Source organism: Trematomus bernacchii, unplaced genomic scaffold (genome assembly GCF_902827165.1).
Source record: "Trematomus bernacchii unplaced genomic scaffold, fTreBer1.1, whole genome shotgun sequence".
NCBI classification, from domain to species: domain Eukaryota; kingdom Metazoa; phylum Chordata; class Actinopteri; order Perciformes; family Nototheniidae; genus Trematomus; species Trematomus bernacchii.
In genome coordinates this window covers 7,702,644-7,846,822 of record NW_022987582.1, presented here as the reverse complement: position 1 = coordinate 7,846,822, position 144,179 = coordinate 7,702,644, and the positions used below count along the sequence as shown (strand labels likewise).

General features: G+C 39.6%; 4 protein-coding genes across 7 annotated transcripts; 3 read left to right on the top strand and 1 right to left on the bottom strand.

The window, feature by feature from the left end:
- The first annotated feature begins 23,944 nt into the window (after positions 1-23,944).
- Positions 23,945-50,018, top strand: LOC117480671 (lysophosphatidylcholine acyltransferase 1). The gene is made up of 14 exons (XM_034128081.1): positions 23,945-24,398; positions 35,990-36,129; positions 37,989-38,203; positions 42,744-42,856; positions 43,037-43,097; positions 43,497-43,555; positions 45,309-45,343; positions 46,363-46,417; positions 46,539-46,621; positions 47,272-47,397; positions 47,963-48,116; positions 48,581-48,679; positions 49,072-49,213; positions 49,702-50,018. The coding sequence occupies exons 1-14, from the start codon at positions 24,276-24,278 to the stop codon at positions 49,932-49,934; spliced, it is 1,638 nt and encodes a 545-aa protein (XP_033983972.1). The 5' UTR covers positions 23,945-24,275; the 3' UTR covers positions 49,935-50,018.
- A 2,135-nt stretch (positions 50,019-52,153) lies between these two features.
- slc6a3 (solute carrier family 6 member 3) lies at positions 52,154-71,750 on the top strand. Of its 2 annotated transcripts, XM_034128080.1 has the most exons (16): positions 52,154-52,297; positions 58,787-58,856; positions 59,216-59,423; positions 60,702-60,833; positions 63,615-63,831; positions 64,782-64,920; positions 65,170-65,304; positions 66,144-66,247; positions 67,055-67,179; positions 67,319-67,431; positions 67,658-67,786; positions 67,980-68,079; positions 69,924-70,024; positions 70,433-70,600; positions 70,741-70,812; positions 71,499-71,750. In XM_034128080.1, exons 1-16 carry the CDS (start codon positions 52,281-52,283, stop codon positions 71,520-71,522), a joined length of 1,854 nt encoding a protein of 617 aa, XP_033983971.1. In that variant the 5' UTR covers positions 52,154-52,280; the 3' UTR covers positions 71,523-71,750. The 2 variants fall into 2 exon arrangements, with proteins under 2 accessions (XP_033983971.1, XP_033983970.1); XM_034128079.1 differs by lacking the exon at positions 71,499-71,750 and having other exon boundaries at positions 70,741-70,872.
- Positions 71,751-78,287: 6,537 nt separating this feature from the next.
- On the top strand, positions 78,288-104,444 carry LOC117480107 (doublecortin domain-containing protein 2-like). Its single transcript, XM_034127291.1, has 10 exons — positions 78,288-78,574; positions 79,510-79,564; positions 83,872-83,948; positions 84,213-84,347; positions 84,768-84,917; positions 85,610-85,664; positions 86,104-86,287; positions 102,181-102,251; positions 102,727-102,951; positions 103,245-104,444. The coding sequence occupies exons 1-10, from the start codon at positions 78,288-78,290 to the stop codon at positions 103,824-103,826; spliced, it is 1,821 nt and encodes a 606-aa protein (XP_033983182.1). The 3' UTR covers positions 103,827-104,444.
- Positions 104,445-106,412: 1,968 nt separating this feature from the next.
- Positions 106,413-114,598, bottom strand: nrsn1 (neurensin 1). 3 transcript variants are annotated; one of them, XM_034127928.1, is made up of 6 exons: positions 114,477-114,598; positions 111,138-111,253; positions 110,884-110,976; positions 110,688-110,806; positions 110,158-110,345; positions 106,413-109,506 (listed from the first exon to the last, which is right to left on the bottom strand). In XM_034127928.1, the coding sequence occupies exons 2-6, from the start codon at positions 111,234-111,236 to the stop codon at positions 109,403-109,405; spliced, it is 603 nt and encodes a 200-aa protein (XP_033983819.1). In that variant the 5' UTR covers positions 111,237-111,253; positions 114,477-114,598; the 3' UTR covers positions 106,413-109,402. The 3 variants fall into 3 exon arrangements, with proteins under 3 accessions (XP_033983819.1, XP_033983820.1, XP_033983821.1); XM_034127929.1 differs by having other exon boundaries at positions 111,138-111,256; positions 114,477-114,557; XM_034127930.1 differs by having other exon boundaries at positions 111,138-111,256; positions 114,487-114,532.
- Between the last annotated feature and the right edge of the window lie 29,581 nt (positions 114,599-144,179).

The window sequence follows — 144,179 nt, the reverse complement described above, 5'->3', positions numbered from 1 at the left end:
TTAATATGAGAAATTAACTTGATTCTAATCTCAATTTTCCTCTAACCCCGAGGTAGAATGAGGATGTGGTAAATGAAAAAAAAGATTCAGAACAGAGGGGGAAAAGTGACAAAAGTAATAAAGTGAGATGAAGGGGTGTTTAGATCAGTAAACAGAAGGGTGTGCAATCTAAAAGATGAAATTGAGCAGCGAGGAAGTGATGGAGAGGGGAAAAAAGAAGACAGTAGGAGTAAAGAGACAGGCTGTCCATCCGGCTCAGAGAAGAACCAGTTCAGATAGCACTGGCAGCCTTTGATTTCCAGATAATCTCCTTATCCTCTCCTTTGTGATAAGTGGACATTGGATCTATCTGGAGTGACTCTCTGCTGCTCTCTGTCTGTCTGCCAGATTGTCTTGTCTGACTCACACACACACACACAAACACACACACACAGCATCCAAGTCTGAACATGCACAAATGCACGTATTCAGACAAATGTTCAGGGTCATTATCGGATCACACAAGTTTTTTTGCATAGACACAGATGTACACTCTCTTTGTGTAAGACACACACCCATTCTGAGGGTCAGCTTCAGCACCCAGGGGATGGATAGCATCACATTTAAACACTTAACAGAGCGACTGGCTGTCTTAATGTATCTCAGACTCTTCCTATCCAGCCTACAGCTGCTGTGAGAGATAGACAGATAGTGCAGATGTTTCTACTAATGAATCAAAAGACAAATGGGCCTTTAAAAGGGAGAGCTAGCCCCACATGGGTGCTGTGTCTTGAAGAGATAATTATATGACTTATTCTTCATCTGGGGATTTTTATCATATGTCATTTTTTATTAGCTCAACAGAAAATGTATTCAGCGACTGCAGCAGTGCAATGTATCACATTGTGTTCTACATGTTTTATGAGTTCCTATGCCTAGTGATTTTGTCATATGTGGCTGTCTAAGGGAACAGCTAAGAAGGATGACTCCAATTCCACATTGTTACAAGTGAATGTTTATTATTTTGACACTAGCAAGAATGGCGTTTCACACTATGGCAGGTTTATGTTTTGCCTTAGATGACCCCTCTTTTACAAAAGGTTACGTGCTTCTTTACTTGTGGTTGAAATTACTCTTTGAAGAGGAATATTAAACTGCCAGTGTTAGTTAGTACAGTAGCTTCACTATGCACACAATTATATGAATAATAATGTTATACTGATATTAAAACCTGTTTTAAAGCTGTTCACTGTCCTGTATTGTGGTGGCATCTTATTCAGAAATACTTTTAAATCCACGTAGATTTACAATTCCCAGAATTATCATTAGAAAATACTGTGTTGTCAGATTTTCACATTGACTTTCAGTTCAGTAAGTTAAGAGTTTTTAATCACATTTTCTTTGGCTTATTGCGGTGAATAGAAAACTCCTCAAATACTTACAACCTAATTGTATGTGCCACGGAAAACACAAAGAAATACATAGGAGTAATACATATTACTAATAATGTAAATACAGTATAACACTTTTTCTTTTGTATCATTATCTTTTGTATTAATACATGTATAGAGATATATATTTTTGAATGAATACACATAACACAGAGAGCGTTAGAGAACATGGCTTTGAGCGTATAATGTTAGAAGTTAACTTTATGCGTGGCTCTACCAAGTAGAATATATACAATTTGACAACAGAAATAAAGGTTGTTTCATTTATTTAGGATTGAGATGAGGAAGAGGGAGAGTGGGGGAGAGAAAGAGAGAGAGACAGAATTAAACCATTAGTCAAATGTTATTAATGACTCGCCCATATGCATGTGCTGGTCAATTAACCATTCACAGGTGAATGTAACCGATAGGCGCTTTGCTTTCTCTGCGACAAATCGAATGAACTTCGATAACATCAATGGCATCCCTCTTTTTTTCCCTGCACTCATTCATTCTGCTCTTTTTTCCCTGCGTTGTCCACAGGATGCTGGTGTCCCTTTGGTTATCAAACTATCGCCAAAATGTGCTCGCCCATCTATCGAAAGCGGAGAGGGAGAAGGAGGGCAGAAGGGAGGAAGAGAGGGGAGAGCCTAATTACTTTAGCCTGTTCCACTGTCAGGTCATTAATAAAACCTAGTTATCTTCCAGTGACGCCCAGCCAGGAGCCTCCCTCGGCCTTATCTACAATAAAATATTTGGGAATTTTTTCTCTGAAAATAATTCAAGATTTTTGTCTGGGTTGGATATTAACAAAGTGAAAAAAACATACTGGGCTATGCCAGAGATATTCATGGCTTAATGGAAAAGTCCCTCGAAGTGTGTGTGCTTGTGTCTGTATGTTTCTATGTGCATTTATACACGCAGGTGTGTGTTCCAGCTGGATAAATGTACTAGAATTACACTGGCCTCGGCTTCATAAACATTGATGGATCTGGGCAACCTGCAAATGCAGATAAGGACTGTGGAAAAATCACTGGGGCAGCTTTTTACTTCTTGGCCAATGTATATTTAAGAAGGAGTATACTATGGCTTACATATGCATTACTTATCCCTTTGCCCACATACATCAATGACAAGCAAGGGAAAATGAATAGTCAATAATAGCTTGGCGGGGTTGTCCCATGGAGGCCAGACGCGCATATTTTACACCCACCTCTATCAAATAGAAATAGTTAGGTGATATTGAATTCATTTCCTGTAGTGTAACCTTTTTGGCCTGTTTGCTCGGGAGTCTGGTAGATAGAAAACAGAGCGCAGAGTTTGTAAATCAGGTTGCAAACATGGGGCAACACTGTTTTTTACCTGCTATCATCTGTCTAGCTACAAGACGGGGACTTAGTTTACATTTTTTATCCCTGGCCAGCGGTATCAAATTGAGGAAACTGCTCACCGGACCTGGGACGGCAGGGTATGGTCGCAGTAGTGAGTGATATTTCAAGGATATTATGTTGAGTTATTTTGGCAAATCTCTTGATGTGTGTTCACAAAGTAAGATCGTACTAGTTCAGCTGTCTGGCTTCAGATTTCAAACCTTCAGGTATCACATTCAAACACAAAACATGTGTGCGCACATTTGTCAAATGTGTATGATCTTCCTAAGCTTTCAGATACAACCCATAATACCCATCCATTATCATCACCCACCCCCCCCCCACCTCTGATGACAGGCCGTTTCCAGCTGCTTTGAAACAGTAGCGCCCTCAGCTGTGTACAGGTCTCTGATCACACAAGGGCAGCATTCAGCAGGAAATTGAGTCACTGGATAACTGGATATGGATTATAAAGGATGCTGCTCACTCCAAATATCCCATCCAAAGCATTCCACTGTAACTGAACTCATCAGAGGGGGAGGAGGAGGGGATAGTTCAAACAAAGTGTGAGGAGGAACAGGAACAGGTGTCTTCTCATGTTCACCTTTTTCTTCTCAGAAGAAGTCATTGCACCGTTTTTAGTATTTACAAATAGCAAAATAGGTTACATGCATCATTCTCAAGAAGGGATGTTTAATTACAGCAACTGATGATATGGTATTTTTGATTAAACTGCACGTGGGCTATTTCTGAAATCAATAATGTAACTATTGTTATGTTTTAAACTACTTTTTTGTACTAAGTATTGAGTTGTTGTAGTGCTCCCTTCTTCATACACTTTACAACTGCCTTGTGTGATTTTCAAGGAACTTAGGTACTGCATTCATATTGGGTGATTTGGAACCTTATCGTTTCAGTGACAAGTTACGTATAAGACTGGGCTCTGTAGCAAAGTACAGTAAGAATTTAAAAGTATGGTAGACAGTTCCTTAGTGTGTCTCCTTCTTCCTTTCTTTTTAACATCAGCAACCGTCTTTCTCTACTCGACTTTATAACCCACAAGTTAGTTCCCACAAACACAATATTATCCTAGCCTAAACCATACCAACATACTAAACAGATATGTTTACAATTGTTTTCATTGAATGCAGTTTTTGAAGTATTGTCCCACATTGGAGTTCTTGTAACGTTAACATTTTAAAATGAATGACTTTGGTTGACTTGAAATGATAAAGCTGCCGTGCAGAACTTGTGTCCGTCCGTCCGTCCCCCCCTCTGGCAGTGAGATTAATGACCATGTGGGAGAGACCCTAGCAGGTGAGAGTATGGTGAAGGCTATTTTATGGGTGGGATCCTCCAGATATAAATGAATACTTAATTCAAGTGAAATAAATTGTACACAAAGACTTGAAGAAAGAGCCATCCTTCAGGCAAACGTGCCGACACCATGACTCTGGTATACTGCAAAATACAGAGATCGTTCCCTGGCAACAATAGGATATCTGATATGTATTTGTAAAAAGGCCTCACTCCAGCATTAATGCTAAAAATAACATAAAAATATTCAAATCATAGTTTCCAAGCCACTGCCATCGCAAACTATCTGAGAATCTGTTCGAATAGAGTTGTTGGTAAAAGGCTAAAACATATTTTTCCACATGTGTTAATTAGCACTAAAGTTGGACATTTCCCTAGAAACCCCGACGGACACAACACACTCCAAACTCCGTCTCCCCTCTCTGTCAAAAACTTGGGAGTGTTTGGGCATGACAAAAAAACATATTTGAGAAATAAAGACTGCATTTGTTCTTTGTTTATCTTTGATGGCCCTGTAGATAATGTCAACACCACAGCTGGCGCTCTGTGTTTAATTCAATCACACAGCTTTCATCCAATACCCCCCCCCCCACACACACACACACACACACACACACACACACACACACACACACACACACACACACACACACACACACACACACACACACACACACACACACACACACACACACACACACACACACACACACACACACACACACACACACACACACACACACACACACATGTAACCCACCCCCTATGATTCAGGGTCAGCCATGCCCATCTCCTCTGCTCTGCATTTAGGACTCATGAATAAGTAATGACATCTCTCATCACCTCAGAGCACTGACAGTCAGGCCAAGAGCTTTCATCTGCTCCAGCCCATGTTCAATGTTAATGTTTTTCTTCCTTCCTGATCATGTGACAGACAAGCAGCTGACCCGAAACCAGCATAAACACTAGCAACCTGTAAGTGCATGACGGTGAGGAAATGGAAATATCCAGCTACTTTATTTGATTTTCATCAAATAGGCAATTACTTAGGCAGAATATACACTTGAGTTTGCAAACTTTTTCAAAGCCCAGTACAAAAGTGTATTCCTGGAAAATGAATCAAATTAGTTGTATTACGTTTTTTTTAAAGTGCAGTCGTTTTTTTGCCTGGAACTCAGTGAAAGAGAGTCAATAAAGTTAAAATTCCCTTAAACCACTGGTTACAAGCACAGATACAGTTAATTCAATAAAAACACAATGGCAACAAGACCTTACAATGTTCATTGACTTTTTTTAGGACAGTCAGACCAGCATGGCAGTCGGTTCTTTTAAGTGTCCTAAAAGATCAATCGCTAATAATCTAATGATCAAAACCACTTGTGTTTCATCACAACATATCAAAACGGGGGCATACAGTATCTGTTTTTGCTTTATTATAAACATGATCAGTAGCAGTTGAAGGTAATGCAGCAAGCTTCTTTTGCAAAGAAAGTGATGCATTTTACAGCTGCATTGGTTTCATTGTAACACTAGTGTAATAAATAAGGTTTACAAATGAAATGGTAGCAGAAGCGTGCATGTCTGAGTCTGATCAGATACAGCAATTATAAAGCTATTTGAGGTGTTGAGAGCTTCTGTCAGTGCAGTGATAACAAAGAAGTAGAGACATTGCTGTTAGATCAAAGGAAAATGTAATGTAACCAAAGCAATAACCATTTACACCATGGCATTGTAGTAAGATGAGCGTCCTGTCGCCCTACTCAGATTGGTGTGTCCCGCCCCGTCGTGTGTTTTCGGCCGTGCCGACACCTTCCGCCGCCAATTCAACATGTTGAATCGGGAGGCTGTTGGTAAAAGGCCGTCGGCAAAATAAATCACTCTGATTGGCTGTTCAGCTTAGCGATCAGTGCATGAGAAGCGAAACGGAAGTGAGGGACCCAAACAAGAAGGCAAATCTGAGATTTCATTTAAAGGGCCCATGCAATGCTTTTCCGGTTATTACCCGTATAGTATAGAGACCCACACTGTAAAATGTTTGGCTGTAAAATTACAGTAAATTACTGGCTACTAGTTGCATGGATTTCACAGTCATTTACTGTAAATATTTCACAGTAATTGACTGTAAATATTTCACAGTAATTTACTGTAGATATTTTACAGTAAATTAGAATAAAAGTTCAACTAAATACTGTGACTTTACAGTTGCCATGCCCATGGAATTACTGTGATGTAGCAATAGAGCTGTGGTATTATGGTACCTTGCTGTACATAAATTACAGTAATTACCTGTATTTTCTAGGGCTGTCAAGTTAACGCGTTAATAACGCATGTGTATTTTTTGTCCTCGGCCGCCGTAGTTTCAGAGCGCATCGAGTGTAAAATACCATCGACAAGCTGATGCTGACAGCCCCGCTCCTGCCACCCGCTTGTGGCAGACCACACTACCACGCTCACTGGCAGGCCCGGACTGGCCATCGGGAGGACCGGGAAGGAGTGTGTATGTGTGGCGCGTCTCGCGCGAGCGAGGCACACCTTACGTGTTGTTGTTGTTAGCATCTGGTGCTAGCTAGCTGCGCTGACGGATATAAGGAGCTGTTTCAATGACATTTCGCCGACAACTGCGCCGAGCACTTGACTTTATGCAGGTAGCCAGACAGTGGGACATTGTACGAAAAGTCAGCACGGATAGTGCGCGCAACATGATTGCAGCGTCCAGGCAGCTCCCATTTGAGCATATATGCCTTGAGCTGCACATAGCTCCATAGATCCATCACAGTGTCTCCACACACACACACACACACACACACACACACACACACACACACACACACACACACACACACACACACAGTATTATTGTATGAGAGAGGTTCCAGGTTGAATTGAAGCGAATATTTGTAATGTTCAGAGGTTGTTGTGTTTAATATTCATGAGAATATTTGTCATTGTTCAAATGATAATAAACAAACACATAAAGCATATTTGTCCACTCATATGTTGATAAGAGTATTAAAAACTTGAAAGATATCCCTCTAAGGCACATTTAGAACAGATAAAAAATGTGCGATTAATTTGCGATTAATCGCGATTAAATATTTTAATCGACTGACAGCCCTAGTATTTTCACACTTTTACTGTAGAAGTAATGCAACACATTAGCCAGTAATTTACTGTAAATATAAAAATGTAAATAATACGATAATATATTGTAAATTTGACTAGTTAACTGGGATTTGACCATAACTACACAATTCAATCAGCTCAATCAACAAAGAAAAACAAAGAAAATGCCCATTTTAACTTTTTATTACTCCATTGAAGTGCAAAGTACATTTCACAGTGTCTTGGACATGTTGTTACGGCCCCAACCTCTACTCCGCGGTAGTGGCTCGTGCTGAGACCCGCAACATGAAAGAATACACGCAATAACCGATACTTGGTAACGAGCATTTATTGATAATCAGCCGTTTGCTCACACAAGCGAAACGGGAAACAAAAAGAGGTCTGGAGGACTGGCCAAAGGGAACAAACAGAAGGAGGGAACCCAGGCCAGCCACACCACGGGCCGTAGGACCCAGAGCTCCCCCCCCCTAACCAGAAATCAAATATAAACCCTATATGGGAAACAAAATAAAGCCGCGAAAACTGGAGTACCAGGTCCTCCAGGCTAAACATAAACACATCTGCAAAAATATGGCCTACAGCTCAAAATGGCAAAGAGGTATTCTAAGGAGAGTGTCTCCCGGCGTTAGGATAGGCGAGACATCCTTCTCCTCCAGCTTCTCTTTATATATACACGGCTGAGTGGAATTTGGAACACCTGGGCAGAGGCGGAGCCAGGGGCAGACCAGGTGCAGCTGGGCAGAGGCGGAGCCAGGGGCAGACCAGGTGCACCTGGGCAGAGGCGGAGCCAGGGGCAGACCAGGTGAAACTGTGCAGCAGGGAGACAGAAAAGAGGAGGGGAGCACGTAACACATGTCTACACAGACATCCACTCAAAGTCAACCATCTTTCTGAAGAATGTGCTGACATGGGGGTTTAAATTGCCATGCCTCTTTATGGCTTTCGAGCCCGTCTCAGGATTAATGCCCAGGAAGCACTGAAAACAATAAGCCAAGACAACCATTTCCATTTTACATAGATTTATATGTTGCATCGTTTATTTTATGGCACATGCAGCGGTGCCCCTTTCAATTTAAGTAAAACCTGCACCAAAGAAAGACATTAGTATTTAAAGCCAAGCACGAGCGATACAAGCAAGAAAATCACTTAATTTGTTGTGTTATCACAGAGGATGGTCTGAATACAGTATTTTACTGTGAAATAATACAGTAACATGTTGTGAAATCCTGGTAATCATTTATCCTGTACATTCACAGTAATTAACTGTGCCTGCATTGATTTCACTGTGAAATTCAGAATTACAGTATTATATTGTGAACATTACAGGTAAAGACTGTAAAGTGGTAAAACAGTAATTTATTGTAAAATATTACAGCTAAATATTGTGAAATCATGGTAATATTTTACAGTGCAAATCAACAACAAATGACCGGATTGGCCCAAATGGACCAATCCGCGGAGCAACTCACACACCAGGATCCCTTGGCTAACTACAGGGAGTCCCCATTGACTTGCATAGATCTCCCTGAATGCTGGTAATAGACGAGTTGGGATCATGGAGAAATGCTCTCCGCAGACCCATTCTCACAGCGTTATAAACCTTTTTCCTACTCAATATCAAGCCACACTTATTATTTTTACTTTGGCTGTGAGTGTTTGTGTGTGCTCAGGATGAGTTTTGCTTGTTCTCGCTGTATCGCCGACCCGGAAACCTGTCCGCTCCTCGCAGCAGCTCGCAGCAGCTCGCAGCAGCAACGAGCCTCGCAACGTCCCGACCAATCAGAGCACACTGGGCTCACAGGGAGGGGGGGGCAGGAGCTCCAACAAGCCGTTTAGGACAGAGTGAATACCTGGTGAATACACATACTATACAGAGATGCTGTATGAGAAACTAATGTGATTTTGGAAAATTGCACAATTTAAATCTATTCTAGTAGACCTCAACAATGGAAATATGATCAGTAGAAATGGCCATGACATGGGACCTTTAACTCCAGCTCTCGACACAGGTTCGAGAAAAGCCCCATGAGCTTCTCGCTGTAGAGTGAAAATGGAACACACACGCTATTTGTTGTTTGTTTATATCACGCAGTCTGTTCTTCTTCTCTCGGTGTATCACACAGTCTGTCTTCCGGTTGTTGCCTCTTTTGAATGACGAATACACACTACCGCCGCCTGCTGGTAAGGAGAGTTATTGCCACTCACGCATGCGCAGTTCGTACGTGCTACTTGGCCGTCGGCTGAAGTCTTTAGGCGCTTTTACACCAAGTACTTTTCCCAGGAATAGTTCCCGGAACTTTTCCCCGGAACTTTTCCCCGGAACTTTTATTTCCCCGGAACTATCTAGTAAATCGCGTTCACACCAGAATAAGTCCCTGAGGGAGGATTACGCAAATGAAGCCGCTGACATCACTTCTTCTTCTTCTGCTTTGGGTTTACTGGCAGGCCGCAAACAACTTCACGGCGTATACTGCCACCCGAAGTCCCGGAGCCCCCCGGAGTCCGGGGCTTCGGGTGGCAGTAAATCGCCACCCGAAGCCCCGGGTAAATCGCCAGAAGCGCCGAAACCATAAATTAGTCTCTCTCCGTTGGTGCGCTGGGCTAATGCTAATGCTAATAATGCTAATGCGAGAAAATAAAATGGCGGCTTCACAAAAACAGAGTTTTACGGTGCGTGGTTTGCAATTCGCCCAGCCAATCAGAAATTGGAACCTTTTTCTCCCCAGGAAAGTCCCTGCTCTCTAGCAGGGACTAAAAAGGGGTGAAAAGGTTCCAGAAAAAAAAGATATTTTTGGTGTGAACGCAACATCCCAGGAACTTTCAGGGAAAAGTACGGGAAAAGCACGGGAAAAGTACTCCGGTGTGAAAGCGCCTATTGCGGTGTGTTCCAGTGCGACTGTTGGCCAAGACGCAGGAGACGTGAGGCGACACAACAGTCGGGTCCGTCGGGACGTGTTCTTTGGTGTCAGATTGGTGTGTCAGGACCTATAAAGCTTTCTTTAAACAAAAACATTCTGTTTGTATTCTGTTTAAGTCGTCAAATATTGTATCCTTTTAGTCAAAACAAGTGACTTTTCTTCTCCTTACAAAGTGACATTTTCTTAAAAGTTTGAAACCTCTGTGTTCACTTACTATAAGTCTTCTTCTTTCCTGCTTTTTGCTGGCATACTGCTGCACGTATAATACCATAACCTGTAGAAGAGTAGAATTAAACCATAATAAAGAATGTGTATCATGTCCACAACTTGAACGACCCTAACCCTAAAAAAACAATGTTTCACAGAGCTAGTCAAAAACAATATTGGGTGAATTAAGTTACAGTAAGGGATTGGGCTTTTTGTTTAGGTTAAACCCTTAAAATGTCAATCCAACCTGTGCTTTGGTCAATACCATTCTTCTACCGATATATCTCCAAGCTGACCTGGAACTGAAGAAGCCCTATAACATACAGTACATGGCATCGTGAGTGTTCCCCCACATGTCTGTAAAATCATCTTAAATGTTATAGAGATGATGCATTTTTTTATCAGTAGATTTATTGATATGCGCAACAATGAATTGTGGTTAAGATTTGGCTCCAGTACATCTTATTTATCATTCTGAAATATGGCACCACACACCAAAACATGGAGTGATGGATTTGCCTTGAAGATGCAAATATGTTTTTTGAAGGTAGTTAACTAATAATATCAAAGCCATCCCCATCCATTATACCACTCTCTCTCTGTCCCTCTCTCTCTCTTCCCTCCATTTATTTGTCCTCCTCTTTTGTTATTGTTGAAGACGCTGGCCGATGCCCTTCCCACTACAACCCCCCACCCCCCTCACTTTTGCATATTCATTTCATGTTAAATTGATGGATTAAGTTATCCCTGGCTCAGAATCAATCGCGGCTTGCTGTTCCTTCTTCCTTTACACTGGACCGCTATCCCAGAGAGAGAGAGGGAAAGAGACTGGTAGAGACACTGGGAGAGAGAGAATGCATTGAGACACATAGATAAGGCTCAGTCCCATTATATGTCATTTTAAACAAAGAAGCAAAGCAGCCTGTGGAGACTCCCTATCAGCTATTAAACAGAGACGTAGCATGCAGCCTGAGATTGATGATTAGCATTTTCTCCTGGTAGAATAAAGATGCGGGCCTGGACCAGCGATAACCGCAGAGAGTAAAAGAAACGCTTACCCTTTTCTCCACTCTTATCCTCCTTTAGTCCATCAATATCCATATCCATAAATAACTATTTCTCTCTCTTTTTACTTACACTCTCTCTTTTTCTCCTTTACTCTCTTCCTTTCTCCCTCTCCTATCACCCTCTCGACTCCCCTCGCTTCTCTCGCCCTCTCTCTTTAGCAAGGCAAATAAATGCACAGGCCGTGTTGCTGTTCTTTTGTCTTTGCGTCCTTGTGTAATCTGTTAGGAGTGGACAACATGGAATCCCTTGTGTCACAGCCGGAGACTTGTAAGTCCTGGCCAGATACAAGGCAGAATGACACAGAATGAAAGCGGGATAAAAGGGGGGATTTAAGTAAGAGTTTGATAGGAGCGTGTAGGGCCATTGTTTTCTTTGCTGCAAGACCAATGTCAACCATTGTGCCGGGACAGTTTTAACACCATGTAAGAGCTGCAAGACAGCTGGGTCTTAGATGTAGAGAAAGGATGTTTCTGCTTGATAATCTGTCTGCTGTTGAATGTCATTGTTTGCAGCCACATTGGGAAATTACATTATCTCTTCAAAAGTACATGAATCCTTGAGACTCGAGACACTTGAGAAGTTTTGTAAGAATATTCATTTTTTCTCATAATTACAAGTTAAGCACGTGCCACCCCCCCAGTCACCAGTGTCAAATGCACACTGACCTTCACGTATTTACTTTCCTCCCCATTATGTCTCTGTTAAACTGCTGTCTGTTTTGAGTTTTGTCTCCTTGATTTATTTATTTTATGATGAACAAATGCAATCATTTTTTTTCTTGTCTATGCAAGGCACACATTATTTAAAATATTATAACAATGCTGCATATATAATTATATAGCACAAGAAGATGGTTAGAAAATCACATATTTTTTAAACGAGGATACCAACATAAATCATGAAGACAGCTTCAAGAAAAATGTGTCAAATGTACGTATGTACGTATGTACGTATGTATGTGTTGAGAGGCCTTAGTTTATAAGTTGTCTCTCTATTGTTACAACATTTGGTTTCTGGTCACTTCTAGGAACCTGATGCTTTTCTGCTTTAAACAAAAATCCAGAATAGCCAAAGTTTACAAATATTTTAACTTTTCAACTTTTTTTCATACCCATTAAATCTGTATTACATTCATAATATTTTCTGACACATCAACTTTTTTTATTTTTTTTAAATGCATATGGTATGCATACTTGATCACATGTTAAGCACTACACATTTCATTATATGATTGTGTTTGTGAACTATATGTTTTTCTTACAATACAGCACCATAATCACACCTGTAAAGTCAAAGTTTAAACTTCAGTTCTAAGAAAATCCATATTTCCCACGGTTCTTTGAAGCCATCACATACTGCTCTGGGCTATGCATGTCCTTTATGCAATCTTTTTTTCCTTTAAATTCAAGAGACATGCTTTTGAAATTGTTAACAAAGTGCATTTGAAATCAATTGCAGCCACACAAAAAAGTTTATCATATGATTCTACAAAACGGACATTACCAACTGAATAACATGTCATATAGTAGATTTACTATGAGTCTATTTACAATATGCATAGACATGTATAAACAAGCATATGAAATAACTGTTGGTCCCCATAAGACCTACAAAAACAAAAGTATGTCCACTAATGTACAGTATTTGTATATTTGTGCACAAAACCATGTCAAATACAGTAAGGGGGCTTACTATAAACACACATTCATGTAGATGTAGATGTTCTCCCACAGACAGACACAATGTTTGTGTTGTGGTCCTCCCAGTGGTCTTCCCAAGCGGTCAAAAGAACATCACTAGAGCTCCTCCACTTGCTCACAGCCAGTACTGCAACAAACACAATCCTCTCTAGGACAAATGCCACTCTGTAGTTGACAATACTTTATTAAGAAACAACTATTTACAAAAATAAAAAAATGTATGTTATAGTAAATTGTTCTAACTGTTCGTTTGTATTAATCACAACTAATAAAAAGGTTAACTGACTCAAAATAGTAGATAAATGTAAAATATAATAAGTAAGATATTAATTTTTACTAACACCTGCACAAATTGAAACTGAAACAAAATCACAATTAGGTTAGCCGCACTTAGATAACATAATTTTTTTTATTATAACCTCTCTCGTACAGATGACTTTCAGCGTTTTACCTTCATTTTTTACAGTGTACGGTAATCTTGTGACACCTATCTAAATAGGTACCATGAATGTATCTGTTGCCTATTTTGTATATGAATTATAGTATGTAGTTTACAATAAGATGATCCTTTGTTACCTATACCTCAAGCATGTATGTAAAAGAAAAGCAACAAATAAATTATATAAAGAGTTCCCCTAACAACATTTTCTTCCAAACTCATCTTTAAATAATGGATTATATCAACCAAATCAACAAAACTCCACATTAAAGACTAGACAATATAAGCAATCATTTAACACTGATTAGCTCCATTGGGTTGATTGATGGTTGTTTGATAGTGGTAAGGGAGAAGGGCTTTTTCTTCTCATTCATTCACATTTTACACTCATATTTTCCCAAGTCTGCGGATTAGAACCAGCTACCCTACAATCATAATCTCTAACCTCTGGGTTGTCACCACCGCCATAGAGATTTGAACTAGATGCCCCAGAGAAGAAGAGGAAATGGCTGAGGGAAGGAGACAGGAAAGTCCAATCGGAAAAGAGAGCGTGAAATGAAAATCCCATTGCTTTGATACCTGTGTCATCACCATAGGTCAATTACACTAAATAGAACATGATGGGACAAGAGAGTCAGAGAGACAGAAAAAAGGACACATTTGTTGCAGTGTCGACAGATGTGGAGACACAGAAGGACATTTCCCCAGAACTAACAGAGAACAATTGGCACAAAACATTTGACATCAGACTTTCACCGATCTGAGTCTGAAGTCATCCTGTCATGTCACCCACACTTCTTACAATCCTGCCTCACTTGTACTTATCAAAGGACAGTCATTTTGCTTTTCACTAAATCATTTTAGAGAGAGAGATTGAATTACATTAGGAGACTTTTGTGGGTGTGTTTGCCTAACATGCAAAATTGCAGTTACATGTTGTCTTATCGTCTTACTCTAGTGACCTTCGCAATTGGCTGTGCAGTGTCTTGCGTGGCAACTCTTCCGCCATTAGGGTATGAGTGTATGTGTTTTGGTTTGTCTAAATCTGCCACCAAAAACCAGTAAAAGATATGCTTCCCATGAAATTTGATTCAGAATCCAGTTTAGTTGTATTGGAACATCACTTGAATGAAAAGGGATGCACATAACAGGGGAAGTGAATCACTGAAGTGATGGGTGTGCCTTTTAGTGAATATCATTTAAGCCAGTCATATACATAATGGATTGCGCCTACTAAATTATGAAACATAACACCTGCCACACTGTGATGTTGGCAGTGTTGTTTTATACTTTAGAAACCAGAGTGATGCTGAAAGAGCTGGTTCTTAACCAGTGTATCATCATGACAGTCATGGGGAAGATAGTGAGCAGTGTGCTTGTCCCAAATATGTTAAGAAAATGAATGAGATAAAAATAAGTAACACGTAATTCTGGCCTGAGTCCTCTCTATTCCCCTCTACAGTGGAGCCTTGATTTTATGTGCGTCTCTTCTACACACAGACAGACACAGGTCACCAATGTCCTTGTGCACCTTATCACTGTTTTAGCACTGAAGCAGATCAGTGGTTTCTGTCAACTAACACTCGACCCTTGATGATAGCACAACAGGGCATGGGTATCTGTATTGTACGTGTGTGTGTGTGTGTGTGTGTGTGTGTGTGTGTGTGTGTGTGTGTGTGTGTGTGTGTGTGTGTGTGTGTGTGTGTTCATGCAAGAGTTTATCTGTTTCCTCTTCCTGCTCTCTATCATCCACCCACATTCCAAAGCCATGACCTCCCCTTTCATTCCCAAACAGGCTTATGTCTGTATTTGTTGTCCCTCCTTTGTTTTATTCAGTGCTTTAGTCTTTCTATGTTTCTTTTTAAAAGTGTATTTCAAGCTTGAGAACAGCACTGAAAGGGAAGCTTACACAGAGCAGATCAAAGCATGTTCAAAATGATCAGTCACTCAGTGCTCACACCAGCTTTCTCTCAAGGTCAAAGGCCATCTCTTGACTATCCCAGCAACATTTTTCACAAGTGTCAAATGTCACATTCACGTGTTCAGTATATCAGTCTCACCTTAGGAAAGGCAGACTCTTTTCCAGATGGGGAGTGATCATTTTTACCATCAAACGTTACCCTTCAGAAGAGGGCACTCAGCACCACTTACTGAATTCTTTACAGAGAAAAAACACACACAAACACACGCCTGTATAATCCTCTCTTTACACGCCTCTCTCCCTGTGTCTCATGTCTTTGTTTTTGCCTGTGTAAAATTATAGTTGTACAGGTGTCCAGCCGGCAAAGCAATGCTGACAGACAGGCATGCAAGAGGACAGCCAAGCACTTGTGTTTGCCACAAAGATCTTTCTTGTCTTACAACTGGCTGTTCTGCCCAGCATGTGGCTTTGGTTTCAAAACCCCCGCTCTTCTAGCAAGAGCCCCCTTCATCTCCCCACAGAACACAGAGGACGATGGAAGGTGCTTTCCAAGATGAGCGGCAAAGTGGCTTCCTCTTTCAAAGGGCCGTGGATGTACATGGCTCATGGATTCCTGTGTTAGCTGTGAGATAGCACGGCACCTGGAGAGGCCAGACAGGAAGAAAGGACAAGAGACCAGAGGAGAGAGATGAGGGAAAGAAAAAACAGAGAGAAGCCGCTTAGATTCGATGCCAGAGCAGGGACTGTCAGCTCTCTCCGATTTCAAATGTCCGTTGTGTGAAATTGTGGTTTCAAACACTAACAATCTGACTGCCTTCCCAACGCTGCACCCCCTCATCCTGCTCTCATCATCAGCATATCATCAGCTTTCACAAAAGCATGCTGTAAAGAGATGCTAAAGAAATCACCTCAATGGAGTAAACCTACAGTTTTATACATTTTGTTTAAGCTGTTCTTGTATCTTTGCGCCAAATGTAAAAAGGGAATATTCGTATGTTTATATCACACACAAAGACAGATGAGACGTCTTTGTTCCTGAAGCCTTGGACAGCGGTAAAAACAAAGGGCCTCTGGTGATTGACACATCCAGAGAGTCAGCTGCCAATCTTGTGCACAATCCATTTCCTCAAGCCAAAGTGTTCTCTTTGTGTGTTGAATATGTTTTGGAACATGACGGCCATTGATTGACATGGGCGCAGGGGCTGGTAAAACATTACTGTGGTGTGAAGCAAACAGCAGTCCGTCTGTCACACTGCCTCAGATGTTTGGCCGGAGGGGGTATAGCGGAACAATACATGTATAAAAATCTGGACGTCCTCTCCTCCCTTTCCCTTTGACACATTCACACTGCACCTCTATTTGCATTTTTGCTCTTAAATAATGGTTCAACTCTCAATCTGTTTTTTTGTCTTGTTTCACACTTGGTCTTCAAATTTCCTTCATTGTCAATTGAGCTTTTGGCAAAGTGAAAGAAGTGGTTTCAGTTTGAGATCCTGGTTTAAAGGAACCATTCAGCCCAAAACCAACAATAAATGTTGTTTTTCGTACCTGTAATGCTATTTTTCAATCCAGATTGTCTTCGAGTGAGTTGCCAAATGTTGGAGATACCAGCAGTAGAAATGTCTGCCTTGTCTTAACAGTTCAAATGCAACTAATCATTACCGAGCATCTAAAAATGATCCACTATATTATGATTTTGCGGTGAATTGTGCCTTTAAAGACACATTGGCAATGATGATAGCAACCAAACATACTAGCCATCATTCACATACCTCTTGAAAAGTGAAAGCACTCCAAATTCTCCCCACTTTCCTAAAGCAGTTCAATTATGGCCCCTTTAATGATAATTACTGCACGTTGACAAAACCAAAGAAATGCATTTGTAATTGTAATTGGGTTTTGCAATACACCGTACATGTGGCTTTTGAGGTAATAGTATGGAAAACAATGATAGTGACATGTTTATACTTGTATAGGATATTGAAACTTCCTTTATTCCCTTTAAACAGTTGGAAGGTGTAGCAGTGACACCCAGCGCGAGTCACCACCTTCACTTGCACCTTTCTCTTTCCAAATGAAAACAATAGAAAGAAATGTTGTATATATAAAATGACCTGATACTTGTGTATTTCCAAAATGTCATATGGATTGATTCAACACTGGCATTACAATTTTAATCAGCGGTGTAGAACCAGGTGTTAAAACGAATGCGGCAGCCCTCGGGGCCATAAGAAATTGGACAAGGCACCAGGAAATTGTGTCTCCTCCAGAAACAAGTGTTTTGTGATTGTTTACCCCATGTCTTTAAATTGCATTTCTTCCTTTTTAATTTAAGCACCTCAGCTATGGGATTGAGGGAGGGAAAGAGAGAGGGGAGGGGTGTAGGACGAATGGGGGAAACCTTTTCCACTATTTATTTTCCCTTTTTCTATCCCTCCATCTTCTCAGTATTAACCCTGTCTGATGTGATTCCTGTCAAATGCAAATGTCACGACCTGATATGGTCAGCCCACAGGGCACTTTGACTACACGTTCCACACCCAAATTAAAATATGAAGTCGAATGGTGGGTGTGTGTTTGTGCCTGCAAGATGTGCATCCAGCATATTTGTGTACGTCCGAGTGCCTGATCTTGACAAACTTGCAATTACAAAAGTCGTAAGCTAAAACATGATTGCTGAGAGGACAAGGAGAAATCAAGTGTGATAAATAAAGTACAGTCTCTCCAACATACAGCGCTATTTTTCTCAACCCCATGCTTGAGTACCTATATGAACATGTAGTCCAATCAATAGGTTTGTGAATGTAGGACTTTAGAAACTGCTGTGCGAGCACAATTCAGTTTATAAGCAGTATAAAGCACTGTGGTAAGGATGTGTGCGGATTTTGTTTTTTCTTTGTCTTGAAAAGTTTTGTATCTGAAATTGTCAGTTTATAATTGTGCCAATAAGAGCCCTACAATACGTTACAAATAGAAAATAGCCAATCAAAATAGGACAGCAGGATTTTTGTCTTCAGTTTAACATTGGTCAGGTGCAGCTTTGCTCGAGAATAAATGAGTTTTATCATATTGCATTGCATTATAACCACATCATGCCTAGACACAGAACATTGTGTTGTGGTATTGTTTTTCATTTAGTGGGAATGCTGATACAGCATTCCAACTAACTGTTATGCTACTCACGAAATTCTTTATTATTCCGCCGGGTTATTTTGCACCTCTTCTTCTCCCACATTCCACATCGCAGAAACTCCGTTCAAACATCAAAACGTTCAGCTCGGTCGGGAATCGATGGCTATTACTTTTCTCATTCATAACTTTCATAATTCCAGAGATACATCCCATAATTCATCACATTTTTAACATGGAAGTCAATGGAGAAACTCTTCAGACTTGAACAATCTTCATGCAACTTCAACTGCTAACTGCTCCTTCATATTTTCACTCAGAAACCTCATTCCAACTTTAAAATGTTACACATCTGTCTGACATTATTCGTGTAACACAACTTTTAAATCTGATTCGTACTTTTAGAGATATTAAACATTGTTCAGACCTTGGTAAAGAGGCCTTCTTCTTTTTAGAGTGCGTGATGTCACAGCTAGAGTGGAGGACAGATTTAATTTTGCCTTCATATTTTCTTTTAAACCTGCCATAATTCCCAAACCCTACATTCCTGAGACATAATTTAGAAACGTAAGAAAACATCTCGTAGCTTGAAAAATTTAATTTAATTAAGCAAACTAATTAAACAAAATGCCTCTTGAGGGCATGAAGTGACAAAAACTTTCAACATGTCTCCATTAAACCCCATTGTAAATTCAGCCTCATCTTTCCCCACCACAGCAGCCGCACACCTTTAGTTAATCTGCCAAAAAGGCCACATTATTAAACCGAAAGTACACAAAAAGTACACTTCAGATGCTCAAGTACCTTGACATGCTTCACGCTTTTAAATTTCAACGATATCTGTTACGGTTCTTCAACAAAACGTTCACATGTAAGAGGTTTATCTCTCATTCAGAACAATGAAAATGCTCTGCTCTCACTGATCACCATGGAAACCTTTGATCTCTGGACAGCTCAAATATAAACACCTGTGTGTGTGTGAACACGATGATGTCATAACTCCAACTGACATGCTCAGAGCAGCAGACTTCAGATAATGGTTAATGGTCCTGCCCTAAACAGCTCTACGTCAATTATGGGGTGTCATCATATGCCGTTTCCATGGAAACGCATCCCTCGCCATAAAACACGATGTCGCTGTAACTCCAATGGACACGGTCCGATCGTCCCCCAAACTTCGCTTGTATATCACCGTTCCATGCCTCAACAGCTTTACGCCAAATCTGACATCTCACCATATGCCGTTTCCATGGAAACGCATCCCTCGCCATAAAACACAATGTTGTCGTCACGCCTATGAAAAGGGTCAAAACAGCACCACACTTCAGATAATGGTTAATGGTCCAGCCCTCAACAGCTCTACGTCAATTATGGGTTTCCATGGAAACGCATCCCTCGCCATAAAAGACGATGTCGCTATAACTCCTATGTTCAAAAAGTGCTCAAACTTCACATGTGTGCTAACAGTCCAGCCGTGGGACAGTTTTGAGATTTCTTCAAATGCCGTTGCCATGGCAACACAATGCTCGCCATGAAACACGGTTTTCTCATAACTTCAGTGAAAATGCTCAAACGGCCCAAAACTTCACAGGTTTGGTAACGATGCAGCCATCAACGCATCTAAGCGTATTATGGGATGTCATCAAATGTCGTTGGCATAGCGACAGATCATTCGCCATCAAGTTAGTTCAAAAGTTTGCAGTTCAAATATTCTGCTGCTTTTCCAAGCCTTATTACTTTCTTTTCTTCTCTCATCACACATTCAAGCCCCCAGTGTTCATGTATCATTTAAATCTAAATTCTTCACTTTCTTCTTACACATTACATTTCAGCATAGCAGTTTACGATACGATACGATACGATATTACTTTATTTGTCAGATCAAGTCTGAAATTTGACTTGCGTCACAGCAGCTCCATGTCCAACATCAACAGACAAATATCCAGACACAAATACATGAAACACAAACAACAAACATTTAACATAACAGCACAATCAGTGAGAGAAAACATGCTCAAAGAGCCTTCAGCGTGCATTTGATCTGGGATTTAGCTCTGTATTTACTGAGAGGATTGACTGATGCACAAAGGAGTGCTTCAGTCTGACCTTATTGAATCGTGGGACCCTGTATCTCCGATTAGATGGTAGCAGTTCATATTCACTGTTCAGAACATGGTTTGGGTCAGAGATGATGTTGTTGGACAGCCTCACTAGGTTGTTATGATAGGCTGAGTCATAGAGTCTCTGACAGGGTTGACCAACAATCTTTGAGCAGATTTTTAACAGGTGGAGCAGTTTTGATTTTAAAGCTGCTGACAAACATTTGTACCAGGTAGTATTGCAGTACTGTAGAATGGACATGATCACAGATGTAAAGAACAACAGAAGAATTTCTCTGCTCGCCCCAAAAGACCTAAGACGGCTGAGAAAATTAATTCTTTGTTTTGTCCTTTTGCACAGATATTCAATGTGATCCTTCCATGACAGCAGATGGTCAATCACGGACGGAGCAACTGAGACGCGGTGCACAGCCGAGCAGCGCACTTCACGCAACCGGATGTGTTTAGCGTCAGCTTTTCAGCATAAAGCATTCCCACTAGCAATTTCTTCAGGAATTGCATTCTCTAGTTTACATTTGTTGTCCTCATACCTTGTTCCAGTAAGACACTAACACTTGTGAAACCTCCTTCACTGTCACAAGTTCAATCACAAGTGAAATGTACATGGTGTAAAAATGAGTCAACAAAACAGGATGTTGTGGTCGAAACTTAGTTTCATTTGAAGAATCACATAGGGGTGACAAAGAGTTCATCACTTTAATCTTTCCACCCGCTCAAAGAAAGGTAAATTGTTGCTGGTACTTGCTTTGAAAACAGTTTTCAATGTCATTTATTGAATTGACCTTATCTATTTTCTGGTGTCTACATTCTCTGTTGGCTCTGCTTGCTAAGTATATCCTGCTTTACTGAACAAAAGGGAATGTTAACATTTGCATGCTACAATTATTGTGAAGTAGAACAAAGTATATTGCTTATTGTATGGTCCACAACAGGTTTGTGGGTTTGTGTGTGTTTGCACCAATGATTGAGTGGGTGTGCTTTTTCTATTTTGCAGTTTTTTCATTTTGAAATATAGAACCTCTGAATGTACTGTGAGGTTTTCACCACCAGAGGGAAGCATATCATCAGTTATAATGAGCTATTCAATTAAAACAATACACAATACAAAGGTGTCACATTCCAAAATATATTACATCAGGGCTCTAGGAGAGAAGAGAAGAGATGATAGCTTATTTCTACTAGGACTATTTCATGTATTTTATTAAAATGGTATGGGTTTTATAGATCTGAAAAATTCTCCCCATTTCAAATACAAATGTTTTGTGATTGTACTGAGACAAAAAATATCTAATGAATATACTTTGGACATACTTTTTGATCATACAATCTTAGGCTTTAAACTTGTACCATCAGTATACAATTTTAAGTTCCCCCACAATTATGCAATTATGACGTATAAACCATATATTAATATACATCATTCATAAATAAAATATGTCATATATATACAGTGCATCCGGAAAGTATTCATACCCTTTAACTTTTTTCACATTTTGTTATGTTACAGCCTTATTTCAAAATGGATTAAATTCATTGTGTTTCTCAATATTCCACACATAATACCCCATAATGACAAAGTGAAAAAAGTTGTCAGGATCAAGGGAAAGATGCAATATACAGAGAGATCCTTGATGAAAACCTGCTCCAGAGCGCTCTGGACCTCAGACTGGGGCGAAGGTTCACCCTTCAACAGGACAATGACCCTAAGCACACAGCCACGATAACAAAGGAGTGGTTTCAGGACAAGTCTGTGAATGTCCTTGAGTGGCCCAGCCAGAGCCCAGGCTTGAACCCGATTGAACATCTCTGGAGAGATCTGAAAATGGCTGTGCACCGACGCTCCCCATCCAACCTGATGGAGCTTGAGATGATCTGCTAAGAAGAATGGGAGAAACTGCCCAATAGGTGTGCCAAGCTTGGAGCATCATACTGAGTAAAGGGTGTGAATAATTATGTTTATGTGATATTTGAGTTTTTTATTTTTAATTCATTTGCAAAAATTATTTTAAAACTTTTTTCACTTTGTCATTATGGGGTATTGTGTCTAGAATGTTGAGAAAACAAATGAATTTATAAATATGGCTGTAACATAACAAAATGTGGAAAAAGTGAAGGGGTATGAATACTTTCCCGATGCACTGTATGGCTGTCGTGAGTCATTTCATGACTGCACTCAGAGCATAACACCCTCACAGTTACAAATGTGTAAGCCATCTGTGTATACATCCACAAGCACACACACTCTAGCTCAAACACCAACACACATACACAAAGGCAAGCATGCACGGCAGAAATAGCTCTTATGGACCACTACTTTACATTTTATGTTAACCAGCCGTCCAATAATACACACCTACTTGTAAAGTCTCCTACTCTTCTTCTGTATGAAGAGCTGGATGCCACTAATAGGTTTAACCTTTCCTTTTGTTCTAAGCAAAGCAGGCGGTACTGCCTCTTCAGCCTAAGCCACCAGAGTGCAAGTAGATAGACCTAATAGACAAGCAGCCACACACTGCCTATTAACTGTTTCCTTTTTATTCATAGATACGGATTGACACACTGGGAGTATATAGCTTTCAGGGGGAGCCAAGGCCAACCAAACAAACCACAATGGCAGCAATAATTAGTTCCTCTTTTACATTTCCTAAAAAGTAATTAGGTGAATGACAGTCTGTCAGTTTGATGTTATATTTCAGAAATAGTTGCAGGGTTGCAGTAAGCAACATGTGATGCATTGCAGCAACATCCAATATATTGTTCCAGTAATCTCCATAACAGAATGCATTGAAATAGAGAACACAATTGATACTTTACCTTTTGAGAGTTGGTGCAAGGCTTGATATGACAGTAACCAGATGAAACACAGGATGCATTTATTTTATTTTTATCTCAGGTTAAAAACCTGTTATGTTTCCTACATCATTTTACTCTTTGTATGTCATTTTACTATTGCTGTCTTTGAGCAGCTGTGACAATCTTATTTGCTGTCTATGACATTACATTTATTTTGCCTACTCCTACAGTATGGCTATTTTATTGACCAATTGTGCATACTTTAATAGTTGATTATATGTTTTCCATTCCCTCTCCAAAAGTAGAAAAGTATTATAAATCGATGCTTCAATATTTAAACTACTTTGGACAGTTGTGAAGGAAGCATCCCAGGCACCGTGATATAGATGCGAAGGATGTGTGGCGCATGCGCCTTGTGAGAAGAGCAGAATCGTGGCTCCGTTAGCATCCAGGACTAGCAGACTGTTTGGGGAACACCGTGTGGAGGAAGGCGTCCTGCGCACTGTAGGCAGAAATATATCAGCGACTTCAAATATCCCCAGCTAATCCTTTAGCTAACCATTATCCCTCCATGCTGTTCGAGAAACGGAGATAACGATAATAACATTGCACTGCCACCTGAATTAGCCACCGTGCAATACTGATAAGGTAAACTGCGTTTTGCGTGAGGGGTCCAACGTTACGTTTTAGGCATAACCCGTTTTATGTTCGGAATGTTAAAAATATAGCTGTAACCCCGACCAACGTGACTTCTTGCAAGAATGAGGTTACCGAGTAAGAGACGATGTGCGATAGAAGAAGATGGAAAGAAGATGGACCAAGCTCCACCGTTCAGAAACCCTTTTGTGCACGTCTTGAAATTCTCCCCTCTGGAAAAGGCAAAGGTAAAATTATGTTTGCACGAAAATGCTTTTCTCTAGTCCTTGTATGTTAACATGTGGCTTTGGTAGTTTGTAGAACACAGTGGAGAGGCTGTCACCATCATTTAACTTGGTTTGTCCTGATTGCATGTACTCAGCTGAGCTCGTATTAGTCAGCTAGCCAGCTAACAGTACTAACAGTAGCCACATACATGTTGCTTTCACTCTCCTGTCTTGTTTGTTTGCTGCTTTGCTTTGATGTTGCCGAAAAGGGATGGGAGTCTTGTTTTTTTCTTTTACGTTTAGCTGCAGCAGCTGCTTGTATTTCACATAAGTATTTATACACCATGAAGATCAACACAGTCTCCATCCAGGAATGTGCTAACAACCCACTGGAATGAAATACAGAATTTGAGTATGGCCGCCTGTGGAGAATGGGCCTAGCTTGTTGCTCTTTAACTGTTATCATGTGCAGCTATACGAACATGCTGTGTTGTAGCTTCAACCTTTTTTTTATGTGCCATTTATTGTAAACACGGGGACCTTGTGTTGTTTCCATTGCATCTTTTCATGTTTTAATGGTTATCACTGTGCGTCCCACTTAACCACCAAAGAACAAGTGTGAATGTTGAGAATGGGATAAAAAAATGACAGTCATTCATGTCCCCCTCATCTATGACTTGTACATTCCCTGGTAAAGGTTCACACGTTTTGTCATTAGTCATATGATCACCATTTTGCAACATAGAGCAGATATTCAGCCCAGTCATCGGTGTTGATAATCAGATTTTAAGCTTTCTGCAAAAGGTGATATGGTGCAGGATACTACAAGCTTCCAGACACTGATTTCAATATTTTTGAGCTCAATTGCTATAAAAGTGTTTAATTGGAATTAGGGCTGCACGATATTGGAAAAAACTGACATTGCGATTTTTTTTCCCCCTGCGATATATATTGCGATATGAAAACAGAGGAATTGAAGAAAAGACAGTTTTTTTTCCCCACAAACCATCCTTTCTTGAACTTTAATGCTGTACAATTGGTATTTTTTTAACTATATTTAACCGGATGAAGGATTTTAGTCACGGACGTCTGGATCTTAAGTTATCGTGTTTGAATGAATTTGCCTACTTAATATCGCAAGTCCTAAAAAGAAAATTACAAAAAAAAATGTAATCGCACGTCCACGCGATGTGAATATCGCGCATGCGCATAACGCGATTATCGCCACGACACGATATATCGTGCAGCCCTAATTGGAATGCAGCCTGTAGAGATATAACAACACAGCGATTAAAATAAAAAGGCTACTTTATCTAATTGAAATTGCCAACTTGAAAGTTACAATTGTCTTTCGTGACCACATTGCAACATTTCCCCTTATGTACAGAATAGATGAAATGTGTGTTTGTGTTGTCTATCCACAAGCCATGGTTTAGCATTGAGTAATATAACCTGGTTCAGTGAGACATAGATTTGTACAGCAATAGAGCTACAGACCATGGCCATATGTTGTTTCCATGGGCTCTGTCCCTGTTAATCAATATATACTAGGCATTCTTCTTATCATGTCAGAGTATGTGGAATACCTCCTTTAGGGAAAAGGAAACCAAAAAGTCAGATGCATTCTTAGATATGACTTAGTGCACTTGTATCACCTATAGATCTTAAATAAATAAACAAAAGTATGAAATCAGATCTCCAAAATCAGATTTCCTTCTCTTTGTAGAGCTTCCAATACAAAACAAATTGAAAGCAGCTTTTCAAATTGGCAGTTGTATTGATGTCCCTCAGTGTGTGTCTTGTATTTGTTGTAAGTACAACAACAGAAAAGCACAGTCATTTATTGTATATCACCAAGCAAAATGCTTATCACATAGATCAGGCAAGTACATGGGGTTTAGTGGGAAGTATTGGAACACATCTGTGAGGTATTTTCAATAGAAAGGTCAAGTCCAATGGGAGAGCTTGAGTTTTATGAATGGCAGCACTGGAATAGAAGTTATAACCGAGAATCGTGTTACGGGTAATAGTCACCTGGGGAGGCTCACACACATTACTTTCCTTCTGGCTGTTTTGACAGAGACTGGAAGGAAAAAGGTAGAATGTCAGGTTGATCAAAAACAAATAAATAAGCAGGCTTTCATCTGTAAGACTTGTATAAGAAAATCAAGGAAGTTATAAACAGAGCAATACAGCAAAAAAGCTTTCCTGCAGTACGTATGTATGTTGCAACTTTACTTCAAAGACTCAAACACTAAGTGCAGAAGCAAAGCAGGTCATGGGTGATAATGAGTATCCTAGTTCTTCTGATGTAAATGAGAACTTATATTTGAACACTTTGCGCTGGTCTTGCTTTCACATCCGCAGCAACATGAGGAAGAAAAAATGTGAACCAAAACACTGAAAACCAGAACAAATAGTGATAGTTCTGTCTCTGGTTGACGAGCCGACTGTATTAACATTCAGGTAAATGTGTTACCAATTTGTGTTTATGATTTGTTGTGCATGGCTGGAAGCCAATAGCGAACCAGGTTAAAGTTCAATGACGGGTATAAATAAAGCCACGCCTCCAATGGGAGTGTTCGTTGAATGAAATGCCACTGTCTCGGATGCTTCGTTATTCCTCCGCTTATTTGGATGCTAAACAGCAATGAACGTAAAGCTTACTCTGTTAACAGGTTATGGGCCCAGAGACACCCAAATAAGTATTTCCGGCGTTTGTCCACCGATGGAAAGTCGCAACGTAACACGTGTAGTGGATTAGCAAGCTAAGCTAACGCCATGAGCAGGTTGGCCGCAGGTTCCAGTAGCCGCTGGTCTCGGCTAGTGTTTGACGGGGATGAAAAGAACTATGAACTGTGGGAGACTAAATTATTGGGCCATCTTCGCTTACAGGGACTGAGGAATACTATTTTAAGGAGGCCTACGGACATAATCGAGGAAGATGAAGAGGTGGACGATGAAGGGAAAAATTAAGAGGCTTATGCAGAGCTTATCCAATTTCTGGATGACAAATGTTTGTCCCTTGTAATGAGGGAGGTGGCGGATAATGGTCGGCAGGCATTGAAGTTTTTAAGAGACTATTATGCTGGCACAGGTAAGCCACGTATTATCAGCCTATACACTGAACTGACTCCTTAAAGAAAGCCTTTGCACTTTTCCAGTCGATGGAGTCCATGATGTTAGAGCGAGACGCTGGAGAAGTGCTCCTGGATACCCATAAAGTAAACGAGCAGTTGTTGAACGGGACGATGAGCGACGAGAAAAAGTTGAACGGGACGATGAGTGACGAGGAAAAGTTGAACGGGACGATGAGCGACGAGGAAAAGTTGAACGGGACGGTGAACGACGAGGAAAAGTTGAACGGGACGATGAGCGACGAGGAAAAGTTGAACGGAACGATGAGCGACGAGGAAAGGTTGAACGGGACGATGAGCGACGAGGAAAAGTTTGGGTCGGTGTGCTATGCCTATAAGCAAGACAAAAAGAAACTGGACTCAAGGTGTGAAAAAGGAATTTTTGTTGGATATGACAAAAATAGTCCAGCATACATGGTCTATTTCCCTCACAGTGGAAAAGTGCAAAAATCTAGACTTGTGAAGTTTGTGACCAAGACCAATGCAGAAAGAGAAACACAAACAAAAACCGTCTCTGATGATGACTTTGAGGTACAGAACAAATCTGGCAAAATCAAGCGCGATACTAACGTTAGTCCAGTATCTATACCTGTGGTAACAGAGACAGAAGACGACAACAGTGAGCTTAGGCGTTATCCTTCAAGAGTGAGGAAGAAGCCAGCTTACTTATGTGACAGTGTATGTGGTAAGGAAAGTGAGGATCAGCTACTGACAAATATTGACTATTGTTATAGATTAATGTGCAATATCCCTTTAACATTTAGGGAAGCTGTAACTTCATCTGAGTCAAAACAATGGGTTATTGCAATGGATGAGGAAATGCAATCACTAAAAGAAAATGACACATTTATCCTGACCAACTTACCTCAAGGTGAGAAAGCAGTGGGGGGTAAATGGGTGTATATCAAAACCAATGTTGATGGGTCCGAAAGATACAAGGCACGATATGTAGCCAAGGGATAGAGTCAGAAGAGGGGTGAAAACTATGATGAGACATTTTCACCTACCGCTAACCTCACCAGTATCAGAGTATTAATGCAAAAAGCAGCACAGGAAAATCTGATTTGACACCAAATGGATGTTAAAACTGCTTACCTACATGCACCAATAGACTGCATTGAATTGAAAGTTGTTAAAAAGATGCTCACAGCTAAATTCAGGATGAAAGACTTGGCATTGATTTTGATCAAACTGATTCATGTGTAAAGATGTCACAGAAGAAATATGTGAACAAAATACTTGAAAGGTTTAACATTCAGGATTGTGTAAACCAAGAGCGACACCTTGTGAGCAAAAACTGAACTACTTAGATGATGCTGTACCGATGAAGGATGTTAGAATGTACAGAGAGGCAGTAGGTAGCCTGATCTACCTGGCTATGTGCACAAGACCTGATTTGAGTTTTGTTGTCAGTAAACTGTCCCAGTATTTTTCTGAGCCGACAGAAGAGCAATGGACTACTGTAAAACATGTACTGAGATATTTGAAAGGTACAATCGACAGGGAACTGTGTTACCGGAAATGTAAGAGTGAAAAACTGGGCTTACAAGTAGGGGTGCAACAACTAATCGACTTAATCGGTTAAAATCGATGACCAAATTAGTTGCCAACTAATTCAGTCGTCGATTCGTTGGTGACGTCATCACGTGTGTTTTACGCGCCGTTAAGCTCCAACGTTATCGGTCTTTTTATCGGTACTGGAGACATTTAAAAAATATATGTCATATGTATTATTGCTACATAAACATTATATCACAGTCTTAGTGTCGCCAACTCGTTTCTAATATGCAAAAAGACAAAGAAATGCGTCAATAGCCGCGTTCACACCAAGTACTTTGCCGTACTCAGTGCCGGCACTCAGTGCCCCGGCACTTATTACCCCAGGGCACTTAGTACCCCAGGGCACTTAGTACAGATCGCGTTCACACCGGAATAAATTCCCTGAGGCAAGATTACGCAAATGAGCCGCTGACGTCACTTCATCTTCTTCTGCTTTGGGTTTAGTGACAGGCCGCAAACAACTTCACGGCGTATACTGCCACCCGGAGTTGGGGACTGGCTTCAGTAGAAGCTGCTGGGACTCCCAGCAGCTTCTACTGAAGCCTTCCGAGTAAATCACCAGAACGCCGACACCTCCTCATCTCCACCGCTCCCATGTTTTATTTTGTGTTGCCATAAGTTAGTCTCTCTGCATTTGTGCGCTGGGCTAATGCTAATAATGCTAATGCGAGGATAATAAAATGGCGGCTCTACAAAACATTTCAGAGTTGTACGGGGCGTGGTTTTGCAATTCGCCCAGCCAATCAGAACTGGGCCACTTTTTTCCCCCAGGAAAGTACCATCTCTCAGCAGGCACTAAAAATGGGGGTAAAAGTTCCCGGGATTAAGTGCTCTTTTTGGTGTGAACGCGACATAAGGGGTACTAACGGAACTAAACGCGAAAAGTATGGTGAAAAGTACTCCGGTGTGAACGCGCCTTATGGTGTATTTTTGATATTTCCAATCGAGACAAGATCTCTCTCTCCCCCGTCTGTGTGCGAGGGGGCGGGGCAGTTTACACACACGCGGCTGCTACATGCATGCAACACACGGCGGGGATGGCGGAGAGAAGCGCTCCAAGGTGTGGTTAAATGTTACCCGTCTTGAGGTGGACAATGCTCGTTGCCAATAGTGCAATAAGAGTTTAGCATGTAAGGGCGGTAACACGAGCAATACTATGGACGTGCTCGTGAACTGTCAACGGGGGGGGGGGGGGGGTACACTGCGGACCTCTGTGTCGCCTGTCAGCTCAACATGATGCCGTTTAAACAATATAATAATAAAGGGCGGTGCCGGCAGTCAGCGAACCGATCCGGCATTTCTGCGCAACTGTCACTCAAATGCGGGACATAGTCTCAATTTGTGTGACGCGTGCTGCCCCTCACACACACACACGCTTCAAATCAAGTTGCATAAATGCTTGAGCTACGTTTTTATTATAATTACTGTGAAATCTGCCTATTATGTTTTTGTCATTATTACAACAAATACACACTTGCAACTGATAACACTGGCAATGATTTTATATTTATTAGACTAAAAAAAAAAAATTATGCTTCAAATAAGTGGGGGTACGGCGTACCCCCGCGTCCAACGCCCACTACACCACTGGCTGGAAGCCAATAGCGAACCAGGTTAAAGTTCAATGACGGGTATAAATAAAGCCATGCCTCCAATGGTTGAATGAAATGCCACTGTCTCGGATGCTTCGTTATTCCTCCGCTTATTTGGATGCTAAACAGCAATGAACGTAAAGCTTACTCTGTTAACAGACAGAACCCTTTTGTTTGAAGAGAAAATAGGGATTGTTTAGTTGAATGAGCCTCTTGTCTATTTCAAAGTTACGGTGCAGACTGTCACCGAATTGCTTGAGGTGACTCAGGATTGTTACAACTAGGCCTGTCACGATAATAAATGTTGTTGGACGATAAGTTTTACCGGAAATTATTGCGATAAACGATAATATTGTCGGCACCGTTGTAAGACCATTTTAGACCACTGACATAATGATAATATATAATAATAATTCAAGTACATTCTTTCAAACAGAACTTTTCTATTGAACTTTCAACATTGCAAATTAAATTTGAAATAATATTCAAATATATAAATTATATATAATAAATAAACAAATAAATTAAATTATAAAAAATTAAATCACACACAACCAAAACAATAATGTGTATATATGTGTGTATATGTACATATATATATATATATATATGTATGTATGTATGTATGTATGTATGTATGTATGTATGTATGTATGTATGTGTGTATGTGTATGTGTGTATGTGTATGTGTATGTGTATGTGTATGTGTATGTGTATGTGTATGTGTATGTGTGTGTGTGTGTGTGTGTGTGTGTGTGTGTGTGTGTGTGTGTGTGTGTGTGTGTGTGGTGTTGTGTGTGTTGTGTGTGTGTGTGTGTGTGTGTGTGTGTGTGGTGTGTGTGTGTGTGTGGTGTGTGTGTGTGTGTGTGTGTGTGTGTGTGTGTGTGTGTGTTGTGTGTGTGTAGCTGTGTGTGTGTGTGTGTGTGTGTGTGTGTGTGTGTGTGTGTGTGTGTGTGTGTGTGTGTGTGTGTGTGTGTGTGTGTGTGTGTGTGTGTGTGTGTGTGTGGTGTGTTGTGTGTGTGTGTGTGTGTGTGTGTGTGTGTGGTGTGTGTGTGTGTGTGTGTGTGTGTATATAGTCTCACAAGCAAAAAAAACCCTCAACAGGCCATATCCAAATCTGTATCAATCAAACAATGAACACCAACATGTTTGCATTGTCGGGCAAATTAATCTTTGATTGTAAACTGTCGGGAAGGTGGGGGCTCTCCATCTCCAGCTGCCTTGCTCCCAGCTGGGAAAACGGAATGAGGTGGTTGTGTTTCAGGTGCAGTTTAAGGTTGATCGTATTGCTAGCTTTTGTTGCTACCTTTTTAAAACAAAGTCACACGTTGTCTCCTGCTTGTCTCTATATTATTCATTTGGCTGCTACACTGCTGCACGCGGACTGTCCTGACCTGGCTGTGTGTGAGCCCTGGCCGGCAGACACAGCACGCCTGGCTAAAATGCTGGTCACTCATCCTTATGTAAACAAACACACATGTAAACGGCAATTTATCGAGTTCAGAAAAGTTATCGAGTTCATTTTTATTTATCGTACGATAAGTCAATTAATTGCTTATCGCAACAGGCCTAGTTACAACGGTGTAAGAATGAATGTAATGAAACCGATGCATTGAAGGTTACTTTTGTGAATGTCGTGAACGGTTGGCCGCAATAATAGCTTTTTTCTACCTTCTTTCTTTTTTTAAACAAAGCAGTTTGGCCAAGTTACTTACACACTATACTTGAATAAAAAACACACTTCCTTGCTAACCTGTTACTTTTAGTTATTTTTGTGATAGTAGCTTGCTCTCCAGTTGACCCAAATCTTGGAGTAACTGTTCAAACGTGTATATTCTCATTAGTAGGCTATACTGTAATTCAGGAGCATGACCTTTCAATCCATATAAAGATGTGCTTGCAGTTTTTCACCTTAATGAGCTAATTAATTGATCTACCGAGTTGATAGGCATAGACATAATGTGAGAACACATTTCTGTGTTTTTGTTATTGTTTTTAGGTGTATCAGCAAACATTAGAGTCCTAATCTAGCCTTGTAGCCTAAACGTTGGTAACGTGTCAGAGGGCAAGATGCTAGTGTTAAAGTTGATTTAATTCCCAGTTTAGGTTAGATGGGCCTAATTGACATTCCTTTTGTGAATGTATTGAAGAATGATCCCATAAAGACCTAAATCTGTTTTGATCCTGCCAATGCAGCACTGAGTCAATAGCTTATTCCCACACTATTTAAAGCAGTACCCAGTTGAATAAAGATTCTTAAGTTATTCTTATAAGGTAAGTTAAGGAAATAAGGAAATTGTAAATTGCAACACACATTCCAAACTTAGCTCTTTACCAAACTGAAACACATTGGTATCAATCATTTTAAAGTTGCCAAAAATGACGGAACACGAAAGAAATATTTTCAATTGTTTAATGGGAATTGATCATTTGTACATTACAAAGGTAGGTTCATATTGTACGGAAATCAAATGTCTAGCAGGCGATAAAAGCGCACAAGTAATGTCAACGACTCCACACACTGTTCTTGAGGTAAACCTAAGCCTCTGTTCAGATGACTTTTTGTACTCTAAAAACATCACCAATGACAGAAGCCAGTGGCATGGAAGGGAAGTGCTGTAGCTACTGTGGGACAGCAGGGAGAGGCAGCTGAGCTGTGTCGAGTGCTCCAAATCCAGTGCCAGTTCGTTGGACAACAAATAAACTGATTGCCAGTTAAATCTATAATCTCACAGCAGCTACTCATCAGTCAGTGTGTCCATCGGGTTGCTCCTGCCCCGAATATTTTTGGAACAACTTTTTTCTCTTCGACTGAGCCATTATACACTTATTTGGGGTTTATAAGTTGTTGATGAAGATTAATTTGCAACACCTAACCAATTTCAAGGAATTACCTAAATAAAAACACATCACAATGAGGAAACCTAAGTATTCAACGAAATACCCTAAGGTCATGACTTGAGGTGAATTTGCGCAAACCTTTTTCTTCTAAGGGAAGTTACTTTTGAAGGGAACTCTTACATTACGAGGTCTTATGCCACCTGCTACAGCATGCCTGTGCATTGTCATTTGTGGCCAACTTACATGTTCCTCATAAGAGTAGTCATACATATTCATCGACATAATTGTAAGGTGCAGTTAGACAAATTGGGGAATGTTTTCTGCATTGTTCTTTCTCAGTGATAGACGTTTTACAAAGTTTCTCACATGTTTATTGTGGTAATATACAACCATGACCACACAGAACAACCCTACCAATGTTTTAAATACTAAAGAAAGTGCTGCAGCTTCTCACTAAACTTAAAAACCCTCCAATGAGGAAATTGTTCAGTCTTGTAAAACTAGAAACTCATTGGCATTTCCTTACTACCAATTAACAGTTACAATTATAGCTTTTTACAACAGCTTCCTACTGTTGATTTAGATAAGAAAAAACAATGAAATCTGATGGAAAGCATGGTTGTTTGTCATTGGAAAAACATTCCCTTTTTAGTTTGATGATGCACTCAGAATAAAGACTACAACACCTATGGATTTGGATGGGGGTGAATACACATATGCTTGCTTTCACAAACACACAGGGTCTACTCTCTTCTGAATAATAATGAATACAAATGCAGATGGGTTTCAACCTTGCAGGGCCTTCTTCATCCGTGCAGAAATAATAACAACAGACTGGTAACATCTGGTTCACTTTTTTTGCATTTGCTGGTTTGTAAGTCATATCTGCTAATGGCTTTTTTGCGTTTTTCCTTTTTTTATACTATTGTATTTTTATACCAAAAAGCCTTAGTTAAATGTGTACATTTAGAATGTGATTTTTTGCAATTAAAATACAATTCCCAAGTTGCATGAGAACAGTTGATTGTTTATTTCCTTTCACAATTGCTTTTAAGATGCTCTTTAGTACAATGCCTGCATTCACTCAAACTCCTAAAAAACCTCTCTGGTTTTATAGCATTGCCTTCATTTTAATTATTTTTGACATTCATGCATTCTCATGCTTTAGGTCTCAATAAATATTTAAACAAATGCATTATACAGTGGCTCTCAAGCATTTAAGGCAAGGCCAATTTTATTATAGGAAAAAAATACTTGTTTGTCAGTTGTGCAAAAGTGTGTAAGGCAAGGCAAGTTTATTTATACAGCACCTTTCAGCACACGGCAACCCAAAGTGCTTTACAAAATGAAATCAAATACATTTAAGAACAAATACAGTGGAAGCACATTATAAAAAGGCATTTAAAAACAGGCATTTAAAAAGCAAAGATAATAACATCAACACAACAGGTATAAAATACATGGATAAAAAGCCATACAGCAGTTTGAGTGCAGTACTTCATTTGTATAAAAAGAGTCATAAGTGTGCTTGACATAATGTATAATGTATCTTAAGAGGATCTTGGAAAAGTAACAGTCTGGAGGACTATGAACAAGTAAACTAAGGTGTTGTGTCACTGTGGGAGGATCAGTGTGTAATGTCAGTAGACAGTATAAGAAAGTAGCTAATACCATCATGATCTATACATGGTTGTTTCCCGTTCCAACAGCGGTGTGTGTTTTTAGGAAAGAATAAATGTGTTAAGATCAACTACTGTCAAAAATGTGTTAATTGCCTATTGTCAGTAGTTCAACAAGCCATATTTAGATTGACTGATTTAGATTGACCATGCTGACAGACAAACACTCTCCCTGGACCAGATAGTGCAGATAGGCCTCATGCCCTTCAGTAGCGCTTTTTATCAAGACAAATATTGACAGAAGATAAGTGCTGCTATCAGGGAGTCATAAAAAGCTGTAAAAACAGTCACCATTCGAACCAAACTGAACAAGCTTTTACGGAGCTTTGAATACATGAAGAGGCTTTCTTCCGAGTAGCATTTATATGATTAGGATTTATAAATAAAAGGTTTATATTGTGAGCTTAGGGCAGACAAACCTAGCTATTTAAATGGTCCAAAACAGGCCATGCTGCCGGCCTGCTGCCGTCTGTACTGCAGAGGACATGCACATACAGGAAAAAGCTGCAGAAGCCAACACCGCCAGAAGTGCTAATACTTTGTTGTGCTTTGCATAAAACAAAGCAATCGTTGTTTTCTGATGAGCTTTTTCAATTTATTCAGAAGATGCAATAAAGTCAGCTGTTCTTGCATTTTCCCTGCGATCAAAAAAGAGTCATGTCAAGTTTTAGGGTACTTTCATAGTCATTTTTGGCTTAATACTGCATAGATTAAATTGATCCGAGATGACATGAAGAAAGATCTACTTTGAGGTGTGTTTTGTTTAACCCTTTCCCTTTTCTCTTTTCTTCAATCTCTCCCAGATTGCATTAATGACAGTCACACTGTTCCCCATCCGTCTACTCATAGCTGCATTCATGATGCTGCTGGCTTGGCCTTTTGCCTTCCTGGCCTCATTAGGGCGCTCGGAGACCACCGTCGAACCCCAGTGCCTCTGGAGGAGGTGGGTGCTTTGTCTTGTATTTGTCTTAAAAACAAGTTGTATAGCAGCAACTGTAGAATGCTATTAGCATTAGGCCACCAGTGATGGTTAAAGTAGGAATAAATGGCTCCAAAATTGTACTTTTTCTGAATCCAAACAGTAAGACTATATCATAGGATTTCCTTTCTTTTGTGAAATGGGCCATCTATTGATACATTTTCAGGAATTCATTCATTCTAACCTGTGTTTATACAAATGCAACTATAAAAAGGAAGCCGAAATGTCTGGCATGTCGCAATTTAGAGTTTTATGTTAAAAAGAAAAAATCTCCAAAACCATGTTACCTTTCAGTTTATTTTAAGTAATTCTTGAGCTTTAATAGTTTAGATCAGCGGTTTTCAAAGTGTGAGGCGCGCCTCCCCTGGGGGGCGCCAGAGAGCTTCAGGGGAGGCGCAGCTTGAGAAAAAGAACAACGAGAAAAAGACGAGTAAAGTGACACTTGCACACTTTTGGCTGTCTGTGGAGACCGAGTTCCCCCACCTCGCCAAAAAGGCTGTAAAAGTGCTCATTCCCTTCACCTCCACCTACCTGTGTGAGTGCGGGTTTTCCACATTGACTTTGATCAAAAGTAAGTGCCGGTCAAGGCTGCAGCCAGAGGATGATCTGCGTTTATTCCTGTGTGCATCAGAGACGCAGACTCATTGTTCCCACTAAAGTAGGGGTGAGTGTAATAAGGAGGCAAAGTTAACGTTCAGTGTGTTGCCGGGAACATATAAGGATTTATCCACGATGTTTTAAATGTAAAAAATGTTTAAAAAATATGTGTTGAGAACACCGTGCGAAAATATACGTCGTGCTGCAGCTAGATTTGCCTGTCCTCTGTAAGAAGGTGTCGGCGACTGACATGCAAGGAAGAACGGCTGTCCACAGGCTGTTCCAACTTTAACAACTTTATTAACTTCCATGGTAGTGAATTGAACATGCTATTGTAATTGGGTGTGTGGTATATTTCCATGCACGCACACGCATGTTCCACAACACACTGAACAACACTCTTGTCCGATCGCTACCAGTGTCCTTGCGATCTTGTTATAAGTTGAGACCATTCGGGCTTATTCTAGAGGGGTGCAAGGAATAGTCCAAGTAGTGGGGGAGTTTTATACAACATGTTTAAAACATAAAGATAAAAATGTTTTAAAAAGTTATTGTTTAATGTTTTAAGGAGGTGACGCTACTCAGCCAATCAAATCGGTGCAGTCAGTGAGTCAGCACGATAGATTCAAACACACACACAGAGACGAGACAAGAGGAGAGAAACAGTCTTCATTTGATCTTACTGGACCTCTTTGAAATGCAATTGAATACCCCTGCATTATAGCAACAACAACAATAATAATAATAATAATAATAGCAATAATAATTGGGAGGGGGGGCGCCGCTGTTCTTATGTTCTCTGAGGGGAGGCTCACCTTCCCACACTTTGAAAACCCCTGGTTTAGATGTTCGACCCTTTGTCTCAGTCTTGTGCTCCATACTGTCACAGCTGATACAGGTCTCCACTTCGTGAAGAAAATAGCACCAGAAAGGTTAATGAATATGCGGTTGAATCATGTCATATAGATGACGCCTGTACTTTTTTGACGCCACATTTTTAGGTTCTCTAAAAGTTCCTCTTGGTGTGTAAACTGTTATTTCTGTATAGATTATCATTCAATTCTGTTGTTTTTACATTCGGTGCTATTCACTGATCCTATTTATTCAACATTTAATTTCTACCAAGCCATATTTTTCTATTTTAAATGTCTTTGGATACCTATCATACGGTCCCGGTCTGCAGTTTAATTGAAAGATGCCTCACACATGCATGATTTTGTTTTCAGAGTGGTGGACATAATTCTGAAGATCATCATGCGGGTCATGTGGTTTGTGGGGGGGTTCCATTGGATGACGGTGAAAGGGCGAAGGGCGTTGCCTGCAGAAGCACCCATCCTCACCCTGGCCCCCCACTCGTCCTACTTTGATGCCATCCCAGTCACCATGACAATGGCCTCCATCGTCATGAAGGCTGAGAGCAAGGACATACCTCTCTGGGGCAGTAAGTACCAAACGCATACCAGGATATATTAGTCTCATAGTTCTATCTGCCCTGTGCCCTGTGTTGTGATGTTCTACTTGGTAAAAGGCAGGTCACAACAGGATTCTGGGATCTTGCTTTAATGAAGAGATTGCCCAATCTACTTTTCCTTCTCTATAAGGGTTGAAGTCAAGAACAGCTTGGTTATATTCAAAGCAGTGGTTGTAAAGGAAATATGTTAACACAAGAATACACATGTCTTGCTGTAGTTTAGAAGCGTGGTTGCCACTGCAATTAAAGGCAGCTTGAGTTACTTTCTGTACACCACTGCTCAAGTATTCTCAAGTAGGCCTTGCTGAGGGACCGCCAGTACACACACTGTTTAGTGTAAGAACAGGTTGTACCTATACGTTCAGTTTCATTTGTAGTTCCAGTTCAGGGGCCTCATTTATAACGCCTTGCGTAGGATTGACGTAGGAAGGTTGCTTACGTAGTACAAAGCACAAAAATAGGTACATAAATTTTCCGCCATTTTCCGATTCACAAAACATTGCGTACCGGCGAGGGAAGTGCGTACGGCACTCCCTACGCCTGTTTCCCTTTATAAATCACAATCGACTCGTAACGCCCATATTTGCCTATACATAGTCAAAGAAACGCCCATTCATTCATTCATTTTGACTGACTGCATGAAGAAGATCGCAGGAAATTACGATAGAACAGCTAAAAAAGACATCTCACACCGTGTCAGATTTAGGTTATTGTGGGGAGGTCGAGATAAATCATATTGTTTGGTGGATGCAGTTTGAACCAGAGTAGCAGCATGGAGGTCGGATCGTCACCAAAATAAATAAATAAGTGGTCCGAAAAAAGTTAATGACAAAAAAAATACACATAACCTTCCTTAGGCAGTGTGTTTGTACCGGGGACAGGAGACCCCCCCTTGATGAGAAACTCTAAGAAATGATCGGGGAATCCCTCCGGAGTGGAGTCATGACGACTGGATCTGAATTATTTTTGTTGTATTTGGTGGTTTGTGTTCCAGCTGTCGATCAGCAACTATATATCCATAATCCACCTGTTAAAGGAAATACAACTAATGGATTGTGTTATATTAGCTGTACAATTTACCACATATGGTGTTCTTAGTTTCCATACCTCCTGTGTTTTACGAGCTACTTATCAAGTCTTGGCAAACGGCATAAAACACGATTAAACGTGATAGTATATAAAACCATGCTCGTATCTACAACCTATAGAAATGCAAAACGGCGTCAGTTTAGACGTAATTCTGTCCTCCTGCTTACCGCATCATTTATGAGAAAACATTTCATAACATTAACACAACATATTCGAGGTGGTTTTAAATAGCATATCCGTATTTATTTATTTCTCCAAGTTATGTTTTTGTGTGCACTGAGGAGTTTCAAACAGGCGTTTGTTTAATCATTTAAAGATTGGCTTTAATCAATGTTTGAAAATGAATTCTTCATATTTGATAAATGAGAGGTAACATTTTATTTATGGTATTATTTCCACATATTTCTCTCCATTCTTCCTTCTGCCAACGGTGTCGCAGTTTCTCGTCTCTCCCGTTTGTGTGCTTAGTGCGTACGCATGGGTTAGAGTTTGCGTGGAGGACAGCACATTTTCCCGTCAAGTTAGTATTTTATAAATCGCAAACATTGCGTAGAAACTGGCGTACGCCATTTTTTGAGCGTATATCCCTTTATAAATGAGGCCCCAGGCCTTTTTATGCCTCTGGCCCCCAGCCAGCAGGACATGCAGTAAAAGTACTAGGTGTGTGTTTTTTAAGCCTTTCTTTCTCCCCCCCTTCTCTGCCCACTAAATCAGTAATTAGCCACTTCCTGCGGAGTGAAGCTTGCCAAACAACTTAAGCCTTACTTGCCCGTATTTCAGGATTGAGAACACATGTTCTCGTAGACAAATTGGCATTACTATCAACTTGATGGATTCGAAGAAACCTTAGTAGCAACAATGGATATGTCTTATATTTTCATTGAACATTGTTTTTGTTTTTGTTTTTATTTTTCGGTAAAAAGGTTATCAACTAATGTGTCCCCTCAAATTAAGTTTGACTAGTCATGCTGGCCTGGCCAAACAAGTGGAGTCCAGAAAAAGCATTAAGACCTGATCAGCCACGGTGACGTGTGCAGAGTGTCTCAGGGTACCAGATAGAGACCTAATCCCTTCCTCTGGGCAGACAGCTCACAGTTGGAATCAAGTTGTTCTTCTAATGGCCTCACTCTTTTCTTTCCTCATCATATGTTGCCCACACATTAGTGTATATTCGGGCATATAGCGTGTTGTTTCTCTCTTAAGGTTGTGTCTCTGTCAGAGCTGTCTTGGGGTTTCTGATAAATGTTGTATTGTGGTGGACCGTGGACTTTAGTGTGATGTTTATTTTAACTATATTTTGTAAATAAGGTTGTTGCAATATTTTTTTTGTTAAATAGTCTGATCTGACTTTATTCAGGCACATACAGTTGCACATGATGAAACTTAAAGGTAGGGTAGGTAAGTTTGAGAAACCGGCTCGAGATACACTTTTTGTTATATTCCATGGAATGCTCTTAACATCCCAATAGCAATGAATATCTTAAGTGCTTTGACAAAAAATCCATAAAAAAATGTCATCTGTGGAAGCCGTAGTACTGTAAAAAGCACGACCAATCATTTTAGCCGGCCCGGCTAAAATAACTGGATGGCCTACCTGCCTGTCAGCCTTCCATCTGTGCACAAACTTATCTCGTGCCCTCATTGGTCATGTGCGCGTTCGTGTGTGTTGGAGGAGGGGCTCTATAAGGAAGTGGCAGATTTTCTCCGGTTGTGTATTTTCAAATTCTAGCGATCTCGAGACGGTTTCTCAAACTTACCTACCCTACCTTTAACTGTAATAAATATCACATTTTTGTAGTACCATAGTATCAATCATGATATTCTCAATGTGTAAAATAACCATCAAAACATTATACATTTTGAATAAGAGGAAGACATATCATCAGTATTCTAGCCAGCAGTTTCTTAAAACCCCATTGACCGCCCCTCAAACCTGATTGGATAAGAACCATTGTAACTTGGACTAGCTTGTTCCTGGCCTATAATCAGAGAGAAAGAGACCGGACATATCTTGCAGTATATTTCCTAATTTATATTTTTTGTTTTATGCTATATTATACATTTTTCATAATGACATTTGGCTTGGTAATACCACATCCAATACCCAGTAAAAAAAAAAAAAAAGTTACTAAACCAGGGAACAAAATTGCCATTATTAAACAGCCAAATGCTGGTAAAATATGCAAGGGGCCAGTAGATTTTCGTCAATCAATCAATCAATCAATCAATCAATCATTTGTCTCAGTGGACTTTTCAGTTTGTACAGAATATCAATATGACACCCTCTGTCCTTGGACCCTCACATCGGACAAGAAAAAACTTCCAAAGAAACCCCACAGAGGAGGGATCCCTCTCCCAGGACGGACAGACGTGCAATAGATGCCGTCTATTCACCCACAATCAGAAAGTGTGCACCCTGATTAAAACTGATAAGTTAACATTTGCTAACTCAATTTATCAGTTTTTACTCGACAGTAGTTTTTTGGTATCTATCCAGATCCCAAGCCTTTTATTCAACAGTGCTTTTCAGTTACAGAAATGTCACAAAAACACAGAGGAATGTTTCAGTACAGCCACATTCTTCATCTCTTCACTGTGCAGCTCTGTTGCTGAGTAATTTGGATTCAAGTGCTTTGTTTAAGGACATCATTAGAGTGGGGGTTGATGTGAAAAGGAGATATGCTCTCTTCCCTTCCTGGCTTTTCTTAGTGAAGTGTTTTTGCTTTTGAAATGATGTATCTGATCGTTCAAAAGTCATGATCATAATGCTAATTACATCATTTTTTACTGTTTAAGGCAATATATTGCTGCAGTAATCAGTCCTTAAGCTGAAAATGTTATCATTTTTCAGTCAATGAGTTTTTTTAATGGCTTTTTAGTTTGATGGCAGACATAAGGTCTGTGATTAAGGCAGTGAGAGATTGTCACTTGTGTTTTACAACAAAAAAGGTCAGCTTATAACCCACTTGTGAATTCTAAAGCTTGTACTTTTCTTACATTTGTTTGCTAACAAGTGGCTAAATTAGACTATAGTCATGTGACCATGGTATAGTTTATTATAAAACATTACCGTCTCACTTCTGGTGATTGCATTTATGCTTCAAAAATCTGAAAAAGGGAAATGGTGAAATACAATTGACTTTTCATTAGAGGATTAAAGGAACCAGGGCAAAGATAACTTCTGGCTTGGCCTACAAAAGTACGTCATCCCTGCGGCACAATATACATACACGGCATGTATTACCTTGTTAACTGGTCTGAGTTCTTGCAAATTGTGCATATTCCTGTTGGATCCAGCTGTCAGAGTTCCCCCCTCTCCTTCTACCTAATGCAGTAGATACCAATAATGCATAGAAACATTAGTTCATGTCAAATTAAATTACTTAATTAGCATCTGTTCTTTCTGCGTTCTTGTTTCCAGCTCTGATTAAGTTCATCAGACCGGTGTTTGTCTCACGGTCGGACCAGGACTCCAGAAAGAAGACTGTGGAGGAGATCAAACGCAGAGCCCACTCAGGGGGGGAATGGCCTCAGGTAAACAGAAATGTGATGCTTATACAGATAACATCACCTGATTTAAACAGGAGTACACTTAATTTGATTAATTTTTTTAGTGCAAGCTAATAAACATCGTTTTGTTTTGTAACATTTTGTTCAGGATGAGACCCCTGTTTTTTTTTTTTTTATTTGTGAACCATTCCTTCCTTCCTACAGATAATGATATTTCCAGAGGGAACATGCACAAATAGATCCTGCCTAATCACCTTCAAGCCAGGTAAAACGCTCCCATCATCATTTTATTAAGCTTTTCTCTTTTGATTATCCTTCAAAATGATGCTGCCATTTTGCTCACATGCAGTGACATTTCACATTTAACCTTGCGTGCAAATGTACTTATTACAATTAAAAAAAAATCTGCTGGAAGAACATCTTTGATAAACAGATAAAGCATAGAGATAAAATAAGGTTGGGCATTTGGCTGGATCGGTGGCTGATTTATTTGGCAGATATTTGAATATGCAAATGAATGCCTTTTTTAATTTCTGCATGGATTCCTTTGGTGTTTTTGATTCGTAAAAATGTCATTGAGTGCACCGACAAAACATGCAAATATTATTCAAATAATTGTGCTATTGTTCTTTAGCCAATTTATTTGTCTTGTTTACTCTTGCAGGGGCCTTCATCCCAGCTGTACCCGTGCAGCCTGTAGTGATTCGTTACCCCAATAAACTGGTAAGATAATTTGAACAAACATTCAATAAGATTTTAGTTTTCTACATAACAATTTAAGTTTCTATTTTGTATTGAAATGTTGTAAAATCAAACCAATAGGGGATCTATCATGAGTGACTCCCCAGCCATCTCCATATTCACAGCGATGTTAGTTGTGAAGGATTTTGCATGCGCCATATTTTGTGTGTGAATGTGTGTGTTTTTATGTGTGTGTATACTATGCCTGGCACCTCACCAGAGTCTCACTCAGTGGGTAGGTAAAGATATTGCCGGTCACCTGGTGGGTAGAAGGATATTGCAGTTATATATAGTATCCATGAAGGAGAAAATGTTCTGAGTAATGCAGAAAGATGTGCAAACTCAGCAGAATCCTATACGGTACTGTGAGATCCTCCACCGGTCAACACTTGTTGTCGTGGTCACATTGTTTGATTTTAAATACAGGGATAACGCTGACACTGTTTTAAAAGGTAAAGAAGAGAACACATACAGTGTCTATTGGTTAATAGGCTGAATCTTACATTTAAAACGAACACAACAAGAAACAAAAATAGTCAATATAAAAAGAAAAAACACAATCAGTGCTTCCATTCCCTGTGCCTACTCAACTGCAAAGCTCCCCAGATATCATGTGTCTGTGAAGGCTTTGTAATCCAGTCGTGTAGTAATTATGTGCATGCTGTGGGCATATGGGACTCATGTTGCCGCAGCAGCATACTTAAGTGAATGCATTATTTTGGTTTATTTATAAAACATTTACAACTGTTTATTTAATTTATGATTCAAATGTAATTCCCATTGTGCTTCCACAGCCTCTGGCAAGTATATTCTATATAGGTGATGATTTTATTGTGAAAGAATGAGTTTACCCCGCTCATGTTCTGGATGCTCAGATCAGACTAACTAAACTCATTTGCGTCTCGTATGAATGATGGACTCTTTCTTCAGGAGAGGCCTACTGGACCGACAAAGAGTCTGATTTAGTTGACGTCGTTTACATCTGGGTTATGAGAAGAACTCAGTGATGCGCACACAGAGTTTCTTCCTGATAGCCTGACTGGGAATCTGGCTAATCATGGTGTGACTCAGAAGGCAAATAAAGGCATATCTCTTGTTATAGGGCTTGTTGTTAGTGAGGCTGTGGTAATGCACGCAGGACATTGTGAGATGGAACTGTTTTAGGCTGTTATAAATGCAGCTAACATGTTCTATTAAGGGTGCTATTGCTATATGGTCTGCAATATCTGAGGTCAGTTGCAGAAATCACAAATGTAGTTGCAACATTTGAGTGGTGCCAGTCCTGACTCTGTGGTTAGGCTTTTGAAATAAATGAGTCACAAGATTGATACATATCTGAAATATGTAACTTATTTTCTTGCTAAGTCAGTGTGTTTGAATGCACCTTAGTAACTACAGTATGCCTGCATTACTGTTAGTAAACCTGTGCACTTAGCAATGACTAACGAGACACACTTGTGCTTAAAAATCATTTCTTTACTCTTAGAAATATGCCAAAACTGGTATATATTTGTATGTAGAAGGGGCAAACTGATCTTATCATGATTTAAGCATGGTGATTTCCTGCCTTAACCTCATTACGCTTAATCTGGTTTTTGGTGGGCAAATGAGCATGAACTGTTTCTTAGCAGGAACAGCTGCAGGAAGAAATAAACAGTTCATAAGAAAAGCATTCTTGAAATATTAAAATGAATATTTACTTCCCACTGATGTTTACACTTCATGTTCTTTCCAGGACTCGATCACATGGACGTGGCAAGGGCCTGGAGCGTAAGTACACAATTTCTTATTTCATATAAAGTGTGCTTCGGTATATTTGCTTGCTGTTAAAATGTACAATGTGCTGTCTTTTTTAACTCTTTTTAAATGAATCATAAATATATAATAAAATAAATGATAATAAGACTGGAGGTTGATGATGATAATTAAGTTGTATAAATCCTCCAACATCTGGGTTAGGGTTACACTGTACAGAAAGATAATTATTCTGACCTAAAAAAAAATACATATTGAATAAAGTAATTTAACAGTGTCTCTGAAAAAGATTAGCGTAATAGTTTTTCTTATGAACATAATTGCAAGGTTCGTCAAGGTTGTCATTCTACAACTCAAGTGCAGGATACTATTTTTGAACTGAACATTGTGGTCTGAACCAGAATCTCCTCACTGAGATCTCAAATAGACTGGAAGCAGATTAGTTCTGGCTGGAGGAGAAACACTGCCCTTGTTATCTGTCCCTGTAGCATCCTCAGAATATATGTCTGTAGAATAATGTGTCTGTATCACGTTTCGGTGTGGGTTCCATCATTATGCTGGCTCTGTGAATGCATCTGGCTGTGTGCCCGGCTCGGAGGAGCACAGCTATACATTATTGGAATAAATCTCTGAAAGACACACACGAACTCTAACATTATGCAGTCAGACTATAAAGTTATATTTCATTTCAATCCTGTCATAGAAGGTTTAAGAGTAATACTACATTTACATATATATATTCATACCAAAGTTGAGCTTGTGTGCATTTCCCTAAGCTTTGACAAGCGTACTTTTAAAAAAAAAACTGTCTGTCCAAACACTGGCTTTTTGGTTTTGAAAAGTAATGATTTAACAATGTGAACAATTTAGAAAAACTGTTGAAGTGAGCAATTTCTGAGAGAAAAAAGTGTTGTCTTTTGAACACACCGTAAAGTCTTTGTCAGACCCTTTTTGCCATGGACATGGACACCAATCACATGTCTTTGTTACTGCATTTGTTTACTGTTTTTGAACGTGTCCTTTTATCTTCACAGGTTTGAAATCTTATGGCTGACACTCTGCCAGTTGCACAACAGGTTTGTGGTCGAGGTAAGCTCCCCATACTGCATGTACATCTTGCCCTATTAAGTCATGATAATCCCTGCACTTGTAGTATTTCAACTTATTCTATGTGAAAGGAAGTTCATTTCTTCTCTCTGTCTCTCTGCAGTTCCTTCCCATTTACACACCATCAGAGGAGGAGAAAAAGAACCCTGCTCTCTATGCTATCAACGTGAGACGTGTCTTGGCAAAGTAAGTTAAATGTATTGTTCATATAATATGTGGCAGACGCTCCTTTTGAATGTACAAAGGGACAAGTTGAGGGGATAGGTGATAACTCTCCACAGTTATTTTTTAAATGTATAAACAACAAATACAATATACCTTTTGTATTGTCTAGAAGGGACAAAGAGCAATGCAACAAACAAGGAAGTGCCTGTGTTTGCTTTTGGGTCAACAACAATATTGTAATTCGACCAAGGAGAAGGATTGGCGAGAGTTTAACACAGGTCAATCGCTTTATGAAAATGTAAAAATAAATTGTTAAATTGAAACCTTCTATTTACATTTTGCATCCCTGATATTCCTGAGTATTGACGCTTTGTCTGCCTTGAATAACTCTCCTGCATTGAGTATAACAACTCCTGCAGTATTGTTTATTTAAACATTTAAACCATCGTATGCAGTGCTCACAGTTTACCTGTGTTATCATTCTCTCCCACACTCTGTGCTTCACTTCTTGAAGCTGGGGATGGGAAACAAAAGTCCTGCAGAAAAACTAAACACATTGTTCCAATCGTCAAAGTTGCCATATCAGTAACTAAGTTATCCTTTATGAGTCTTCACCAGAGTTCGTATTGATTTGTACATACTGATCACTGTCTCCTTGTTGCCTTGCTCAGAGCCCTGGGGGTTCCCATCACAGACTACTCATTTGAAGACTGCCAGCTGGCCATGGCAGAAGGCCAGCTGAGACTGCCAGTGGACACCTGCCTGCTGGAGTTTTCCAAGCTCGCCAGGAGACTGGGGTGAGTCTCTCAACCATTCCAATGTAATCCTCCCATCAAAGAGAACCAAGCCAGGGGCAAAAGGGTGAAACAAGGGCAAAGAACTCACCAAACACTGCAGGGATCCGGATTCAATATCTGGCAGTGGTTTGCTTTCCAGCGAATCAAACTGGCCTTGTGCACAGGTGGTGGAGTATGGGATTGTGTTCTTGTGGCTGTGCTGCTGACTTCCATTGGTTGGTCTTGTGCCTGCACAGTGTGTGATCTGGAGGGGGATAGTGTCCACACATGGCTTGGTTTATTGGTGCAACTCCTCTCTGGGAGGAGAAAGGAGAAACTGGCAGCACTAAGTCTTATGATGGAGTCCAATATTTGGCAGGGACATGGACTACGATTAGTGCAGATAAGAGAAAAAGGATAGAAAATGTTCATTATTTGGCAGAAATACGGCAGAATCTTAATTGAATGCAGTCCAAAAAAGGTAGAAATTGATGTGATACAACTCTATAATATGGTCTCTATGATTGTGTGTTTTCTATGACCCAGTTATTAATGACTGGAAATGTATCCCTCCTTGCTGCCCCAGGCTAAAACCCCGGAACACTGAGAAGGTTCTGCAGGATTATGGGAACAGAGCCAGGAAGCTGGAAGGTCAGAAGCTGGACTTGGACGACTTTGCTCAGTTCCTCGACGTGCCAGTTTCAGAGATGCTCCGAGACATGTTCTCTCTTTTTGATGAGGTAAAGACTGGAACTGTTTCACTCACAACCATGACAGCTCTAAAGGATAACTCATATTACGTAATACTCGCTTTCAATGGATAAAGCACTGCAATATAGCTACACTAAATGACAGGAGTTGTGATACATGTGCAGTAAGCATTTTGTGCTTCAGTTTAGTGCATGAATAAACTCCAAGCAGGCAGTTGACAAAGTGCTTCTATAAAAACACTGTAAAGACTGGAGGCTGCATTGAATACCAGATGCATATTTGAATCTAATCACAGCCCCTTGCTTTTCATTCGGGGATACATTTGCAGTATAGAACCCAAACAAACAATCATGTTTTTTATTGCAGCGATGTGTTCACGACCTAAACAACAATCACCCGCAGCTATTTCTGTGAAATAAATAAATGAGTAGCCTTGCTCACATCCTCTTGTCTTCATCTTTCGTAAAGCGTTGTTTTTCTCTCGTTTTTCCAGCATGAAGATAACTGCATGGATATCAGAGAATATGTGATAGCCTTATCTGTCATATGCAGACCCGCCAAAACTCTGGAAACGATGAAATTGGCCTTCAAGGTATGTTCAGTTTTCAAGCTTTACGCTTATCTAACCACCAGACAGAAAAAGAGTTCCCTGTGCCTGCTTAGGATCTCAATGAGACATGTGCTGTGTTAAAATGACGCTAACTGTTCTAATAAAGCAGTTCTAGCATACTGACACATGTTTAAACATAGTTTTCTCATTGTTCATGCTCAGATGTGTATTTCATTACATCGGATGTAATGTGCATTATCATAACAACCAATCTGTTGATAACCAAACAATTTGAGTAGTATTAAAGATTTATGATTTCTAAAAAGGGAAACCACTTAAAGAACAATTTCTCTGGCTCCTTATCTGACAACCAGTCAGAGTGCTGATAACAAGAGAGATAACACCTGCGTTTCTCCCCATTGTGTGTTGTGCAGATGTTTGAGGCAGAGGAGGACGGTGCCATCACAGAGATGGAGCTGGCAGTTATCCTGAAAACGGCTTTAGGAGTGACGCACCTCAGCGTGTCGCGTCTCTTCACTGCCATCGATCCCGAAGACACAGGGAAGATCACATTTGGTAAAAGATTTGATACAATTAAGTCAATAAGGTCATCTTTATTCATTTAGCTTTTTTTCACCCTCTTATGAGGAGCAGTAGATTCACAACCATGTCAGTCTGTCTCTGGGCATTTCTTAGGCCTTAGTCTCATGCTTTCTTTGCCTCTGGCGCCCTCCTGTGGTCTTTCACAGCGTTCAGTTATTATGCTCCAAATATCTGGAACAAACTACCAGAAACCTGCAGGTCCGCTGCAACTCTGACTACTTTTAAATCCAGGCTGAAGGCTTTTCTTTTTGCCGCTGCTTTTAATTGAACTATTCATATCTTAAACTGCACTGTAACTTTTATTCATGTATTTTTTCTTTTAATGTTTATTTTATTATCTTTGCTTTTTAATGACTGTTTTTAAATGCCATTTTCTTTATGTCTTTCATTTTTGTAAAGCACTTTGAATTGCCTTATGTTGAAAGGTGCTATATAAATAAACTTGCCTTGCCTTTCTACAGATAAGTTCAGATGCTTTGTGGAGCAGCACCCAGACATTTCAGAGGAGTACCTGTACGCAGAGAACGCAGGCCTCAGCAGCGGCTCCTGCCACGTTCACCACACAGAGTCCAGCCTGTCTTCCCGGAAGCTGCGAGGCACTGCCAACAAAAAAACAGCTAACGGTATCTGCCCTGACTTCAGCCCCAAAGACCATGACGGCACAATAGATGGACTTTTCAAGAAACACAACTAAAAGGGTTTAGAAAGTGGGAGAAAAACCAACACCTCTCCTGGTGAGAGGGTGTTGTGTAGTGGGGGGGGCAGAGGGTAGCTATGTACTTGTTGGTTAGTAAAATGTTTGACAAGTATGTGACATCATTTTAGTAACCACAACTCCAAAAATGAAGAAGTTGACCTTACCCTTTTTTTATTAGTATTGTATCCATGATTTTTGTTATCTTCATTCTGGTAATCAGTTTATTTTGTTATAAATTCCTTTTTTTCTTTTTCATAGAAAGGATCGTCAAAATGCCAAACAATGGCTGTCAGAGGCTTGAATACTTGAAGGGCAAGCACTTATAAAAGATTCCTCGGACAAATGTTTTTTCCTCCAACATAGTGCTATCTGTTCATGTGTTCAACATGATGGAAGCGAGAAAAAACACAAGCCCCGGGCAGGGAAGTTAACAAATATTTAGTAAAAATCAGTGTTGGATTCTTTTACCTGTAACTTGTATCTGTTTCCTCTCTTTAATGGTAGCTGCCTTTTTAACTGAAGTGCAGAGTGCATGGGCTCATGTTATTTTGAGCAGTATTGAGGATTATTCAGCTGAAGAAGGGAGTCCTAAGGGTACTGGTGACAATTGTAGCTACAGTAGCCACATTTGAGGTTAACCCGGGTCTCTGTGAGTGGACGGTCATAATTGCTATGAGCCTCTTACATACAGTGATACATTTGATTTAGCTCAGGGTTCAGTGACAAAAATGAAAAATGTAACTTGTATGATGTCATCATTTTTGACGCTCACTGGGTGAAGTGCATGTCTTTATTTTCAGTAATCATCTGTTACTCCTCAGTCACATTATCTTCACACATTTCTTTCAGGTTGGCGAATTGAAGTGTCTTTTTATTTTTTATTGTTGAAATCACACAACGTGGACCAAAAATGCATTGGGTGATTTAATGTCACCCGTCATGTCTGTACTGTCCTTTTCTGTCAGTGGTGTAATGGCTGCAAGGAGGGGAGGGGGCTCACAATGTGTGGCCATTGAAAGCACAGTTAGTTAGGTGGTCATAATACTTCCCTTTCTGTCTTACACTGCTATATTTGTAGTCATTCCTACCATTTTCACAGCATATCCTCAGTATCTCTGAAACGCCTACTTCTCATGTGTTCATGGAATATTCAAACAATGGGCCTTAAGTCGCTTGTTTTTCAAAAGATACCCAAGCACTTTTGCATCTAGCCCCATTCAAGGGACCAGTCGAGAATTGGAAAATATCCACCTTTGGTAATATGTTGGCCTTGTTTTTTGTGTTTTTTTTATCATGGTCTAATTGACACACAATGTGATTTTATGACTTCTTAGTGCACTAACAGCCTGCAGCGTTAATAATCAAAGGCTGGGTTGGCCTATGTTTTATTATGACTATATAGGATTACAAATGTAATCTCAAATCACTCTTCTTTAGTCATTAGTGTTCTTTAACATATTTTAGCACACAGTTTCACTTCAGTATGAAGTATTTTACCCTGGCGTTTTGCAATGTGTCCAGAATTTACCATAAAGTATCTTTGTTTGATTTTTAAATCAAGAATCTAAAATTACAATCAATGTCTGGATGTATTGGCCAGATAGCCACACACAATGATGCTCATTTCGATCATTTGCCAAACATGTAATTGGCTGTTTTTTTTTACCTTATTTATGTGAAACGATATTATACTACAACGTCTTTCAAAATGTACAGTGCTATACATCATGTTATTTTATATAGAATACGTCTCCTGAGCAGATGAATGAAACACAAGAGACTCTGTTTGTAGCCAGTTATACTTTGGATCTGTGCATTCATGGTTTCAGTCCATTCAGTTTGTGTTTATTGATATCACTTCAGAATGAACAACTTTGAATTGTATACGTTTGTGTGGGTGAGCTTCACGTTCCCATCCCATTCATGACCATGCATACTGTACATATACTCTCATTATGGCTTTCGGTGAAGCAATATTTCACATCTCTTAAATCTTATCAAAAGATATGCTTTTAAAGAGTTCTGATATGTATTTAGAATATTCCAAATGCGGGACATTTTGTGAATTTTTGAAATACGTATATGAATGATTTTTATTTCCACTGCCATGACAAAGATCTGTGATCTTCTCTCTTTTGCAGATTGTATTGATGGTGAAAAATGAGCTATATTATCATTTTCCTTTGTATAATACTGCAAATGTTTTGTGTCGTATACCTCCTACACAGTGTAAAGGTTTATTGTTGTTATATTATTACTGCTGATTATTGCTAAGTTGACTGCTTAGAAACAACAATGCAGATTTCTTAATGAAACCGATAGCCTTGAATCTATAGAGTTTTTATGCTAAAAAAGAGAATGTATAGACAATCTTGTCACAATCAGAAGCTACCCAAAGCGCTGATCTCCAGTGGACATATTCCCAAAAAGTCATGGTTTTCAAATTTAAACTTTTTATCCAGTTTGAACCTTCTTTCACCATTGACTTTTTTTAAATGATGTTTAAGGCATGCAGGTTGAAATAGGCATTGTTTAAGTGCGTCGGGCCTCGAGGTGATGTCTGCCACCACATGACGGGCCGCATCGCACAAACACACAGACCGTACGCATATATAAACTAACATGTTAAACAACAATCTTTTACTTCTATCACCTTTTTAAACTTGTACGTATTTGTGCTTGCACTTTAGATTATTTTCTTAATTCTTTTTAGTAAAGCATGTTAAGTTTGTAGGTTACAGTATTGTAGCCCTATTTTGTTAATATAAAACGTTTTTGCATTCAAATATCTGCTGCGATAATGAAAGCGCAGAAGAAATTAGAGATCACACATTACAGAAAGCTGTCCCTCGTCCTACGTAAGACCTTGGTTCGTGTAAACATCTTGACATGTTTGAATTTTGGAATTTGTATAAGCTTGAAACAACTTTGTAAATGCGTAGGACTTGGCAGCAACTTTCTGATTGGAATGACTAAAAACTGCACCGTGGAATGATTAAATATTAAATGTACTCCCAAGTGATGTGATTTTACAGCAGGTGGTTAATTATACAATTCACTATGTATGTATAAGGGAACCCATACTGTTTGTTTACATAGGTGGAGAACAAAGCATTGACCCAGAATGAAATGTACTGAGCCACTGTAACCCAGTTATGTTCGTTAGTTTTTTGTAACACAATGTCAATGTGAAGTTCTAAAGAATCATATATTTTATCAACAAGTCAAATATGTGCATTTATATATATTCAGTACAATTTGGCATCGGGGCTGTACGAATATAGCGGGTCCATTTGTTTTTCACACTTTCCCTTTATGTCAAATACCTCTGTAGAGGTGAGTCTAATTTTTGTACTTGCTATCAATCTGATCAAATGTAAACCTGCGAGAGATAAACTTGTATTTATGCTACTGCTGCCTGCTTCCCACAGTTTGTCCAGCAGAGAGCCTAAGACAAAAGACTTGTGTACTCTTGACAGAGCAATAGTGTTTTTCTGATGGCTTATGTCCGTGGACCAAGAAACTGAACTCTCTGTTTTCTCTGTAGCTTTACTTCCTGTCTTTTTTCTATACTCAACAGGTTTTATTTTATTAATGCATTTTGATGGAGAAGAGTCATTACTGCAAGCTACTTTGAATTTGTCTGTTCAGGACTGCTATGATATAACTTGTTAATGTGACTCTTGGATTGAATTAAAAAATGAAATGTTAACACGTGGTTGTTTCTGTCACGATGGTAATTGATTGTGTGTGTGTGTGTGTGTGTGTGTGTGTGTGTGTGTGTGTGTGTGTGTGTGTGTGTGTGTGTGTGTGTGTGTGTGTGTGTGTGTGTGTGTGTGTGTGTGTGTGTGTGTGTGTGTGTGTGTGTGTGTGTGTGTGTGTGTGTGTGTGTGTGTGTGTGTGTGTGTGTGTGTGTGGTTGCATGAAGGGATTTGAAGTATGATTAATACAGGAAAGTGATTCCATCTTGCATATTGAAGATGTTTCTATATTATGGCCAAATGATGTCAAAGTTGAAATGCAGCTGATTCTTTCTTCTGTTTTCCACACTATCTTGCTTATTGTATAAATGTCTCCCTCTTGAGGTAACATGGTGGCAGTGCGGTGTTGAGTCTGGAGTGCAGTTGCATCAGGTGTGTTAAAGTCTTTCATATAACTCGTGTGAATAACTGTTGCACATAACTCCTATTTCAAGAGATGTAATGCAAGTGGTATTGGCATTTCCCTGGCCCCTTGAATCCATGTCATCAATATTGTTGAACCTGATCGTCAGTACAGCTTTAAATGAATGTCTGATATATATAATGCAGATCTTAATAAGCAAGTTGAGTTTGACATCATCAAAGCCCTTTTTCATTAGATCTGTGTTTGCAGAAATTGATTTACATGATGATGTATCTCCGTGGCAGCAAAGGATGTGCAATGTGTGTCATTGGGTTTTTCTATCACGGTTATCGAAGGATTTAAACTACCAATGAAGCATGTTATAGCTAGATGACATTATTTTCTTTGCTCTCCTGGTTGTCTTGAATTTGTGTTACATCCCTTTCTCTTTTTTACTGCAGTTTTGACTGATTGAATGCCTCGCTATTTTTGAACTTTCTAGTAGTACTTGTAGAGGCCTGGTTTGTCTGGCTGTTGGTCGGTCCACTACTCCAACTACTGAAAGGATTTCCATGACAGGTTGTGTAGACATTCATGGTCTCTAGAGACTGCCCTGAGTTTTTCTGTAGTATACCTAGCATGTCAAATGTTGATTGATCATCACCTCGATTGCCACCTGACATTTCCTTAAGCGCTGAGCAATTACTTACTTTTTTCATATTTGTCGTTTTCAGTTAAATATCTTGACGATTCTATTGGACATGTTGTTGTATATGTTAGTACATAGCCTACAGCCAAGTATGCCCCTATCAGGATTTATTGGAAACACTTTTATAATCCTATAAATTGTTACCAGAAACTAAGTATCGCTTACATTGCTTTGTATGTAACAGGGGCTTGGCTGCTCTAACATGTCACTTTAAAGTGATTGTGGTGTTTTTCTTATTAACTACTGACATGTTTTTTTCTTTATCAACTACTTCCTCTTTTGCAGCTCTTGTTATGCATCATTCAAGGCTGCTGGTCCACTGCTTTGCTCAGCAGGTAACATTTGTCGCCTTTTTCTTTTTGGGGCCGGGGGGGTAACATCTTGGACTCTAATTGTCCAAAATCAGCCATCACACAATAGACAAAGAATTTGCCCTCATTCCTCGTTTTGTCTTTTTGTATTCCTGTAGAAAGTCCCTGCAGGAAGCAGACAATGCTCAGATAAACTATAAAGACGCGTGAAAGATGTTGGTTCTACATGCTTTGCAAAGTATTCCCTGCCTAAGATCCAGATATGACATTTAGCCACCTGCAGTCAACATGTTGATGTGTCCTTGCTCCCGATGGCCCATAGTGTGTGAATGTTTGTAAATGTTAGATTCCTTGACCAAAAGTAGGACATGCTCTGTATGAATGGGGTGTAAATGGGTGAATGATGACTTGAATGTAAAGCTCTTTGAGCGGTCGTAAAGACTGGATAAAGCGCTATATAAATGCTGTCCATTTACCAATGAACTTGTTAGAATGGAACAGAGATTTCAAAGGCAATGTGGACTACTGTTGCAGGCAATTAGGCCGCTAATTGCTTTTTTCTGAAGAAAGGTGTTTCTGAAAGGCCCAGGATGTGCACAATTCAAAATGCACTTTCATTTTTACCACCACCCTCTTCCATCTCCTCTGCCTCACCTCCTGCACCCCCTCTACTCTCCCCCACCCTCTCTGGGTCTCAGCTGTTGCCTTTATGAAAACAAGACACTCGATTATGTTCACCTCATCGTTTGTCCGAGCTCCATCGGAAACCTCATACATCGAGCGCGGCCTACATCGACCCAACAATCTCTGATATGAGGCCCAAGGCTTGATGGATGATTGCACTTTAAGGGTGTGTTGCTGCGACTGTGGTGTTGGTGTTGGGGATTAGTGGCCGATTGATCACTGCAAGTGGCTTGCAAACAACAAGCTGTCATTGTGGACACACGGCCATAAATCTGACCGTGGGGAGCGGGCTGATTGGGTTATTTAAAACGCTGTCCCTGTTTTGGTTGGGTTTGAAATGGGAGAGGTCTGAGTGTCAGAGATAATTATGTTTAGACCTGTCGGACATTACAGGTAATGAGATTTTCTGCCTATTGACAAGGCGGTAGGGTGGGTCAATGGGGTCTATCGACGGATGCTAAAAGTGGGCAACTGGTTTCATCTAGTGGTACGGAGGGACTTTAATGTTTTACACAGTGGATTTAACGCAGGAATCAAAAGCCCTGGAGATTTATTTTCTTAATATTATGTCTGTGCTCTGCTTAAAGGTTTGATGTGGGCGGGGCTAAGTATTACAAAGTTGTTGTCACTTAATTCCAAGAACCAATCAGGATTTAGCAGTAAATGAATCAGAAACTGAAAACACTTGTTGGGCTGTGTTGCCAGGACACTCCCAACCAAATCTACTGTAAGCAATTATTTACAATTTTTAAAAAAATCAACTTTGCTTTGGAAGCTGCTGAGATCTGGCTTAAAAACGGTTTTACATATTTGCTCGCAATATTTACGGATGAAATCCTCACCATCACAAAGAACACCCTAGGATAATTGAGGAATTGATGCAGAATTAAGATCTCCATTTGAATCAATAAAATAATTAAAGATTATAATCAATATTTTTTGTACATTTGAATCCCATTCATTCACATGTCATTTTCGGACGTGTAATTAGCTAAAGCTTTGTTGTTTATTGTTTATTGATATCAGACAATGATACTGCAGATTATTCAATTATTATTTAAATGTTTCGTTTTGTTATTGCATTCATTTGTATAGTACTGTATCATGTCTGTATCACCTTTTGTTTCATTTGTATTTTCTTTGGTTTTACACGCTCGAAAAAAATAAATAAACTAAACTAATTGTCGACTCTAGGACCTGGTGCTGATTTTTCATAAAATGTAGTTTTTGCGTTAGGGATACCATTTTTATTTATGATGATGATAGACAATGTGTATACTGTACACATACACACACATAGAAATGCTCGTTATAATTATTTCAACCTTAATTAAAGCATTTTATTTACAGGTTTATTTATATACAAAAAAACATCTGGTAAATGTTTGAATTATATCATGCTGTGAACATGTTTTTGTTATTATGAATCCACAATGAAGAAAAGATAACAACTTGCAACCTAACTTTAAGCTTCTTTCACAGTAGTGAAATCCTCTGACTAAGAAAGATCCATGATGTGATAACATTAACCTCAATTTACCCTAATAGCATCTCGGTCTGTTTCGACAGTAGTGAAAGATAGACAGAACATTACAAAAATATCACACATCCAAAGAATGTCTTTATCTTGTGAAATAATGTATTTTAATTCTTGTTTTTATTTTCCCCTCTATAGATTCACACAAAGAAAAGTAATCCAGCAAAATACCTAAATCAGGTAAAAAGAAATGCCATGATTGGAGAGAGAGGAGGAGGAACAGACGAAGGAGGGAGGGAGGGAGGAGAGTGACGGTCATGGGGGGGGGCGGGGGGGGGTGTTTGATTGATTCTCATACAAGAGTGGTATCGCAGACAGATCTCCATACCAGACCACAGGGTACTCTGGATTCTGTGTGTCTGTCACTGGATCCACAGAGGGTGGGAGGGCTTTATCCTCATCTCTTGTCTTACTGTGACTCTCTTACTCTCTTTATTTCTTCAAAACATTTTTGCCTTAATCTTGGTCCAAGTCTAACTCATCAAGGGCGGTCCACTTAAATGTGGTCAGCATCAGTTTGCAGCACACAGAGGAACATCAGCACGTCTGGAATTAAACGGACCAAACTGACGTACGGAGGAGTGTTTACCTGTCAAATTTCAAAGGTAGGTGTTTTTTTGCATCCTTGAAAATCGTTTTTTTGAAGCATAATATTATTGTTATCTTTACAAATCTTATATTTTTCTACAACTTTTTATTTTATTTATTTATTCATTTATTTAACAGGGACAGTGCACATTAATGAACATTTCTGTAAATGTGCCAGAGTTAGCCAAGAGGCTATTTTTCATCTGTAGTCCCTGGCCAGATGTTATCTGTTATCAGTTTTCAGAGTCTGCTGTTTTTCTGTGAAAAAAATGTAGACAATTAATTATTTAATTGACCACATTTTGAGCACAAGTATACTTTTTTTTTCAAATGAAAAAGCAAAAAAAGGCACTTTTTATATTGTAGACATTTTAAGTATTTTTTTCTAATCACTTTCTAATATTTAAAATATAAACAGGGCCTTCAACTGGTCCTTTTTCTCCTAAAGATCCTATTAGTGAAAAGTACTGAAAGGAAATCTGGACAGGATCTGGTGGACAGCATGTCGTGGTTTGATGGGGTTAGTGGACACTGGGCCAATTGTGCGAAACTGTGATCAAAATGGCGATCAACAAGTGTGAAATAAAATGAGCCTGCTGTAATGGCCTGCTGGAGACGCTCCCCTTCCCCTCCTGCTCCCCTTAGGGGGATTCCACTCTCTGTGCTTTCTCCACTCTCCTCTTGATCTTTCTGTATTTTATGTAATGACTTGAAATCATAAAAATGAATGACTATTTAACATTTTTACATTTTGGAAGAACAATCACATTTTTACATTTTTTGTATGCTGAATGTCTCACTTATTGTTATCTTGATATACACTATGATATATTCATTTATATAGGGAATATTAAAGTTCCACCTTTTTCTGTTTCTTCAGTCACAGCTACCTTCCTTCCTCCTCAGTGACCACCAGCTCTGTCGGCCTGATGTCTTCGGTTGTGGCCCCAGAAAAGCCCGCCTCAAACACCATGGGCCCCAAAGAGGTTTGTACGGACCTCACGCATATATTAGTGGATTAATGGCATGCATTTCAGTCTGATTAAGAAAACCTAATTGAAACACAGTATGGGGCAAGCTTCTTAATGAAGTGCATTCCTCTCTTATTTAGTCTGTCTGACTGCAGTCCTAAAAACAGTGTTGGGATAAAAACTCATAACGTAAGGAGATACATTTTCTTGAGCCAAAATGGAATTAATGAACTGTTGAGAAGAATTGACGATGTGAAAGTGATTACTGTCTGTCATGTGGGCGAAGTGAGAGAATAATAAAGTGAGGGTGAGACTTAAGTGACATTAAATGAGTATGTCTTCATCTGATGATTATTAACTCCATGGCTCTTCAGGTGGAGCTGATTCTGGTGAAGGAGCAAAATGGGGTTCAGTTCACCTCTTCCACCTTAGTGGCTCCGACTCATCCTCAGACCAACCCCAGTGGGGAGGAGAGGGAGACCTGGGGGAAGAAAATCGACTTCCTCCTGTCTGTGATCGGATTTGCCGTGGACCTCGCCAACGTCTGGAGATTCCCCTACCTCTGCTATAAGAATGGAGGAGGTGAGATGGAGGAAAAGGCTGGGGGGGGTAGTGAAGGAGGAAATTGAAGCGTTGATGGTGTTTGTGTTATTAGAAAAGACAGGGAGTACAGAAAAAAGAATAGAAGAAGGTGAAATGAAGGTGGAATTTAATCACGCATGCTGTATATTTGATCCTACTTGCAAATCCATGTGCAAGCAAAGATTATGTGCTTGTGTGTTCTGTTTGAGATCTGTTTTTCCACCCTTTTTCAGAGATCAAAATAGGGGGAAAACCACCACAGCTGCTCAGAATAGATTAGCTCTAACAATCACTAGCACTAATTATAGCTGTTTAACATAGAGCTCTAATTATGAGCTTGAAATGATGCTGTGGCCATAGGCAAGGCTCACCATATGTCCCTCAAATCCAGCATGTTGTCATATCTGTAATCTGGCAACATTTAACAGTTTAATCTGAGGAAATTAACCATTTTTTATTATCATTTGGAGCTGTTTATGTTTATTGAAATCTGACGATAAGAAGATTGTAGGGGGAATGACAAAGCATCCCGGTTAGAATCAAACCAGGGACATTCTGGCGTTATAACTCCATTACCAAGGTGCGCCAAACTTTATATATGTTTTAATATAGTTGATAATCACCATAATCCCTACTCTGTGACAGTAACGGTATTATGTAATCCAGTGCTTCTAAAACTTTTTTTCAGTAATGTACCCCCTTTGAAACATTTTCTCAGCCAAGTACCCCCTGACCGACCCCGAACATCTTTGATAGAAAAAGCCTATATAAATAATTACAATATAGTGATGTTCCATCAGTGTGTGATTTATTAACTCCTTCGTGCATGAATTACAACAAACTAAGGATATTTTCATCTTTATGCATGAAAAAAAAAAAAAAAAACGACATTTTTTTTAAACAAATTTTTCCAAGGAGTTTTTCAATTGAAGTAATCTATGTTTAACAAACCAGTGAACAAAATGATATATTATGAAAAACTATAAAATACAATACACAAATTTGACATGTTTATATGAGGACCCCCTTAGTGGTTCTAGGAATATTTTCCTCGAACCATTTGGTTTTGTTTATCTCACGTACCCCCTGCAGTACCCCAACGTACCCCTAGGGGTCCGCGTACCCCCATTTGAGAATCACTGATGTAATCTAATCATTGTTGGTATTTTATATATATCAACGATAGTTCTATCAAATTACAAAGGTTTAACATGAAACTTGGAAATTGTTTATTTTATATGTAGACATTACGTTGTTGACCTGTCTCTGTGTGTGCAGGTGCGTTCCTGGTGCCATACATGTTCTTCATGTTGATAGCTGGCATGCCTCTCTTCTACATGGAGCTGGCTCTGGGACAGTATAACAGAGAGGGGGCAGCAGGCGTCTGGAAGATCTGTCCCATATTTAAAGGTAAGAATGACACGTACTCAGATGATGCACATGATGTCCCAGGAATGCTTTCACGTGTATTTTGAATCCGCCTGTCGTGGTTTGCGCATGCCTGTCTGTTTGATAATAGACCTTTAAGATCTACATGTGTTTTCTGTCTGCTTGTCTGCCCACATGCCTGTCCGTCCACATGCCAGTCTCTTTTGTCTGCTTGTCTCTCCTTGAGTGGGGCGACAGGCATTGTTTATCCTCCCCAGAACATCAGGTTGTGCTGGCACTCAGATGGAAAGCAAATGAAAAGTGGGCTCTTACCCTGATTGTCCAAATCCTTCTGTCAAATAAGACTCTCAGGAGTACTTTTTTAACACATCAATAAGCAAAAGAGCCGTTCAGGAGCAATGCCATCCAAACAAGCACTAATGGAGAAGAAATGTCACGTTTCTAAGCAAAGTCATTGGTAAAAAGAAAATACTTTCTTGGTTCAACTTTATATTCCCTCTCTCTGTACTGTTTGCAGAGTTTGACCTTAATCAACATTTTACACCTTACAATCACCCCAAAGATGCAACAGCATTACGACGTCAAATACCATTAAAACCAGCTGACCATCTGTTGCTGCACAGGACGATGCTGTCAAACAGTGTCTACTGTGATGGGATGTCTTTTCTGGAGCATTGACTGGAAGACAAGGAAGCTGGAGAGCGATCTGATGTCTGACAAACTGAAGCTTTATTCAAAGTATTCAGCTGCAGAAATGACATTGCGAATAGTACACAGAGAAGTGTACACGCTGTATACCAACAACAGTTCTGCCAAAACTCCACCTGCATCTGCATATTAACTGGATTCTTGAGCTTTTCAAAAACACATGTGCCTGTAGTAAGAAAATCTTCACTAAACAGAAGTGCCACCTGAAGATAAAGGGGCGCCACAGCTGTTACTATGTGTCTGGTGTGACCTAGCAGTGACCAAAGACCTACTGTACTTAAATGATTCCTAACTTGAGAGAAAAGGAAATAATTTTATATTAAAATATATACAAAGTCTACCGTTTTTAAATATATATATATAGGAATTAGCTAAAAAAGTACTTAACATGTACTGTGTGTGCCCCACTGTAGAGTGTTTCTGAGCATGTGAGCATGTGCCTTCTGCCGCAGACCACACTGTGTAGGTTGACGTTCTAATCACACGCTTCACTCTTTCACTGTCTCTCAGCAGGGGATAACAGTAATTATAAAGATACACGCACACATACACACACACACACGCATGCCCATATTGAAAGTCATTACTCTGATCAACAAGCTGGTTTCCTCTCAGGATCAATGCATTTGAAGAAAATGAGCATGAAAGGCAGACGGAGAGATGGCACGGCCGCATGTGGCGCTAATAAGAGGCATCGCTGCCTTGACAAATATCACATCCACATTACAAAAGGAATCAATAAGGCACACTTGTGGTCATGGCTGTTAGCAAAGGTTAACAATTAAATCCTTCTTTAGAAGAGTGGACATTCTTTCAGATGTATTGAAGGGTAGATGTGTTGATAATGGCTTGAAGAGGAAACCTTTAGTTGAGGGTCTTTCTTCACGACCGCAGGCATGTTTTGTTGGCTCATACTGAACGTGACATTGTGCTTTCTGGTATGCAATTCAGTGCTGAAATCTTTCTCGCATAAAGTCACGGTTCAGGACAGCAATGCCTGAAATTATGCTTAAAGGTCACCCATTATGCTAAATCCACTTTTTCATGTATTTTATAAATAAAAATGTTGCCCCAGTGTGTGAATAGATTCTGAAAGTTTCAGGAATGGAGTTGTCAGAAAATGAGCTGATCAGATTTGGCCACATTGTGAAGTCACAACTGTCTTTTGGGTTGGACAACCATTAGCCACTAACCAACCAAGGTTACGCCCGCCCACCTTATCACCTGAATCTCCTCCTAGAGCACCATTGTGTTTTTTTTTTAACCAAACACTTCCATAGGGGGCGTGGCCAGCAGCAGCTCATGTGTGTTTAAATCTACAGATACAGAATCAGCACTTTTGGAACAGGGCTCCTTCAGCAAGACAAACTCCAGCAAGCATTCCCTAGAAAACAATTCAACAACCATCAGTACTGCAATTCCTAAACGAATCCAATGCATCAGAAGAATAACCCCTATCTACCAATTTATGTCAACCACAAAGGGTCTCAAGTACCCCTTTCCCATCAAACCGGTTCCGGGGCCAGTTCGGACATAGTGCCCGATTGCGAAAAGGTTCCGCAGCAGGGCCGGCTCTCAGACCCTAAAACCGGTTTGCATCTGGCACCAAAAAACTGCTGGTCAAGAACCAAGAAGCCAATACGTCAGGCTTACATTGGAGGCTGGGGCGAGATTCATCTGAGCAATAATAGTTGATGGCGAGTGCGGCGAAGAGAATACAGTTGTAACAAGCAGTAGCGCTCAGAATGCAAAGTGACTAGAATGCCACCACACACATACATTTATATAAAGTTAGACAACAATAACCAGGCATACGTGTAATACTGTTAAAATCAGCTGGAGAGAAATGCAGAGTGACATGCTACTGGATCACTGGTCGGAAGTAAACTGGCGGTTGCTTTTTTTGTGAGGGGTTATAAGCCAAAAACCACTCTTTAAGGACTGACGCAGTGATGTGCATGTGGGATGTAAGAGATTACAGTGAGGTGCCCCTTTTAAAATCTCATGTTCTTATGTGGGCAGTTAGCATAACAAATCCTCACCTATTTGTAGCTCTTTTTAATACATATGCCTTTTAATTTCTTTCTCCAACAGGTGTAGGCTTCACGGTGATCCTCATTTCCCTGTACGTTGGTTTCTACTATAATGTCATCATCTCCTGGGCGCTCTTCTATCTCTTCTCCTCGTTCACCAGCGAGCTGCCGTGGGTCCACTGCAACAACAGTTGGAACAGTCCAAACTGCTCTGACTGGGCTGACAACAGCTCAGTCAGCGACATTTACAAGTCCACCCCTGCTCAGGAATACTTTGAGTAAGTTGGATTTACTTAATGTTTGTTTCCTATAGTAGGTTATAATTTAAGGAAATTAAATAACATGGGTATTAATAATTGCTTTAATAGTTGTTGGCAAATCTTCTTATAAGTACTTCAAGAAAAACATCATTTTCTATGGGTATGATTTCCTGAAAACGGATGCAGAGTTTGGCTGCATTTAGCTTACAGTATGCAGCCTCCCACACTGTGAAGCTGACCAGGTGTCTCCTTTTCCAAAGAGTTGGGGGTTGTTCTGTTGTGACAGTTGAGATATTTGATCCATGCTAGTTGAAATTGCTGTGCGCTATATACATAGAACCACCTGCAGACAATTTGACCACATTGGTCGAGCATCGGCTGATCTTTTTCGTTCTTTGTCTGTAAGACAGTCTCTGAAATGATTTGAATCAAAGATGTTTCGTCCTTCAGGTGACTCGTGTAATCCAACTTTACAGAATGCAGTTTGAAAGTATACTTTGACATATGTTAGCTTTAAATGCAGGTGGAGTTTTCTTGCCTTGGCAGGCTATTATGATCATAACTTAATGAAAATGACAAATTTAGTAGCAACAGATGTGCGAACACCTGGCATCTTTCTGCTTTAGGCTGTAGATCTCTCTTTCAACAATGCCAGGCATTGATTGTTGAGCCAATTAAATGCAGAATATCAGATTTACCAGATTCACATCCAAATGTATAGCTCAATTCATGTTGTGAATAATAATGCTCAACAGAGCCATACCAGCTCAAATCTATCCTGCTGATAACGACCGCTAAAGGCCATTTATCCTCCTGGCAAGGGCTTCTACCAGCGCAGTAGGTCTTAGAACAAGAATTGGTTAAAGGTTGTGAATTGAAATTATAAAATATTTCAATGATTTATTAAACAAAAGCCGGCAGAGTTTTGACTGGAGAGTGGTTCTTACCAACATATTCTCTTTCCTCAGACGAGGGGTGCTCCACATCCAGGACAGTAATGGTATTGATAATCTGGGCCGTCCACGCTGGCAGTTGACTTCCTGTCTAGGTGTAGTGATTGTTCTGCTCTACTTCAGTCTCTGGAAGGGCGTCAAAACTTCTGGAAAGGTGGGTAATGAAACACTTTCCAATTTTCTTTTATGTGAAAAACACAAAACTACGCTGATTCCTCTCAGTGACTCACTTTACGCTAGAAACAATTAGAAAATATTTTTAAAAAAGGCTTATTTTCCATATTGAATGCATGCACATGTTTGAATCTGACTATGTGTTTGTGTGTCCTTATATCTCTGTGCAAATCTGCTGTTCAAATGTGTGTGTATCTGTGTGTGTGTGTACCTTGTACGACCCTTTCAGGTTGTGTGGATCACAGCCACGATGCCCTATGTGGTCTTGACTGTGCTGCTGATCCGCGGAGTCACTCTGCCTGGAGCCATCGATGGCATTAAGGCCTACCTCTCCGTGGACTTCTTGAAACTGTGTGATGCCCAGGTGAGTTTCAACAGGAAGGGGGTAGAGCAAGATTTTATTTATTACTTCAATATTTCACTGAAATGTGTTAGGACTGCAAACTATATTTATTGTATGAAGATAACAATCCATGTCAAGGGCTTTGCAACAAACTGTTACTGCTAAGGAGTGTTGAAGGCAATATTGATGTTATTTCCAATGTTGATTGTGCTGTGTTTCACTTGTACATGCTCTAAAGAAAATATCTTATATAAGGCAAACTGCAACAGTTCACACAGAACAAAACAAATTAAGATAGGAGCAGAGAAATGTGGAGAAGATATTTAATCATTCATTTTGATCAACGTGCTTCAATGAAAAATGCCTGAGTAGGGAACTATTCCTGCAAACGGAATTTCCAACTGTTGAGTTAAAACATAAAATCTGAGAAATAACAAATCAAAGGTTAGTTTGCAGGGATAAGTGGGCTACCAAAAGAGAGGCTTTTCCTTTTAGGCTTAAAAAAAAAGTGAGAACACTATTTGTGTAAACTGTTTCTCATATGTTCCTTATCTGTGAAAGCCGTTATCACAGCACTAAAGAGCTCAACAAGTAAGCATGCAGGACTGAAGGACTCGGTTATGGAGAATGAGAGAGAAAGCAAGAAAGGAGACAGAGAGATGCATGGCAGCAATTGGAGAATTAGATTAGATAGATTCATGGAGCAGTAATTTGCAAAATTACCCCCTGTATTCACTAGCGTCTTTCATCTACGGCCGTTGAATGAGTTTCCTGCAATTATCCCTAATAATGGCTTTTTTCCTCTCCTGTGCCTTTTGTTCGCCGCTTCACACAAGTGTGCTTGTTCTGTCGCTCCCCAGGTCTGGATCGACGCAGCGACACAGATCTGTTTTTCTCTGGGAGTGGGGTTTGGTGTGCTAATTGCCTTTTCCAGCTACAACAAATTCAGCAACAACTGTTACAGGTAAAAAGACACACAAGGCGAGGAAAGAGGGGATTCAGAGAAACAGAGAGAGGACAGGGAATTACACACAAACACACACGCAACATAAGCAGGTGAATTACAATAACCTTTGAAGCTCCTTGAAACCCGCGATGTCTTTGACACCATGCTGTGCAACAGGCAGCCGTAACACCAATCAAAACTGTCGCACTCTTTGAAAATCATCAGCATCCCACAGGAGGCTTTTATCTTTTGTGTTGTGTTTATTTGTTTTGCCTTCTTTATGTTTCTGATAACTGACATATGACACTATCCACCTTCAGGATTCCACCATGAACATAACTCCAAATCACTGAAAGGAAATGAAGACAAAATGCCAAATATGTCTCATTCTGAAAATAAATGAGAATTAGCTTTTTTTCTTTAAGACTAGGTTACTGCACGTGTGTACACTTTGTCTCCTTATTTAACTTTCACACACCAAGTCCTTACAAATAACTAATGTATAATGTGCATTTTTGCAAATTGACGGAAGTGTAACTCCTAGAAAAGGGTAGGTAGGCAACTTGCCAATCTGTCTCATGCAGTAATAGGCAACTATTGACTACCTGACCAATCCATTAAATCAATACAGCAAGCTTGAATTTTCTTTTTTTTATCCAAAGAAAGCTGGCCTTAGCACACTCCTGACTAGATAATTGACTGACTGGTGACTTGTGTTCATTTTCATTGCATACTGAATGATGACTGATTGATATATGGTTCATTTTTCTATATTCTTATTATGGACTGTTGGCCATGACTGTCTTTTAATTACATTTTTTACAGAGACGCCATCATCACCAGTTCCATCAACTCTCTAACTAGTTTCTTCTCCGGATTTGTGGTCTTCTCCTTCCTTGGGTACCTGTCCCAAAAGCACAATGTAGCCCTGGACAAAGTTGCCAGAGACGGTATGGTATTATTTGGCTGTGTTCGTTTTGAAGTGAAGTGTATTCAATAATATCGTGTGGAGGCAGTACATTTTTTCTTTTGTCTGCGTGTGTTTTGTACTGTTTGCTACTTTTCTTGCTTGAATGTGTCGTTTCCCAGGTGCTGGTTTGGTTTTTGTAATTTACCCAGAAGCCATTGCAACACTACCTGGATCATCAGTGTGGGCGGTCATCTTCTTCATCATGCTGTTATCCCTGGGCATCGACAGTGCAGTGAGTACACACACACACACACACACACACACACACACACACACCCCAACACTTGGTAATTCAGCTAGGTGGCAAGTGCATTTTCCCTATTTGTGCTTCTGTACATAAAGTGTGTCTGACAGTGTGGGATGATGATAGTGAGTGAAATCCCAGCACACTTTCCAGACATTAGCAGCTCAATTTAGCTGATTTTGTTTTGTTCTAACTTGTGTGTCTTCTGTTGTAGATGGGTGGTATGGAGTCGGTGATCACGGGGCTGATGGATGAGTTTAAATGCCTCCACAAGCACAGAGAGCTGTTCACCCTCTTCATTGTTGTTTCCACATTCCTCATATCCCTCTTCTGTGTTACAAATGTAAGCATTTTACCGGGCAGTCATACGAGTTAATACATAGATTTTATGATTTAAAAAATCGGCGTTTACTAATCAAAATATCATACAATTAATTAAAGTGAATTTTCTGAATTGAGTTTTATTTCCTGTTTGTTCTTACTTTAACAATATGATCAAGCTTGTATCATTTAATTATTTGTTCCTTTCTCTCCAGGGTGGGATGTATGTGTTCACCCTGCTGGACCACTTTGCAGCAGGAACATCGATTCTCTTTGGAGTGCTTATTGAAGCCATTGGCATCGCATGGTTTTACGGTGAGATAGATGGACAGGAGAAAAGGAGAAGGACCCATTGATTCATTATTTTCATGGCCAGCAAAGCTGATGCTATATTAAAGGTTTGATGAGAGGTCTCTTGGTGTACGTGTGCTGTGCCACAATGCAATATAGTTCTATTAGACATACGGACACTGCAGCCAGAAAGTCTGTTCCTATTAATGGTTTTGGCCTCTTCAATCTTAGAGCATGTGTCAAAGTACACTGATATACTGTTATTTTTGCAATCGTAAGAGCTCAGAGAGGTTGCATGGCCTGCGTTTTGAACACTGCCAGTGTTACCTCCATGTTCACTGAGCAGAAGTGAGCCTTCACATAAAGAACATTGCAGCTGCGGAACAGGCAATTCCCATTTGTCATGGACAGGAATCAGCTGTCTAATTACTAGGTTGTAGATTGTTGTGGTAGCAAGTGGGGGTGACCTCAAAGTCAATTTCTCTCCAGATGTCTACATTCTATTGACACTTGCTTTTATACACATTTGCCATCACCTCAACAATTTATTTTCAAATGTGTCATTCTAAAACACACACAATCTATCTATCTACATATATAAATCACTGTTTATCTCTTCTTGTGATAAGAGATTTTTCTGGAGTTCATGACATGTCTCCAGTGTGATTATTCACATACCTTTCAAGCACTTGTGCCTCATGAGCACAACATGGAAGAAATCTTGTAGTTCTGAGTAAACCTCTGTATACTACATCTTAGGGCTTCAGAATTCTACCCACTTGTGTGCTGATTAGTGACATTTTCTGATTTAACCGTTAACCGTTTGGGTTGTTCTGCTTACTTAGGCACTTTGCTCTTCCGTGTTTTATGTTCAAATTGTAAGGACACTCATAGAACACAGACTTTTGCCATGGCCAAATGCCTTATCCCAACAACAAAAAACAAGTGAAAAGTGAAACTACTGTATTGTGTGTAGCTTGCCTGATTGGATCTGCTCTGAAATCAAGTGCATGAAAACCGCACTAGTAGTAATCCTGGTGAAAGAAAAACAAACCAAAAACATAACCTCCTTGGTGGAGGTAATTGATAGGTAAAGACCAACTGCTTCATCAGTAGTTAGGTTTGCATATATTTTTACCTACAACAACATCTGAAAACAAGAAAACCCTTTCATAGTGTGGAAACTAACTCACATTTTGAAACTCCAAAACAAAACATAGAAGAAAACGAAAGGCTAGGGGACAAATTAACCTGAACTTCCCATTAGAGTTTCTTATCCCATGTCTACAGAGCCTAGAGTAGAAGGATCCATAAAGGTCTAAATATTAACCAGGCCCCAGGCGGTGGCGTCAGCATATTGCCCTCCTCTGGTGGGTCCCGACCTTGGCATACCAGATAAATCAAGCCTAAGGCTTCAGTGGGCCTTTCCCCCCATCCTTTTAACTTTTGACAGCAACCCTTGACCCGTTGCCACTGTGGTCTTTCAGTTTGCTTTCCACTACATGCGTACATTTAACTTTGCTCAATACCTGCTCGTCAGTCTGGATATAATCCCCCGCAGTAAGACAATAAGATAAATATACAGTCAGGTTTAAGAGAGGCAAAAAGTGGTGCATTAGCTTTTCACAACTGACTCTGGAGGATGAATTTAGACACGGCAAATGCTTAAATTGTGAATTATATGTTTTTATCCTATGGTGTCATTAATCTTGTCTTGATGGTCTTGATTAAAAAATGCATAGGGAACATACAGTATACAAAAGCACTTACTACCATGATTATATTATTAATATCCATTATTCAGTTTTATCCAAGGCTGCAATCAACCATGTCTTGGAAGTAATATCCATCATTTGTATGTGTTTCAGGAGTGGACAGATTCAGTGATGACATTGAGGAGATGATTGGCCATCGACCAGGCCTGTACTGGAGACTGTGCTGGAAGTTTGTCAGCCCCTGCTTCCTCCTGGTAAGTCTGTGCACATACTAGTTTTATAAGGAAATAATTGATTAAGAATGAACTTAGAACAATATAAATGTAAGTTCACTTGTTGCGATTTTCGCCAAACTAGAAGACAAGTTGAAAAGAGATAGGATGAAAATATTGGGACCGTGAATTATTACCTGACCAATATATGTATCAGTCAGGTCCATATGTTTCAGGTTATGCTAGTATTCTTGCAATGTATTTCAATGTTTTCACAAAGTGATTCACAGTTAAAACAAAACTATACTACCCATTCCTTGTAACAGAAACCTCTCTTTTATATCGGACCACTTGAATTGGTTGTTTTTGAGAAGACTTGAAATGAACAGTGAATCTTTTTGAGCTAATGGTTCCTCGGGTCTTCTGTGTTAAAATGATTTTCTTCCTTAGTTTATGGTGGTGATTAGCTTTGCCACATTCAACCCTCCAAGTTACGGTACCTACACATTTCCTCCATGGGCGAACATGGTGGGGTGGTGTCTTGCCATTTCCTCAATGTCCATGGTGCCTCTCTACGCCATCTACAAACTCTGCATAGTGCCTGGAAAGTTCTGCAATGTAAGTCTAAGCTTTTGGGTCATAACTAGAGGAAATGCGCTATTCTAATAGTAGTATTGTTATTCTTTCATTAAAAAGTATTCCCTTTAAAATATTTTATTTTAGTATTTTTTGTAATAATCCTTTTTCTCCTGAAACAGAGACTGGCTTATGCCATCACCCCAGAGACAGAGCATCACTTGGTAGACAACGGGGAAGTTCGGCAGTTCACAGTAAGTGCTGAATTAATTTCTTTTTTTAATTTTTTATCTTAAAAATGGTTTATTATTATTGCTGAGTGGATCCTCACATGTCTGCAGGATATATATTCATATTTGCCTATTTCGAGGTCTGTATTTTTCATACAAATGTTTGAAAAGAAAGTTGAAAAAGCGTTATGCACAGAAGAATTGCTTGGTGACTCTAATGTGTTTCATTAAAAAGAAAGATTAAAAAGTATTCCCCGATGTTGTCAGACGGAGGAAAACGAATGTTTTTCTGCTGACTGAAGCTGCACTTAAGCCCTTGATCAGAGCATCCTCATTACTAATAGTCTGTTATCCTTAGCAGCGGTCTGCTAGCGAAAAAGAGCAGTCCTACAATGTTCGAAATGAACCAATATGTATCGATTATTCAACTAAGCCATGTAATAAGTGGGTGTAATGAACGACTTTGGGAAGAGGCTAACATTTAGTTGCCTACCGTTGTCTAAACCTTTGCACACATTTATTAGTTGTGCGTTCTTTACATGCCATTCGAAACTGATCTCTGTAAAGGCTTTTCATGGTAAAGGCTTTCATGGATTTGCAAAGTAAAACATATTCCGAAAAGTTTAATACCTGACAACTTTTTCTCAGGCATATAACCATTTCCGAAATGATACTGTTTATTTCATGGGCCTATTCAATTTTTCCCACAGCTGAAACACTGGTTGGTGGTCTGAAAAGTAGAGGAGGAGAGAAAAGGAGAGAAAGATGAAGAGAGTGAAAGAATGAGAGAGTAGACATTGGGTAGATGGATGCGAGCACAGCAACGGTCTGAAGAACTGAGAAGAATAAAGAAATTGCCATTGAAATTGATCACAATGGTGGGGGTGGGAGCAGTTTAAAAGTGCCGACAGAAAACCCATACACTTTGTAGTGTGCTTTAATTTAAACATTGGATATGTGAAGCTGTGCATTAAACCTCACCACCATTCTTGGTGAATGGGATTCAGTCAAACAGGTAATGCAGTGTTCAGATTGCTTCCTCCATAAATACAAAACTCTTCCTGAATGGATTTTGAATTGTATTTGTCTGAGGCAAGATGAACATTAAAAATATTAAAAAATGCCATTCATGGTATTAGAATGAAAATGTTGAGTTACGCACATTTGAAATAGTTTGTTACGGTTATTTTCACATTTTTTATTTATTCTTCAATTTGTTTAATGTTGATTCATTGATTCAGAATCTGACCAATACGCAAATTATACGTATTTCTTTTAGATCAGACATGTTATACCTTCCTCTGTTTTCACTTAATCCCAGTCCATGTCAATGTATTGTTTATTATCTTTATTTATGTACTTGCTCTTATTGAAGACTGTTATAATACATGTGATTCCTGTAGACTCTGAAAAAAGACACCTACATTTGTTTACATCAAAAATAATGTACGTGAAGGAAAAGTTGCTACAGCAAATGCTATTAATAACAAATGAATAAACTAAAACTATGTCTGATAAAACAATACCTGAGCCTTCTCACTGAAGACTCATCATTTAAAAACCAATAGCATTGATTTTTTGGGGAAAAGGTCACCTCCTCTTACAGTATTCATTCTTTAGATGGACCAACACAATTCTACCAATAGAGGAATTGGTTTTGTCAAGTGTTGGTTTGTTGTAGCATATCATTAAATCTCTAGGTGAATAAATAAATAAACAACTTTAAACAGCTTAAAAAATGTATCAGCCACATTGCTAATTTAATCAACCAAAGACTGAAATAATTTATTTTATTTTAATCAGTTGACCGCTTGATTGTTACTTTTATCACAACAGTTCAATCTATTTTCCCAATTATACATAATTAGTGTCAAAGCAGATTTAATTTTAATTTATTTGAAATATGTTGTGTGATTTTATCCCCCAAAAGTTCCAGGTGGTGATTTAAAGCTATAACCATCACATTTTCAGAAAGCATAAAGCTTTAATTGTATGGTTTACAGAATCGTATTAAGTGTTTCAAGACTGTTTTGACAAGCTTCTTTTTATTGAACTGCAGATAAATAGTGTGTAATGTAATGTATGAAGTAATAAAGTTATATATCTATGTGAGTAAATGTAATGTAGAGGGGCTTGTATCGTATTGTACTGTATGATATTGAATAACAAGACCAATAAGATTATATATATGGATTAATAATATGTGAATGTGGAGTTAGACATTTTAACCTTAAGGATTTTGATGATTACTTGAAAAATCAATACGAACTTTATTTTTCATACCTTTCTTTTCTGTTCAATCATTTAAAGTCCAACTCGTCATAAACTACTTGTCACCGTGTAGTACATCATGTAACACACTGAAGGGTTAATTATGTCCCAAATGGTATGCTTGTGCGGCTGTACTGTGCCTTGTGTTGTTTCTGACTGTATGACTTTGTTTTGTACTGTCAAATAAAGTATAAAGAATGAAGTTGTTATATTATTATTAAATGTCACTCTCTCTTTTACCTTTATATTATTTTGTGTTAAATCACATTTTGTGTATCCTAATCCATCTCACACTGCAATGGTGGACAGAAGGTTTGACAGAAGCTCAACCACACATTTAAAACTGCATTCTTGTAATTGTGAGGCTAATACGGCAACATGACCTGTCATTTTTGCATTTCATAACCATACTATCATGTTGGCTAATATGGTAAGCTTGATTCTCAAATAGAATCAAATCGGAAATGTTAGTAGAATGTTTTTAATTTTCCTTAATGTTTTCCTTTTTCTTTTTAAAGTGGTATAACCGAATAACTTTTCCAACACTTTTAGCCAAATTACTGTGATACTGAATTACATAGTACTTATTCTATTGTACTTAAACAATCATTAGATTTGTAGAATACATGCAGCGACACAATCTGTTCAGTATACGTTTTCTTAAGAAGCTGAAAAAATACTCAACAACTTATTTAACACTTTTCACCACGATCTTTATCAAGGGGTCAATCAAGATGTTGTGTTCAATATTCTAAAATGAAATCTATAACAATGTATTCCATGCAAGCAAATTGAGCGCAAACAGCCCTAATGTAGTGAAGAATACCTATAATTGTTTTGAGCTTTAAGATTAGTCAGCATGACCCTGAATCAACAGTGTTCATTACAGTAACCAGTGATTCAAAGCTCACTGTCTCTGGGCCATTCTGGACAGACAGAGAAAGAAACCAATATCCACAGCAGACGGCATTTGGGGATGATTACTGTCTTAAAAGATGGATTTATTGACATATTCTTAACAGCGTGTAGCCTGAATGTCATTCTTGAGTTAGGTATTTTTGTAAGGTTTATACACTGTTGTCTCTTTGCAAAAACAGTCGTGGAGGACCTCTTGTTGTCCTGTAGGTGCAATATTCTACAATTATGTGCTTAGTAGTTACTTATTTTTATATTTTTTAATGCATCATATTAGTCATTTCTCCCTATTTCATCCCTTACCATGGTCAAAATCAACCTGCACCATTGCCCTGCGTAACTGAGTGTGCTTGATTTGCTTAGAGCATCACACTGCAGCTGGGAAAGGGGAATCATTACTGCAACAAATACATACATTTGTACTTTTGTTTGAATTATGTCCCTCTTAATGAGAGTTTTTCTTTTTATTTAAATATTCCCTTTGTAATTCCTCTCTGTCATTCACGATAATTACCCACTCAGAACGTCTGTAATGTTGGCACACTACGGCTTTCATGGGAGAGATCAGACGAACTGAAAATGGGTGCATTAGCATTAAGATACATTTATAGAAAACGAATATTGTTGTAACAGAAGAGACCAGATACAATTATATTCTGTACATTCTACTTTAATTCAATTGACAATGTATAAAAGACAGTGAGTCTTTCCACCATCTGTTGACACTATCAAAGGGCTCCGGCAGATCTTTGCTTTGTGTTTTTCCAAATGTTGTCAATGTAGGACAATTGTAGAGCCGTGCACGGTTTGGGTTTAAAAGGTGCCATCATCACGTCCAATAATCAACAGCAATTATGTATAATTTCATGTCCTGCCACAGACGTTGAAACTGAAAGGATATACACAAGGAAAGGTGGAAGAAAATGGGATTATTTTAAGGTGCACTGCACTGTTAATATTGACTTTGTCTTGACATTAACCAGGGTTCCATCCAAATGTGGTGCAATAAGAAGAGATTATTCAATTATAGAGCATCTGCCAAAACCAAAATGGTGGGGGAACCTTTTAGAAAACAAGATGTAAATTGGCCTTTATCTTTGTTTGTTATGTGTTTTATCCACTTGTTAAACCCCGCTTTAATGAACTTTAAGATTTCTGTTTGAATACAGTTATTTAGTTTAATCACCAGTTACTTTGAGTTTAGATGACCATGTCATTTAGAAAAAGAGATAGGACAGTGTACACCATAATGTCATTTCCATTTTTGTGTATTTGTACTTTCAATTCAAATGACTATTTGGGGGGTTTAAACTTGCTTTTAAGGTTCATAACAAAACGTATGTTATGTTAAAAGAAAGGTTGCAGGCCGGGGCCAGGCATTTCGTTGTAAAGGTTAGGGCAAGGGGCTAGGAAGGCCTGATTTCAACTGGGGTCCCCAGTATAGCAGTACAAGGTTGTGTGTGTTGAACAACATGCAAGGCTTTTTTGGTTTTACACTGCCCTCTACTGACAATACACCCTTACGACACATCACTTTATATACAAATTAATACTTGTGCAGTCATCATCACATATCACAACAGTCAAAAGTTCATACAACACCCAAGATGCCTTAGTCAAATTAAAAACACCTCTTTGGTTTATCTTTGCCAAAGAAACAAGAGAATGTTTGTCAAGTTATTGGGTATTTATCGTAGTTCAACTAATGCATAAACTGTAAATTCATCTTATTTATTTTCTCTTCAACTGTGGGATGTTGATAGCCCAAATACAAATGAGAAATTATTACACTTTAAAACTAAATCAAAATAGTTCAAGTAAAATATAAGCTTCAATATTTTCTGTACCACCTGTGTACAAGATACAGTAGTTAGTTAGTCATTGCTAAACATCCATGAGTTTCAGGGGCATGACACAACCAATGCCTCTCCATTTTGTCTAACACTATACAAAAATACTAAACTCCATAAAAATATTAAATAGACCCATAGCTTAATCTGCAGCATCTTATGCTTTAAATCAAACAATACAGTTCAGGTAGAGCATCAATCTATTAACTGCTTTAAGATGAGTAACTCTTTCTAAAAGCACGACTGCTCTTAAGGATAATATTGTAATGCCAATTTGCTGTTTTACATTTTGTAATATGTGAGTATTTAATTAACAGTTCAATATGTTCTTCAAACATATTATCTGTAGATACTTACCTGCTAAATTGTTTTTCTTGTTCTCGCACTTTAAATAAAATGGCACCATCTTGTGGGCTCATGAAAAAATCACATATAGTGCAGGTTGGTCCACTGGTGCCGGTGTTGTGTCAAATGATGCACCCCCATCATGAAATGCCCCCCTTGTCACGGGAACGCGCATTTCTAAATGACACGTTTACACCTTAAAACGATGTTTAAAACGAAAAGTAAACGTTCAGGGTTTTTATTAATGGTAATTTTCAGACTGTGAGTTGTTTAGTGGTAGCTCATATAGTCTTGATTCTTGTGGTTAAACTTTTCGCTCCGTATTTGATGGTAGTGGTGTCGAAATTCATTCGTCACTTCCTTTTCAGTTTTTGTTTTTTTTAATCTTTTTTTTTTTCTTATTATTGTTACGTCCTGTCACACGTGCTTTAAAATGTATTGTTTAATTTGACATATTTGTCATATAATAATCAAAATATATGTTTACAAATGTTACATAGTCTTTGTCAGCATATTTTTGCCACGTTATGCACCCCTTGCTATCTTACATAATAAAAGTGTCACATTCATGAAACTTGCTCCATTCATTGGTACTAGTCCGACAACTATACCCTAAAAAATGCTTGAGGGTGGGATTAATAGAAACATATTTTTGGGTGGGGTGCATTTTATGACAGGCCTGGTTATCACAATATGCCCCCCCCCTTGCTATCTTACAAAATAAAAGTGTCACATTCATGAAACTTGCTCCATTCACTGGTAGGCCTACTAGTCATACAACTATACCCTGAAAAATACCATCAAATACGGAGCGAAAAGTTTAACCACAAGAATCAAGACTATGAGCTACCACTAAACTCACAGTCTGAAAATGACCATTAATAAAAACCCTGAACGTTTACTTTTCGTTTTAAACATCGTTTTAAGGTGTAAACGTGTCATTTAGAAATGCGCGTTCCCGTGACAAGGGGGGCATTTCATGATGGGGGTGCATCATTTGACACAACACCGGCAACTATATTATAGAAGCCTGCAAAAACGTAACAATTACACAGACAACAAACTGTAGCCTGTAATAGATGTGCCACCACTTTTATATGGGAGCCTTTGGCATAAATTATATAATTTATAATATTTTACGAGGGAAATATTAAGGACACTGGAATATACACAAAAGTTTAACATTAAGGACACTGCATAAAAAACTAAAACAATAGCAACAACTAATGAATCCATAAATGTATATTATAAATACACGTCTTATTTTGCTGGAAAAGAAAACGTGCCACTAATAGTAATAAATAAAAAGGAAATTAAATTCAGATCACATTTTTCCTGTTGTCACGCAACACAATTAAAGTACACACAACAAACATGTTTTTTGTCCCACTTTTGGGATGTCACCTCGGGGTTTCCAATTGGTCTCTTGATGCCCAATTAACTTGCTCACACGGCTGTTGCAGTTTCACACAGCCTAGCCTTACACGCGTTTATTTCGTCTGTGCACATAGCTCTTCGTGCATCTTTGATAATGTTTGCTCCACACCGACAGTATGCAACGTTATGAAATATGTACATAAATGTTTACCTCATTAGTTAATGATTGACTACCTGTTAATAACGGATGCATGAGGTCCCTGGTAATCGTTGAGAGAGATAACAGCGGCGTGTTCCCATAGATACGTCCCAACAGATGAACTCCCATGATGCCCAGCCTACATAGACCTGTGTGACTTTTTAACTCCACCTGCTGCGCAGAGGTGCACGGGAAGCGAATAACTCGGCACCCAATTCCCTCAGTAGCCGAAGGAGATGCTGCAGACATATGGATAGTTCACATTTATAACACAGGCACATCAACTGCTGCATGCATGTGCTCATATTTTATTAATTCAGTAAGATCCTCCTTTGAACGCCTCCGTGTCCAAACTGCTGCCCTCCTCGTGGATCTGACATCGCGTGCAGTCCCACTCAACCCTAGACATTTGGCCGGGATGGAGCACCTCTAATGTTATTATAATGGCCTGTAAGCGTTTGACTCGCAAGGGGGATCAACCTGTTGTCAGTTTATCATAACAAAGATTATCTCCGTCACGTTCTCTGCTTTTACACACAACGATGGGCTCGGAAAAGCCAAACTTTCTGTCCCAGCCCGTGGTGAAGAACATTTTCATGTACCGGAACGGCGACCCTTACTACGATGCTCGCCGGATAGTGATCAACCATAAGAGGGTGTCCAACTTTGAAACTTTGCTGAGAGAGGTGACCGGCGGGATACAAGCCCCGTTTGGAGCGGTGAGAAACATCTACACACCGAGAGGAGGGCACAAGGTGGACAGCTTGGAGAGCCTGCAGAGCGGGGAGCAGTACGTCGCTGCTGGGAGGGAGAGATTCCGAAGACTTGAGTAAGACTTGACTTGCGTTTGGCTTAATAAGTACAGTCAAATATATTTCTCAAATTAGTCTTTACATAGGCATATATTCTGAAATGTTTAATACAATTATTGGTGACCAGGTTCAACCCATTTACAGAAATAATCCAATGCACACACTCAATCAGCTATGTCTAAATACACACTTTGTAGTCACTCGGCATCAGACGTGTAGTCAGACATGGTCTTGGAAGTTTTTGTGACACAACAGTTTTGTCCCACGCCGACTCACAGCATGGTGTAGATGGGATCAGCACTTCAGAGCAGGGTACTCTGCTCTAACCTAAAAATAAGTGGACTTATACTGCAGATAATTAGATTTGTGCAGCGAGTTATTCATGGTGTGCGGTGGTGAATCAGATCAGTTGCAAGGTATTAAGGGGACATGACGTTTGTGTATTCTCACCATGCTCTTTGCCATGTGTAGATATTAAAATGACCAGGAACAGACATGGCTATCTTATCTGCTGCTGAGCTGATAGGATATGCACTCAATATTAATCATGCTGTTGCTTTAATACCCAGATAAATTGGGTTCTAAAAGTATTTACTAAATAACAATTAACTTACAGTTAACAGCACTTTGTATTCACAATAAGCAGCTTCCAACTACAACTTTGAAATATGTGTAATTAAATGTTCTGCTCCTTTATATTTTTACTCCACCACAATTCTGAGGAATGTATGGATGTAGTTTCAGATTACTTTAAAGATAAAGGAAAAAACACATGCTAATCCTACAAGCATTAACATATTCTAGTCCAATACATATTTGAGGAAAATTCCTAATTCCTAATTCCATATTGTAATATTTCTTAGTTTGTGAGTTACAGAGTACAGAGTTAGGAAATCAGTGAGCTGTGCATGATTCATTGAGGCTAACTTGAGTTTATGTTTTTTTTCTGTAGTTACCTACAGATTGGCTCAAGAAGGAAGAGGATGATGCAGACTCTTCCAATACAGGTAAGGCAAACCTTTTATAGTAAGCACATTTTTGTGTGTTTAGTCAAAAAGTATTTCATTTGTTAAAACAGTCAAGAAAGGTAAGGCCCTATTAAAGGAATGTAGTAACTGAAGCTACTGTACCAGCAGTGTGATCACATGTTGCTTTAAGATTTGAATCATAACGATACAATCCCCCAGATCAAACTTGAATGCCAGATTTCAAATGTTTTGTTTTGATTACATATTCAAGTATATTAAGAGAGAAATGTTGTTAGAGAAAAGCAAAGCCTTTTTGTTAACGCCTGGCATTTCCAATCTGCAAAATTGTTGGCATCATATTATAAACACAATCTGCAGAGATGGAACCTGTTTACATAATTTACATCGTCCTGCCAATCACCTACAGTGTTGGGGTGTGGTGCATTACCACATGCCCTTGCCAGAGAAGGTCCTCAGGTTCCACTTCACCTCCTGGTCCTTTACTTTTAGCAGTGAGAAGCACTAGTGGCCTGACTTGACCGCGTCTGTCAGTCCCTTGCTAATTACCTTGTACACAGTGGACTGGACAACATCTTACCATTGAGCCAGCCTGTGCCTGACAGAAATCCAGTACAAAGTCTTTGTTGGACACATCAGCATTGATCACTCTGAACATGTTTGAGACGCGTTTCTTTATTCCCAGTTTAAGGCTTTGTGAACTCAGTTAAGGTTAAGTAGTCCCATACAAATAAATAACTATAGCGTAGACACATTTTTTGAATGGCATTATTTTATTTGCGTTATTGTAGATATAGTTTTTCTCTTATTTGTTATCAGAGATTGATGAAATCCTTCACCAGCTAGTGTTTCAGTTGCTCTTTACTCAATCCAACTTTTTAACATTTGAAACTGCCACTAAATACAAGATTCATGAGGATTCACCCTTGTCTGCCCCCTCCCACTGTGTAAAGGTTTAAGAAAGATAATTTAAGCAAGGTGTTATGTTAAGCATCTCTTTCACTTTGTCTGCTGCAAATAATCACTTTGTTGCTGTCTCAATGGCCATGCATTATTGATTTATGGATCATAATCATCCCTTCTTTCAATGCATCTTTCATCACCAGCTATGAAGTCAGAGCCAAAAAACGAGCAACTTAAAACCCAGTTTTAGGTTGCATTGTTTCTGTTTTTAAAGGTGATTTAAAGTCATAATGAAATGTCTTCTAAGGAAGGCATTACCAACCTATATTTCCTCCATTCATATTAGAGTGTGGCTTTAGTGAGAGAAAACAATGGACCCTTATAACGTTTTCTTTGTCAGGTCTTTCTCTGCAGCCCATGATTTTCTATGACTTTGTCCTTTGCCTCTAGCCACAAACAGCACTGTAACATGTTAATCATACAAAGTGAATCAGGAAATGCTCTCTATGCTCTTGATTTCGTCTTATCACCCAGTGTAAGCTCACTCATCAAAGATAACCTCAAGGGCTTGTTGTTGCTGCTGTGGTTACGTGGCGAGCATAAAAAGAGCCAATTTATTTGACAAGGACCCTGCTTCCCCCTCACTACCCCACTTACAGTAACCTGCCTGATTGTGTCTATTAATGATGAGAACTCTCAGCCGGCTGGATGGTTGGTAAGCCGGTTTCTTGTCCTTATTGATTTTGGAGCATTATAGGAAGGACTAATTATAGGAAGGTTACTGCCTCAGATGAACCCATTATGTACGTGGCTTTTTATTAATGGTTGACCGACATGGCTTAACAATGGCCAATGTCAATATTTAGAGAGCAGGGCGGCCGATAAGCGATACATGTTGCCGATGTATTGTTGTTTTTTAAATTTTTTAATCTGATAACATTACAATAATTCGATTTTAAAACTGCGACAAATATTTGCTGAATGTAAATGAACATTTTATTAACACTGTTACTGACTGCACTGTCTGTTTGCTAAAGTACATCTGAACTTTGTCAACCCTCCTGTTATCCTCAGATTTACTTTACACCCTTTATCCTCTGGGGTCAATTTGACCCCAGTAGTTTAAAACTCAAGACAATGATCATATTCCAAATGTTAACCAACATGTATGTCTCTGGTGCTTTAGGTATCTTAGTTGACTAAATAACCATTTAAATAAAACATTACCCCAACCTTCCCCCCCACAGACCCCTTTAAACATCCAGAATTCCTATTATGTGACTTTCGAAAAATATATAAATCACCATAAAATCTCACTGACTGAAATAAAATGTTAAAGTAAGATCTTTTTGATGTTGTTAAAGGACCAATAACTAAAGCAGAGGGTAGTTCTTTTTTACAATGATACATTTGCATGTAATAGTCACCTCAATATCATCCTACACAATCAACACAAATATGTGTAAAATATTGAAATTTGTATATGTTTTATACTACTAAAACAGCCTGGGGTCAAATCGACCCCAAGGAACACCGATGCGTACAAAGTGCGTACAGGACATTTAAAACTGATCTTCATGTTCATTTTATGTTTATCCATTAGTCCTCACTAAATTACGAAAAGTCATGAAATACTAAGCAAAACAAATAATGTGAACCATTTTTTTCAAATTGACCCCAAGGATAACAGAAGGGTTAAGAAAGATCCATAAGTAATACAAAATAAAAACTTTGTACACGAAACATTTTCTTTGAATGAACATGAGTCTTAGTGAACTGGAAGACAACGGTTTATAAAATGAGCTGAGGGGGACCTTTCCAGCTGTAAAAATCAAAGATCATATGCTTACAAAATACAATGTACTTTTCCAGTTCTTTTAATGGCTCTCTAGAGAGTAAGCCACATCTAGCTGTGCTTGTTTTCTGTTTGGTCCTTGCTTCGATTGGTAACTAGCTATGCGGCTTATTCTAGTCTCTGTGGTTTGTAGTACACCTGTGTGTGTGTGTGTGTGTGTGTGTGTGTGTGTGTGTGTGTGTGTGTGTGTGTGTGTGTGTGTGTGTGTGTGTGTGTGTGTGTGTGTGTGTGTGTGTGTGTGTGTGTGTGTGTGTGTGTGTGTGTGTGTGTGTGTGTGTGTGTGTGTGTGTGTGTGTGTGTGTGTGTGTGTGTGTGTGTGTGTGTGTGTGTGTGTGTGTGTGTGTGTGTGTGTGTGTGTGTGTGTGTGTGTGTGTGTGTGTCTCATTTTGTATTAACTTGCCCACCCTCTGACCAATCGACTTCATGCTTGTCGTATGTCACCCGAGGAAGTGCAGTGGCACATATCAAGTTATTTTTATTAGCGATTGTGTAGAAAACTGCATAGAAATATGATCTGCCAGGTCAGAATTTGTTTAGTGCTTGCGCTTAGCCTTAAAAAAAGTGATCCAATGTGCATCAAAATCCTTTTAACAACACGTCCACTAACAGAAGGACATCCTGACCTTGCAACTTGTTACTCCTATATTACTGAAACTATATATAACACCTTGTTATTCTGAAGTACGATTTTCAATTCCACTTCTTCTACTTGCCTTTACATCTCTGTTGCCAGGGTGCACTCCCAGGCCCCCGGTAATATACCTCCATCCTTATCTCTTTCTCTGTCAGAGGATCCACAGTTTAGTCTCAGAGTCACAGTAGGTTACCGGCGTTATGGGACAGGACCTGCAGTGCTCACTCTATGCAACCTCCCAACCTCAAAGGATTAAAGAGGCCTCATTCTTTTGCTGTGACAGTGATGGGAGATAGAATATTTCAGTGTCTACAAAAGCTTTGTTTCTTTGCCGTCGGGGGTTTAAGCTTTTGATTTCACACAATCTTGTTTTTTAGACTGTGTATCTCTCAAAGCAAAAGGAAAGAAAACAATATATATGTATATATAGTTTTAATAGTATATCCTTTTTTTTAAATAAATATACATATTATTGTCTACAATTAACACATTGTGCTCCTTGAAGCTGCTACCACTGCAGGAGGCATTGATTCTCGAGCAGAATTAGCCTTGGCGACTGTCCTGGCATGAACAGCTATATTTAGGAGCTGCAATGCTGTCCTTACCAACAAGAATATCAATATTGACCTCTGAGTTAGCGCTGGTCCCAAAAGCAAGAGTCCCTAAAGTTCGCTCTGTATGTTTTTCTTGATCTCTGCTGGGAAACAAGTGGTGTCCTTAAATCCCAACTGGACACAGAGCTGCAAACAAGCTTTTGAAGCATGTTGTACTCCTAGTTATCAGAAATATATACAGTATATTATGGATATTTCCTTTTACCTTTAGCCCTTTGCCCATACCAGATGTATACTGTATGTGTGCTACATCATCTGTATTGATCTATGAGCAGCTGTAGGTTTGACATATTTTACTCTTCATTTTATCACTCATTTGTAGGCCAAACCAACTCCACCGAATCGTATCGTTGTGTCAGCTCGATTCCTGAAACCCATCAAGGAGCCATGTACAATATTGTAAGTTACATTTTTCCCCTTCATTTGAACTATGTTTTCATTGTGCTTTATTACAATACCATATAAAGCCTAAAATGTACAGAACATCAGAAAATGTTTACACTGTAACCCAAGTGGTCGGTAATGTCATGGACTGCTTAGTCCTAATCTCATAGGATGCATTTTAACTTTAAGTGATACCATTGACTTCACTAAGGGGTATACTTAACAAGGGAAACCATTCTGTATCAATGTTTTATTTAAATGTTTTTGTTCTCTACTTAGTGTAGTAGCAAATGGCGATGTCTTGAACCCCGCCATGAGGCTGTTGATCCACCAGAGGATACTCGGCCAGTTTGAAAGAGTTCTCGAGGTGATCACAGAGAAGATGGGCATGAGAGTCCTGGGGGGTATCCGGAGGTACAGCTACAAATATAATCACACTTTACATATGGATTGTATTGGTTCCCCTGATATAATGTTTCTCTTTACCTGTAAGCAAAAGCTCCAGGACAATCAAAGGTTTCCAAACTCACACTGCATGTTTATTATCATAGCAGATCTTATTAGATTGTGCTGCACAAATTGATATGTAACTGAAAAAAGGGACTTTTGTTAAAGCTGCCTTAGGTTACTAATGTTACCATATAGGTTTTTGAATGTAATGTGTTACACAAAAACAGTGTGTTGATACAGGAACAGTATTTCCTTGTTAATATTTGACCATCTTAATTATTCAAATCTGTCCAAATGAGGATTATCGGAGCTTCTCGTTTTGAAAAACTGTTACAAACATTTAATGGAAACTTTGGGGCTTTTGGCTTTGTGTCTTTATTCCAGTCTCTACACCTATGAAGGCCAGCAGGTGACTGATGGGAACCAGCTGGAGTGTGGTCAGCTGTATGTGGCTGTGGGAAGAGAGAGATTTAAGAAGCTGCCTTACAGTGATCTTCTCTTGACCAAACCCAGGGGGACAAGGAGGGTCAATGGGTAAGCACTGCACTTTAGAAATTACCCTTAAATAATATGTTTTCTAAATCTGCACCCTTGTATACTGTTATCAACCTTCTCAAACAATCAAATATAAACATTCACTACATCTTTACATCTCCTAAAACAACTGTATACAGAGCCTAGTATTGACCAATGATACACAAGATGAAGTATTGAGATTCCACTGTCCTCTTTGGAAAGTTATGGCAATTTAAAAGTGTAACTCTTTGGCCACCTGGGATGCCTCTTGGAGACCACGCAGTTTGTGTTTGTCAGTGTTACAGTGTGGCAACTAATGACTCCTCCAGGGCTAATATCTGCTTTCTACTGAAACATACAACCCTCAGCTCCAAATAGCATTTGACTTGATTTGTACACTGTAGAAATTAACAAGTTCACAAGGGAACTGTAAAATAGTTACCTGTTCACATGCACATACACGACGCTCTTTAACAGGCTTTGTTCGCATTATTGGAAGTAATTATACGTTTTGTACATCTCTTTATTATCAGATAACTCACAGTGCAAGGTTTTAAACCTCCAACTTTTTATTTTCAGACAAACTTGAGTTATATTGTGGTTACAAAAAGAGCATAGCTAGTTTGAACTGCCTTTCTTTATAAATCCGAGCTGTAAGGCAGACACTCAGTATCCTGTATTCATTATAGTGAAACCATCTTTGTTTGCAGAACAAAAGCTTACTCTCTACCACCGATCTACAGGTTGTCCAAGCAAAATGGAAATGTAAGCATTGCATGTCCATTGCATTGATCTGACTATTTAGTTGTGTTTCTAATTGAAATGAACAAATCAAATGTTTTCATAGCTGCACCTTTCATAGCTTTGATAACCAAACTGACATATACATATTTATCACAGCATTCTTAAACATTCACAGAAGAGAGGAAAGTATTAGATTTGCTGTATGATTTAGTTTTCCTTCAAATGTTCAAACTCAGCCTACTTGTAGTTCAAGGATGTGTATTTTCCGGCCTTGTTGTTTGAATGCTTACTGAAGACATTTATTATGTATCCATCCTTTAATATTTCTTATACAATTAACTTTAAAGGTTAAACTGAGCATTCATGCCAGGCAATTGATGAGACAGGAGCAGATAACGCTTGAACAACGTATTCGGTACATTTCTAGTCCAGTGCTGTATGTACTTGTTTTTTTCTCCAGAGTAAGACTGTGGTGCGATGCAGTAATAGTGGAGGTGAAGTGTCCAAGATTTCTCTTCCGGGCCTCAACGGCAGCAGGAAGGATCATCTGTCCTCCATCGTGAGAGAGATTTCCCAGGCCAGACTCATGTCCCTCAGGAAGAGGAGGAGTGAACAGAGCGAGACCCTCGGCATCGCTGACAATGGTAATGCGGAAACAAACGGAACAGTAGCAATTCAATAGTATCATATACCTGCTGATTCAGATAAGCTCATCTTTGTTAAGATTTGTTGAATCATGCAGTGAACAGAAATAAACCACCACCAGTATTGCAATTCAATGTAACCCTAAGAGTTTTAGAATAGTTTACAGAAAAGCTTATAAGAGAAAATATACTCATCAAATTCCTTAGTTTCCTTAGTTTCTCAATGTTTGGTGGAAATAGCTATTTTGCCTATTTCACTATAATGTAATTGATTTAGAATCTGTTCATATAAGTACATGTTCAAATATATTTGTTATATATGAATTAAACAGCTATTTGCACTCACCCTAGATACTGCAATAGTATGTCACATTTTTACCAAACTTCCCTAAAGGGGTCACCAAAATCTGTCACATGTTGTATTCTCCTAATCATTCATCATTTTGTTATGTATCTACATGTGCTATATAGAGTGGGATAGAGTATGCGTGTCATCTGATTGTAAGACCAAGAACATGCTTGGCTAAAGGACACTTTTGACACAGTGTGAGAACCTAACCTTTTTAATATCTGTATTTTCGGTATTATTTTAAGACCACACGTTATGTTTGGGCAGTACAAGCTTATAACAAAGCAGCAGTAAACAACCAGAATAGATCACTAGCAGTAAATAAGTCCTATAAAGAGAGGCAGAACATTACTCAAAAACACCTACTGTATTGTCTCTTGCTTTTTTACAGATGGGGTCATACGAGACTCAGATATATGATGTAATGCATGTCCTTTCAAATCTTATGTAACCTGCTTTGTTCTTAAATGCCCACACAGTGGCACTGTTGCTCTGCAAGAAATACAGCCGATATATAGAAAGTAGGTCTAGCATGATGACATGAACTACTATTCCAAGAAACACATTACGTCATCTTCTGGTTTTATGATCAGTATATTATAATGTCCTGCAGAAACTCCAATCTTTACTTTTTCTTCACTCATTGGCAGCTGGCAGATTTGTTTAACATTGGGATGTGTTTTGCTCTGGGACTCTAACAGATGTTTAGCAAAGATAGTATATACCACATTGTAAATAAAACTCTGAGAGGGAATTACACATTTTTGATTTCCTTATTAAAAAAACAGATTGACTTTTACAGTAAAAGGGATTTGGATTTTCTGCAGACTGCTGCTGACCTTATTATAACTCCTACTGCGGTATGAAGCACCATTACGTCATCTGGTGGCTCATGATAGATGTTGCCTGTTTGCTCTTATGGCAGGAGAGTTGACAGCAGAAGCCCAGAGGAGCGTGGAGAATTGTGTCTGTGGTTCAGGGGAGCTGGCATTTTGCATCAAAAGAGAGGGATGAGGAATGTGTGTGCGCGTGACTCTTTTATCCGTGTGTATTTGTAACCTGTAATGTCACCCTCAAAAATCCGCCGCGGATCAGATTGTGTGGCATGTCGTATTACAGGCAGAGCGAAAACATGTTGCATTATTGGTCCCCTTGGGTGACATTGACCATAGATTAAATTAACAGACAGACAACTCGGAAAACAAGATCAGGCATTAGTAGAAGATCGTTTGAATGGCTTGGAGAGCATATGACGTTCTCATGCACCCTTCACTGTTTGACCTTTGAAGTCCTTTTGTCTCCAAATGCTGTCATGTTAGGAAAAAACAGTTATATACTTGTCTTGCGTGGTAGCTACAGTATGTGTAGTGTGTGTTTTGTAATCTGGGCATGGCAGTGTGTCTCTGTCCATGGTGCTGATCACACTAAGATACAGTATAATGAGGATTCCCAAACATATCCTCTCTCTTTGTTTAGCCCAAGGCAAACAGATGCTAGAATGCTATTTCGCTTCTCAAAAGCAAGTAAGAGCCGACGATTACTTCAGTAACCATTAGCTGTTATGGTTGTGGTCATGTTTGTGCAGTTTAGCTTAGGGACACAGTATTCATACCACCTTTGTTTAGTGATTCACCGCAGCACAGAGGTGTGTTTGGTGTCATCATCCCTTTGGGGGAATCCTGGCCTGGCTGGCTTTGAGGTAAACACTTCTAAATCTGGAGCCAAAAAGGAAAGCAGCCAAAAAGTTGTCTGACTGGCAGAGGCTGTGGAAAGAACACAGCGTGAAACCCACACTTCAGATCTCTGAGGTTGTGTGCTGGAACAAAGGAATGAAAACAAAACAATTATTATAAAGGTGTCATGTCATTACCGATGTATTTGGGAGGGGAGATGTACAGACTGAAAGCCTTTGAAATGTGCAAATGATGTAGAGAGAGAAGAAAAGAGACAAATGAAACAGAGTGACCCCGTAACTGGAGATTCTCCCTCTGTTCTCTGCGGACTCTGTGACACCGAGGCTAGTGTGTGTGTGTGTGTGTGTGTGTGTGTGTGTGTGTGTGTGTGTGTGTGTGTGTGTGTGTGTGTGTGTGTGTGTGTGTGTGTGTGTGTGTGTGTGTGTGTGTGTGTGTGTGTGTGTGTGTGTGTGTGTGTGTGTGTGTGTGTGTGTGTGTGTGTGTGTGTGTGTGTGTGTGTGTGTGTGTGTGTGTGTGTGTGTGTGTGTGTGTGTGTGTGTGTGTGTGTGTGCTGGTACGCCAGTCCCCATTATTCACTGTCTATCAGCTGCTGGAAGCCAGACTGAGGACAACTCCAGCAGTTTGTGTCTGCTGTATTGTAAAGCTTCTGACTTTTCTGCTTCATTAGAGTGAACACAGTGGTGAGTGACAGCAGAGACAGTGGGGGGGCAGTGTGACAACTCATGCAGCAAAGGTCACGGAATGAATTTGAACTTACTATAACAAAGACATTTGGCTTAAAAGACTTAACCAACAAGATGCATTGCATGTCGTACGCTTCACCCAACACTGGTATATACTTTACGCAAGCCTTTTTTCAATTCAGTAAATAGTCAGCCGGATTTATCCAGTGATCAAAACCACATTCATGTTCATGTTACCAATCAGCAGTTGTTGCTAACCTCAAAATAGAAATAGGATGTTTATCAGTGTTCTATTGCTTAAAGGGCCTTTGTGACCAGTTCAGATAATTGCTCCCTTTCGGAAAAGGGAGAGAAAAGGAAAAAGTAAAAAGAGAAAGCAGGAATGGAAAATGGATAAAAGATAAAAGAAAGAGGAAAAGAAAGAAAGAGGAACATATTTTTTTGGGCAGGTGAGGGGATATAGGAGGGAGAAGAAGGGTTAAGGAAGAGGGAATAAAAGGTTGAGATGATGAAGGGGGGAGGACATTAAAAGGAAGGAGAAGAGTACAGGTGGAATCAAATGGTAAGTATGATGAATAGCCTGAGATGGTGGAGCGTGAGCATTGAGTGGAGAGAAAAAGCCACAGAGATATTGAAGGGTAGAGGGATGGGTGGGGTTTGGATAATTGCCTTTCATTTGGATAATCTGTCCATTTAGAGTCATCAAAGCAGAATTGTACTTGCCTCTGCCCCTTGCTGGGGCCAAATTGCTGCTTTGAAAATCAACAAAAGAGCCTTGCACTTCAAGAAGGACGGACAGACAGAAAAGTATGGACTAGAGGAGAGAGAGGAAAGGCAGAGAGAGAAAAACAGCACAATGAGAAGAGAAGGAGGTCTTCTGAGTACGTGGACTCTTACATCCATTGTATATGCCTCTGTGCATTCATTAGGAAGGAGTTGCAAAATATGCAACATTTAGTGTATGTCCTTCTCATTCTGCACCTGATTGGCATCTGCGAAAATAATCATCTTTCTTTCTTTTTCACTGCTTTCCCCTATTTTAAAGATTCTAAATGGGCCCATCATTAATAGAATAGACAACATGCTGTATTGAAGAAAACTCTAAACTAGCGATTGAGACCAAAAACCTGTCAGGAAATTGATAACTGTGGAAATACATCAAGTGTGAAGTAGTGTGATTTTCTCGTTGACTTCTATACAATCAGACTTATTTTTGTTACCAGTGGAGTCGCCCCCTGCTGGCGAATAGAAAAAAATGCAGGTTTAAGACTCCTCGCATTGGATTTACTGTTCTATAAATGAAATGTCTGCCATAGAAGAAAGTGTCCATGTATGTTACGCTATGGGATATCATTGGAAAACAACACATCTGAAACTGATTCAGTTAATAGTAGATTTTACATCAGCAAGAGATTGGAGACACACACCCCAAGGCCTAGCTCCCTGCACTCTTTCACAGACACACACACAACAAGCATTTGAATATTTCAAATGTGCGATCTCAATACTTCAGTTTGGTTTATAGTGCACTTACTTATACTTTCACATTTCTTTGAAATAACACAGGGTCATCCACTTTACAGAAAACCTCTTGCTCTGAATAGCTACCAATTTGTCATGCACAAAGCGGCATAATTTGATGTAGCAGGACCGAATGCAATTTATTTCACACAAGTGGCCGACTTTATGTGCATTCCTGTCAATTTTCTCGAATGGACTTTGATTTGAAGTCAAGGTAGCTGTGGTAAACTGAAAAATGAAACATTCTTGGTATTATTTGGAAGTTGAATGTGAGAGGAATGAAGGAGCATCTGTGAGCATGTCTGTGTGTGTCTGTGCGTGTTTATGCACAATCCATCCAAGCCAGATCAACTTTGTGCCACTGGTGTCATAAAATGTGATGCTGCCTTGGGGAATTAGCCTTGTTAGCATATGTATTTATAATGCCTGTCAGAGTGAAATAGGGTTCAAAACCGCGTCGGGAGGCAGGAGACATGAACACAAAGAGGCTGTGTGTCTGAATTTGTGTGCCTGTGTCAAAAAAAAAAGGAGCTCAGCAGCGAAGGATGAGAGATGGCAACATTTAAGGGAAGATTTTCTTCTTGCCAAGTTCTTGGAAAGTGTTGGTTGTGAGCACTGCTTTAAAGTGTTAATATGTGGGTTTATGCACATGTCTGTTTTTATGTGACTTTGTGCAGACGCTCTCATGTCACATTTCAGACAACGCGGCCATCTTTCTCAATCCCCTCCTTCATTCTTCCTCTCCTTTCATCTTCCCCTTTTCACGACATCTGAAAAAGGTTCTTGGTGACCCTTTGATGCAGGATTACTGGATTAAAGTGCAGGGTAGCTGTACTAATCTGCCACATTAATCTGATAACAAGTGTTTCAGCTGTGACATACAATAGGCCTGAATGTGACATGTAAAGTATAGGGTTAGGGCAACGTGTGACACTTTCAATGACATTAATTTTCTTAATTTCTGTCACTTCTAATCTAGCTAGCTGTATTTTCTTAGAGGTTTAGCTACTAGACGGATCTGGATTAGCTGTGATAGGAACATCAGCATCTGAAGTTTTTTTTATCAGAGACACTGAAACAGCTTTGACATTCAACCTAAATGGCAAGAGTAAATATCTGACATTTGTGGAGATCTGAAGTTTACAACATGTGTTGGAGATGGGCTCAGGAAGTTGCTGTGTTTCCAGAGCAAAGCACTTTGTGTTTATCACTGTAGGTTATACAGTCTATGGTTATTATAACGCAGTCATACGTTGACTTTCAAATTTACATTTTGTTTCATTTATGCGTTTTAGTCAAAACAATGCGGTTTAAAGTGCAAAATAAATATATAATCGAATGCAGATTTTAATTGTATAATTGAAAAAAATGACTTTTCTATTCACACAGAGGGTTTGGTTTGTGTTAATACAAATGTTTTCAAGACATGATTGTTTTTTAAGTCTGCACTTTAGGGATCTACTTATACATTCTGCCGTGAGTTGTATTCAATAATTAAAAATCCAATTAACTAAATGTAAACGTTTATTTACAAAACCTTTACTACATACAAATATCTGTATTTTACAACATGAGATTGTGTTGTTGTGCTACGATACAGTGAGAGAATTGAGAGAACAAACTCCATGAACTATTATTATATGAAACCGAAGCCATGACCTTTATAAATATTATTCTGCCTGTCTGACTGCAACAATGTTAAACTGAGCTGTCCTCTGATTTAATGTCAAATCTGCGCACAAGGCTGCACTCTATAGCAGATGATAGGCAAGTTCTACCCTACTGAAATAATCACTCTAGAGATAATGTAAAGTGTTTTTTCATCAGATGCATCCTGGGAAAAAGCTTCACGTAAATAATCCTATACACTGATAAACGTAACTTCTGCATATGTCCTACAATAATACAATATAAGATCTTTGTGTCTGTTTTTAGTGCATTTCCTGTTAAAAAAGCTTTACTTATGATCCTTATTCTTAAGCACAGTTCCCACCATGCTCATTGCTTGAAAGTGACAATTCAGAATTTGCACTTTCATTAAGGTCATGCACTCAAAAGAAACCGTTTTTTAAATAAAGGGTCAAAGCAATAGGGGCCGAGATATTGTGACTTTTATTTCCTAATTTGCTCTGAAAATGCTGGTTCTCAAATTCCTCTTAACGCAACTTAATAGCATCTGTCATGAGAAATGCTTCCAATACAGCCACAGAACATGTTTGCCAGCCAAAGTAATGCTCTTTTTAGACAACTATATTTATTTAGGGTGTAAAAACGTTGGTGTTCCTTTTTAAAAGAGTTGTTTTGTAAAGCATCAGCATAACAAATATGATTAATAAGGTGTGCTCAGCTATGATTTTCTGCCGTGTTGACTGTAAAACATGCATCACTCTAAACTCAATGATTCTCTTGTGCCATTTTGCCTCATAAACATATGAATTACAATAAAAATATATTGTGTGTATGCATGAGAGAGAGAGAGAAACAGATGAACAAGCACAATATCCAGTCATCAGATTTTACACTGAGCAGATGGATTGTTTTTCTGCGTGTCACATCACTATAAACCCAATACCAACTGGGTCTTTCTCATGCTGGTGGCCGGCCATGCCGTCATTAAAGGCTTTAACAGGACCCTGGCCAATGACTGGAGCACACTTGCTGAGTGGCAACATTTCATAATTACCATTCAGAGTTACTACCCATGTTGTTTTACATCCTGCCATAACTCAGCCATGTGCTGAGTGGGTTAAATCAGCTGGGTGTAAATAAGCAATACACTGGACTGTATGGTGATGTATAGGAGGTGTTGTGTTGGGTGATTTAGGCACATTAAGTAGTACGTCAAATGTGTATTAAACACTGCTGAGCTAATCCGCTAAAAGTAAAATTGGCTTGTAGAGGCCACACCAAAGATTTATCCATGCGTTGGTTTACAAGCATGGATATTATGTGCTAAAATAAGTGATTTGTAGTTACCTACAGCTACTGTATAACCTCTGCCTTTCAGAAATGTATTTTTCATAACTTGGTTTGAAAGAATAAATATCCTGCTCTCCTGGAACCTAAACAAAACACACAGACGTTCTACCAACCATGGCATCAAAAGCCTTTTCAAGAACATGTCTTCCTTAAGAGCTTGTAAAGTAAAATGTCAGCCTGTCAGAGTTCAAATGTGTGAGTGTCTCATGGCGCATATTAACAGCTGAAAGGATGAAATAACAAACATATATATTGTAAGGGTCTCACTAGCACTGAGCTAGCTATCCATCCAGTTAAACCGTTTGAAAGAAAACTCCAGCACAGTTGTCAGTTTTACTGAAGTCTCTTTACTTGGTGAAACTGTAAAGACAATACAGACATAACAGTTTATTATTGACTGCCCGACTGATGAGCTAAATAGACAGAATACTTCACACAATGAGCTACGGTGCACAAACTGAGAAGCTAATCAGCCTAGCTGCTAGTAGCTTAGCCGCAAAGAATACTCACTGCATTTCTACAAACATAAACATTTTACATACAACATATTCCCATGAAGCCACAGTCTGTCGGACAATAACACTCACAGACGATGCGTGAACCAGCGGGAAATACGAAGCACAGCCCATGGAGACCAGACGTCCGTTCATGAAACAACTCAAGCAACACGTGGAGCAACAGGAATCAAATAAACCACTAGAAAGCAGCAGTGTCAAACAACCACCACAAGGTGGTGCCAAAACACAGCCAAGAAAGCACATGCACGACAGATATACACCAAAAACACACATCAAGGACAGAACACTCCCCGCCTGGGGTTTTTAAACCCCAGATCAATCAACAAGAATCAGTCTTTGGAGACAGAAGCAGGACCACTTCTGTAACAGGACGAGAAAAGATCCTTTTGGTCTTGTCCTTGGAGATCTCTACCTCGATCTTACGCACCAGTCCATCCCTTCCTGGGAATGTCTTTGTGATGGTGGCCATAGGCCAATCGTTTCTCTGAGCCTGATTGTCTTTCAGGAGAACAATGTCTCCCTCTTGAAGGTTTGGCCTCTTAGACTGCCACTTGTGACGAAACTGCAGAGTCTTGAGATATTCTTTTCTCCACCTACTCCAAAAGGTGTCCGCCAGGCTCTGAACTTGCTTCCACTGCTCTTTAAAGAGGTATGCCTCTTCAAAGTTACCTGGAGGAGGTGGTGTAGAGCCTGTTTTGAGGGTCAAGAGCATTGCTGGGGTGAGGATGAGAGGTGACTCTGGATCTGAAGATACTGGAATGAGAGGTCTAGCATTGATGACTGCTGTCACCTCAGCCATGAGCGTAAGCAGAACTTCATGCGTCAAAGAAGACTTCTTCTGTTCAAGCAGCAGATAGTCAAGAATGCGACGAGCGATGCCAATCATCCGTTCCCATGCCCCACCCATGTGGGACGCATGTGGCGGGTTGAACACCCATGTGCAGTTCTGCGTGCTCAGGTACTTCTCCACGTTGTTGCCACTGGGATCTGTAGTCTTCATTTGCAACTCTCGAGAAGCGCCAACGAAGTTAGTGCCGCAGTCAGACCGTATTTGTTTTGCTGTGAACTCTAGAAAGTGGGCTTTCATCTGTGGCCGTTTTTCCAGCGTGCGTCTCAATGAGGCAAGACGATCTTGTGCTTGTTTCCTATTGTTAGGCAGCCTCTGTCTTGGTAACCGGAAAGGTAGTGGTCCCACCCAGCTCTTCGAGCTGTCTTGATGAAACTCTGCTTCCATGATCTTAAGAAACTTCATATCTTCTACGGATGGTGCTAGTTTGTGGTCGTTGGCAGTTCGCGTGAAGATGGTTTGACCCAGACTGTCTGCATCATGTGTTGCTGTGCTGAACTTAGAGGTCAGTGCTGGATGATGTGTGTAGTCAGGGGCTTGATTGAAGATTTCTCTTATCTTGATTTGGTTGTTGCATGGCTGCAGATGGCTAGTACGACCATTCTCCAAGATAGACGTCTTGTAACTGTTCACCTCTAGTGGTTCGCGAGCACCTGCTAGACACACGTCACCAACGACAACCCATCCCAGGTCCAGCCTTTGGGCGAACGGTGCGTTGTCTGGACCACTTATCTGCTCACGGACCTTGTGGACCCTGAGAATGTCTCTGCCCAGCAAGAGGAGTATGTCAGTGTTAGGATCGAGAGGTGGTATTTCGTCGGCAATGCACTTCAGGTGAGCATGGTGATGAGCTGCATTTGGCGTAGGGACTTCGGAGCGGTTGTTGGGAACTTGGTTGCACTCTAAAAGTGAAGGCAAAGGAAAGCTTAGCTTTTTGTCTGCTGATTCCACTGTGAACCCACTAGCTCTTCTCCCTGTTGTCTGAGTTAGTCCAGCGCATGTTTCCAGTGTGTAAGGGAAGGAAGGCCCTGTGATTTTGAAAACGTTGAAGAACTCAGAGTGTGCCAAGGAACGATTACTCTGCTCGTCCAGTATTGCATACATTTTCTTGGCCTCTTCCGAGCGACCAGCTGGATACACACTTACAAGGCATATTTTCGAGCATGCTCGTGCGCTAACACCTTCACCACACACTTGTGTGCACTTTGATGTGACCTGATAGTCTGCTTTGTCTTCCTCCCCGCCGTGCTCTGAAGAGGGAGGAGAGGGCTTAGGTTTCCAGACTGCTGGTCCTGGGTGTAGTGCTGACACGTGACCCGTGCTCCCACATTCTATACATTTCACCTCAGCCGTGCAGTTTCTGGCGAGATGACCAGTAGAGGAGCAGCACCGGAAGCAAAAGGAATGTTCCTTTAAGAGCTGTTTGCGCTCCTCTAGACTCTTTTCTCTAAAGCTTCTGCATTTCTTCAGAGGGTGTGGTTTCTTATGTAGAGGACAATGGTTGTTTGGGTCTGTTAGCTTCTTATCCTCTCTGCTTTCATATCTGTCAGCAGACGACACTTGTGTCTTGTGAACAGATACAGGCATCTTCGTGGATTTCTCCCACGTACTCTTTTTCTCCATAGGAACTGTCGTGGAGAGGTTGAAGCTGGGATCATTACGAGCTTTTGCCTCTGTACGAACAAAGTCTGCAAAGACAGAGAAAGGTGGGAAACTGTCTTGATGATCACGTTTGTATCTTGAACCATAAGATATCCACTTTTCTTGGATGTTGTATGGGAGTTTTTCGATGATGGGCTTAACCCCTCTGGAAGTATCCAAATATGACAGACCTGGGAGGGAGCCATCTCTCTTAGCAGCCTCAAGCTCTAACAGCAGGTCTGCTAACTCTCTGAGTCGTTTTGGGTCTTTGTTGGTCAGTTTGGGGAAGCTTTCTAGCTTGTCAAAGAGAGCCTGTTCAATGACCTCAGGTGAGCCGTATATTTCCTCAAGCCTCTCCCAGGCCATCATTAGTCCAGCGTCAGGGTGTCTGATGTTGACGGCCTTGATTCTCCTCACCTGATCTGATGACTCTTTTCCTAGATATTTGCAGAGCAGGTCGAGTTCTTCTCCAACAGACAGATCCAGACCAGCAATAGCACTTAGGAAGGACGTTTTCCAAGCCCAATAATTCATTGGTTGATCGTCGAATGTTGTGAGGCCTGATGTCACTAAGTTACTGCGGGCAAGATATTTAGCCAGATCGTTAGTTGTTTGAGGGTTGTGGTAACTGGCTTCATAGGGCGTACCTTGGTTAGGCTGATAAGCATAGAATGGAGACTGCTTATTGAGAGTCCACGGCGGTGCTGGTGTACCAGGTCGAGGAGCCTTTAATGTGTGGTGAGGCGTAGTTTGGGTAGAAACAGCAGCTTGTGTTTGAGCAAGGCCTTTAAGTGAGTAGGACTGTGTAGGCTTAACATCCTCTCCTTTACTATGTTGTGATGGTTCATTTAGGTGTGGGCCTATGGGGGCAACAATGTCACTAATTTTGCTAGGCGATCCACCTATTCTGCTGGTTTGCTCTTTCACATAAGCAGCGGTGCGCTGGTACATAAAGTGTTGAGACACTGGATTAGAGCCTCTGCTGGCCTCTTCAACATCAAGTTCTAGTAAACCAGCCTGCAACATTTTTACTTCAGCTATGGCAGCATCTTTCTCCTTTTCTTCCTTTAATGCATCAAGAGTAGCTTGAATGCGTGCTTGCTCGACTTTTAGCTCAATTTCCCACTTAGAGTGTGATGTTCTAGCCTGTGCTGCTTCAGCCCTTGCCATAGCCATAGCCAGTGCTAAATTAGCCTTTGAGCTGGATGATGAGCGTGACGCACGTGTGTGCACAGAGTGTGCGTTTACACTTATTTTATCCATGTTGTCATTTTCTTCCATAATGGCTGGGTTGTGAATTCAATAACGTGGATGAAGAGATAAGCTGGCGTGAAGGCTGTACATATGCACTGAGTTAGCCACTTAGCTCTTGGTGTCGCTCCGTAGGAAGCCTGTCTCCGTCCCCGGAGCTGGCTGTAATGCCGTCTTTTCACTGTAAGGGTCTCACTAGCACTGAGCTAGCTATCCATCCAGTTAAACCGTTTGAAAGAAAACTCCAGCACAGTTGTCAGTTTTACTGAAGTCTCTTTACTTGGTGAAACTGTAAAGACAATACAGACATAACAGTTTATTATTGACTGCCCGACTGATGAGCTAAATAGACAGAATACTTCACACAATGAGCTACGGTGCACAAACTGAGAAGCTAATCAGCCTAGCTGCTAGTAGCTTAGCCGCAAAGAATACTCACTGCATTTCTACAAACATAAACATTTTACATACAACATATTCCCATGAAGCCACAGTCTGTCGGACAATAACACTCACAGACGATGCGTGAACCAGCGGGAAATACGAAGCACAGCCCATGGAGACCAGACGTCCGTTCATGAAACAACTCAAGCAACACGTGGAGCAACAGGAATCAAATAAACCACTAGAAAGCAGCAGTGTCAAACAACCACCACAAGGTGGTGCCAAAACACAGCCAAGAAAGCACATGCACGACAGATATACACCAAAAACACACATCAAGGACAGAACATATATGTAATTATGCTGTGGCTATAGAGGCCTACTTTGGCTTAGCATTCCTTCCCTTTCAAGGAATATATTGGCAAACACCATGCTGTGATTAAACAAGTTTGCACTGTAAAGGATGGATGCTGATCATTTGATGGTAACTTATAAATAGTGTTATAAGTGGAATTATTACAAAAGAGGCAACATTTTGCATTATATTGGGTTTGCTTATGTCAAATCTCAAGTTACCTTTTAGCTTAACACCTCACTGATATGCTTTGGTCTATTACGGTCTCAAGACTGAGAAAAGCTTTGTTCAGTTCGATACGTTTCCCCAGAAGTGTCACAGCTCTGAGAACATTTTGTAACTGTAGAAGAATTACAAACAGTCCTCAAAGAAACCGGAATAAAGGATATACACGGCATTTCAAAAGGTTTCTCCAGCACAATGACTTCACAGCTGCTAAAAGCATCATATACATACTCAACAAACCAATTTGCGGTTCCATTTGCACGAAAAAAAAAAAGAAGATCCATGCCCTGGTGTGCTACAGATATCCTGTGGAGTCAATAACTTGATTGTGCTGTATTGATTTTTCTCAGAAACCCTTCCTGTAGGAGTGGAAAAGCTTTCAAACATGATATTAGACCTTGGGTGTCTCTGCTAGACATGATTACTCACTTCCACTCCTCAGTAAGGAAAACACTGAAACACTTTAATGAAAAGATACAATGATAAAATATACAATGTCACTCTTTGTTGCTGTCCCACAAAATGTAAGCTTTATTCACACGTCAATTTCTACCCAACTCCCTGCTGAGTTCAAACTCACTGCTGCAACAACTTCTGTAAAACAAAAGAGAGAAGATTGGTAACAATCCCTTTTGTCACATGGAATAAATTAAACAATGCATTGGTTTTGCTCACACTTTACTTGGACTAGAAAACAATGACTTATTTCAGGTTCAGGGTTCACCCGAGCACACAGGGAACATCAGGGGGTTGTTTCGGCTCCGATACATTTAGTTGTTTTATTAATTGAGTTGATGAATATAAGCCATATATATTTAATGGAATAGTATTAACATAGTGTTACCTGGTGTAAACTGCACACTGGATTCCCCTGGTGTGTTAGGATTGCTAGAATTGGATGAGCACATCAAATGGAAACACAGATCAAAGCTGCACAATGTCATTTTATGTAGCCAAGGTGTACGTATTGAGATCACAAGTGAGGTGTTTTTATTTTACAAAGCACATTCCTAAAACTAAACATCCTGCTGTGTGTGTGTGTGTGTGTGTGTGTGTGTGTGTGTGTGTGTGTGTGTGTGTGTGTGTGTGTGTGTGTGTGTGTGTGTGTGTGTGTGTGTGTGTGTGTGTGTGTGTGTGTGTGTGTGTGTGTGTGTGTGTGTGTGTGTGTGTGTGTGTGTATAGTTTACTATCTGCTATCACTTCATCTTCAGTTGTGCTTTATTACATTTCTGTGGAACAACAGTCATTTATAACTTTACCTTTCATAACAATGGCAGCGAGAGCCATTTATATGAGTAATTATACACACTCACAGGTTTACCTCACACTGATGAATGAGATGTAGCATTACTTCAGAAGTGTGGGTGCACTCTGTCTGAGATTGTGTGCCAATAGTGTTTAAGTTAAAGAAGGGATGTGTGTACGTGTATCTGTGTGTGTATGCCAGACAGATATAAACTTGCACACACACTGTCAAGCCATTTGCAACACCAGAACCCGAGTCTACTGGATTTATTGAAGAGCAAGGAGGGGGATATTGTAAATATTTAATTCGATTTAGCATTTTCATGAGCCCGTGTCTCATCCTCAAATCACGTTAAGATGTTTAGAGTCGCGGCGGCTCATCCACTGCTTACTGCTTACACTCAATCGTCCGGCCCTTAATGAATGCGAGCGATTTCCATAAAATATTCTTAAAGAGGTCCGTTATTATTACCATAACGTTTCATCTCCCACCATAGCTAAACTTCAATCAGTTTTGCATTTGAAATGCATAAAATGTCTCCATAAACTCTTCTAATCTCTACCCGAGTCATTATTCTTCTTTAACTGGTATGTGTAGAAAGGGAAACTAATATTAAAGACATTCATTATTCCATTCTGGTATTTTTTTTCCCCCCTTACTGTTTTGCGGCTTATTTCTGATTGGAATATTCCGTCTCATCCAGTGTTTCAAAACAAGTGTGTAATTATGTTGTTTATCAGAGCGTATAGTTGTATTCCTCTTATGATGTTTAGGGTTAATTACTCCTAGGCCTTTGATGCACATGCTCACATGAAAACTGGAAAAAAGGAAAAAAAAGGTATTAATTTTGCACTCCAACAAACCTGCCTTGCTGAGCTGATTGCTTCAATAAAAGCGAGTGTGCAGCTGGTGTGGAGTTGTGGTTGTGATGTTCTCATTGAAACATCACATTCCACAGTATCACTATGCAGTTGCTTAGACTGTAAATGATGACAGGTGCTTCCTCTGGGGACAGGGCAGGATACAGTATGTTGTTGTAATCTGACAACTGTGGCAGATTGATTTATGTTCTTGTGTCCAATCTACCAACCTTAGGTACATTATTCAGTCCGTACATATTGTGTCTTCCGTGAAAGTATTAAATGACTGCAGCAACAACGTTGATAAAAAAATTGATTGGAAATCGAAAAAGCTTCAGATTGAATCTGTGATCAAAAGTGTATTTTGAGTTGACATTCTAACAGTAAAAGCCAGTGTAAAGAAAAACCTGAAGGAATGTCTGTTTTACAATACAAAACCATCTACCTTAATATACGTATATGTGAGGGTTCATGGTGATTAAAATGCTTAAAAATTCAATTTCTATTGTACATTTGCTCACCGTCTCTTCCTGCCCTGATCTTGCGTTCATGTTTTCTATCTCTCTCCTCCACACTTCCATTGTCTGTGGAAGTTGTTTACTTGCCTGAAATACTCTTGGGTGTTTTCCTCCTCACCACCAGGTGTCACTCTTGTGCTGTGTTTTGTTCGAGAAAGGCTGAAAAACATAGCTGTGGTATAAAAGATTGATCCTTTCAACTAGTCACTCACTGAATGATGGATAAAAGCTCCCTTATTTGTAAGAGACGTGTTGTGGATTTCTGAATTGATTTAATGGACTCTGACTGGGTTTAGGGCCTAAAAAATAGTACGCAATATTCCTCATAATAAACCTGTAAAATGACATTAGAGAATAAAAAGCAAAGTGATTGTATGAGGATTTTAGATAACAAAAGTGGCATTGAATACATCTGAATACATGTTTTGCTTTGTACTCTGCTTCATTTGGTGTTGTTGAGCTTCTACAAACCAGAATGTCAGTCAAATTGTTATCGAATTACGATAATGATGAAATGCATATTATTTTAATTCCCCTCTGTCTGTTTTGTCTGATTTGCCCTGAAGAAGTCTATTTAAGCCGGTATAAGATGGAACAAATGTTGACGTATTTACACCATGATGAACACCATGACTCACCCTCATGTTATATTGCCCGTAACAAACCCATTCAAAACCCAATGACACACTCCAGGCTGGAGCACGTTGATTTCTATATGCCCTGATTCACTTTCTTAAAGAAACAGACGTCATTTCTGTGTAATCAGCCCATTTTCCAAGAGTGTCCTGAGTTTATATAACTGTGTTATCTATCTTTTTCCAGATGACCCTGAATCAAAGGATGATGATGTGAACGCTGAGGACAAGACCTCCCAAGACCAGCCAGCTGATGAGGTAAACTATCGATTATGCACTAGTTCCGAAGCAATAAATGGTGTCTTTCTAAAAAGTAGTACATTTCTGTTTCTCTCATGATACCCGGAGAATTATTATTGAGTCTGCTAGCCTAGTGTAGTTTTGTAGATTGGTATCATTTTAGATTTATGAGCCAAAGAAACGTTATTTAAACATGCAGAATTGTTAATATTCGTGCATTTTGTTACATTACCACCGGTTTGACTCATATTTTTCAACGTCTGTGTTGCTCAGTGAACTGTTGCATATTGATTGGCGTGCCATAAAAAGCGTTTAAAAAAAAAAAACGTAAGGCTTTGGCTCCACTTGATTTGTAAGTGCTCATGATTCAATAGCGCTATCACTCTCTTTCAGGAAAGTGTAGGTCACGGGGAGAATTATTGTAAACAATCCAATTACATTACATAAAATATTCAGAGCTATAAAATCTGTCTGTGGTGTTATTGCATTACAGAAACCTGCAGACGATGACGATGATGATGATGCAAAGGCCGCAGAGCAGAATGGTGAAAAGGAAGAACAGAGAGAGAAGGAGGTTGAAAACACCACCGAAGAAGACACTTCTACTATCAAAGAAGAAATGAAGGAAAACCAGAAGACGAGGGGACAAAAAGAGGGAGGGGAAGAGGGAAATGATCAAAAAGAGGGAGAGGCAACAGCGGGATCTGAGGAGAAGGAGGTTAAAGAAGAAGTGAAGGAAGAGGTCACAAAGGAGAGTAAGGAGGAGGTGACAGAAGAAGTGAAGGAAGAGGTCACGGAGGAGAGTAAGGAGGAGGTGAAGGAAAAGGTCACGGAGGAGAGTAAGGAGGAGGTGAAGAAGAGGTCACGGAGGAGAGTAAGGAGGAGGTGACAGAAGAAGTGAAGGAAGAGGTCACGGAGGAGAGTAAGGAGGAAGTGACAGAAGAAGTGAAGGAAGAGGTCACGGAGGACAGTAAGGAGGAGGTGACAGAAGAGGTCACGGAGGAGAGTAAGGAGGAGGTTACAGAAGAAGTGAATGAAGAGGTCACGGAGGACAGTAAGGAGGAGGTTAGCGGTGAGAAGCAGGGGTCCAGCGTGAGCAGCAGCGATAAGGCCTCGGACAGCAAAGAGAAAGAGGATGGAAAGCATACGTCTTCTGAGGGTGAAAGGGAAGACACACATAGAGAAGAAGAGAAGAGAGATGCAGACAGTGGGAAGGGTGAGCAAAGCAGAGAGGAGCGAGTTAATGGTGTAGACACGGGGGAGGAACAGACGGAGACAGAACACAGCAGTGACCCGGGGAAGACTCGCTCAGATAACCAGACAAAAGAGAGCGATAACGGGAGAAGTAGCAGAAGCAGCGGGAAGCAGGGAGAGGAAGAGAGCGAAACAAAAGAGGGAGCTACCAAAGAGTCAGGGGAAGAGGAGAGAGAGGAGAACGGAGAGGTGAGCGGAGAGGAAGAGGAGGAGGAGGAGGAGGAGAGCGGAGCAGAACTGGACATGGAGGAGGATTCAGCCAAAGATGACGCAGAAAATGGAGAGAAAGAGGCGGCGGGTGATGAGCAAGACAAGCAAGATAAAAGCAGGAAAGATTAGTAAAGAAAATGAATGCTCATAATAGCAAGCAATACTTTTAGAATACAATATATTCATAATAAAGGTGGCAGAGCAAAAAAAAAGTCCACGTAGAATCTGCATTTAAATAAAAACAATGTCCCAAATGTCAAGAAAGAAATGTTTGAATGGCTGCCTTATGATCTAAATTGCAGGTATGTATTTAACAACTATTTTGAAACACATTATAAAAGAGCTTTAGTTATATATTCCTATTTGTAATTAAGACATACTGTTAATTATTGGGCTGCTTGTTTCAGTGTGATGCTGGGGAACTTAAATATATATTTATACAGTCATTATATGTTTTTCTGTTGAAATACATATTTTTATCAGGTATGATTTTACTTTCTTGTTTTTAAACATGATTTGTATGCAAGTGATAAAAGTGAACTTTCTTTTTGTAAGTGCGTTGGGTAATGTTGTATGCATACTGTGAATTTCCAATATCAATTCCTCATTATATAGTCATTATGTCTTATGCATATTTGTTTATTTACATAATATCTTTTACCATAAATATAATTAAGTGAAAATGACAGGGAGGGATTCAACCAAACAGAATGTGATGTCTGTCACTTCATTATAACATCACTTCAAATGTGTCAACAAAAATAAAAAAATACTGTGATTATGATAACTGTGTTGTTTTTCGACTTTACTGTAAACAGTGTTTGTGAAATTATAAAATGGATTTATGTGAAGTAGATGAAAGGTCAACACTTTAATATTTACTAATGCGTTTTTTAGTATGTTTTAAATAAAAAATATTTTGCATTGATGTAGCTCATTAAAGTGTAGCTACTTGAACGGCATCATTTTGCTTTCACCCTAGATAGATGGATCCACCAGCAACAGTGATTGTGTCCATGTTGCTAGGACAACTGATCTGTTAGATGATGTCAGAGTTAGCATGACAACCATGTTCTAACCATGACAACATGGTGAGCAACAGCATGTTTGTCATTATATTGACAGTCAGACCAACACATTGTTCGTCAGCATGCTTTTCATTAAAATCATTCATTTTTTGAAATGTGTGCATGATAATAACGTATGCACAATAACATGAGGGCTTACAGTGATACAGTTAAATGTTGCATTACTTGTATCAAATAAAATAATGTGTTTTTATGTATACAATATCTTAAGGCAAGAAGATTCTAAGCGACACCGGTAACAGAACTAGGTCTCGGACATTTGTAATCTGCAACACAGGCGAGACGAGATTTATAATGCAATGTAGACTTACAATAAAAAAACATCTCGTTATTTTGTTCAGCTATTTTGCATCTCTGTTTCACCATGAACCAAGGTTGCATTAATCCACTGTAAACTCCCGCCCACGGGAAAGAAAAGTGTGAACTGTGATCTAATTCTGTCCTCGCTGCCCTCTCATCCCTGCAGCTGTCCACATTGGGATTCATGCAGTCAATGTGTTTGTGAGTCACCATCCCACGAGAGACGCAGAACATGGGTGAGAGAGGAGGTAAAGGGAGAGAGTAAGGGAGAGAAGGGGGGAGGCAGAGGAGGCGGGGGTGGGTGAGTCATACAGCCTGACTGGTCGGGGTGATGATCCTTAAGGTGCTATTTCTGGAATTACCATCAATTCTGTCTTATCTCCTCCACTGGCTCCTTTCGGTGTGTGTGTGTGTGTGTGTGTGTGTGTGTGTGTGTGTGTGTGTGTGTGTGTGTGTGTGTGTGTGTGTGTGTGTGTGTGTGTGTGTGTGTGTGGTGTGTGTGTGTGTGTGTGTGTGTGTGTGTGTGTGTGCTGGTGTTAATAAGCCCCTGAACAGCACAGACACACTTCTTCTGAATGACTTACCTGATTGATTACAGTAAGAGCTTCTACTCGCTGTACTGAAGGCTTAGTCTGTCGGAACACCATTGACGGTTTGAAGTTTTTTATTAATGAAAACCAGATACTATAATTACTCATCCTTCCTTTGTTTTCCCTCTCAATGTGACACAGTAAGCCCTGAGAGGCAAGAAAGTGATGTTTTGTTTGGTGTTCAATGTTAAGTAAAACCTCTTATGCGGAATGGATTGTCTTGTATGTTCGTACTTTTTCAAATCTAAATGAAATGAGGAAAATTATGAATCTGCTTACTGGTCAGACTCAAGATTCTTAGAAAAATTGTGTCCAGTAACTAATAGGTTCTGATAATTGTATATATAAAGATCGCAACAGCCTTTGCACTTCTATGTGTTTCAACAAAAAATGATGTCCTAAATGTAGGAGATCTAATTTGTTCACCTTGACTCTCAGGTTTTCCGTAGGCCACACTATTTTGAAGTACAAAAAGACATTAATAAACGTGTAGAGTGTATTGAAGTTACCCTGTACTCCATGTATGTAAAGATGATATTAACAGCAAAACAAGACTACATAAACCAGAGACACATTCACAATAAGAACACATATTTAAGCAATGCAAAAGGCAGAATGGCCCATGTGATATGCTGTACAACTATAGTGGTGATACAATTATACTTTGTATTTTCATTTGCTATAAGTAATTAAGTGAGGATGTGTCTCTTGAAAAGGATGCACACAGTCTTCAGACATTATGAGCAGTGGATATTTCAACTTTATTGTGTTCTTTGAAAAATAGACATACTGTATATAGACATCGATATCTTTATATATTTGTTCTTTTCCAATCCAACCTCCAATAGGTACAGTATACTCTTTTATTTGTATTATTTACTGGGAGAATCCACGGTACATCAGGAGACACTAAAACTGGGAAATCAGAGCAGAAAAATATCCATCGCAGATGTTGGGATTGTAATGCAGAACTAATTTGGTCCAAATAAGAATACAAAATAAACTCACAATTTACAGCATGGAACTACAAGTCAGAACATTTATTGACCACTTCATAACGCTCCGACCACACTGAACGTTTGATTTTAAGAGATTGTTTTTTCTTCTTGTACTGTATTTGCAGATTAACAGTGGTTGCGTAATATTCCTTCAACATGTCTAACTTATAAGTATATCTGTATTCATAGTTATAGCTACACGTGTGTTGTTTCTGAGACCAAAATATGTTAAAATGTCATCAAATAATGGAATGAAGGTTGTGGGATATTAAAAGGTCAAGTTACATGAACATAGGTAGCCAGCAGAGCAATGGCTGCTAAAGCTTCTATTATATATGTCTATGAATAAACATATATTACTTCATACAGGGTGTTTCTGGCATTGTTGCTGCATCATTCTGAAGAGTTTGGAAAGCCCTGCAGCGTTGAAGCACAGTATGAGGCGTGTAGCTTGATGGCACTTGGACTGTCTCTACCACAAAACATGTTTTCTAACAGTACAAAATAAATGCTGCATTTTGACCACACCACTTGTATCTGTGTGCATTGGATGCAAAACCAACAAACAAGGAGCAACCACAAATTGAACAATTTAAAATGGCATGGTCACACTATTTAAAATATATATTTAAAATACACAAAGTTCAAAAAAGCATGAACATCAGCAGGTTATTGTGCTTGTTAGTTAAAGTCACAGCGTGTGTGAGAGCAGAGTTTTTATAGAATGCAAAAATAAAATAAATAAACCTTCTTAATTTAACTTCTGTTTCTAAGATAGTACCCAACTGAATATGCAACCATGAGACACACATACTGGGTGCTGTTCAGCATACTTCATGATGTAGCTTCAAGTTTTGTGTGTGAGAGCAGGAAGGCAGTTATTGTGTGGAGAGCATCTGTGAATCTAGGCTGTAAACAGAGAGCGCTGTTAAACACAAAGTAGCTGATGTGATCTCACTGGAGAGCTGCGTGCTCTCTCTCTGTCTCTCTCTCTCTCTCTCTCTCTCTCTCTCTCTCTCTCTCTCTCTCTCTCTCTGTCTCTCTCTCTCTTCGTTATCTTACATAATCTGTCACGTTGTTTGTCTCGCTTGGTGCGCCCTTGCTTTGTCTTCATTTTAAGACCCACCACCTGCGTCTTCTTTTTTTATTTGCCAAATTGACCTCTCCCTGCACGTTTGTGCACGCTTGGATGGATAGGCTTGTGTCTACATGCTTGTGTTTGTTACAGTGAGGGAAGGAAACATATACAGGAGGAGCATGGGTAATGAAGTGTTTAGGAAACAATCAAAGATAGAAGGTATATTATTATTTGAGAAACCAAGTTTAAAGAATATTAGGTACTTCTCATTTAAAAATACTTAGTCTCCTTCAATATACACAAGAACAATGTGCTATGTTTGATGTACTTACAATGTGCTTAGTATACTTATTGTTTTACCTCTAGGACTTATAAATATACACTTGCTATACTGTTCTATAGTCAAACAGCATTTGGATAAATATATACATAATTGCAAACATTTTTAATAATTCTGTAAAGTAATTTCATAGATACAACACTTAATTGTGTTTAAGTTCATATTTGCCAACAATAATTATATACAATTAGCATAGTAAGAACATTGTTAGTATTGAAAATAGCACACTTTTAGTACATTAATAAGGAAGTATACTTCAAATTGGTCAGTATACCTTGTTTTAATCTTGGTTATCTGGAAAGACATATTAAATCTAATATATTATTTTGTTAAGTGACAGACTATGTAGTTCTGCATCTTCTGTCTGGTTCACCTTTCATCAGTCTTTCTAGTCTCGCCTATCGATCCTCTCTGAAGATTCACTGAAGGAGACAAGGTCAGAGGCCTAATAAGACAGAAAAAAGGCGGCTTGAAATCTGCCTTGGAGGTCTGTTCCAATCTGTGTTGATCTCTTGTCTGCTCTGCTGATGTGTGAACTTCTGTCAAATGATCTGTTAAGACTTGGCTCGATTTGCACACAAACATAACTTTAAATAAGTATTCAGCTGAAGCACATATCCTCATAGTGTGTGTTTGTGATTGACAGCTCGTACTAACTGTGGTAATGAAGTTATGCTGCATAAACAGCATGTGTACATGTTCACACAAAGCATGTTCACTCAGAAAAGCTCCCTCTGATGTCCTTTTAGACACTAGCAGAGATAATGGTTGTTGTGTTGAGGGCTTCTTTTGATCATTTTCTTGTAATGGGTGTCCGATCACAAAATACTTCAAACAACGCAGCATCTGCTGCTCGATACCCTCCAGCAGTAACACCATTCTCTTTCACAAAAATGTGAATCCTCTCCACAGAAACATGCTTGGTGGAAGAAATTATGTTATTGTTGTTCAGTGGCTGTGTTCTATTGATTTCTTTCTGTGGTTTATTTTCTGGGTAGGGCTCGAGACCTGCATGTGCTTTGTCAGATCACTATGAATTTCATATAACTGCTGTCGAAAAAACAAAAGGCTTAAACTTTGCTCAGCTATACTAAACTCTGCACCTATATCACCTTAAATCAAGCTCTACTGTCAAACAGAGCAAATGAAGAGCAAATACTCAGTCATGTAAGCTGACCTTTGAAAAGAGAAAATGCACACATAGTTCTACACCTACCTATACACACACACACACACACACACACACACATTTGCACTCGCACACAGTCATCACACACACTTCTTCACTTGATGCCTTCATGTGGTCTTCTGTCAGGTCTCCGACTTTGTTTTCGCTGGCTGGATGTTCTGGACTTTGGAAAGCGTGACTGGCACCCTTCCCTCTCCAGGGGTCGGTGGTTTCATGATGGGGGTACCTGTGAGAACAGCAGTTCTGCTAGGAGTGATATCTATACAAAGTCGTTTGAGTTCAGCCTAACAGTAAAAATAAAAACGTTTGCTGCATCAACATCTCATACCTACTCTTGATGTGTTGCTGAAGTTGGCTGCCTTTTTGCGTATTAATCATGGATGTTAAAGGTGTGTGTTTGGTAAATGATGTGAAGCGGTCGCATGGTTAGAATTGAGAAATTGTTGTGGTTAGGTCTGGGTAAGAAAACTACTCAGTTCAATTTGAAAACAAATGTTGGTTTGGATTGAAATGACTAATGTTGTTGATCTGAAGACATCTGTTAAAATACCTCAACATTTGGTTTCACAGGGGACATGGATGCAGGTTCTCTAGGTGAAATGTGTTTTACTCACCCTGTACTCCTCCATTCTTCCCAACATTAGTGTACTTGTTCTATCTTTATACGCATCCTTCACTCTGAGTGTCTTGTAACAGCATTAATGAGTTTACTGCCTGGTGCGTCTTACACTAACGCTAAAGGGTGCCTTGTGCATCACTAACAAGACGTCTACTCACGCATCAGTTTGAATTGCTCCGCTAATGAGACCAACTTTATTGCATTTGCTTTTTAACCATTCACAAATGTCTATAAACGAGGTACAGAATGAAGGCTTACCAACTGTCGCGTGCAGATCTGCCAACCTCTCTTTGAACTTCTGCTGCAGGTACAGTTCTTCTTTGGAGTAGCTTTTGGCAAAGGCAGATAGCAGGAGACCCACAGCCATGGAGGTTCCTCCAACGCAGAACAACACGGCACCGGTCAGCTTACAAACATCCAGAGCGTGGTTAAAACTGACGGCGTGGCTGTTGAAGTGAAAGACACATGGCGGAAATGAGAAATCAATCTCGGTAAGCAATACCTGTCAACCTAAAAAAGTAAAAAATATGCATCCAAAAAGTCACTGGGAAGCCATTTTTAAAAAGGCTATTCTCCATTTTGAAATGTCTTTGTTTACTTGTTGTAATAGTTTTGACCTTTATATAATTAACTGCATGTCCTTCCACTAAAACAATGAGCTGTCCATTACAATGATGTAATAGAAAATAGGATTCCAACTGTAAGTGTTAAATACACAGAATTGCTGTGTAGGGATAGGAACGATTTCATTAACCCCCTTCCATTAATACACTGTATTTTTCTTTTACCTGTCAACAAAAAGGAGATCATCCTCTCCAAATGCCTCGGTCCTAGTTGGAGTGGCATATCCGACCAAAACAACAATAAGGCCTGCAAACAAGATCAGGGAGCCGAACGCGAGACAGACCTGGGCGAGAACAAAATGACATGTTATACGACTACACGACCAACATAACCAGCAGGTTAGTGGCTGCTTAAACTCACCTTCCAGAGTAAAGAGCTCCACCTGCTAGGCGATCTCTGAATCTGAAAATCTTCATCACGTTCCCAGATAGAAGCTGTGCACTCCTCGTAAAACTGGAGAAGAGATCAAAAACAGACAGATGTTTTCACTTTCCAAACATGGACCCTGAAAACCCACCAGAGATCAAGATCTAAAAGCCTCTAATCTAAGTTTTCAAAAAAGAAAACAGTTAATAATTGTTGAATAAATTGCCCTGTGTGTGTGTGATGTGTACCTGGTGTAGGTAAGACCGGACTCCATACTGTTGGCAGTTTCCGCTGGCTTGGGCTTGCTCACCATACTCCGACCCACAGATCTCTGAGCAAGAAGTCATCCTTCACACCTGGCTACCTGCTTGAGGAAACACACACACACACACACGCACGGATGAATGCCGGGTGTGCAGCCACCCACACGTTTGTGGACAAAACCTCCATAGCACAGCCATTTACCCATGCATAAACATGCACACAGAGATAAACAGTGTATAAAATATATGTATCACACAAGCATGTACCGTCTCACACACACTGCCAGAAAGTTATGTAACATTGTACTGAAGGCATTGGTGCCTCAGAACATTGAGATTAATGATGCGTTCTCAATGTCTGCCGTTATGAAATAAGCCATGAGATGTTGAATCGGTTCTCCTTTTTAGATTCAATATAGTGCCGGCTGAACCCAGAGGGTGCTGACATGCAGAGAAATAACCTTTTCCTCTTTCGATAATTCATTTCATGCAACAATAATAACATCAGCATCCATTTCTTTAGCTGTGCATCAAAAATTAAGCAATTTATTTAGTATTGTATGTTGCATTTTATATTGTTTTATAAAATATATACAGTATAAAGGACATGCTGTGTAAAGATGACCTTGCTTGTTGACATATAGGAGGAGTTTCATTCACATAACAAATCCAATAATAACAACAATTGAATCCATGTGATATTTTTTGAATAGATCAGCGATGTGTGGAAAAAAGTAATTTGCCTAAACTAATGTGCTGTTAGAGGATTCACATGTTTATACATAAAGATCATTCAGGTAATGTGAGTAGCTATGTTGGCAGCATAAAATGAAATCACACATTATATTTGTTACCCTGTTCTCTGTATTCTGAGGCTATAAAAAACAATTCAATTAAAAGACCGCAGAAAAGATGCTCTAGGAACTTTTTACTAGGAGCATTTACAAGTCCCTCAGCATCCATTTGAGATCCAGAGGCATTTCCCAGCTCAGGGCCTTTGTACAAACACAACTCTGTTTCAATTTTCCGTCAGCTATAGCTCTAAATCCTAATTTTCTGCACCACAGCAGAACAGCACTGGGACCAACATATTGCTCCCAGTGTTGTCATATTCTTCAAAATGCCCAATGTTTACAGACATCACAGACACACATTTGTTTATAATATAGTTTGATCCAAAAGCAGCAAGCTCCTATGATACATGTGACACTTGGACAAAGAAACAGACCTACACAAAGAAGCAGTATGTGTTACTGATGGGGCTTAATGGGTTTATGGTTCACCAGGATAGGACTTGTGGGTGAAATAAGTAGCAGTGATTGCACAAAAAACATGTTGTTGGCTTAAATACTGAAGGGAATACATGTTGGGCCTCTATCTGGAGGCACTTTATGGTAAACTTATCAAGGAACTATTCAGTGGAAATAGTCAGTATGCACAGTATTTGTAATATTTACTGATGCAAGCTCTGCAGTAATGATAAGGACATTTTAGGAAGGTACGCACAACAGAGCACCTTTGACCTTCAGTCTGCATGACACAACATGTGTGCTTAAAACTTTGAGAGGCATTCATATTAATGAATCGATTACATACCTCACTATTATCTTGCTTATTTGTCATTGAAAACTGACATTACTCATTTAAATGTCACTTGTGTTGCTAGAGACAAGTCACTTTTTTATATAACCCAGTCACGATTTGCCTTCTAAGGGTCTCGGACAATCAGTATATAAAACCTTTTGATTTATGATTTACTTTCATTAGATTGATCACTTAACGTTAAAGAATTTGGAGTATAATCTTAACATTGGAGAGTCACAGCTAATATGTTGCAACTCTATTCTATACACTGCTTTTCTTGTCTGAATCTCCTTATAGATAATAATAATAAACGTGTGGAAATGTGAAGAGGAGATGGAGAGTGTCTCATTTAATAAAATGGCCAAACATTAGTTCCCACATTGTATGAGATTCAGTCAGAACATCACCTGAGTGTGATAAGATGCTGCATTAAGACGAGACACACTGTTCCCTGCTACATTGTGATAATCGTATTACTGCTTAATTTGTACCTGCTGAGGTCTGTCATGAAATCTAAATCCGTCCAGATGCTGCTCATCCTCACTGCATATATGCAAGACATTTTAAATATTCATCCAGCTATAATGATAATGTGTAATATGGAAATATGACAGATTTTTCATTATGAACTACAAGGTATAGAGACTACATTGAGGCTTAATCTATTTAAAGTCAAACACTAAACTTGAGTGGGAATTTAAAATGTCATGTTGTCTTTCCTTCATGTATATATCGACATGTTTGTGAAAAAAATAAAACTTAGCTTCAGTGCCCTTGACCTTGTGGTCTATGGCAACAGTCAAGCACACAGAAACACAACCAACACATGACATAAGGCCATTTACAGACAAGAATATTTGATTGACTGAATGAGACGACAGCATGCACTCAATGGATGGAGACATATAAATAACAAAACGAAAACAAAATGGCCAAATATTAAATTGAAATGGGCTCGCAGGTAGAAAGCGTGTCTCTTTCTGGGTCATTTCCAGTCTTCCCAAGCATTCTCTCATATTTTAAAAGGTTTCCTTATCCACAAAACACAGACCAAATACATCTCGACCTATCTTAACCTCAATTCAACTGTGATCTGAAAAATAAAAACCAGAGTAGAGAAATACAAACACCAAAGTGTAGATGCAAAAGCCAAAAGTCTGAAGTAAGCTACAAGATGTCCTGCCCACCGTTAAACCGGGAGCTGGTCGTGGTGCTGATCGCCATTATTATCATTAAGCCCTCAGCCAAGCAAGAAAACACACAGACGTCATATGTGACGCCAGTCTGAGAGCAGAGCTCTTCCCAACCCCCCCAGAGACGCAGATAGACACACAGTGCGCGTTTCAATTAAACTAAGTATTTGCATCTAAACAATTAGACTTAAATCAGGTCGCGTGCCGTCTTAATCACCAGAAAAACATAATCACGAAATATGACATGTGCAGGTACAATTTATAGGGTTGAAGTTTTATTTCATCTGAGGATACCACCGCCCGAAACGCGCGTAAATAAGAACAGAAACCAGCGATTATCATGTAATGACAACACAAAGTTCCAAAGAGCATTCTTTCCGATATTGTATCCACATGATCGCTACTTCCAGCTGTGCAAGATGAGACGTGCACCGCTGACCGAGTCCATGCAGGAAATATGATTTCCCGACATTTACCAAATCAACAATTGATCAGAGACTATGAGTGCAAAAATATTATTCTAAATCATTTTAAATCGTAATTTTACCTGTCATTACCAGCTCGGAGAGTGATCACTCGCTGCTGTTCCCTCAGCCGGGTCCCATCACTCTACAGTCACCTCTCTCTCCCCCCACCCTCTCTCTCTTTCCATCGATGATTCAGAATTTCACACTGGCTACTGCGCATGCGTCACATCCATGACAATATAGCCTATGATTCAATTGCGAATATAAATAACCAGGCATGAGTGTAGGAAGAGAAAGACATTCATTCAGGATTCAACATCCATGCCTAGATGGACACATTTATCAATGAATGGATGTATATATATATATATATATATATATATATATATATATATATATATATATATATATATATATATATAGATAGATAGATAGATAGATAGATAGATAGATAGATAGATAGATAGATAGATAGATAGATAGATAGATAGATAGATAGATAGATAGATAGATAGATAGATAGATGGATAGATGGATAGATAGATGGATAGATTGGATGGATGAATATATTGTTAGGTATAGGACATGTGTCCATAGAGATGAAGGGCAGGACCACTTTTTATTCTCAGGGGAGATAGTCATAACACTGTCAGTGGAAAGTCAAGGGACAGCTCTGGGTCTCTATCATTTATTTTATATAAATGATATAGATACATATTTTATCATTTACCAATACAATATTCAAAATGAGTAATTTCCTAATTTAGCCTTTCTAAATGGGATATCATGCCAAATCCACAGCAGGTTCATCGTCAATGCAACACACACGTACACATGCACACACACGCACGCACACACACGCACTTTCTCACACACAAACCATTTTCCAGGATTCCAGTCACATTCCTGTACAATTTATTTGTATCACTGTGAGTGACGTATAGGGGAGTGTTAGTCACTCTCTCTGCGCTCCTCTTGTGGAAGGTATGACCTAAAAGCGATTAACCACATCACGACTCCAGTGTAAAGTTCCTGCTGAGTTAGAAACGAGAATGAGTCCGCTGATCTGTCAAAACGTGTTTATGCATTATTCATTCAGAGTCTGCAAAAAATGGCATGAACTTATTTAACTAATTTTTATTTTATTTTTTTCCCTCCTTTTTTTGGGTATAATTCTATATTTACTGGATGAGAAGGGGTTTAAATACATAGCATTCAAGATTTCAACACCAAATATTCACTTGCTCCAAGTCATTATTATGTGAGATAATACAAAATAATGAAAATGGTTGTCATGAATTGATATTTAATCACCACTCATGCTTGTAAAACAAACAAGCAATGACAAAACAAAAACACATTTTCAAATGTTTCAATTTGTGCCTTACTTCATTATGACAAAACAGTAATAATTTCGGGAGTCCAGCACTACATGTTTGCAATGTTTTTTTCACTCTGAAAGTGGCCTGACAAATGTTAGACAATGTTAGGAAAATTCAAATTTAGGACAATTTTGGTTTCTGGCATAATTAAATGTCATAAACTGTGTAATTTCAATGGCTCTTTAGACGGTGATATTATTTGTAACTCTGGATCACAGGTCTAATCTGGTCTGGTAAAGTCAGGCTGGAAACTCAACATTGAGCGCTCATTGGCAGGTTTGGAAAAGCATGTTCCTGTAGCAAGCACATCAGGAGAGGTTTGTTTGTCCACAAGATGAGCTCAACTAGAGGGAGCACAGGAAATGAGAAGGTGGAGCAGCTGTCGCCATGACAATGATCTCTACAATATTTCTAAGCTGAAGAGACGCTGTTATGTCTCTAAGGAGGGGTTATGTTGCAGTGTGCGTCACAGGAACATTTGAAATTGCTGGTATGAAGACGTGTCATTTCCTTCATGTAAACAAAGTACTTGTATTGAGGTTTGTTTAGTTGTGTTGTGTCGTCACGTGGTTGCTTTGAAGAGTTGTTTTAAATATATCAAGGATGAGTTTAATAATTTCCACACAGAAGTCTCTAATGATGAGAGGTTTTTTTGTTAATTAAAACAAGAGTATTTTTAACTGCAACTTTACATGAGTCAAGACCATTGGGTTGTACTAGAATTAGACATATCATTTGTTGATTTTTTTATGGTAATGCATTTTAATTTGCAATAACTGGGGTGTTAGGTCCAAATGTATGAATCACATACAGATGATGATATGTGAAGGACTGGAGACCCATCCAGGGTGTTTACCTGTCTGTGGTCTGATGTATGTTGGAATAAGCCCCCGGCCCCTCCATGTGATCCTGAATGGTCCAAAATAAAAGTAACAAATGCCGATTGCACATACATGACATGCTCCTGGAAAGTAGCTAGGCTTCTCTCATTAAGTAGAGGTGCTAAAATCACAATAGGACTATTTGAAGTAAGAGCCTTTAACATAATTCACAAGTCTTGTGCGTTTATACTAAATGACATTCTCTTACAGCATTCACTTACATACTCACAAAAACATAGCATCCATGTCTGTGTTTAATCACACAAAGTATTGCATGCACAGTGGAAAATATTTTTCAAAGAGATGTTTGTATGTAGCTGACCTTTTATGAGTAGATATTTGTTGAAAAAAGATTCTCCCTATAAGATCTGTTTAATCAGCTCATACATAGATGACTTTGTGAGTGAGAACTGCTTTGAGGCCAAAGACAATAATAAATCTTTACCTTCTCATTTTTAAGATAAATAAGATATAATTAAAAAGAGCTGAGTTAATTGCTCTTTAGTATTTGTTAATCAAACATCATAATACAATGTGTGTGTGTGCGATCACATCGCAGCATATAATCTCTCTCCCTCTCTCTCTCTCTCTCTCTCTCTCTCTCTCTCTCTCTCTCTCTCTCTCTCTCTCTCTCTCTCTCTCTCTCTCACACTGTGTGTACAAGCTGAGCATCTCAGAGCAGAGAGAGGCGGTTACTATGGCGACGTGGAAAGGTCACCTTCAGGAAGTTCTCTGTGAGCGTGTGCAGAATGCCAGTTGGATAATCAGGCTTCCTGTAATGACTGATAACAGACCACAGCTCATTAGAGAGGAGGAGAGAGACGGGGTGGAGGGGAACGGGGGACATTATTAGACAGAGAGCAAAGACACAATAGAACATCTAACTAATGGTATGCCATGCTTTTAATGTGGAATCCAATGCAGTACGCACACTTTATTCATACATAAATTGATGCTAATCTATTTAGCAGAAATTGTAAAATACAAAAAGCCATGACTATAACGAATGAGATGCTATATGTTGACTATCCTCTGTAATTCAGATGGATGTTGGTACTGTAGAAAGGTAAATAACTTGCTAGACATGAAAAAGAAAGACTAATTTATCTACTAATTATTTTGTAATATAGGCCATACTTGCCTGGTTGGCAGATCATTTAGAAACAAGAGGACTTAGCTGCCATGGAGGGCGTTGCTACCTGGCTGCCTGGCAGGACGTTGTGACCTACATTAGCAGATATACTGCAGCTACAATGCGACAAGTCCTGTGGTTTGACAAGAGCAAAGGCAATAATAATCAGTAATACAAACCTGAGCGGTAATATGAATTATAATAAACTGCAGGTTCATTTGTCTGTACTTCTTTTACAAGGCCATTGGAGCATGGCTTCTACCAATCCAGTGGCACAGTGTCTTCCCCACCAAACTGAATATATTTTGTATAAAAAGTACAACTTTATGGGCATTTACTCTTGGTTTCAACTCCCATGATAAAAAATATATGTTTTTCATCACTGCTCTGAAACATTATGCACTCGAGCAATTACGCGTGTATTACTAAGTATTATTTTACTGTTTCTATGCGCTACTTTTTAAAGTATCGGCAAGGTTCCTTTGTAGGTTTTTTTCATTCTTAACTTCACCCATGACTTCCCTCCTTGCATGCTAGATTACCTTCAGACCAAAATACTCAAAGGACTGACTCCTAAATAATATGTTATAGCAAAGCCTCAAGGTTCAAGGTTCTTTATTAGTCATACAACCATAGCTACAGAGTAGTTATAGGAGTAGGGATTAATTTCTGTCTTTATACACTTCTTAAGCAATTGTCAGATCAAAATGCCAACATTTCATAGTTTTCCATGGAGAAATAAGTAAATAAATGCACAATTATTTGAACAAAGAATATATATTGTTATGATTGTGTGTTCTCTGGTTATGGATCCAATAGGCACACTATTATGATGGTATGGATCGTGCTATACATAATATTTACCATACCATTTAGGCAGTTCAATACAGCAGACTATTTATTATGTATGTGAAGCTGTAAATACTAGCAATGTAGCCAGTAAGTACTTCCTACTAACAAGGCTGACATCTACTGGGCATCATGGGTTCTGCATCAAACGTACATAAATGCTGTGCAGATGGGAGAGTGTAGAGTTAGTTTAACCACACCAAGTGCAATACTACTATGTTTTGCCTCATATGGGTAACGAATGCATTTTAACTGCTTTTTTTTATTTATTATGTGTGCATAATACAATAAATATAAGGGTAAGGAAATGCACCTACAAATACATTTTTCTTTCATGTCTCTTTTGAACATAAGAATATACGTTCAACTGTAAAACAAATAAGGTTCATATTACATACATATAAGCACCATTACATGCCTCACCTATTGTACAACCAATGAATGATCCATCAAATAAATGTTGTTGAAAACAAATGTTGGTGTACATTTCGTAAATAAATTCAGTGTTTGACAAAATGTCAACTCTTGCCAAAACTATAGCTGTTGATCTTTATGGCTTGTGCAATATTTTTCTCAATTTTCTATATATCATTTATTGTACATATTTACCTTCCATTAAGTTTACTATGAAAATGACATACAAGGAGTGTGTCAGATAAGAAATCTGTTCTATCGCCTTCAAACCAGTTGTAAATAACAGTTAATTGGGGGATTTCTCAAACAAGACAAAAAGTACTGCACACATGATTTCAGCTGACTTGCATTAGCGCCCCCCCACCTCTGTTATATGTTTTGATAGATGAGAGGGAGGGCCACCTGATCTAACCATCTCAGGAACCTTAGCCTTGGTGGTGTTGTTCATTCTTCATCTTATTGATTCCTCTGTCATTCTGCCATACCAGGGCTGGAAGCTCGGACTTTCCACTCGGGCCTTGCTGTATTTCATAAACCATTGACTGAAGGGGCCAAAGAGGTGTCGCTCTGATGGAAGTGATCTTTCTCTGCTGGACAAAGCCGTCAAAGATAAAGCTATAACAGGCAAGTGTGACATCATGTATGCAGTCTCAAATACTGGTGGAACTAGTGCGGACACATCTGAATAAAACCCCCATTGCATAATGTGGAAAACTGACATAGTCGGTGGCCTTTGGTGAAAGTAATTGGTTTAAATTCATCATTATCTTTTGCCCTGTAATAGAATAATGGAGACATCACACCAAAAAGCATTAGATGGAACACTTATTCAGCTCTTTCAATTGATACTTAGAAAATCTAGGACCAGTGCCCTAAATGTGTCAATAATTCAGAGTCCTTTAAGGAAATTAGAGCCCCACTTTCTTTGTTTTTATGAAAGGACAAGAAATACCGATAACTGTTATGCAAATGTGATTGTAAGCGTAACATGGCCCCCATCCCCCTTCACTAATGACATCCATATATTAAAACTGTGGCCAAGGGCTATCTGTTTTACGTGGCCTTCAACAAATCTATTTATGAGAAGACACTGCTCATATTTCCTGTAATCATTTATTAACAAACTGAGAAGCTTCAGGGGAGATTCAGAGAATCAGGTTAGGATGGTAAAGCCACAGTTGGGGATTTCTAAACAGATCAATCACAGAACAACTCGAAGGTATATAGGCAAAATGTAATTTTATAATATCTGTCTTTATAATGAAAGTATAACCGCATTAGACACTTGGGCTACCAATACAAATTAAACTTACATCTTGTTTATGCTATGTATTTTCGTGATCAAGTTTTATGGTAATGTTGATTTTCTATAAGACACCAGGACTTAATTAGGTTAGGAAAATCAATAAAGTGAAATCCTCATTCATTTTTAGGGGGAAACCGTCTAATGTATGAGAGTACGCAGCTATGACAGAAGTGTTTATGTAAATTAAAGTTAGGTTATCAATGTCAACTGATTTACAATTCAATGATATGTGGAATACATTTTCATCTGAAAAATGATAGTCATGTTCATCATTTATAAATAAGTTATTTGTTTCAGTTTAGTGACGACACTTAGCTCCAGGCCCCGCGGCACATGTTCACACACATTATCTGAGGCTATAGCCTTGTGCTCCAACGGTGATCCTCAGCTCCCCCCATACTTTAATTGTACCATTTCAAACATTTACACTGAGTGGTCATCAGTCACCGGCCTATGGGGGTTGATGTATGTGTCTGAGCTGTAATAGTCTCTGCTTTCCTCTCCAGGCACAGCATCACTTATGTGAGACACACTTAATAGCAATTAATCATGCTGCATCACACCCCAAAGACTCCCCCCCCCCCCACACACACACACACACACACACACACACACACACACACACACACACACACACACACACACACACACACACACACACACACACACACACACACACACACACACACACACACACACACACACACACACTTTCCCATTGTGTTTTTCAAGTCATTTACTTTGAGCATTGTCAAAAAGTTGTTTCGACAAAATAGGGCACTTTCCCCTTTGGGTACAGGCTGATATCCAAAAGAGCTTGCCTTAAGATTATACATTGTTTAGAAGGAACTCATGTATTAGCAGTGGTAGAGTCTCAGGATTTGTCCATTGCTGTATTTAAATACAGCCAAATCCATGAGAAGGCAGTGTGTTCTGAAGGCCAACACTTTCTAGCGCATGACTTTTTGGGCCTTCACTGGAATCAAAGCTTCTTTTGCTGCCATCATGACAAATCAATGCCAGAAAATGCTCCCAAGTGGTGGTATTGTAGGAGCCCCTCAAGTGTAAACAGTCCCAGATAAGAGTGTCTGCTGAGACCCAGTGTGTGTGTGTGTACAAGAGGAATAATCTATGCCTTTATCTTCCCCAAAAAACCCACCAAAATGTGTTCTGCCTTACCCCACGCTGTGTTTTCTGAAGTAGGAAATATTGTTTAAAATGTCCCTTTGTCCCCTAAAGGGAAATGGGTCAATGGAAGGTTACAAATTATCATCCACTTTTAAAAGCTTGATTTAATATAACTCATCCTTGATCACAAACAAAATACTGCATGTGATTATCTCCCTTACTCCAAAAAAACAAGTTGCAGTTCCATCTGTTTTCCATAAGACAAAAACATGTTCTCTGTTAGCCTGACCCTCATGTGAGTTACTTTTCCAGAAAGACCAGGATATGCTTGCCACCGTATATAAGTAATGAAATAGACTGCATGTTTGGTGTTTGAAATAAAGGTCTTAGTGTACTGTCCCCCAGAGAGAACACATATAAAGGGTCTCAGGAGTTTACACACAAGTTTCTGAACATAAACACTGACACACTTTTTCTAGAAGGCTAGTTCCTAGAGTTACCTTGATGCCTCTTTACACCTGCCTCACAGAGAGAAGGGTGAGGTCTGGTTGGTTGGGGACACTCAGTAAGTACTTCACCTAATGCTCTTTGTGTATGCTTTAGATCCATCTGCCATCTCAACCCTATCCACTTTGGTTCCTTTCCCCTCTCTTTCTTCCTGTGTCTCTGTAATTGGTCATTTAAATGAAAAAGCCTCAAATTGGAGGATTAGAGTTGCATGTCTCTCTGTGTCGCTCTTCCACTGAGAGAGAGTCCCATGGTGATGTTGCAGACAGTCTCCAAGGGATGTCCTTAAGAACAAAGGCATCTGGAGGAGGCCTCCTTTGCTCCCTCAGTTACCGTGGTTACAGGCAGGCAGCTTGTGTGTGTTTGTATAGTTTGTGAGTCTGTAATGTAAGTAGTTGTCATCTGGTGCAGTTGAACTATCGAGTTAAAGATGCATGATTTAAATATATATTTTTTAATATCAGAGAGGAAAGAGAATCACATATTTGGATATAATAAATATACAGAAGCAATTGGTGTGGGGCGAATCACAAATGGATTAGAACAAATGTTAGTGAGGCACTCGAAAGTTAAATGGATGTGTGTGTGTGTGTGTGTGTGTGTGTGGTGTGTGTGTGTGTGTGTGTGTGTGTGTGTGTGTGTGTGTGTGTGTGTGTGTGTGTGTGTCTGTCTGTGTGTGAGAGTGTGCCGGCTGGCAAGCAACTGTCACCACGTGGCAACAGCCAACCGCGCTTCACTGCTGGCCGCGCCAAGCTCTCCAATTACAGAGGCCAGCTCTGCCAGAAACCCCCGTTTTTTCTTCTCAATAGATGGGATGACTAGGCTGCATCCTCTGACACACACGCACACACGCACACACACACACACACACACATACACACACACGCGCGCGCCTCACTCCCCTCCTCTCTTCTCGTGGTGCACCTGCCTCCCTGCTCTCCAGGCCAGCTCAACTCCTATCAAAGGAGCTGAGCTCTTTTCTTCCAGAAAGCTAATCCAACACCTGTCTCCGGGCTTTATACTGGGAATAGAGGACTGTGTGCTGTGTGAGTGTGAATGCAAGAGTACTGTGTGTGGAAGGGAGAGAGTGTTCTTTTGGTGGAGAGGGAGTCTGTGTTTCTGCTAGATCAAGAGGTAAAAATAAATAATGTGTGAGAGGCTCTTTTATGTGAGGATTTGAGATTTGGACATATGGAGACTACAAGGCAGACTGTATTTTCTTTCAGCCGTAATGGAGTATCAAAGGGCATTTGGGGAATAGATGGGGTTTTGTTGTGCAGGGGGTCAGATTAGCAGTAATACAAGGACCAAAAAGCTTTCATTGTACTGTGACTGATACCCACTGTAACTGTTAAATGTCTGTTTTTTGGCTGAGACTACAGATACAGAGTATATGTCCCAGACACATAATGCTACATATAATGTTACACAAAAGGCATTTTACAAGCACATATAGTCTCATAATCAAAGACCAGACTCTAGTCTATCCTAACATCTCTATTTAAGGCATCTACTTGCCACATGAGGGTCGTCAAGTTGCCATTCGAGAGAGGTTTTTCATGAGTTCTTAGCTCTGGGCCTAGTTCTGTCTCACCCTGGGTTCATTCTCTTTGAGTTATATTACTTCTCATTTCATATGGGAACTCGTAGCCCTAGAAACCAAGGTAGTAAAGTGATGCATACTGCTCTGTGTACAGAACATGGAAAGTATTCTGGTTTTGTTGCTCTATAAACATAGAAATATTTTGCCATTTTTTACAGACTTTAATTTAACAGGACGACTCACATCAGGCCTGCTGAAGATTCGCCTCCAGCAGCAGGGGTCTCTCAAATTGGAAATTGGAGGTAAAATAAATCTAAGATTGCTTCCCTCCCCGTAGAGTCCTGAAAATGGCTGCAGGGGAGATATTAGAGTGAGGGCTGAGAAGGAGAGGTAGATGGATAGAAGGCGGGGGCAAGGAAGAAAAGAGAAAGAGAATGAGAAAGGGAAGAAAGAAAGCGTCAGGACAGGAAATAAACAGAGATGGGTAGAGCAAAAGAATGGAGAGAACTGCAGAGAAAAGGACAGAGTGATAGAGTTAATGGAGCCTTATTCACTTTAGCCAGCAGGGCCTGAAATAGTCATTTTACGAGTAAAGAGTTCTGGAACCTCTGGTGCATGTCAGGGAACATGCATGAGTCTGGGTGCATGTCTGTGCTTGCAGATGTGTCATGGATTTAACAGCATGTGGGTTTGTACATGGGTTTATACTTTGTTATTCCTCCAGTCTTTGGGGGAGAGCGATGAATGGACACACTTAATTGTGGCATGCCAAAGTCCCATGAACATGTGTCACTGAAAATAAAACAAGGTTTATTTGAATCAGACGTGCCAATGTGGTGGAAGGTGATCGGTCACACTTCACACAGGTGAATAGAGCTCTGACAGTCTGTCTCTGCCTAGACATGTCCTTACATGAAAAACTACTAGATTATAATCTAAATGTGTTACTAGGTCATGTTTTAGAGATAGCAGGATCCCTGTCCAATTGATTGGCCACAAGAATGGAAGATCATTTCATAACCGTGTGATACATGATTAAGTGTCTACAGGTTGTCACATCTGATATGTATTTAACCCTTTAAGGCAACTTTACCAAAGATTCTTCTTGATGTTTGACACAAACACATCTACTATAAGAGAGCTTCGAGCTATCAAGCACACTTAAAAATACAGTTGGCACATTTGTCTCATTACCATTTGTAGATATATTTAAAATGGTGATAAGGCCTCCCTTTGTTGCGCACTCTTTGGTAGCATTGAACTAATGTCCCAGTAGTCTACAAAGACAGAAAGAGACAGAGAGGAAGCTTAAGTGGTTCTGTAAATGCGAGCAAATATACAAGATAATTATTGATTTATTGTTTTAATTAAGTAATTATTGTGTGTAATCTAATTTTGTGTAACTCTGTGAACTCTTTCAAATCCCAGGGGAAAAGACGATGACGCAAAACCATTGCAGGAGGAAACCAGGAAGCTGCACTCCCCTGAGGACCGCGCTCAATCCCTATGGACATTGTGATGCAGATTACTGCGCCGACCCCAGAGAGGTATGTTGGGACATGTTGCTCCCTTCAATAATAGAGGATAATGTAAAGGCTTTATCATGCGTATTTTGGAAATTCCAGGAATTGTTTTTGTACCAGTTTAACAGTACAGTTTTGACATCATATTCACATCATATTCTGCAATATTGCACATTAGCATGGTTGGACCTTAACAAAAAACATTTTAATTTGTTATTATTTATTTTTTTGAACTTACATTTTACAGGGTTTACAGAACACTGCAGCCAGTAGGGCCTAAAAGCTTAACAAATCGGTTTGTTTCTTCTCGCACCAAACCGATATTCCCGCAAACTGTAGGGGGCAGTGTATCAAAAATGCTTTTTCAGCATGGTTTCATAAGATAATTTAATGTTGACCCGTGAGAAGGAGCAGCTTGGTTAATTATTATTAAGCATTCCAGAAAGCTTTGTAAATTATTTAGTTCTGCTACAAGAAGCTTCTCAAACTCTAAATGTTTCTGGTCATCCATTTCTGTGTTTCATCTTTTTATGTGCCCCTCATGATACATGTTGCAGGTTTTGTGGTATGGCCATGCTCTCAAAATGTGCTTATTGGTTGTACTGTACATCTTGCAAACGTGTTATGATTAGGTAACATTAGCTTATTGTTCAACATCTCCAATACACTCATGTGTGCCTGTATCACTGCTTCAAATAATTCATTTTTATGAAAATGTATCCCTTTAAGGCTAGTATTTTGCATTTTGTATCCATCTAAATGCTGTGAAATAGGGTGGAATTGTAACATCTGAACCATTCCATTAAACAACAATATTAAGAGCAAGCTGGTGAACTTTTCACTTGGATCAAGATAATCCAAATGTGTTAGTGTTAACACCTTTGCGTTGATGACAGAAATATACGCAAGCATAAATCAACCTTGCCCTCTAGCTCTAAATATGTATATTTACCAATTGTCGCTTTGTATCTGATCCCTCTGTCACATATTCACACAAATGCAAACACACACTAATCCCTTCCTCCATGAGCTGAACCCACTTCCACTCTCTTTCAACTACTATACATACACAAGTTATACACTGTACACATATTTACCCCTTTTCCTTAACGCACACACACAGTCACAGTTGAAATTTGCTGGGTGTTTTAGAGGTAATTTATACTCACTTTTCCATTGCAATAAGATTATAACTGTGTCATCCTGTACTGGCTAAGCACTTCTGGTCTAACTGGAAGCATGATGAAAAAGGACAACTGGGTCTTTTCACACACACACACGCACGGACGAACGGACACACACACACACACACACACACACGCACACACGCGCGCGCACGCACGGACACACGGACACACACACACACCAGCAGGCTGTTAAACTCATATCAGCAGAGGCTCACTGGATTAGCATATCTGGGTGAGATAAAGAAGCAGACGATGGTTACTTAACTTTGACTTAATGTCCCCCATCTGCCTCTTTCTATCACTTGCTCCTGCTGTCTCACTGTCTTTGTCGTCCATTCTTTCTGGATAAATTAATGTTTTTTGTCTTCTTAACCATGCTCATTTCGTCTCATTTTATGACTAATAGTCTTAGTGTCTTTCTCTCTGTTCCTCTCCGCCGATCTATTTCTCTCTCGTTTCTCCTATCCTGCTCTCCCTCCCTTCTTTTGGCAGATGATGATATCAATGAAACATATTCATGTGACAATACATTTCTTATCATAATGCATCCACCATGAGGCTGGGGATTATTTATTTGTAAATTAAACTGGATCGCATCTCAATGCACACTGACACTGCAAATCAAGGACATCTACCAAAAAGTAAATTTACAAAGTCTACCTGCACACATAGACACACACAAAACACTCACAAAGTGTAGGGACAACGGGGCACATAATACACAATAAACACATAAGATTACACAAAAGACACAACTGCATATGCATAGACACAAGCACAACACACACATAGAAATAGGGATAAACAAAGTTTATACTCCATGCTCAAGAAATGTCACGGGTATGTACATGAGATAGAGGACCGTGACATTTTATAACCATTTTTGGAATTTTGGATTATCCAGATAAGGATGAGATGGAAAAAACGTTGCATGGTGTCTACACAGCATATCAGCATGGTTTAAATGGGATATTCTTTAGTCCCTGGTTTCTATGCATGGGTAAAATACCAATTGCCTTCCTTTAGTTATACTGCTAAATGGATAACTGCAACATTATTTGGTGAAGAACCTGTATTTTGGTGAATTAGAGATAAATATCGTATGACAGAACGTAATGAAATAAACACAATAATACACATTTTACAATCGTAATCATTACACCCATCATATTCCTTAAATGTATACGGCACAAATGCATGTTGGAATGACCCTTGTTTGTGGACGGTTTGGAAATGTCCAATGCTGTAGTATGAAGCAATTAGACTACTAATATTTATATGGGCACTAGAATTACTGATTTTTGCTGTGTTTTTGCCTATACGTTTATCCGCCAAAGAGATAATGATTTTGTTTTTTGTTTTTCTGAGTTCTCATTTAATTGTCCTTCATCCCGTTTTTTGTAAAAATGAACCAAATACACAATAACAATGCTTTGGTTACAAAACGTTCTTTAAGAACATACATTTTAATTACTTACAAACAGCCTCTATGCACACACTACAACAAGAAGCTAGGTTTAGCTTAGCTTAGCATTTTTTTACTTTACCAAAGTTTGTTTTTTTAAACCAAACATATGAATTTCTAAATTATGTATATGCACCTTGGAAGAAAATTACAGAAAAAGTACAAAAACTTACAAGGAAATGGTCTCCAAGTCACAAACACAAACACGAACATAAAGGGAAGGTAGAGACGTTTTCTGTCTGACCACATGGAGCATTTTCTGCGTGCTACAGTGTTTCCCTATTGACTACTGAAACAGGACTCGTAGGATCTGAACTAACCAATGAGGAAACATTAACCGTTCTTAACCCCCTCTAGGTGACGCAAAATAAAACCTTATTTGAAAGCCACTATGTGTGTGTCATAACAGTTTGTCTGCAGGAATTAGAAAAACACATAGCTAACAACAGCAATGGTGCTGTTTACAGTGCTAACCTGATGGGGAACCGGAGTGTGGGCTTGGAGCATAGTCCCGCTACCGTTCGTAGGAATAACATTATTAGCAATAACGGCCACATGAGCTCAGGACATGAAGGGATTGAAAGAAGCTTTGATTAGCATTCACAGACCAGGTCTGAATTTTTTTTTCTGATCAGGACACCAATACTCCAACATATCGTTAGCTACATAGGTAATGTTTTCTATGCATGTATGCTGCTATATTGTTGTTTTAAATGTCCTGTATCGAGCTTTAACCTTCAATATATGGCATCTGACCTTGGAGGAAGTCTGCTCTTTCTTAGTGCCCATAGTTATAATATCTAATAATATTTACCCTGTGTGTCATTTAGAGTTTACTTCTATTACATTATGTCAATAATAGCTTAATAAACTATTGGCATTTGGAAGTCATAGTTTGTGAAGAGTTAAACTCCCCTGAATGCCTGATGCAAGCAGACTTTGTTTTGTATTAGAGCTTGACATTACCAATCACCTATGATAATACAATCAGCCCACATTAAATTACACAATTTTAACCTGTTTTACAAGCTGAATAACAGTGATCCATGGCCAAAAATGTTTAATTTGAATCAATGGCAGTTCCAAATGTCACAGCCATACATAATCATAAGATTGACCCAGGACTGATGGCTAAGAAACCAACTGCACTGAAACATATGAATCTCCATTTTGGAGTAAGTTAGTGTTTTCATTTGTCTGAGCCTAATGGTGCTATTAGGCAGCTCATTGGCATCTGCTGCCCCCGCAGAATGAATTCATGCATATGGCTGTTCCTCCAGAAAGGGGACACACGTGTACAGGAACACACATAAAGTCAGCAATACATTGGCTTGCACTCGGTAGGCATAATGATAATGTATTCAATTTGCTGTCACCTGTCAGTGTAATTGAGATTTGCTTGCCACTGACCACCCATATGGTCTGTCTGACCAAGTCCCTGGGGTAAAATTGTGATTGTGGATGCAGCAAGATACGGTAATTCAAATAGATAGCTACTTATTAAAAAAAGGGTATAGAGGCCTGTTCTCTACACGGAGACAAGAATGTGTTTCCGGGCACACATTAATGACCGTGGACCTGGAATAACACATTCATTTTATTGTAGGCTACGGAAAAATATGCACACATATAAACATGATTACATCAACAACAATGTATATTTGTATTCATACACACCTAGGCACACATGTAGAATTATGTGGGATAGCTGCATTGTGACACAAATGTGCATACTTTATGCAAATGTATTAAATAACATAAACACTGACCGTCACATGCGCATATTTAAACATGGCAACATCCATGGAAACAAGGGGAAGTCATAGTTACGAATGTGAAATGATCTAAAGTAATTTGCCGATGATGTCATTCCCTGTGGAGTAAATGCAAAGTGGAAAGCACGCAATTATCTTTAATAACAGATATACTAAAATAAGTGTAGCTCCACCTGTCGTAAACCACTGTTACTATGCAACTGGATGTTTAAACATGCCTCTTGACCCCTTTCCCCTCTTTCTCCTCCATGTATTCCTTTCCCTATCACTCCTTCTCCTTCCCTTCTCTAATTTACCTCAATGACGGATTCTCCACCTGCCTCAGATAATAAGATACTCCCACTGGCCTGCGAGACTCATTCCCCCAGCATCCATCACTCCCCGAGTCACATTACTGCCCTTTACAAGCACCAGGATGTTTTTCTCCTTAATTGTAGCCGTATACATACCTCACCCCCCAGTAATAATAAATGGTCTTGTCCTCCATTATGGCCATTAGGGAACTCACACTGAGAGTAGCATGCCGCCCACAGTGAGGAGGGCTTGTTTGGAGTCGGGCGTTGTAGCCAAGGAGTGTAAGAATGTCCCTGCGTTCTGGAAACACGTGTTAGGGCAATCAGGATCTTGACGAGAACTCACTCTCTGTTTCAGTTCCTCTCTTTCTCGCTGTTTCAGACACACAAGCAAATAGAAACACTAGGTTGGATAGGACAAGAGCAAAGGGTCTCCAGGGATTGAGTAACATTACATGTCTGCAGCCAGATGTCTCAGGCAGGGAGCCAATTTCTATCCAAGAATATGACAGCAACTGCGCTGGCCAGGAGATGGCAGTATGTTCCCATCTTATTGCAAAAACCATGCTTTATACTGTAATGTTAGGAAAGGAGGATGCTTTACAAAATAATCAAGATTGGGTGGGCTTGAATGAAAAGGTAGAGGTTGAATGACTGACTGTCTCAAAGCCTATGTTGTTGTTTTTCTTACTGTTCTGGCATTTGTATAATACGAACATTCTGAAATGTCAAAACAATAAACGAGTTACAGAAAACCTGATGTGTTATTTTAGGTGGTGATGTTGCACCTCACTTTTATAATGGACTTTTTTCTCTTTACTATCTTTGCATCAATCATGCCCTATTGATATGTCAACACGTGAACAGGTTATTTGAAAAGCCGAAAATACAGAGCAGGTTACATCTGTAACACATTTGTTCACTATGGTGTATCCACAATAATTTACAAAGCGGTTTCCAGACCTGACGTCATCTTTAGTTTTGTCTTATGCTATTTATTTAAACTTGCACATGTTGCTGAAATGTATGAATGAGGCCGGTTTGTGTATAGTGGTAATAGTGAATGTCTGCAGTGTCTTTATTCTCCCACTGAAACCAACTCTGTTGTTGTGATAGAAACCGGGTGATGTCATCCTCTCCAGTGAAGAGGAAACAGGTGCAAGCCTGGAAGCGGAGTCTTGGCATATTATGTTGCACTTACTGTTCATTGATAACACTTCTGTCAGGTAAAATCTGTCAAATGTACTCATGGAGGTGGTGATTATCTATCATTTTGCTAATAAATAGAAATCAGTTGTAGTAGGAACCAGTATGTTTTAAGATGAGATGATGGCTCTTTGCTTATTAAGTGTTGTTAAGGACACTAACCATCTCCTTGATACCTTGTTTTTTTCAACAAAAGAAGAAATGATTATCCTCTGAAACATTTTCTGTTGCTCTTTCAGTTTGTAAAGCCAATTTATAAATATATGACATTGGGCTGTTCATTTAGAGGAAATAAAAACCTATGAGAATCAACAAAAATACAAATAAAAACTTCAAATTTCAAAGAATCTGACTTTTACGCCAATTGCACATTTTGCATTCAATTGAGCAACATGTGACCCAATTTTGTGTTCTTCTTCATGATTATTAGCCCATTTATTTGAATATCTTGAAAATACACAAGGCTCAATTTAAAGTCCAACACATGCTCTTGATGTTGTGTCCTTGTCCCCTTCTCTCCTTAACAACACCCCCTCTTTCTTTATAGATTGATTCCATGTGTTAAACAGAGACATTTCATCTATTTTGCAGCAGTCTGCTGTCATGTCTGTCGCTATATGTGCCTGATACCAACAGGCCAATTTACAGATGGCGACACAAGAAACAGACAAGGAAATCATTACAGACAGATTCATAAATATCGGCTGCTCTGTTTCTTTTAATGGTCAAGAGTCAGAAGTTTAAGGTATGGGAGTCCTGGAGCTAAAAGACTCAAGGATAGATCAATGTCAGTCGTCAGGGGGAATGAAAGCCAGTCTGGTGGAAAAAGGGGAACGAAGGAAGGAGCTTCAGGCAGTGAAAAGTCATATCATAGAGTCGTCAGGGTGGGCTGTGGTGGTTTCAAATCATGAATTCTTTAATGTACTAAGTCCAAATGGTCCCCTGTGCCCCCGCAGTGCCTTGCCTGGCAGTTTGAAAATAATTGAGGACTTGAGCTGGAGCAAAGGGAGGGGTGAGTAAAGAGAGGGAGTGAGGATGCGGGACAGGGAGAGGAGGAAGAGGGAGAACGAGAGAATGAATAAATGACAGAAAGAGAGAGATGGAGACTCTGCTCTTTACAAAAATTACCTTACCTCTACACTTACACAAGTCTCCTGTGACTCAGAGGCCGTCATTTGTTCAGTCCAGCCGCCCCTGTATCACTCACACTGATGATAAGCTCTGGTGGAAGGTGGAAGGTAATCTAGTGGCATTTCAGGAAATGGACCTCAGAGGAATACTTCTTTCATCTGAGGTCATTAATCGCAACATCCAATCACCACGGTCGTAGATCAATAGCACAGTCGCCGTGCTAAAAATGAAGGCATGAAAAGTGATGCTGAAGTATAAAACATGTGGCGTATGTTCCCCCTCAGCGACTTTACTGCTGGCTAGGTCAGTGAGTTTGTGCCGTGTGGCCTTTCAGATCATCATGAATGAGCTGATCTAGAGGTTTGGTTACTTCTGATAAGCCTAAATGGGAATATATTTATTTTTGAGGGTGTGTGTTTCATTTTTACTTTGGATTTACAGCTGCTTTGGAGGATCATATTTAGGAAAGTATGTTCCTGAAAAGGGTTTTATGGCATTTGTTTAATGAAAAGCTGCAAGGTTAAAAGCATTACTCTGGGCAGATATCCCCGATCAGTGCTGTTTGGGAACCTTGATAATTGCCTTTCCTGGTTTCTCAGTTCAGTGAGTACCGGGCACTAACTCTCTTAGCCAGTTTGGTGTTCATTAGAAGTCCTTATTCAGTAGTTAGAATGGATATGAGTTTTCAGCCAGCCCATTAAAGGCCAAATGTCACCAATTTAACTGTGCGCAAGGCTCATAAAGGAAGCCATGCATGCTATTGATGTTCAGTACCTTTCCATTCTTCATAACGAGCTGCCTCTGCACAGAACTGCAGTGTGTAGAAGGGATATCTCTGACTTTAAATGGATGGATAATGAGCGCGCCTATTCCAACAGAATTGTGTTATGCCTCCTATAGACACAGAAATATTTTAACCATTGTTTGTCAGATTGACACTTAGTTGGTTTGGAAAGACCAATTGATATAAGGTATAATAATTCCTGGGTCAACTTAAAAAAGCAAAGTAACTTTAATACATTAATTTGCAGTTTGTTTATTGATCTGATTGTTTATTGCATATGTTGAATCTCTATAGTATATTTTTTCAACTTTACTTATTTTTCTGTTTCAGAAAGAAAGGGCCAATGGCTGCAAAGTTTTGATATAATGTTTACTTTCATCGCTTATTTCCTTGTGTTAGCCTGTTAACATGCATTTCGCCAATTAGCACTTAACGCAAATTAAAGTTGACACGAAAGGGAATTAATAATTTAAGCTTGCTATGGTAATGGAAGAAAGGTTAGCGGATCATCAAAGTTAAAATATACTTAATCTTAAGGGGGCATGGAAATGTGCACCAAATTTAAAAGCAATCCATGGAGGTGTTATTCAGACATTTCCCTCAAGTACACACATATCCATTAAGTATCTGAACAAAGGTTTTTCCCAATCCAACCCCTAAATCTTGTCATATTTCACTGGAGAAGTGATACATTTTACCTGCTGGTGGCGCTAAAGAAAAAGTCAGGGGGATCTCCAAAGTCATTAAATGTATCCCTCCTGGATATCTATACTAAATGTCATGGTAATCCATTAAATGGTTGTTGAAATATTCTACTATAAGTCTGCCAAGAATGTCAACCTACTGTTGGCGCTAGAGGACAAGTTTGAGTATGTAGCTTTTCTTTTAGCTTTTTAGTCTTCCAATCTGGTGCAATAGTGTAGAGTCTACTGCAACAACATCAACCCAAATACACTTACTCCATGTGTTCAGCATGAGGGGACAAATAACCCACATCAGCAGGCCTCTCAACATACCCAAGGGGAGAAAGAAAGAAAGGGATTGGGTTATTCCAAAGATGAATGTGCCTTGCAGCTTTTGGGCACACAACACAAAACCAGTGAAAGGGAACATCAGCATCATTTGATGAGGCATTCCAAATGTCTCGAGGGGACTGAATTGCCATGGGCTAAATGACAAATATATGTTGTTGGTGGTAGAGAGTGATTCTGCTGGCTGCCCTGAGGTGCTCTGTGGCTGCCAGCCCTATTCCATTTGTCCTTGAAGATGTTGGCTGAAAATGTTGTCATCTGCTTGGGTTGTCTTTTGTGCCTAGTTTGTGTGTGTACAGTACCTCCTCTAAATCTCTCCTGTCTTGGCCTTGGACTTTCACTTCTACAACTCACTATCTGTCTTAAGTCCTCCCAGTCCTCCCCTTTTCTCTGCCATAATCGGTCCTTCTTTTGTTACTAATCTATCACATAGCCCAGTACAGTATGCAAAGATAGACAAGCACAGCACATTTCTATATACAATTGTTGATTCTCAAATGTTTAACAAAATCTTAGTTTAGGGTTTAATCTACTTGGGTTTGGGCAGTGTTTGAACATATTCTGCAACATTACAATGTAATGCATACTGTATAGTCAAAAGCCTCCATATAAACCTATGGAGGGTAAAATGAACTCCTTTAGTTCTCAAGTTAAAGTGAGCTACAGAAATGCAATGAATTTCTTATGAGACAGTTTCAGCATAATGCAATACAGCTGCCTGCTCACATAAAACTTAAGATTTTCATAAACTGTAACGTCTATACTGTGCTTGACATTGTTCCCATTTCAAAGTTTTATAATTCAAAAGGCTCTCTTACAGAATATATTGAAATGAATAATTCTACGTGGGGAGACTCACTCCTTTCCTTTTTCTTTATCTACCTATACGCCTGAATTATTGATATAAGTCTCACAGAATTTCTACTCCATGCACAACGTGGATTATCTATGCATATGCCTAAAGACAAAACAACACTGTAAAAACCTCCATCAGAGAGTGAAAGCGAGGGAGATGGAGTTTGAATATTTACAGTCGGTTAATGACATTTCCATTCTGTGGGCTTGTCAGAAATAACAAAGCCTTGCATTTACCCTCTGCATCTGCTTAAGTCTTTTTTCCTCCTCCCTGTGCCCCAAGTGGCTCAGAAATCCTACTTTATAGCGGAGAGGTGTCAGAATTTTAAACAGGCCCCGTCTTTATCCCGTGCATCCCCGAGCTCTTTCCCTTTAATTCCTGGAAGACTAGGCCGCGGTCGCCTTTTAACCCTCACCTGCTCCTCTGCTAGAATAATGTTGGCTTCTTTCTATATCCAGTGGGGGAGGAGGGTGAGGGGAGATGATGGAGAGAGAGGGGAAGGGGAGGTATTAGGGAGAGGCGAGTGTTCCAGACAGAAGAGAGAGATATGGTTAAGATGGGCGGGAAAAGGGTGGGAGGTATACAGTGTGTGTGTGTGTGTGTGTGTGTGTGTGTGTGTGTGTGTGTGTGTGTGTGTGTGTGTGTGTGTGTGTGTGTGTGTGTGTGTGTGTGTGTGTGTGTGTGTGTGTGTTGTGTGTGTGTGTGTGTGTGTGTGCGTGCGTGCGTGCGTGGCGTGCGTGCGTGCGTGCGTGCGTGCGTGCGTGCGTGCGTGCGTGCGTGCGTGCGTGCGTGCGTGCGTGCGTGCGTGCGTGCGTGCGTGCGTGCGTGCGTGCGTGCGTGCGTGCGTGCGTGCGTGCGTGTGGAGGGGGGGGAGTGTGGTGAGTGTCTGTGATAGTCTGCAAGTTCAAAAAGGAAGAGAAAAAGGGAAAGAAAAAGGGAAAATAGCAGAGGTAGAGACAGGATGCATGGACAGACAGCAAAGGCTGGAGTTATATTATTCTCTGGTGGGACGCTGACTAGCCATTTATCACGCCTCACTGTGAGAAGAAAAGAATGAGGGACGAAGACGGTGGAGTTTTTTTTCTTCATATCTTGTCAGACAAACCTGATGACAAAGCACTATCCACACACAAGGTAACTTCCCCATTGTGGAGTTGGAACAACTCCATACAAAACCAAAATAATGGGCGATGATTGACCTACATTTGGGGAAATAAATGTGTTCCCTTGTTCACACAGCATTAGGAAGGTACATTTGGTTGTACAGTATAAGGGAGTTATATGATTCTCTATTTACAGTATTTACCATGTTAATGTCATACAAATGTTGTTTGAACACATGTTACAAAACCTTCTCTCTTAATAAAACATAATTCAACAACTATTCTGTTCATAGATCAAAACCTGTCGAGATTTATTTTTTTATCTTGACATGTTAAGCATGAAAACACACTAATAGTTGTACAGTATTATACCTGATACATTTTCTAAAATATACAACATTTAAACTTTGTCAAGAATCTGTTTGGCACTAAAAGGAAAATAAATGGCAGAAGTTTTCAAATGAATTGTCTATAAATGATATTCTGCTGTATGAGTAATTGCCAGCAATTCACTCTCCTTTGAGTCAATCTCATGTGTGAAGTCAGCGCTGTTAATTAGACCTGTTTTTATGTTCAGGGAACCAGCTGAGCCTGCCTCTTTCTCTTTCTCTGCCTCTCTCGCTCTCTTTCTCTCTCCAGCGTTTGTACTTAATTACTGAGGGACTTCTGTCTGCACCAGCGAGGCATAACAAAGAGATGTAATGCCATTAGCAAGCACAAAAAAAGAGAGAAATGTAATCATTTCTCTTATTCTCATGTCTTAAGAGAGAAGAGTGGTTAAGATACATTTTGGAGCTGGTTATATTTCACTATGTCTAGCATTAGGACTGTCATTACATTACTGGAAATTGTTGTAGTCTGATTGATTACTGCATGTAATAAATGTTTAATTGGCACAAGTAAATGATAAATGCTGAATTCAAGGAAACTTGCACTCTTTATGATACATTGGTGTTGATATAGAGATCTGTCTATTAGGGAGGTACACAAGTGTTGTAAATAACATCTGTGGGAATCTAAAAAATGAATTGAAGATCAAATGTTGCTAATTGAAAGGAACATGTGGACAATGTTTAAATGAGTGTAGAGTTTGACATACCCATTAGTTTATTGTTAGAATAACATGTGTGTTCGGTTATGTTTAAGATATATTACAGACAGACCAATAGCTATAGCAGTGATAAACACATCTGAAATTAAGCATGATCCATATAAGTGAACATAATGTTGAAATTATAATGATGTTAATGAATTCTACAACACAGAAAGATTGACATGAGGCACAAGATGACACCTACTGGGTGTTGGAAATTGGATTTACACCACAGCGGTTGCTTTCATTTGTTGATTTGTGGATATTGAGTGAAAGATAAAGTGCACACACACGCACCCTTAGAGCACACACACGCTCCCACATACACACAAGCCAAGAGACAGTTTACAGGTTTTGACACTTTTGATTGCATTTGACACCACACAAGTCCACAGGACACGTAACGGGGAAATTATCCATTGATTACAGACCCCTGTCCCAGATTTCTTATATGTGGTGAATTGAATCAGCCGGGGCTTTGCTAAGCTCTGCAATACCTGCGGTTATGAAAGAGAGTTTGTAATTTAATGCAGCCATAACAGCTTGAACAGCAAAAGCTAAGGCAATCATGTAGTTGGAACTCATATGTTTGGCTTACTCAGTTCCCAGAGGTCCATTGCAATAGCTTGATTTAGTTGATTATAGTAATTGCATTGATTTCTCAAAGATCATAGTTTTCTTTATTACATCTAGGTAGCCCTGATGCGATTTGATACATTTAAGAACAAAGATTGGACTGGACATGTGTCGTTATTACACATTACAGAACAGTCTGTGATCGGCAGCTTATATCTTTCCTATTTTTTTTTTTATTGTACTGCATGTTTTTAATATAAAAAGGAGCCTTCACATTGTTGCTGATTAGGCACTTTCCTTTAATTAATGTTATTTAATGTTTTGTGCATGCTTCTTTCGGTCCCTGTTCGCATCTCTATACCATTATTTTATTTATATAATAGCAAACCAATTGTTTATTTATTTTGCATCTTCATACTCTTAAAAGGCTTAGTGGCTCTTTGATCAGATGTTTAAGACTTAAGCTACACCTATGGCACCATCTGCATATGCTTTGGTTGAGCTAACCTCTGGCTGGTCTCACTCCTTCTTTCTGGAGTTTTTCAGAGAGAGAGGTAATGAGCAGGTGGTGAGGATACCCACAAGACCCCAGCTGAGCTCTTTGGTTTTGGAGTTTGTCCAATGTGAGAAGGTCATCTCAAAGCTAATGTGTTTTACGGGGTCCTTCTAAACACTCCACGTTGCAAATGTATTCTATAGGTAGCATTCCGTGTTCACATTGCCAATGTGAAATAAACTAAATCTACCTACCTATTTTGTTAATGCATCTTTGTTGGGTTATGCACCATTTCCCGTAATCATCATATTTGAGCATTTTATTGATAATTCCTCTACTTTAGATTCACCACCTGAGATCAAATATTTTGAATCGGCTTGTGTGTTGGATTAGATGTTTACTCAACAGACATGGTAGAGGATGAATTGTGAGCTGAAGAGGTGTTTTTTTAAAGCTTTTACACTCACCAATAAATCAAGTTCAACTAATGCTCAATTGATGTTGAATTCTTCCAGTGGTTTTACCTAGTGTACAATTATTTGTAAGGGAAAGGTGTATTATCCCCTCAGGGTTGAGAGTTAGACTCTGCCAAGGACTTTATTGTAAGTATCTCTGAGTATAAATTATATGGACAGTGAGATCGATAGGACAGCAATTGCAGTCTTGTGGCTCTTAAACTGTACCAGTGTGGTGAGGACAGAGCCTAGATGAGCTTTATGTTCCAACCTAGGTTTGGTTAGCGGCCACAAGATGAAATGAGCAGACCATAGATGCGATTTGTTGAAATGCCAAGTGTGTGGGAGCACCTCTCAGGATAGGGTGGGGAGGTCAGTGTAGGGCCACGGCCTAGTCTCATTGAAAGAGACAAGGCACGACTTCCTTAAGACTGAGGCATTGGTCAGTGTGCCTCCCAGGTGCACTCAGTGGAGGTATTTCAACCTGTCGTAACCCGGAGGAAACCCCAGGGCAGACCCACACAGGATAGATAATACATCCAATGTAGCCTGGGAACACCTCTGGAGCTGATTGATGTACAGTATGAGGCTCTACACACACTGCACCATAACAAACACAACCTCCACAGGTTTAATCCTTCATCACATGAGTTCTCCCTCTCTACCACAATATTTCATAACACTAACTTAAAAAAAACATGCCAACAAATGTTTAATCATGATCTACTATAATATATAATTAAAATTGAAGGCTGAATGAGTTTTCTTTTTGGACCTTATCAATGAAATTATTTACACAAATTAGGAGTTTAGGAAACTGAATTCTGATGTAGTGAATTTGACGCGAAAGAAAACAAATAAAGAAGAGCTAAAATTGCAATAGTATCACTCTACATATCATAGTGCTTTGTAATGTGCATGGTTATATGCCTGAGGGGTTTCTTCACATATTCAACAAGCACACCTTAGTAGTCAATCACACATATGATTCAACGCAATATAGTCATACCATCAAAATATATCTCCACCCTTTAATATGTCCGCCTTTTGATTGATAGCTCGGACTTAAATGAAGTTGTTTCAATTTAAAATGCATCGTGCAAACTGTATTGAAAGTCTGGATTCCATTGACTAGACTCAGAAAGTGTTTGAGGCAAATTCCAGTTGACTGTATATCCTACAGTATATACCGTAAAGTGAGAGTTCCACCATGCATGACTGCATTTTGCACGTTCAAATGTGTGACAGATTTCCATTCATCAAATGCTAAAATAATACAACCTGCCACCGGCAACAAAAGATCTCATGGATCAAACTGAGCACACCTTTTAACAAGGACTTCAGGGTGTGTTTTATGAATTGTTTGCATACATGAATGGATAAGTTGATCCTTCAGGATATTATTACCATCAACATTAAAACATGGAGGAATAAAAACATCTGTAACTGCTGGTACTTGAGGGATTGCCACCACCTTCAACATATGGAATCAAATTATAATTGATTGTTAACAAATGTATATGTTTAACTCAAACAAACATAGCTGAAATCAGCTACGAAATATGAAAGGTTTTTCTAACTAGTACTTGTGTTGGCACTGTTGTGAATTCACTGGGATTGACACAAAGTATCAGATGTTAAGAATAAATTACAAAAGACCAAATTGTACTGTAATTGGAGAACTAATCATTATTCAATGTTAATCAGAACACCTGCTTTTTAATATGTGCAGTGTTAATAAGAGCTTAAAAGTATTCAATCCGTTTTGCCAGAATGTTTCAATCACACCAATTCTGTTTTGAAAGAAAAAACATGGTGAAAGGGAAATAAAAACTGTTGAAAATGCTGTTGGCCTTATTATTAACTTAAATTATTAATTATTACAGTCAATTATGGAATATATTTTGTATCATAATACACACCTTTACCATACTTTTGCTGCATAATTAATATTAACACATTGGCAGTACAATACAAGTATGTTCTGTTTTAATTGAAGCCCTCCTTCGTGCTTTATACTTAAAGAACTGTTGGTAAAGATGTCGTTTCCAGATTACATTTAGTCTGTATAGACTTTATACAGAGTGTCATCCAGATGTCCTCCATGTCATTAGTCAGATGTCACGATGCAAGTAAGAAGAACACGTTAGCCAGCCTTCACTGTACAGCCTCTCCACAGGTGAATTATTACAGTCAAGATGAGATCATATGATAAAGTGAGTCATGGTCAGTCCATCGCGCTGGCTGCTGCTGTTTATGACATTAGCATATATTGAAACGCCTCATTTTTCATTTAGTAAGGGTGACCTTTTACTCTAAACTACTAACGGGCATTTTGATTATCTAGATTGCATGATAATTACAATAAGGATAAATGACTTCATAAGAGTATTAAATCACACCCTTTTAATGTGTCTGTTGTTACGCAGCATCACGCTCATAATGCCATTAGCACTCTTGGTCTTCTATTCATGCTAATATATGGACCTTGATGTTTTTGCAGGAAGATTTGTTTTAAAAATGCAATTGACCACAATGAGGTGAATAGGAGAGACTCCTTAAGAGATGCTGCCTTGTGAGTGTGTCAGTTGCAGTATGTAAAGGAATCAGGTGCATTTAGCTCAACCTGTACTTTTGCTGCACAAAATTACAGGAACTCTTGGCCTGCATGCTTACTCTAATGGCCTGTGTCTGAGTGTGTCCCCTGGTGGGCGTCTATCCACTTTCATGGCCAAATGTCAGATTTACTGGATGTGTTTTAAGGCACAATATATTCATTCAACTGCATTGCATTCAACCATACAATAAGTCCTTACAGTCAGGACAGCAGTACAGCACAGCATATTTGGAACAGCTTTTTGAAATGTGTGTGTTTCCACTGTACGTGTCCTTCCAGTTGAGTTACGGCTCTAATGAAACAACGGTTCTCTGTGTGGAGTTGTCACAGAGGATGAGTGATAGAGTTTGGGGAAAACACACTTTGGCTTTACACACACACTTACACATGGCTGTGTTGTGTGTACGTAGGCTTCTCTGTGTCATACTGTATCTATCACCTGGTAGGCCTATAAGGAGCCTCATTACCCATTATATTATTCCTACTGTTACTGAGCCAACACTGAAACTTTGCTAACCATAGTATGTCAAAAGTACCTCCTATATTTATGAAACAAATGTAAGTAGGAATTATATTAAGGGGCAGCATGCCTAAGTAAAACCCATATGGTCCTGTGCAATGTTGTGTGCACCGGTAAAAGCATTATATATTCATAAAATGGCAGAGACAAAAGGAAAAACACATAGAACAACCGCAGCTATATGTAGCCACTTAACTTACATATTTATTCAAAATGAAATAATACAAAAAAACCTGCCATGCTTATTCAGACTACTAGCCTATGGCCCTGTAAAGAGTCTGTGCGTGTTGCATGGAGTGACGGTAAAAGGCATCCTTAGGAGGGTATCTTAAGGTCATCACCATCCCTCGCAGCCCACTGGAGCCATAAGTTGATAAATTCAGAGGGGCATTTGCCCTTCAAGCCGCACAATTTGCTAGCGGCCCTGCCTCTGTTAGGCCTGCCCTAATCTAATGCCAACTGTCTGCCTGTGAAGAAAAATGGAAAAATTGTTTGTGAAAAATGAGCGTCAAACCCTTTCCTCCGCCCTGCAGCCCCTAATCAGAAATACGGTCAGCAGCAGCATTTATTGGCCCTGAGAGAATTTCTTATGTTTGGCCCTCTAAGGAGAAGTAAATGCAGGCAATTATAGATGAAGTGATTTAACATGCCAGCGTTCCTTCTCTACATAAGTGGCTCATTGTAAAGAGCAGGCTAAGGGGCCAGAGCATGCTAAGCACCCCATAGCACTGCTGATGTAACGACTGTGGCCATAGCAATACTTTTTGACAATGTCTTTAAATGGAATATGACAAAGGACATTTGTATCATGTGCTGTATCTTCTGGACTTAAAATGTGGAAATGGCTAGTAGGAGAATGAAAATATGAACAGCTCCACTTTCAGCGGGAACCCCCCCCCCTTTCTAACTGCATATATTTGCCAGCTGACTCCATCTGTCCTCATCTGTGTGTGCTTTAAAAGTTGTACTCAAGAGGAATTGAACTAATGCAATATTTAGCCAAAAGAATCAAGACAGCCTATTGAAGTAAGTTATTGCTGTTTTATATAATCATATCATTTAAAAGAAGCAATTTAATTAAGCTTAAGCACTTATTCTGTGCATGTTTGAGTGAATTCTTACTAGTGTGTGCTTAGTTGTTTTTTCTCCAAGAGTGAAGTCTCACAGCATGGCAGTAGCTGTGCCTCATGTCAGCTTTGGACATGCATCACACAGACACACATTACAAACACACAGGGCAGGAAACATACTCCAGACACACAATCACAGACAGACTCACACACACACACACACCACCCCTACACTATAACCTAACACCCCCATAAGCGCCTCTTCTGCATGCCTCTGCCATAACTAACTGGATTAGTCAGCCACAATCGATTTGGCACAAGCTATCAAAACCAAACAGCCAATCTCCTCTCCCCCGTCCATCTCAGTACCCTCTCTCCCTTCCCCTCTCTCCTCCTGTCTTTTGCTCCATGCCTTCTTTCCTTTCCTCACATCAGGACCCCCTCCTTTTCCTCCATCCTTCCTTTCTTCTTTTACCAGTACTACTGCGCCACTCTCCCTTCCCCCCCAAGCCTTTCTCATCCCCATGTGCCTCTTGCCTTGCTCCATCCTTTCCTCTTTTTCCCAACAAGAAGTATTCATCATAGCAGCCATGCTCCTGTTTTGAATCCCCTATTCCTTCTCTCCTTTCCTCTCCTAAAAGCTTCTGCTAATCTGGCCTCCTTCTTTAACTCTACCTATTTCCTTTATGTGTTTGAAACTTTTACACAAATCCAGGCTTCCTTACTGTATTCTCCTTCCTCTTATACACGCTTGTAGTCCCACACCTGTCCTCTCTTTTGCCACTATTTTAATAAAAAACCTTCCCTCCCTTCCTTCCTCCCTCTTCCTCGCCTGTCCTTCACCATGACTTCTCCTCCCGCTCTCCATCCCTCCATGCCAGTGTTCCACTGCTTCTCTCCTCCTCGCCACACATTCATCCATCCTTCCTTTCACTTTAGCAGCCAAATCACTCTCTAACAGATGCCGCGCTCATTCAGTCGGTCTCCCAAGTGTATGGGTGTGTGCCTGAATGAGTGTCTGTTGTGTCTGTGTAATTATGCATGTGTGTGTAAGGGGAGCACGTGTGGGCATGTGTGCATGTGTGTGTCTCAGTGGAACAGGCCTGGCCAAGGCTAATTGCTGCCTCCTACCTGGTGGTGACAGGCCTAATCAAGGATGATGAGCTCACTGTTGGTCTCCCTCTCTCTCTCGCACTCGCTCTCTCTTCCTCTCTCCCGTCTTTTGGCAGAAAAATAGATAGACAGCCTCCAGTCCCCCATTATGGGTTGTTTTTGGAGAGGATAGGATGATGGCGGGGGGAAGCAGAGCAGGAGGGAGAAAGAAGGACAAGGCTTTTCATTTCAGCTCTTTCCTCTTAAGGGGACAGCATGGGAGCAAAAATTGGCCAGAGTGCTTGAGGGGTTGAGGTACACAGGTTGCAGCACAATGGGCCTATTCACCTCCTCTCAAATAGTGAAGA

Coding starts and splice junctions, on each gene's coding strand:
- nrsn1 (XM_034127928.1), bottom strand. CDS start 111,236: ATGACTTCTTGCTCAGAGATCTGTGGGTCGGAGTATGGTGAGCAAGCC. Junction 110,807..110,883: donor GGAGCTCTTTACTCTGGAAG/GTGAGTTTAAGC, acceptor GTTCTCGCCCAG/GTCTGTCTCGCGTTCGGCTC. Junction 110,346..110,687: donor GATCTCCTTTTTGTTGACAG/GTAAAAGAAAAA, acceptor TCACTTCAACAG/CCACGCCGTCAGTTTTAACC.
- LOC117480671 (XM_034128081.1), top strand. CDS start 24,276: ATGAGGTTACCGAGTAAGAGACGATGTGCGATAGAAGAAGATGGAAAG. Junction 43,556..45,308: donor TTCGTTACCCCAATAAACTG/GTAAGATAATTT, acceptor TGTTCTTTCCAG/GACTCGATCACATGGACGTG. Junction 48,117..48,580: donor TGTTCTCTCTTTTTGATGAG/GTAAAGACTGGA, acceptor TCGTTTTTCCAG/CATGAAGATAACTGCATGGA.
- LOC117480107 (XM_034127291.1), top strand. CDS start 78,288: ATGGGCTCGGAAAAGCCAAACTTTCTGTCCCAGCCCGTGGTGAAGAAC. Junction 102,252..102,726: donor AAGACCAGCCAGCTGATGAG/GTAAACTATCGA, acceptor ATTGCATTACAG/AAACCTGCAGACGATGACGA. Junction 102,952..103,244: donor CGGGATCTGAGGAGAAGGAG/GTTAAAGAAGAA, acceptor GAGGAGAGTAAG/GAGGAGGTTACAGAAGAAGT.
- slc6a3 (XM_034128079.1), top strand. Junction 64,921..65,169: donor GCGTCAAAACTTCTGGAAAG/GTGGGTAATGAA, acceptor CGACCCTTTCAG/GTTGTGTGGATCACAGCCAC. Junction 65,305..66,143: donor TGAAACTGTGTGATGCCCAG/GTGAGTTTCAAC, acceptor GTCGCTCCCCAG/GTCTGGATCGACGCAGCGAC.